The sequence below is a fragment of the Lygodium microphyllum genome, chromosome 24 (genome assembly GCF_053477565.2).
Source record: "Lygodium microphyllum isolate KBCC chromosome 24, Lygodium_microphyllum_v1.1.10, whole genome shotgun sequence".
Lineage (NCBI taxonomy): Eukaryota > Viridiplantae > Streptophyta > Polypodiopsida > Schizaeales > Lygodiaceae > Lygodium > Lygodium microphyllum.
In genome coordinates, this window is record NC_141158.1 from 28,013,787 (window position 1) to 28,157,965 (window position 144,179).

Below are 144,179 nucleotides of genomic sequence, written 5' to 3' on the forward strand. Positions count from 1 at the left end.
GGTTGCAGGGTATCATAGAGTGCCTTGTGGACTTTAGGGAGCCAAAGGAATCCCTGGCTGAAGGCAGTGATAGGGACTTATTGTTCAAGATTGACATGTCATCTATTCCCTCTTGATATGCGGCGATAACACATGGAGAGACTGGAGCTAGTCTATCAAAGTCAGAAAAGTGAAAGATCAAGCAACAAACTTTAAAATTCACAGTAATTGCAGGCACGTTGTATCGGCAAGGGGTAGATGATATCTATCGCCGATGCGTAATGCCTAATGAAGTCCCTTTCATCTTAGAAAAGTGCCATGACTCTACTTGCGGATGTCATTTTGCTAGGCGACTAACTGCGCAAAAAGCCTTGAGGGCAGGATATTGGTGGGGTTGGCCATCTTTCAGGACGCATTTGAGTACGTTAAAAGATGCGACACCTGCCAACGACATGATAGCCGAGAGAATAAGAAGTGACCACTCACTCCTATTATGGCGATCCTTCCGTTCGAGAAGTGGGGGATCGACATTGTGGGCCCTATTACTCCGTCGTCCACTGCATAGAAAAGATATATTATTGTAGTGATTGATTATTTTACTAGGTGGTCGGAAGCACGTGCAATACGGAAAGACAATGCAAAGGAAACTACCAGTTTCCTATTAGAGCAAATAGTATGTCGATTTGGTCTTCCAAAAGAAATAGTATCGAACCAGGGGACACATTTTTTGAACAAAGTGATAAAAAGCCTGACTGAGGCTTGGCACATCAAGCACAATAAAACAACCCCCTATAACCCACAAGCCAATGGGCAAGTCGAGAGTACCAATAAGCAGCTTGTGGGCATTCTGTCTAAGGTAGTATTAGAAAAGAAATGAGATCAGGATAAAAAGTTGAACGGTGGCAGTGTGGGCATAAAATACGACGTTCAAACGAGCTATTGGTCACACCCCATTCAAGTTAGTATATGGAGAGAAGTGTGTCCTACCTCTAGAGATCGAGTTGCTGACAATAAGATTCGCAATCAATTATTATTTGGGTGAGACGGATGCCCTCTTAGAGAGCTTTACGACTTTGGCACACCTCAATGAGATTAAATTGCAGAGCTTGCTACATTAGGAGGTGACCAAGTGTCCGATGAAGCAACTCCATGACCTAAAAGCAAAGAAATACACTTTTAAGAAAGGACAACTAGTGTTGTACTATGATGTGCGTAGAGAATTATTTCCAGGAAAGTTGGAGCCCAAATGGGACGATCCTTATAGGATTATCAAGATCGAGAAGAATAAATCCACAGCATTATTGGTAGATCTTGAGGGTGTGGAGTTTAAGAATAAGGTTAATCTTACAAAGATTAAACCTTATTATTTCTGACTGCGCTAATGAAATAAGTGCCTTGTAGGTCTATGCGAGATTGATCAGACATTTGAGGAAACAACAATAGAGGTTGATGGATTGAGTGATCTCTTATTTGGAGCACCCATACTTAGAGCAGCGATATCATCAGGAAAAGCTCATCTAGTGGAGTAAAGGCTATAAAGTGACTGAGCAAGATGACGGGACATTCGTTTGGGAGATTAAGGTCTTCTATCATCATTGTTTGTAGATTTTGATGAGCATTCCTGTAGTCTTTAATGAAGAAGGTGGGATGGAGTCATCAGCTCATCCTCTCAATATGTTGAATTTTGAGTATCATAATTACGAATAGGGGAGTTCTGGATGACTGGTTGTGTAAATCCATTGTGGACGTACACATTGTACTTTGATGGAGTGTCCACGGGCCCTAATAAAAAAGGGAGTGTTGGAGTAGTTATCTGAGATCCCTAATGTAGAGTTACAATGAGATTAGCTACTTATCTCGAGGTAGGATTCACTAACAACATGGCTGAGTATAAAGCCTTGATTATAGGACTAAATATTTCCAAGAAAGGTGGTATTAAGCAATTGTTAGTAAAAGGGGATTCCCATCTAATCTTAAATCAACTCAATGAGACATACATAGTCCGGAATCCTATCCTTCCTATGTATCATTGAATTGCTATAACGCTACTTGATGAATTTGAGAGCGTATCTCTTCAGTTGATTCCACATTCTTGGAATCAGTTTGCAGATTCACTAGCCAATTTTGCTTCTAAAGAGGACCTCTTCTTCAACTGTGGTCCTAGTCCAGATGTTTCTCTTGATAATGAGACAGGACCTTGTTGTTTGTGGGGAATATTATTAGACCACGTATTATATGGCAGGAGATGGTTAATATGGGTAATGTGAAGAGTAGCTGAGACCCATCTACCACTATTATCCTAGACCCATAGGTTGGTCAGATGACATGTTATGTGCATGCCTCTTGCTGTATATGCAGGAGGTATGGGTCACAAGTTGATGCATTTAGTTTAGGGCTGAGAGCCCTATTTTTCCCCCTGGAATAGAGCATATTTTTGTATATCTGTCATCTTCCAAGGAGGGATCTATATGAGCTGGTTTGTTTGATTTCTTTAGGCCAAGAGGACCAGTTGTCTTAAGGTTTTAATGTTTGATTTTTTAAGGCCAAGAGGTCCAATTAGTTCGCAGTACAAATGTGTTATTTATTTAGGCCAAGAGGGCCCTATGTCTGGTTGGTGCACGTATGTTTGATGGTTTGTTTTTTTAGTGATTGCATCATACAGGTTGATGAAGTTGCTGGAGGGAGCCTTTGTTGCGAAGGAGCTTCTTGTGGCCATTCCAGATGGTTTCCTCCCATTCCTGAGTTTTTCCTTTAAGCAAATAACACTACATGTGTAAGGAAGTACTTTCTTTCTATTTTTTTGGGACCGAAAATTGAGGCATGAAGTCCTAGGTTTAGGTTATGTATGTCTACGGGAGGTTTGAGTAGTTGTTGCCTCGTGTAAAGGTATTGTCAGGCACTAAAAGACTTGTTTTTGAAGGGAGTTCTAATGACCTTGTTCTGCTGACCTACTAGGTTGCCATTCTAGGAGTTTTTGTTAGTTGTGAGGCAGTTAGAGAAGCCTGCACTTAAATATCAAGAGAAGAACAAGTTCTTAATCTAGCTAAAAATACATATACGTAGGTGTGTAAAAAGGGGTCTAACCCCCTATAAATATATATATATAGAAAATGAAAGAATGAAAAATCCTTGAGCAGTTGTTTATCACCTTGCAAAGGCCTGGTAGGTTCCTAGGGATGAGACAAGACTCGAGGCTGATGCCTTGTCTTCCTAGGGGTAGCAACTAGCTGAAAAGAAAAGCAAATAAAAGAAGGTTGGAGCAAAAATAAAAGTGAGCATTAGAAAAGGATTAAGTATCGCCTTGTGAGGGCTTGGTAGGTTCTTAGGTACCAAGACAGGACTTGAGGCCGATGCCTTGTTCTCCTTGGGTCACTACGCTCAGCTCCCTCCTTTTTACACGCCCAAGTATGGAAAATAAGAGGCTAAAGGAACAATGTGCTAAAAGATAATATTTGTTTATCAGGCTATAGGAGTCCTCACATAGTAGGAGCTCCTAATTGAGTTGTCCTTAGGTAGGTAGTTCAGACCACCACTTAGGATGACCTCTTTGATTAATCTTTTTAGCTTGGTTGTGTTAGGGTAGTAGGTTAGTGACTATCTTTAGGCTCTTATCAAATTATGCTAGGCCTACTCCTTGTGGATTTCATGCCTTGGTTTTTTCAGCGGGTCGGGTGAGAGCTGTGATGTGTTTTGATGCATATCTATTTTGTATCAGCTTGATGTTGTTAGATATGATCAATGCCCCACCCTCATTAGGTGCCACCAATGATCCATGGTGCTCAAAGTTGTAAGGCCCCCATTTTGAGGAGAAGCCAAATGTGAGCCCGGACATTGGTTGAGTCCTAACTTTGTATATCAGATGAGGTCTATGTGACTGGATGGCAAAAAGGTGACCATTGTGGGTCTAATCTTTGGGTTAGATGGAGTGGTTAAGCTGGTAGCAACTCGAGGCGCATTGCATTGAGTTGTGGGGTAAGGGAGTTAAAAGAGGCCCCTATTTTGGGGTCCGGGGGCCGCGGAAGTGGCGAGGGTTTGGGGGCAGCGCCCCCGACCCGATGGTAAAGGAAATATTTCGTGGAATATTCCCTGTCCGACTAGTGGAGGCTCATATGGTAGGTCGGTCAAGCCGACCTCATGGCCTTTGCGGGCTATAAAAGCTAAACCCCTTCACAGCCATCTATCATTCATCTTTCACCCTGTCAGAGTTGTTGTTCCAGCTAGCCTTAAGCTCTTCACCTATCTTGTGTCTAGATCGCCATCTAAGCTTCACACAGTGGAAGCGCACGGGTGGACAGAGCCATCTTTGTATCAGTTGTTTGGAGCTAAAGAATTTACTGATTCTCCTCTTATCTGTTGTGTACTCTCTATCTCTTTCTCAAATTCTGTTCACTGCGCAGTGTAATTTTGTTTACATGGTATTAGAGCCCAAGGGGCTCTAGAGATTGGAGAGTGTGCAAGAGGCAAAGGCTTCAACAGCAAAGAGAAACTATGTCAACTTTCAGAAGCGGTTTTGGTGCATCAGGAAGCGATGCAGGAGGTGGTGTTGCTGTACCGGCTATTCAAACACTGAGGATTCATCCACCAACCTTTAGCAAAGGCAAGTTAGATGGTACAAACTACACCTTGTGGAAGTTCAAAATTACTACTATCCTTGATTCTTATGAGCTTCTGGAGACTATGCTGGGGACTGAGCAGAACCACAGCCTACCCCCGACCCATCAAATTCTAGTGTGATGATTCCTATGGATGCAGATCTTCTATGAGCTTGGAAACGAAGGAATGCAGATGCATTGTGTGCCTTAGTTACAAGCTGTTCTGACAGTGTTCTGACTTTGATTCAACATACAACCAAAGTGTCAGAGGCTTGGAATGTACTAAGGAGTTAGTATGAAACACAAAACCAAACAAGGATTCAAAACTTGGAGAATGAACTAGCAGTAGAGAAGTTTGCTGAAGGAGAGACAGTTGAAGCATTCATCACTCGGATTAAGAATTTGCGCGACCAGATTGCTGGCGCTGGGATACAAAAGACTAGTGAAGAGCTAGCTCGGAGGTGTCTTTGGATTTTTCCACAAAAGTTTGATGGACTAGTAACTACCCTTAATACTCAAGTAAGACCTCAAGCTTTGACTTTTGAGGAGTTTTGTGCATTATTGATGGAGGAGGAGTTGAGGCTGAAAGCCCAAGAAGGAAGCAACAATGGAGATGTTGCATTCTCTACCAATGCAAAAGGCAAAGGTGGTTCCTCCACCAAAAATGATGGTGACAAAAAGAAGAAGGGCGGCAAGAAGAAGTTTCAAGGAGAGTGCTTCTACTGCAAGAAGAAAGGACATGCAATTGCAGATTGTCGTGTCAAGAAGGCAGATGAAAAGAATGGTACCCTTAAAAGTAAAGGGAAAGAGACAGCCAATACGACTGAAGTAGAGTTGGAATTAATCATGGTGACCATTGAGAAAGTGTGCTCCGCGACTCAAGAAGAATCTACCACTGACTCATGGGTGTTGGATAGTGGGGCCTCCCATCACATGACCAACAAGAAAGGTCTATACAGTTCTATGCAGCCTCTACAAGAATCCATCACTGTGACGGTTGGAAATGATGCTAAATGCCTTGCTACGGGCACAGGTACTATTTCTTTTGTTGCTGCAAATGGTGAAGTCAAAAAGCTTTCAAATATGTTGTATGTTTCCGAAATCAGGAGAAATCTGTTATCAGTTGCTTCCATAATTGATCTTGGTCATGAAGTGAGGTTCAAGAAGACAGGTGTAAAAATTCTTGATAGTGCTGGCACAATTGTTGGCAAAGGAGAAAGAAGGAACAACATGTATGAGCTAAGTGCTCTTACAGCCACCACTGGAGTGGGTACAAGTAAGCTTTGGCATGAAAGGTTTGGACACATCAGATTTGTAGTGTTGAAGGAGATGCAAAAGCAAGGTATGGTTGCTCACCTACCTACAATAACTGAATTGAAGGAACCATATGAAGCTTGTATGATGGGCAAGCAACAAAGAAAGAAATTTCCACAAGAAAGCAAGAATAGAGCACAGGCTCCTCTAGAGTTGGTGCATGCTGGCTTATGTGGTAAGATGCCTACACAGGCCTTGGGGGGATCTTCGTATTTTATGTTGATTGTCGACGACTACAGTAGGAAGATGTGGGTGTACTTCCTTCGTGATAAGGCTCAAGCTTTTGGTAAGTTTAAAGAATGGCTAAAACTTGTTGAGAATGAAACAGGGAAAAGTGTGAAGAAATTTAGAACCAATGGTGGTGGTGAGTTCAATTCAAAGGAGTTTGAAAACTTTTGCAAGAACAAAGGAATCAAGCATCAATTGACGACGCCTCACACACCTCAGCAGAATGGTGTTGTGGAATGCAGGAATCGCACCATTGTGGAGATGGCAATATGCATGCTAAAGGGCAAGGGATTGCCTAACCATTTTTGGGCTGAAGCTATTAATACTACAGTCTACATTCTAAATCGGAGCTACATAAAGGCTCTCAAGGGAAAAACACCTCATGAGGCTTACATTGGTAAGAAACCATCTGTCTCACATTTCAGAATTTTTGGATGTGAATGTTATGCACATGTTCCAGATGAGAAGAGAAACAAGTTATGCACATGTTCCAGATGTGAATGTTATGCACATGTTCCAGATGTGAATGTTATGCACATGTTCCAGATGTGAATATTATGCACATGTTCCAGATGAGAAGAGAAACAAGTTAAAACCAAAAAGTAGAAAATGTATCTTCTTGGGTTATAGTGATGAGTAGAAGGCTTAGACATTATATGACCAAGAGGCAAAGAAGATCATTGCGAGCCGTGATGTGGTGTTCAAGGAGGAGCCGCATACAGTGGAGGAGGAGAAGGCAAGTTCTTCCACTTTATCATCAAGCGAAGAAGTAGTCCACTATGAACCTGTCCCGAGAGCTGTCCTTATCCTTAAGGAGGAGGAAGCATCATCTTCAAATGATGAGGAAAAAGTTCACCAACTTGACATCACCCCATCGGAAAAGCCATTGCCGCGCTGGGTGAAGCAACTCTATGACCACAATAATCCTATGCCTGCATCTATTGAGGAGAAGGTAGACATACCAAGGAGGTCTTAAAGAATAGAGGAGCAAAGGAGGGCTTCTGCTCACATAGTCAATATGGCCTTGATGGTTGAGATTATGAGAGAAGTAAAGGAGCCAACTGACTTAGAAGAAGCACTTGAAGATCCATCATGGAAGGCTGCTATGCAAGCGGAGTATGATAGCATAATAAAGAATGACACTTGGGAGCTAGTGGATTGACCAGCAAAGCGGAAGATTATTGGCACCAAGTGGATCTGGAAGGTAAAGTACAAGGCTGATGGTACCTTAGAAAAGTACAAAGCTAGACTGGTTTCCCAAGGATTTTCACAAGTTGAAGGGTTTGATTTTCAAGAGTCATTTGCCCCAACTGCCACCAGAATAACCACTATTCACGCGGTACTTACAGTGGTTGCCCACAAGAAGTGGCCAGTGTACCAAATGGATGTTAAGTCAGCATTATTAAATGGTGACCTCAAGGAGGAGTTGTACATGGCTCACCCACCAGGGTTTGAGGCCCTCCATTCTGAGAACAAAGTGTGTAAGTTGAAGAAGGCATTGTATGGGCTGAAACAAGGCCCCAGAGCATGGTACGAGTAGATAGATAAGTTCTTTTTAAACCTAAACTTCAAAAGATGTGCCTCATATGCCAACTTGTATGTTTACAGGGATGGTGAAAAGTTTGTAGTGATTGTCCTATATGTGGACAACCTTCTTATTACAAGTGACTATGAAGATACGATCAACCAAACTCGAAAGGCTTTGAGTTTTGAGTTTGAAATGACAGACTTGGGCTTGCTGCACTATTGTTTGGGGATTGAGGTCTGGCAAGAGCCACAAAAGATCTTCATCTCTCAGAAGAAATATGCTTGGGAGATCTTGAAGGCATTTGGCATGACCGAGTGCAAGGAGATGGCTACACCTATGGAGGTGAATGCAAAGTTATCCGTCGAGGATACATTAGCACTAGCTGACATTGGGAGGTATAGGAGGTTGGTTGGCAGTCTGATCTACTTGTGTAACACCAGACCAGATATCAGTTTTTCTGTTGGTGTTTTGAGTAGGTTCTCAAACAAACCTCATGAGAGTCATTGGAAGGCTAGGATGCGGGTGCTCAGATACTTGAAGGAAACTCTTGACTATGGTATCACATACAATTTCGGAACTTCTCTTGTGGGGAATTGTGACTCAGATTGGGCAGGAGACAGTGATTCCAGGAAGTCAATTTCTGGTTATTGTTTCTCTTTGGGTTCAGGAATTTTCTCTTGGATTAGTAAGAAGTAGCCAACAATGGCATTGTCTTCTACCGAAGCAGAGTACAAGGCAGCTTGTTTTGCTGCATGTGAAGCAGTATGGTTGAGAAGGATTCTATGGCATATGGGAGTGCAGGATGAAGAACCAACTGTGCTCAGATGTGACAATCAGAGTTGCATCGCCATTGCCAAAAATCTAGTGTTTCATGCACGCACCAAACATATAGAGATCTAGTATCACTATGTGTGTGATTTGATGGAGGATGGGATAATGAAACTGGTCTACTATCCAATAGAGGAGAATGGAGTAGATATCTTCACCAAAGCACTTATGAAGGATTTGCTTCAAGTTTATCTTCAGAGACTCCGCATTGGGCCGAGGAGATAGTTCACCTATGGGTGGACATTGAGGGGGCGTGTTAGATATGATCAATGCCCCACCCTCATTAGGTGCCACCAATGATCCATGATGCTCAAAGTTGTAAGGCCCCCATTATGAGGAGAAGCCAAATGTGAGCTCGGACATTGGTTGAGTCCTGACTTTGTATATTAGATGAGGTCTATGTGACCGGATGGTAAAAAGGTGACCATTGTGGGTCTAATCTTTGGGTTAGATGGAGTGGTTAAGCTAGTAGCAACTCGAGACGGCCCCCCTGGCGGGGGTCCGGGGGTAGCACCCCTGGCCTGATGGTAAAGGGAATATTCCTTGGAATATTCCCTGGCTGACTAGTGGAGGCTCATATGGTAGGTCGGTCAAGCCGACCTAATAGCCTTCGTAGGCTATAAAAGCTAAACCCCTTCATAGCCATCTATCATTCATCTTTCACCCAGTCAGAGTTGTTGTTCCAACTAGCCTTAAGCTTTTCACCTATCTTCTGTCTAGATCGCCATCTAAGCTTCACACAGTGGAAGCGCACGGGTGGACAGAGCCATCTTTGTATCAGTTATTTGGAGCTAAAGAATTTACTAATTCTCCTCTTATCTGTTGTGTACTCTCTATCTCTTTCTCAGATTCTGTTCGCTATGCCGTGTAATTTTTTTTACAAATTTTTCCTTTGGTTGTGTATGTGCAGATCTGTTTGTGGGATTCAATAGGATGAGTCACCCTATCTCGTGGTCACCAATGACATATGATTTTTGACACCGAGAAGTGCTTAAAAATAGCCAAAATTTTCAAATTTCAGGGGAAAAATAGACTTCGTCGAAGGCGGTAGCTGCAATCAGTACGATTTTAAGCGACAATGCCCCAAAAGTGCTTTAAAGACCCACCAAGTGGCGGCTAGGGAATTATCATAATTTCTTGACATGTTAGACGAGACTCTGGGAAATGCCCAGCAATGTGGGCCTTTGAGATGGATGCCCAGGAATTTTTAGATCATAATTCGAACACCAGACGAGGAAATGGGGATGCCTAGGAGGCCAAGGACCAAGAGGGCCAAGTGTAAAAGAGCTTTAGCCCAAAGGATGTGACCTTTGGGGGCTCCCTAAATAAAAAAGATTTTTTGGGGGGGAGGGGCCCAATTTTTTCGACCGCATCAAGAAACGGCTGCCATGGATGGAGGAGGTGACGATTTTGTGGGAGGGGGTTTGTAGGGCTTCAAAGCACCCCCCCCCCCCCTAAACAGATTGCATACATGATTTCCCTCTTCTCTACGCTCCCTATTGCATGTCTTCACCCATGAGATGGCTGCCTAAAGATGAAGATTAAAAACCAGTCTTTCTCTCTCCTCCCTCTCTCTCTTTCAAGAGGCAGTTCATGCCCATGAAGAAGAATAAAGATCGGGTGATGAACGACATGGTACCGAATCACTCTCGGATTGATGGAGGACTAGAGTTGGCTGTTCAGAGGTGGGTTGAGCCTCAAATGAGGGCTGATCTGTAGTCCCGCATCAAATTTTAAAACCCACATAGAAGGAAAAAACTGGTAACTCTATTTTACAAAGGAAAATTGCTTGTTTTTAATATTTGATTAAGCCAATGTTGTTCTTATGCAGTGAAAATTGGTAGACATGCTATTTACTATTTGTACTATGCTTGCATGGTGAAAAAATAAAAATAAATAAAGTTAAAATGCTGAAAATAATTTTCAAAAACCCGTAAAACATGGTTTTTTTGAGAAAAATGGGATTTTTGATGTTTTCGGGTGGGATAAACCAATATACATGTAATAAAATGCCAATAAAATATATATTTTTTCTATTCTAAAAATCAAGAGCCAAAAATTTGAATATATATTAATTTTTTATTTTTTTAAAAAAGAAAAATAGAGAAAATGGGAAAAAATAAGAGAAAAATAGGAATATCCCTTGGAAAAATACGAAAAAATATAATAAGTGATCGTAGATGCCTGATAGTGGCAAAGTGTGAGTTTTGGCCTTAGTTTACCCTATATTTTTGTCACAATTCATGATTTGTTGCTTTTTTATACATTAAACCATGACAAAAAAATCTCTATACACCTATGCAAGGAAGCAAAACTTAAACAGTGAGGGGCAAGAGGATTTTGTGCAACAGTTTGAGGACTAAAATAATAAAAATTTTGACTTTTTTTTCTATGCATAGCATTTAGGAAATGGCCTGTTTGGAAATAAGGGATCTAGTAGCACAAGGTTCGCCTTAGTGCTAGATTCTTGCAATGAAGCATATACATATTAGTTGGAATTCATGAAAAAACTGTTTGCGCACTAGCACATAGGCTAATTTCGAAACATAACTATTTGTGCACGATGAGACATCCACTATTGCATTGATCATACATGTGGTATCAACTCTTGGAAATGCATAGCAATTGTTTGAATTATAGTTGACCAACGCTTGGGAGGGTGAGATTCCCATTGCTGTAGGTTAGCCATTCATTTCTTAGGGGAAATTATTGGTGAGGAAACATGGTATCTCCTGGATCTTGCTAAAAAAAGAGGATTATTGTGTGAATGTGTTTATATGTAAAAGCAGCGCATCGAGGGGCCAGGCCACGACAATCAGCGATGGGGTGCCTCCTATGTCTGTGATATGTGGCACTTATTGCCAATATGTGTGGGATACCCCCTTTGAAGGGTTTTGGGAAAGGTGCCCTTGGACTCTTATCTAGCTACAAACGCAATATTAGAAGTATCTAGTGTGCATTTAGTTATTACATATGCTCCTAGCCTGCGAGGCCATGTGGTGGTGGAGGTCCAGCTAGTGCCATAGCTAGTGCCAGCCCATTTTAGGTCCCATCATAATGCTTCTATGCAAAAGTTATAGCGTGCTCTTATACCTTATTTAACTCATTTTCTTCCGCAAATATTTAAGTTTTAGTGAAATGGGCAAGTCTAACCTATCTTATTTCTCTAGTAAATATCGATGCACACAAACACATCCATACACATGCATGCATAAAATCCTCCTATACATAATGTTGTTATAGATTTCCTTGAATACCACTAAAAAAGTCTAATGGATTAAGTTCGAAAGCTGTCAATACCTATATTATTGCATTTCTTATGTTCAATTTTAAGTACGATTTTCAGGAGGAGAATTGTATATGATAAATAGACTTCATTTTGAAACCCCCAACTATTTGAGAGTTAAAATGTCCATTATGCTCAAGACAAGTAGAATTTCAAAGCTTGATAAGCCATTCCATTGGTTTCTATCTTTACATTAGCTTGTATTATGATTACAATTAATGTGACTACTCTTTCACCATGAGAGTACTAGCACATTGCCTTAATTACATCACTTTGTTGTATTCAGTTGTCGTGATTAGAAAATTGTTTCTTTATATGACCACTCTCGTAAAATATTATTTTTTACTTGAAATGTTTAAGCATCAAAGTAGATCTATGTTCTTTGATGACTTGTTTAGCTTTGGATTTCTTTATGCATTATAAATATTTAACGACATGGTTATTACATGAGGATAATGAGGTTAGTTGCAAGTGATACTAAACAAAATAACAATCATTTAGGAGCTATCTTGAAGTTATTACATGGCTCTAACAAAATGAAGACCTTTCAAGTTACAAAAATGAGCTATTTGTTTGGAACAAAACAAAATTACACATGCTTGTGATTTTAGTATCATGCAATGTAAGGCCTCTATTATGTTGACAAATATAAACCACATTCTTTAAAAGCTAATAAGTTTTTCAAAAAAGATAAAGTCAAACATATTTTGATTTGTTTGGAACAAAACAAAATTACATACCTTTGTGAGTTTAGTATCATGCAATGTAAGACCTCTATTATGTTGAGAGATCTAAACCAAGTGCCTTAAAAGCTAATGAATTCTTCAAAAAAGATAAAATCAAATGTATCTTAAAATAACACATATATGTACATGCTTACCATTGAATAGAAAAGACAACATATTATTTTATATTGGAGAATGTTTGCATTTTGTTTGAATCTAAAACTTTACTTTGGGGAAACTTTGACCATTGCATGACAATATTGGAGTTAAGGTTGTAAACATCTCCACACAAATTGATCTGGATGTGCAACTTTTTCACATTAAGCATATGCGTTCCATGTATCTTAAAACCCATGCTTACATAGGCCTTAGAATTCCCCAAATTAACTATAGATTCCATGGCTAGCTTCAAAATAAAGTTTTTAAAATATAGTAAGACATGTCATGGAAGACCAAATACATAGAAATATCATGCATATTCATATTTCAGAGCCATATTATAAGCAATGTTTACTTTTCTTTGTTTAAATTACAGCACATGCATCATGCACACATTTGGAATTAAGTAGTTATTGAATGAACAAGTTCATACCGATGTAACACATTCTCTTAGCAAGCACTATGACAAAAGCAATGAAACTTTTGAGCTAGCATCAAGTAACCTTATAGTAATGTAACATTTACTTTAACAAGTTTTAGCTTTATGAGGACACTTTATGTGTGGTGTTGGCTTAATAAGAATCAAAGAGGCATAAAGAAACACAACTAAGGATGGTAAGTAGCTGTCATATTGATCTACAAGTATCAATTATGGGCCCTATCAAAGACTTATAATTGTAGGAGTGAAAATCAAAATGATTTGGTAGTTTTAGAAAGATAGATTTTATCATATGTGTGTAGACCTCATCTATACTTGCTACCATTTCATTATTTTTCTAGGCCACCTCAAGACTTGTGACAATTGATTTGAATTTTACTCTATACATGATACAATTTGAACCAATTTTTTTCCTTGATCACCTCACAAATTCTACATTTTATTATTTTCAACTTTATGTCATTGTATGTTTATATCCTTATGTATTTCCTTCATTTAGTCTATACCTCATCCTAATATCCTACAAATTAAGTTCTTCCAACTTTTAAAATCACCAAAGACTATATTTCGGTACACTTTATTTTGAATCCTCATTACATGAATTGTGATCAATTAAACATATTTTAGAATGTGTTTCTTCTAGAGGCATATGGATGTAATCGAGGTACAAAAGTTTATAATACAATTATATTTGGGTCAAAAACATGAAGAAGAGGGGCCTCTAGTATATGATTAACAATCAAAAATTTAAGATTGATAGAAGAGATATTAGCTAGCATGCTTGGTAAATCAAATAGTGCACAAAAGGGCATAGAAAAGTCTTAAGAGGTTCGTTGTATATTTGTGTTAACAAGTACCTCTTTTGGAAGAAATAATATGTGGAAAAAAAAGCTCATTGTAAGAGTATTGATTGGAATGAATAACACATGATAAGGATGGTTGTGCTTTGACAATTCACTCACACTTAAAAATTTTATGGCCACAAAAGTAAGGGTGTTTGATGGAGAGAGAGAGAGAGAGAGAGAGAGAGAGAGAGAGAGAGAGAGAGAGAGAGAGAGAGAGAGAGAGAGAGAGAGAGAGAGAGAGAGAGAGAGAGAGAGAGAGAGGGAGAGAGGGAGAGAGGGAGAGAGAGAGAGAGAGAGAGAGAGAGAGAGAGAGAGAGAGAGAGAGAGAGAGAGAGAGAGAGAGAGAGAGAGAGAGAGAGATGTAACACCACTAAGAGTGTTCAATTACCCACTCCATCATGTTTCACACATATCCCATATGCTTCGAATGAATGTGCAATTGTGATGATTGTGACTTGTCTAGGTGGAGTTGTTGAGGAAAGCATCTACCTTCATCCTTCATATGCCATATGGAAATTCCTTTATAAAGGGAACCATATGTACCACATCTTTACCAATTAGATGCCCTTTCTTCACATGGTCCTTGTATTATCTTTACCATTTGGATAATAAATTTGCAAGTGAGCATGCATAAAAAAGTTGATTCCTCACATGTTTCTTGAAAGAGGTTATTCATCATGATGAAGAGAGGATTGGTGATTCTAATGTTCTCTGTTAGACTTGCCATGTGCAAATGTATAATTCTAACTACAAACTAGAAAAAACTCTCTTTATGTATGCTAAATGTAATTCAAGGTCTAATCCATAAGGAAGCCCTTTAAAGAAACTCGGGCACACCAATCTTCACCACTTGGAGAATATAGCTTATCTATGATTTCAAGAAAAAACATGGTGCTGCTCTACTTATGAGCACCTAGATGTAACATGTCCACCTACTTGATGACTACGGTAAGTGCCTAACTATCCTATTTAGCAACATTAAATTGTATATGCAATTATATGGTTAGTGTTAAAGATTATAGTCTTTGCTATGAGAACTATCCTTTTTAAATATAGAAGTTATAGGAAGAAAATTAGTCTAATCAAGCTTATGGTATTTCTAGTCCTCCTCATCATCATTAGAGAATGGTGTCTCAAGATTGAACTAAACAAGATTTATAAGGGCTATTTTACATGTTGAGTTCTTAATTACCAAAGTGGGGTTTTATAAAAACCAAGTTTTTTGAGATAGTAACTATGGATGGGTTGGGATTTCTTCACATGAATATCATCATTTATTCAACTTGGAAAGCATTGCATTGCATTTCTATGTACTTTTATAGCCCAATCATGCTCATGGATTAAGTATCTTTGCTTATTCTCGTGATCTAGTACATCAGCCTTAGATTACATCCCTTTGCATGTGCTCATGGTTAGCTCTTAGAAAGGTTAACAAGCTTTTCTTTGTAGATAATTGAAGAAAATTGAGCCTTGTGGTGTTTAGAGCACATACGTGGGATGAAATCACCTCATACAAGTAGCATCAAACCTTGCTTAATGTTTCATGCTTGTAGTTGTGTGACTAAGATCAATCACTTACTTGCAAATATTGACAACAAAGATTTATCATTTTCATACAATTATATAGTTACATGTGTGTGTGTGTGTGTGTGTGTGTGTGTGTGTGTGTGTGTGTGTGTGTGTGTGTGTGTGTGTGTGTGTGTGTGTGTGTGTGTGTGTGTGTGTGTGTGTGTGTGTGTGTGTGTGTGTGTGTGTGTGTGTGTGTGTGTGTGTGTGTGTGTGTGTGTGTGTGTGTGTGTGTGTGTGTGTGTGTGTGTGTGTGTGTGTGTGTGTGTGTGTGTGTGTGTGTGTGTGTGTGTGTGTGTGTGTGTGTGTGTGTGTGTGTGAATGAAGCTTGTAATGATGCAATAGGCCTTAATCCCTTCTTAATGATCAACAAGTAATGAGAAAATTCTATGTTGGAGTGCCTTAAATTATAATATATTCCATAGCTCTCTATGGTTGTAGGAAAGTTATAAAAAGGATTCAAGAGAAAAAGAGTGCACTTATAATTTAATTGTAGAATTGTATCACCATCAATTTGAGTAGCATACAATGGAAATTTTCAAATGCCTTTAGTCATGTTCTATGAATTGCTACTCAAGGCCACATGTAGCAAAATTTCTTATAATATTAGCTCATAAGAGCTATGACTGACAAGATGTGCACATAAAAAGAAGCTACACCTCTACATATGTTTGTGCGTGCATATGTGTACATGTAAAATTTTTCTATTTACATTTTTTCATGTAAGAACTATTTGATTTATGTGCACGCATGTTCCAAGATTATATGAAATTGGGATGACAGACATGTATTATTTTGAGAGCTTACCCTCTATTTTGGAATGAGACTATCACTCACATAACCAATTTGTACTCTGGATGTTCCAAGGTTGTGTGACATCGAGATGGACATGTATTATTTTGAGAGCTTACCCTCTATTTTGGAATGAGGCTATCACTCACATAGCCAACTTTACTCTAGATGTTCTAAGATTGTGCGACGTTGGGATGGACATGTATTATTTTGAGAGCTTACCCTCTATTTTGGAATGAGGCTGTCACTCACATAACAAACTTGTACTTTAGCTCCAAGATATCTATACCTTACTCTCTAAATATTGTGGAAGTAAGAAGACAAAGAAAACTCGAATCTTGTACAACAAGTTCACCTATACTCAACCTTCCTAGTCTAGTCTTCCATAGAAGGAGAGCTTGATGGCCTTAGGATTCAAATGTTCTCCTCTTATTCTTTATCTCCTCAAGTAATCTAGTCCTCTCAATGTGACCAAGAAGAAGAATAGGAGGACTCGTGTAGGGGAATCTTCACTGTCTTGTTCCCTCACTCTCAAACCAACTATGGAAATGCAAAAAAACCACGTGGTATGTGAAGAGAAACTAAGAACAATGGAAGGAAGAGAAGATTAACTCTTATAATCCTCTACTTGATGTGATTCTTAGACTCTCTCGCTCTTTAAATCTCTTAGAAGCAAAGATTATGGTAGAAGAAAGAAGGTAGAAGAGAAATATTGATCTCAAAATTGTACATTTAGGAATGAGAAAATCTTTTCATTTTACATACAATGTACACAGCATTTCCCGTGTGGGTAGCCTCAACACTTGGATTTTCCCTCAAGTCCAATCATGTTGTTTTATATGCACATTGCCTTTTAGATGGATTTTGTGTGACTTATGTGCATGTGTGAATTGATATCAAGGCAAGAAGAGAGTTGAGAAGTGAGAGAAAGAAGAGCATAGGAGAGAGAAAAAACAATGACAAGGAGAGAGAAATACTAGAAAGTTAGGAAAGAAGAGAGAGAAGCCATGGAAGTTGTGAAAAAGGAGGTGAGGTCGGACACAATAATTGTATTATTATCAAAAATGTCAAAATTTACATATCTCACCCCTTTTATACTTATGCCAATGTGACAAGGTATTATTAATAATCCCATACTAAAAAGTATTTGAGCCAGACTCTGATGCTCGGACCGTGTACTTGGCTCATCCACAACCCTCTACTTCTCTACCTCCTCTATCCTAACAAGTTGATAGTACCCCTACAGGTTCAACCCTTCACATCCTATAAATAAATAAAACAACCAATTGTCTTTGTATATTATAAACCAACTATTAAATAAATCAATAAATATACAAATCCTAGCACACACTATGACGTACTCTCCAAATCTTGGAAGCTTGATAGTATTTTTCAAGGGGAAGGAAGGTAATCACCAAAAATAACCAAGATTAGATTAAGAGACCGACTCCAATAGGACACAAAAGTCAAGGCTTTGAAAAAACCTTTGAAGGCCACAACCAAGTAACTATTAATTGTGAAATAAAGGTCAATGATGGGTAAGGCTTGAAATTTTAGGCTATGCAGATCCCATTCTTCAATTTTAGTAAGAAAGATAAAGTTGCACAATTTAAATGATTTTTACATTTTCAAACATAGAAAGTGAGATTTATTGAAAAGATTTGTGATGTAACATGAGAATGTCAAAAGAACAATGTATTCTTTAGATAGGCACAAAGACTAACTACAATTTTCTACTATCCATGACTAAAACTAGGCTTCTAGTTCCTATTATCCATGATTAAAGATGGCTTTTAGGACAAAAAAGAACAACTTGAAAAAGGAGAATCCTTTGGGGGAAATATTTTGAGCACATGATAGGACCCCTCTCATATGAGTGGTTATGAGCAACCAAAAAATGCATAGGACTTGTGGGCCAAAGGAGAGAAACAAAGATTGATACAAATGTGGAGAACACCCCTTGCCGTTAATCCACCTCACATATTTTCTTGTTAGAAATTAAAATCACTCTATGTGAACTTGTAAGTAATATCCATGGTAGCTCTTTCCTTATGATTAAATAATCCTGTGTATATGTGCACATACCTTGGAATATAGGTGTTTCTAAAATATTCATATGTAACATATTACTATTTAGATTAGATTCACTATTAGCAAGGGTGATCAATATCTAAGAACCATAAAATAAATATTCTCCTTTGGCCATTCCCTAGCCCCAACATATAAGGTAATTCTCATATCAATTTGTGTAACATGTCTACCTAACAAACCCTTGATGGCACAATTTTGCTAGTCTATCAAGAGATATAGGCCTAGACAACCCCATTTGAAACTCCCTCGGAATATCTGGACTTTGTTGTCTAGGGTAACCCTTGCAAACGAAGTTTTGTCCCATTCCCATGAGGATTGACTTGTAAGAAGGTCCCTGAATAAAATTTAAGGCTATCTAAAAATTTTCTAGCATTAGTTTTGGAGAGTTGCTTATGTAAGTCAACCCAAACCAAAGCAAACAAGTATCACACTTCGTTCAAGGAGAGTAAGAAATGAAGGGAGTTAATGTATCATACCATGTTTTCATAAGGCAATGTCCCACCCCAACCCCCTAAAAGAACACAAGGTCAAGATCTATTATAATTGTTTATGATACTTGCATTATGCCCTTCCGAAAATTCTAATAATCTATCACTTCTAAGGAAAACATCTCAACTAACCTAGACCACCTTACAATAGGATAAATATGTGGAGGACTCTCCCTCCCACTTCCAATTCGTGATGTGCTTAATTTTCTAATTACCTATCAAATTTAGTTTAACACATGAAAGAAACTTCCTAAACATTAAGAATAGGATTTCTTCACATAGTTTTGAGACAACATAAAGATAACATCAAACATTTATTAGAAGATAGTAGAAAAAATATGCTTATCTATACCTTCTTTGAGGTACAACACCAATTGAGCATTCTATCCCTTATACTAGACTATATCCAAAGCACATGAATGCATGTGCTCAACTCTCATGGATACAATCTATATAATCCCCCCTTTATCTAGAATAGGGTTCTCTGCCATCCGTAGATGTTAGGAAAGGATGGTCTTTATCTCCATCCTAGGTCCCAACATGGGATGTGGAGAGCCTCCATGACATGCAACCTACCATAGGAGCAAACTATCATGCATGCATAAGTGCATTTCCTTCAGCAAACATAGAAGGAGTCACTAAAGACAATAGAATCTTTTAGCACTATACTAGTATCTTTACATAAATCCATGTACTATTTTTAGACTAATTTTTAGTAAGTCCATTAACACTAATTGTCTATGTCCATATACCCTTGTGCACTTATGTAGACTATCTCTTGACTATCCCTTAACTCAATTAATACCTTAGCATAATGGTCCATTACCTGCTATTAGCACTATGATCAAGTTATCCTACAAACTATCTATTTTGGCCAAATAATGAAGTTCAATTGTACATATAAGAAGGTATGGAGGAACATTCTCCTCACCCTATAATACAACATGCACATATAAGAGAGGACCCTAGAACATTCTCCTCACCTTGTATAAAACATGCATAACAATATCCTCAAATGCAAAAGTGTTATGGTAATAACTACGTTTTAATGAGTCATCCAAATTGTACAACTATTATTGACCCAACACTACATATGTCCCACTCTTGTTCATAACTTGAAAATTGATTTTCATAGTACACCCTTGCACTTCTAATGAAACATCATAGACTTTTGTATCCCACACATCCTTATGACTCCCATTCATTAGATGGATGACATAAGTATGAGTGCTAGAGGTACTTGGGATACACGTGATTTCTTAACTGATGTAAAGTTAATTAAGTTGTGAATCAATCCATCATCCATGAGAATACAAACTCATCATTCATTGATCATACCATGCATATGAGTCGAGTTGTGGGGGCTAGCCATGGTGTAGTAATCAAGAAACACTCATGCTCATCAATTTGATGGCTAACTTGTATAGTCAAATATTTAGAACAACCTTCAAAAAGAAGCATATGCACCATATGTACTATTTTTTCTTCATTCTTATTTTTATCAGGCTCATTTCCTTTGAGTTTTGGATAATAATTTTTTTCAAGAGGGCCTTAGAAATTGAAGCAAAACTTCTCCTTATGCACTCTCACAAGCTCTTTGCTTGAGAGTGGCTTCTCTAGCCCCTTTGGGCTTCTTAGCATTTTCCTCTTTGGATACAACATTGAACTTTCACTTTCTTACTAATATTGATGCATTTTTTAAATGTGTAGATGCATATTCGGATGTTTTCCTATCTAACATATCATAAAAAACATGTGCACTCTTGATGACTTCTTCTAGTGTTTTAGGATATTGAGGTTTTACCTTGATCTTGTACTCATTATCTTTGAATCCTTTTCATTCTCATGAAGAAATTCATTTTGGAACATTTCCTCAAAGTTGGGCCCAATCATAAGATGAGCAGTGGCATCAAGACTCATCCACCACTTATACGCCTTGCCCTCAAGTGTGAGGCTTGCCTCAAGGGCTCTAATAGAATTTGGTGTATGCCATAACAGTGATGCAAGTCACTCCACTTTTATTAAAAAGTGTTGACTTTGTCATTGTTACAATCTCATTTCTCTCCTTGAAACATAGGTGGTTTCATGTTCTTTAGCATATGATTAACCTCCTACGTATCGAGAGAGCCAGAGCCCTTGGCAACTTGAGGTAGAGATCTGTGTAACATTTTCATTGAGAGCAACAAAATTCATCTCTAGTACCATAAGGTGAGCCACTAAACCAAAAAATTCTCCCTTTTCCATTAGTTCAAATGCATCTAAATCATTCATCGTTTCATCCTCATGCTTGTTTACAAGCTCATGATGCTATGAATGTGAAGGTGAGGACATGGTGTGATGCTTGAAACTACGAGAGAAAAATTACCACCTACCCTTAATGTCTTCATAGTGAAACAATTCACAATACTTTAAGAATGATATGGTAGAACTTTAGAGGCATTGTATGCAAAGAGGTAATTGAAAGGTCGTTTAAAATATATTTATCTCCTCCTAAACACACTTTTGAAAACTTTCTTTGTTGTTTTGAGCAACTCCAAGGCTTAACTTGATGGCTAGTTTCTCTGCTGTGCAGCTAAGAGTATTTGGGTATAGAGACCTCCTAAGAAGTTTTGTCTTCAAGAAAGTGCTTCCATCTCATGTGCAACCAATGGCACCAACAAAGTATTTGTAGCCTCATTGCCAAGGTCTGTGCCTTGGTTGCCACTGCTGCACGGTTGGTGGTATGACCACTTTTGGTTACAAAGCTCGTGTGACTTGCTGTTGAATGGTATCATGCACTTCTTGATCTTTTGATGCAACCTCACTTTCATAATAGTGTATTTTTCTATAGCCTCAAAAAAAAAAAGTTAGGAAAAGCATAGTTAACCTTCTAGCCACTCAAGTTTATAGCCTCTTTTAGCACTACACTAGTATCTTTAGGCAAATATATGGACTATTTTTAGGCCAACTTTTAGTAGGTCCATTCATAATAATTGCCTATCCTTTGACCCTTTCATCCATATACCCTTGTGCCCTAATGAATACTATCTCCCGATCCCTTAACCCTATCAATGCCTTAGCATAATGATCCATTACCTCCTATTAGTGCTATGGTCGGGCTATCCTATAGACAATGTCTTCTCACAACCCTTTTCGTGACATGAACCTTTCCTTCCATGGTAGCCTTCTCATTACTTGATTTTTGATTAGTGTATCCAGTAGTATCATTTCTAGTTTCTTGCCTTTAAGTGCATCTTTTTTTGTAGTAAGAACATTGAGGTAATCCACCATGCATCAAACCCTTGTTCTATAAAATCCCAAAATGAGCATATCCTTTCCCCTTAAGAATTCTTGAAGTTCAATAAAAAACAAGGAAAGACTCCTATATTTAATTAGAAATAATATATTTTCCAAGCAATAAAATGTTTCTTTATATAATTTGACAAAAACCCAAACAAGTTTCTTTGAATGTTTCACAAGGAATGATAAAACTCACAACATATTCCTCATAAACAATTCGATAAGGTATAAATATGGTACACCTACATGTTTTTATTTTTGAGACTACTTTAGTCTCATATATTTTTTCCTAGTCTTAATGAGCTTCCAATATCATTATTCCCTTATATTAATGACCTTTCATTATCATTACTCTTTAGTGATGGTTTCAGTAAGTCTAATCTTAATTCAACCCTTCAAGAAAAGTATAGCATTAAAGATTTGTTCCTATTACTTACATCCTTTTTGGTCCTTTAAACCCTTTGGCCAACTTACCTCTATCTCTAAAATGTTTGCAAGATTATCAATTCATGATGAGTTCTTGCAAAGAAATCACTTTTACTACTTCTTTCTTGGTTTCTCTATCTATCATTTGAAAGCATCACTACATTCTCTAATTCAAATACAAACTCTCTTTTATGAATGAGATACAACGTCTCAAATTAGGGGGTCTACTATATGTATATAGTTTATATATCATTCTCTAGTTCAAATACAAACTCTCTTTTATGATTGAGAAGCAAGGTCTCAAATTAGGGGGTTTACTCTATGTATATAGTATATATCACATGCGTTCAAGGCTTATTTATGAATGCCCTTACCTATAAATTTTTCCTAAATAAAACACAACCCTTTTTGTAAGTAACCCTTTACATGGCATCATTTTGTATATAAAAATTTATAAACATGGTATTTGAAAAATCCCTTATGTTAAACCCATGTGATCTCTCAGCTTGGTAGCCTAGTAGAGGAGAGTGAGTAGCCAAGAGATGGGAGGGCTAAAGGTCCCCTATCTCTCTCTCCTTCTCTCTTTCTCTACATGTCTCTCTATATGATCCCTTTATTGTTCTTTCTATATGCTAGACAAAAGTATTTCCAAAAGAGAAATCAACCACCCTACCTTGATTAGGACTTGCTTATAGCCTTCTAAAATGCGTGCTCTATCCTTCTCAATTTGCAATGAGTCTTAGGCCTTGCCTTGATGGTATTAGATGGCCATCCTTCCTTGGAAAGATCAATCTTGACAACTTTTTTGTGTCCAAGACATCCTAGCATTATATAGTCTTGTTGGTTTGTTTCTTGAAATGATGATGACTAGAATCTTATGTTTTCAAGATGCATGGGTGTTTGGATCAAAGCAATTGGTGATGATGATGATGATCATGATGTGGTGATTAAATCAATGGCTCATACTCACCTTCACTCTTATCATTCCCCATCATGGCATCCTTGGCATGTATTTAATAGAAAAGTAATAATTTATTTAAATTATTACTCCCTAAATATTTAGTTATGTCATCCTTTCTTACTCTAGACTCCCATTTACATGTGAGAACCCCGAGTTTATATCTAGTTTTAGGACATTACAATATGTTGTATGCAAAATAACCCATAAATTTCAATAACACAATCACATATCAAAGTCTAATATATGCAACTCATATATGTCTCTTGTTAATGCTCAAAGCTCTGTCCTCTTCAAATAATCTATAGTAGCAAAGCGCTTATTGATCATTCCACGAGCACATGCAAATGCACTTAATCCAAGTCTATGATTGTAAAGTTTATTGCCATAAGCACAAGCAAAAGCATGAAATCCAAGAGTATGATTGGGCTATGTTTATCTAGCCTTAGAAGAAAAATAGATGTGCATAGTGCAATCCTTTCCAAGTTTAATGAGAATTGACATATGAAGAAAGCCCAACCCAAAAATATACATTCTCTCAAAAAATCTATTTTTGTAAAACCCCACTATGCTAACTATTATGAGCTCACTATCTAAACTTGTGCCTTCTAATGAGCTACATATAAGCCTTTAATACTTCAATGTTGAGACACCATTTATATTCAAACTAGAGTGATGAGGATTATGAATACCAAAGTTGTTATTAGATGATCCACTCTCTATAGGCTTCTTTCTTTAGAAGCATTATTTATCATGATGAGTGTTACAATCCCCATATTTGACCTAAGCACCAATTCCATCATTGCATATGTGAAAATTACATTAAAAAGGGTAGGTGTGAGCTTGCCATAATCATTAGAACTTATTCTATGTATTGTGCCCATAAGCAAGGTAGTTAACACCACCATTTTGTGTCTTGAAATTATAGTTTGCATAAGCTATATTATCCACAAGCTAGTGAAAAGTGGTGCCCAATTTTCCCATCAGTGGCTTCCTTATGGAATGGGGTTTGAATTACACTAACATTCACAAATGAATTATTTAGAGTTGCAAGTGCACAAGTGTACTAATGGAAATCCCAATAGAGAAACAGAATCACAAGTCCTCCCTTCATCATGATGAATAACCTCCTTTCAAGTAACTAGTAAGGGCCCAACTTTTATGAGAATGCTTACTTACAATTTTTTTCTAAAGGGAAGAGATACTACAAGGAGTATGTGAAAAAAAAATACCAAATTGGGTTAGGGACAATGTGCCATATGATGCATTTTGTAGGGAATATTTAAATGGCATGTTGGGAATGAAGCTATATGCCTTTCTCAAAATCTCCACCCACACAAGTCATTGTCATCAAATTTCATATCCATCTACAATATATCATCTCTATGGAACATGGTGGAGTAGGTAAGTAAATTTGATTATTGGTCATACACACGTGCACACACACACACACACACACACACACACACACACACACTCTCTCTCTCTCTCTCTCTCTCTCTCTCTCTCTCTCTCTCTCTCTCTCTCTCTCTCTCTCTCCCACTTTACTAACATTCTTTATGTAATGTACACAAATTTCATACAATAAGATACTTCTATAAGTTTGCCACTATCTAAAACCGTGTCTCAATAATGAGGATAAAAGTCGTTATTAATGAGATATTATGGCTCAAGAAAATTAAAATATTTTTTACTTTTTCCAAGCCCGCCATAAAGGCTAGTTGTGTCAAAGAAAGTGTCACTATGCTGATCACTTCAATGTCATTCTAAAACATAACCTCCACTTGATATCATTGATGATGTAAGTTGCAATGCTAAAAGACCCACCCCCCCCCCCCCCCCCCCCAAAAAAAAAAAACAACTAGTATATTAAGGAAATGATGGTATCATGTAGACAAACTATGAGGCAGAGAGGATGCCTTGATTCCAGCTATAAGAGAAAAAGAAGCTGTGATCGCCAACTCTTCTACAGTGATACTCTAGTCATCCAACTTTCACCATCTTGTCCTCCTACCCCAACTTGGGGGATTCACTATATATAAACTCTCTATATCCCATGCATTTAAGGCCTATTCAAAAGTACCCTTATCTATGAATTTCCTTGAAATGAAATACACTCCTTTTCTATTTAATTTATAAATGACCCCTTTATGTCCCATCCTTCTATATGGAAAAAATGTTTTAATGTGATATTCAAAATGTCACTTCTTTTAAACCCATGTGATAGGCCTAATATTATAACTGATCCCCCCTCCTTCCCCCTATCCCCCTCAAGTATGCCAACTTTAACCTTATCATTACTAAACCTTCTCCTAAACCAAGATCTCTACATCCACTCTAGATCAAGAGCCAATCACAATATGATGGACCCAAAGAAAAAAACTATATCCATATTAGGGAGCAAGTCCCAGCCACAATGGTAGTGGAGCACGTGCTTGCAATGGCAAGCATACCTTTTCCTTCTCCTAAAACTAGGAGATTGAAACCACTATAATTTGATCAAGTTTCCTAACCAATCAGACCCTTAGTTTTTAAGAAGAATATAGTGTACTATTATAGTTGTTAAGTAATGGAACTACTATTTAGTTTGTTGCTTTGATTCAATATGATGTAACTAAGAAAGCACTCCTTTGAAATAATTGTCTACAATTAATATTTTAAGTTAGTATTGGTAACTTCATTGTGTTTTCCAAAGAAAGCTACTAATGGATTGATTCTGTATAGAGTGTACAAGAAGGGGCTAGTTTGCCTCTAAGAAAAATACTAAAATTTTCCAAGAAACTAGTCCCATCATGGGTGCTTGGACTCAACCAATAGACAAGAGGAATTGTAAGAAGTTGAGAAGAATAAGGATTTAATATGTAAATAATATTCATGCCATGTCACACTGACATTGGTATAAAAGGAGGGGACATGTAAATTTTATCATCATTTTGACACATTAATACATTACTGTCCTTCTTCTCTTCACCTTGCTCTCACCTTCAATGGCTTCTTTCTCTTTCCTATATTTCTCTCTCCTCAACACTCTCTTTCTCTCACTTCTGCACCTCTTCTTCTCTCCCTTCTGTAGCCTTCTCTCTCCTCTTTCCGTCTCTCTAGTTCACTTCTTGACAAATGGTATCAGAGTATCAGTCTTTGATCCATTTTTTCTCTATTTTGGTCCAATTTTTCTCCATAAAAACCAATTTTAGACAAGTACTACGTGTACGTGACATACACAATGAGTAGCAGAGGTTTGCAGATCGTCTACAGTTAGCAAGAGATTATATCTAGAGATCTTCAAGGGTAGATATGATGGTGAAAGGCTAAAATAGTAGGTCGTCATCAAATTTTCATGCAATTTTGAGGTAACTAGGTCAAATGGGAGTTAATTGGGCTTAGTTGAGAGTTAAACTGTGGTCACTTTTCAAGTGGAGCTTCTCTTTCTCTCTCTTCCAAGCTTTTGGCTGAAGCTTCAATGGTGCCTGCCAAGAGATCCTTCAAGCTTCTTCTCTATTCACCATTTCTCCAAGCCAAACCATGGGGTGAAGATTCCTTACCTCTTCCTCATCAAATTGAGTACTATTATCATGCAGTTGATGTAGTAGATGGACCAACATACAACCCAAAAATTGCACTGAAAATTGCACTAATGTCCTTGACCATTTCTTCTCCTTCTTCTACTACATATCTTCTACAGATTGGTTGCATAACATTAATACACTCAGTAGGGAATACCTTTAGCAAGTTTTAGCAAGATTGGAGTCTTGATCTTCATCCACTTTGTTGGAAACCCTCAAAGACAGCAAGGCAACCATAGCCACATACTTGGAAGCTCAAATTTCTTTAATCTTTGGATCTTCCCAACCTCCAAGGCTTCTCTACCATCATCTTGAAGCTGAATGGATTCCAAGATTGAAGAGATTGCAAGGATTTTAGCTTATTGAGGATATTGGAGCTCATATTGAAGGTTTATTTTGGGGCTTCTCTTCAAGAGGCTTGAATATTTGATATTCAATTCTTCAAGCAAGCTCACGGCATTAATTCTTCATAGATTTGATCATATTGGAGCTTATATGGACTGATTTTATGGATTTTTCAAGCTTTACGATGGATTCATGGTGGATTATAGGGGATTAATTTCCCATTATTTGGATTAGAGCTGACATTAATCATCTTCTTCAAGCTTAATCAAGGTATCTTACTTGCTTAATCTCTAAAATCTCTCAATAATCCACTTGTTTATTCTTTTTCACTTGTTGGTGAGAGATTATTGGTCAATTAATTCTCTAAATTGATCAATAGATCAGAGATTAGTGCTCTTTCTATTAATCAGAGCCTATTTCATTGAATTTCAACATTCATTCAATCTTATTCCATCATGGATATCATTTACAAATTTTTGATGCATAACCTTGATTTGATTGGCTTATTTCTTTTGCCCAAGATTGAAATATTGTAAAGGGTAAGCACTAGCAATCAGTGAGTCACTGATTTGCATTGGTAAGACCCTCTTCCTATCCAATTTTTCAAGATTCCATCCAATTGCATTTCATGAAAAGGGACTAAATGAATATTTTAGAAATGCATTTCATGCTAATTAATTAGAATAGAATGCTACTACCATGTTGATATACCCACCGAGGAAAAATGTGGATGGCGAGGGGGATAGTGGGACAAAAGAGAGTGACCCTCCCTCACTATCGAAGATCGCAGAGGGGTGCAACCAACCAACCAACCCAAGGGAAACTTTGCCCACCTCTCGGTGATTTGGAGCCCGTGTAGGGAACCTGTCCCTCACAGAGGTACAATGAGTGGAGAATTGAAGATTGAAGTGCCTTCAAAGACTCAAGTACCTTCAAGAGCAAAACACGGTAAAACAAGGACTTTAGAGGACACTACATGGTAATTACAGGTCCTTATAGGTACCAAATTCATTAATGAAGTACATGTGCAGGTACTACAGGGTCTCAGGTCCTATTCAGCCTCCTATAGGGTTTGGTAGGCATTTGGAACCACCATTTTACTCTTACATGTGGAAACATGGCAATTACAGGTTAAAACAGGGTGCATGCCTGGACAACTCATACTCAAAGATTGAAGTACAACATTTTCTGTCATAAACTTGTTATGACATGCTATAGCTCATCATAAAGAGGGCATTGTTGGCTTTGATTTAAATTAAAAAAATTTGGGAATCGGAGCTTCCTAGCTTAAGTTATAGCCATTTTTCTAACAATGGACTGCAGGGCTACACTATTATGGCAAGGTAAAAATGCAAAAAGAAGGCCTAGTATGATTATGCATAGAAAATCAAAGATTATATGCTAGAGAATATACCCTAAGATAGCCCTAAAGAGCCTCAAGTGCATGGAAAAATGAGTGCACTTAACAATACCATGTGTGAATATGAAAATAGGCATGCCCAATGTCATATGGAGCTATTATCAAGAATGGAGCAGATGGTCTTATCTACTACTCAAACAAAGTCTTCCATTGAGAAGTTAGTGGATTTAACTACCCAAACAAAGGCTTCCATTGACAAGTTAGTAGAGTGTAATGCTCAAATAATGGCCCAATTCTCCCAATGGTTGGATGCAAATGCAAATGGGATCCAAATAACCAAAGGAGAAAGTTTATTCAAACAATGAACCATTAGTCCCACTTCAGCCACTTAACCAAAATGGTCAAGGTCATGGAATCATTAGACCAAGGGGTATCCCAAATCGCCAATTTGAAGTAGGTGAAAATTCACAAAGACATAATGATTATTTGGGCAGTTTGAATGGTGCCAACTCCCAAGCTTTTGGATTGAATACCTAGCTTCCTAGAGGTCCTCTACCAACGGGAAGGTTTCATAGTGGTTCATAGCCACCTATTGGGAGAGTTTCATCTCATTTTTGGGGGCCAAATGCCTAATACTCATGACCAATCTATTTTAGGATAGCAACCCTTCCATGAAAGAGAGCTAAAAGATAATATCATCTTGGTCAAGTTCAATGGTCAATCATCTTCACCATCTGATCTAGAGGAATGGATTTTCAAATTAGAATCTTACTTTGATATATTCCCTAGAAGTGATGATATGAAGATCCATTTTTCTTCCTTGCATTTGGAGGGATTTGCACATACTTGGTGTAGGTACATTAGTAAGAAGAACATAGTTGTAAAGAATTGGGAAGCTTTCAAGACACTTATGGTTGAAGTTTTTGTCTCTCCTCTTGAAAGAGAGAAATTGGCATGGAGATGGTATGGTTTAGAGCAAAAAGGCCTAAGTGTAAGGGAGTATACCAACCAATTCCTCAATATTTCCATGTATGTAGAGGGTATCAATGATGAAGCTAACTCCACAAGTACATGTATGGCTTAGAGCTATCATTATCAGTTGATGTCATGGCACAAAACCCTACCACTCTTTTCAAAGCTATTGAGTTTGCAGAGCACTATGGAAGGAAATTTAGAAGGGAGTCTTCATTTCAGCCTGGTTATGGACAACCAAGAACTGTTTTCAAATAGGGACAAGTTGGCAATGTTTATGGCAACAATCATGCACCAAGTGGGGGCTTAAGAGTGCCGACTTATTCACCATTCAATGCTTCTATACCTCAAAGCAATTTCAGGACAACAAATAGTCCTAGAGTTGATTTCAAACAAGGGGACAACAAGCCTAAATCTATTTCAACCAATATGAATCCCAAGTCTATTCCTATGGCCCTCTAAAAAGAAATAAAGGACAAAATATTATGCTTCAAAATGTGTGGAAAAGTATACACTTGATCATGCCACAAAGTGTGTATATAAAAATGCAAAACCCAAGGTTCATAGCATGCTAGTCTTTGATGATTTTGAATATGATATTGATGAGGTTATTGCAATTGCACCTAATGCTGAAAATGATGATCTTGAGGAAGAGGTTAGACAAGAGTACTTTTATGATACAAACAACTCTTTTCCTTTTGATCCAGATGTGGGAGTGTTCCTTTTGACCTAGGTGGGACTTATAATGAGCCAATTTTGCTGCCACTAGATATTCCATTTCCATGGATGCTTGGAAAAGTTCTAAGAGCCTTAATACACTCTGTATGAAGGGTAACATTCATGGGAAGGCTGTGTTCATTTTGATAGATAGTGGAAGTATACACAGTTTTGTGAATAAACCCATTATGGACAAGCTGAATTGTCTTCCCACTAACTTACAAAGCAGCCCATAAGAGTTCAAGTGGCCAATGGTAAAGAAAAAACTAGCACCCAAATATGCCCATAGGTTTCTTTACAGCTAGTTGAAAATTTTGAAGCAAAAGTAAAATTGATTACCTTGGAAATGGGGCCCATAGATATTATACTCGATTGTGATTGGTTGATGACATTAGGCAAAATCACTATGGATTTCTCACAACTGTATATGGAGTTTATCTTTGATGGAAAGCTCATCCATTTATAGGGAATTCCTACTAGATCAAATTTTCAGCTTATCACCATTCAACAACTTAAAAAGGAGTACAAGAGGCACTCACATATATTTGTTTTGCACTTGAATAAATATATTGAATATCAATCCATAAATTTAGCAAGTCACCCAGCCTTGAAAGCTCTTCTTGAGGAGTAGAGGGACTTGTTTGAGGTGCCTACTTCATTGCCTCCCAAGAGAGCACTAGATTACCCCATTGATTTGGAGCCCAACTCAAAGCCAATCAATAAGCCACCCTATAGATTTTCCAAGTGTGAGTGAGAAGATGTAGCCAAGCAAATCAAAGAGCTTCTTGAGATGGGATTCATTGAACCTAGTTCTTCACCCTATGCATCTTCAATCCTATTAGTAAGAAAGATAGATCTTTCAAGATGTGTATTTACTATAGGGATCTTAACAAGATCATAGTGAAGAATAGATATCCAATACCCAGGATTGATGATTTGCATGATGAGTTAAAAGGGGCTAGATTCTTTACGAAGATTGACTTGATGTTAGGGTATCATCAGATCCACATGCGAGAGGGTGATGAGATCAAGACTACTTTTAGGATTGATTGAGGGCTCTATCATTTCCTAGTGATGACATTTGGGCTTATGAATACTCTAGCTACCTTCCAAAGTCTAATGAACAAGATTTTGCAGCCTTTCCTCTTTCAGTTTGTCTCGGTCTTCTTTGATGACATTCTAATTTATAGTTAGACCCTTCAGGACCATCTATCACATATGAGGAAGGTTTTTGATGTATTGAGACATCACAGACTCTTTGCTAAGGAGAAAAAATACTCTTTCATGTAGACTGAAGTGGAATACTTGGGACATATTGTTAGTGAAAAAGGGATCCAAGTTGACCCCAAGAAGGTGTAGTATATTAAAGATTGGTCAACACCTACTAGCACTACTTCACTTAGAGGATTTCTTGGTCTATCTTCATTCTATCGCTGATTCATCAAGCATTATGTGGCTATTGCAGTTGCTTTGACTGACGGGTTGAAGAAGGAAGCTTTTTTTTTGGGATTTCATTACCATGGATTTCATTGCTGGCTTGCCTACTACCAAAAAGGGATAGAATAGTATATATGTGGTGGTGGATAGACTTGCCAAGGTAGCCCATTTCATTCCAACCAAGACCCAATTTACTGCTTCTCAAGTGGATAGTCAGTTCATGGAGTAGATTTTTAGCCCACATGGATTACCACAGGTAATTGTTCACGACAGAGATTCAAAGTTCATGAGTTACTGTTGACAAGTGGTATTTACATCAATGGGTATTAAATTGGCTCCTTTTATGGCCTATCATCCACAGACTAAGGGACAAACAAAAAGGGTAAATAAGTGGTTGGAGACTTATCTTCACCTTTTTGTTATGATGTCCAAACTTCATGGGATTCTTGGTTACACCTGGCTGAGTTTTCCTACAATAACTCCACTCATGCTAGCATTGGAGTTTCGCCCTTTGAGACTATGTATGGCTATAAGGTGTCCTTACCAACACAATCATCTTTAATGAAATAATCAACCCTCATGGAAAAGAAGAATTGGAAAGAATGCAGACCCTTCTTCAATAGTGTAAGATGAGTCTTAGGAAAGCTCAAGACCAAATGAAGATATATGTTGATGAGAAGAGGAGACCTTTAGAGTTCCAAGAAGGAGAATTGGTTTTGCCGAAGGTGCACAAGTCTAGGTATTCTACTTTGAAAGATGGATCCAGTAACAAGCTTGCTCACAAATTCTATGGCCCCATCGGACCTTGAAGTGCATTGATGACTTGGCATATAGATTGGAGCTACCCTCTTCCACTAATATTCATAATGTATTCCATGTTGGTCAGCTCAAGCCTTTCTATGGTGATCCTATTGATACAGTTAATGAGATACCGCCTATTGATGAAGAAGGTCTTATTCAGTACATCCCGCAGGCTGTCATAGGTCAACATGAGAAGAAGCTCGGATCTCGTTCCATCATTGAATATTTGGTCAAATGGAGAGGTCTACCATTTGAGGAAGCTTCTTGGAGGCCTGATTCCATATTAGATGAGTTTTCTTTCCTAAGGGACATATTGGTGGTTGAAGCTTACTGATTATAGAGCCAGTTATAGTGCAAGACAACAGCTTGTTTTAAAACAGTTTTTATTATGCATAATTTTTAGAATTATGCTACCTACATAGGGTCAAAGTACTCTTCAAGAGCTAAATTTTGACATGGCAGACAGTGTCTATTTATACAACATGTTGTCTACTTCATTTTGAACTCATCAACTGAAGAATTCAAGGCTCTAAGTACCTCTGAAGCATTCTTGATCATGTATATAACTGAGGAATACTTTTATTCTTCCATTTCAATCCATATATCTATCATCTTTCATTCATTTTTACCATTTGTAAAGCTAAAAACAGAGTAGTACTGTCTTGTATCCATCCTTTTCTAGTCTTTGTAACTTTGTTTTTTAGGGTAAAAACCTTTGGGATGGGATAGATTGTAAGAATCTGGGAAGAATAAGGATTTAGTATGTAGATAATATTGATGAAATGTCACATTGACATTGGTATAAAAGGAGGGGACATGTAAATTTTCTCATATTTTTGACACATTAATACATTATTGTCCTTTTTCTCTTCACCTTGCTCTCCAACTTCAATGGCTTCTTTCTCTTTCATGTCTTTCTCTCTCCTATTCTAGTATTTCTCTCTTCTCATCACTCTCTTTCTCTCACTTTTGCACCTCTTCTCTCTCTTTTGTAATCTTATCTCTCCTCTTTCTCTCTCTCTAGCTCACTTTTTGACAAGGAATGTTTGAAATGTGTGATCAATCACCCAAGACTATGAAATGGCTACTAGCAAGGCTTTGGGGAGACTATTCATCATGGGCCCAATATGGGATTAGTGAATTACAATCCTAGATATGTTCCGAAAGGTTACTATACTAGTTAGGGGATGTTTTGGTGAAGGCCTAATGTCCATAGTTCTAGTCTAGGGAAACCTTTGCTCAATATTGAATAGTCTATCTAGGGCAATTTTAGCTCAGTACTAGAAAATTTGCTCCCAAATCCAATTTTATGTCTGTTTAAGGATAGGATATTTGATGGCCATCGTATTTACCTTGTTTGGAATAAAAAGTTTAATTTGAAAGGATTCTTTTCACTTATTTTTGTGTATCTAATCTTAGGATGTGTAATGAACCTATGCTAAAGGGTTAATTAAGAAATTTTATTTTAAATATCTAAACTAGATATGCTATGACCCTTATTAGAAAAATAAATGTGCTAGGACCTTATTTAGAAAAATAAATGTGATCCCAATTTTTTAAAAAAAGATGTTTTGGTGTGTGCATGTGAAGTAAGAGGATAACTTTCCTAATCATTAGATTTGTCCTATGGATATGGGAACTCGATTATTCAAGTGGCTTCTCAATGACTAGGTTTAGCACTAAACATTGAATTCCTTAGGCTCTAGGTCTTATATTATGGCATTCACTTCTCACTCTCATTGAATGAAATGTAGTGCTTTCTTTCTTGGAGTTATGATTGATCACACAATAGTGGTATTTTTAATTGGATCCTAGAATGGTTTCAATGACTATGGTTGAGTCATTAAGAATCTCAACTCAATCGTCATAGGTCAAGTTAGTTCCCTTGGGAGGTAGACCCCAAAAACAATTTAACTATCTAAGCCCATCCGTACCATGGGATTTGCATGGTGACACTTAGTATAAGCACCTACACGAATATCCAACATTACTCCTTAGGTCCCCCAAGTAGGTACATCTCATTTTATGAGTTGGTTTTCAAGCACCCACCATCTTAAAATGATGTTGCTATTCAATCTGTGCCCTTGTAAATGTATCTTTTAACTAGTTGTTTATTGCCTCTCCAAAATCTCAACCAATCTATATGTATCTTCTCTTACACGCAAAGCTTTGTGATGGGCCCCTGTTGGGTACCATGTGCTTAACATTGGGAATTCAGTAACCTCTTATTGATGCAAGAGGTTCAACCACTACATCGATGAGACTACCTCTTACATAGTCTCTTGCACACAAATTAACATTCAATTGTAGTGATTCTGCAAGAAATACCTCCATGCACAAAAAATCCTCTCACACACCCCCTCATCCAAGGTGCACTCCTTAGCATCTCAAACTCTCTATGGACTTCATCATGCAAAAGAAAAATATGGATAAGGTATGAGAGAGTACACAAGAAGAGATGGAGGCTTCACTCTTCATCTCTCACCACTCTCACTCTCCCTCTCTTTCCATCAATCTCAACCTCTCACTCTCACTCACTCTCTCTCACAAGACAAAAGAAAGAATGCAAGAGCCAAAGCACAAGAATAGCTTATTCCATTCATTCACATCCTTTTTATAAAAATTTTAAGGGTTAGGGTTTCCCCAAACCCATCATATATCCCAGCCTACATTTTGGCCAAGTGATTGGTCGTTCCTCCTTGTGTGTGCCTAGAGCTATTGATTTGCATGTCTTTAACTCAAGTGCTAGTTATTTTTCAATACAATTTGCGCGAGGGGGAACGTAGTTCTCTTTACATAAAACATAGTAGTTGGCAAAACATAGTACATAGAGCTATTGATTTACATGTCTTTTACTTAAGTGTTGTTTATCTGTCAATAGAATTTGCACAAGAGGGATCCCAAATTTTGATACAAGATAAAACATAGTAGTTTGAAAAAAAATGTGGCCCTTCTATGCTCTTTTCTTTCTTCATATTGTTAATATTTAACCCCCCTCCTAGTTGAGTGGCAGTCCCATGGCACTCATGTCATAGGAACATAGTGTCAATGGCAAGGATGGTTGGGTCAATTGATTAAGAGATCTTGAAGGGAAAGGGTTCTTTGATGATGTAAGGAAAGCTAGGATTGGTGGTATTTTGCAAGTTGCGATGAAGAGGAGGATGATTTTCACCAAAGAGGTGGAGGAGGTTGTCGGAAGTAGATGGAAAGGATGGTTGGGTCAATTGATGAAGAGATCTTGAAGAGAAAGGGTTGTTTGAGAATGTAAAGGAAAAGTGGGGTTGGTGGTGTTCTAGGGATTGTGATGAAGAGGAGGATGATTGTCCCTAAAGGTGGCAGAGGTTGTAGGAAGTAGATGGTGTGGACCACTGATTTTAATGGTTTTAGATGCACTTAGTGTACCTATCATGTGGTTGTGCTCTCGCTAATGTGTATGTCTACCTATCTTGTACAATGTGGAATGCACATGTTGTGAAATTGGAAGCTAGAATGAGTTCCAATTCTACTTGGAATGTTGTCCCATACTTAAGGACCTAGTTGGTACAAGATTGGGTGCAATGCTATAGCTAAGGTGACATGTCTATTGAGCATGCTCAAGTTTCCTTTCTCTTGATGTGCCTTGAGGTTGTGGTGTTGGGACACCTTCAACATTCGTTATTGGTCTCTGTACTCATCCACTTTAGACTTCATTGAGCGTCGTCTTCTTCCACTATCCGTCTTCTTCTTCGCCTTCTGTAGCAGCTTTCTCCCCCCCCCCCCCCCCCAAAGGCCTCAATACTCCACAGGTCCTTTTTTTTAATTTTGAGCCCCCTTTTTCTCTCCAGAAAAGCGGCCCCCTCAGAAAAGCAGTAGATACATACCATCACCAATCGTGCCCACAAACATATCCCCTTCTAAACTTGATTTTTTAATATCAGCGTGTACTTCTCTGTCTTTTTCTACAGCTCTCGTCACACCACACACTTTCAAGGAGAGAACAAATGTGACAGCATCTGGAGAAACTCCTTCTAGTTGCATCTTCTTCACACAGTTCACGACTTCCTCTCCAAACCCATGTTCAACATAGCCTGGAAACAATGCATTCCACGAAACTACTTCACGGACTGGGAGATTATCAAACACTTGTTGTACGTCCATGAGCAAGCCACATTTCGCATATAGATCAACCACTGTGCTACTAATGAAGAGGTCCATTTCCAAACCCTTTCGAACTATTTCACCATAGAATGCCCATCCCATGTCCACATAATGTGTAACTGTTTGGTTGAACACAGTCATCTTGCATTTTCTGAAAGACCTAGAAAGCATGTGATAAATCCCCCATGTCAACATAGCCAAGGATAAGGGAACTCCAAGAATACTCATGGCGTTGTGGCAGGCAGTCAAACGGGAATATCAAGCAAGCTCCCAAATTTGGCATACATATCCACCAGTGTACTTCAATCTGCATCTCTTTGAAACAATTTAGTACTTCCTCACAAAGCCCATAATCGGCATATCCTAAAATTAGTGTAGCCCATGAGACTGCATCTCGAGTTACCAATCTATCAAAAACTCCCTGTTCTTCTACAAGCATGTCACATTTAGCGTACATGTCAACCAGAGCATTACGGATAAGTTCCTCTTGCACCAAACCCCTCTTCACTATATTACCCACGCAGAACAAAAGTGCAAACATAACGACTAAGTATGTACAAAGTATCAAATCCCACACACACAACTTTTTGGTGGATTCCACACCTCGGATGCGCAGCAGTACGACAACGTATAACTCATGTCCTAGGAAGATAATTGCTATGCATTCCAAGAGATTATACCATGTCATGTGTTATGCATAGTGCATATGATCCTAGTGCAGAAATAATATTTATCAAATTAGCATTTTGCGATGTGGAGAAAGATCCCTTTCATGAGCTTCACTAAACATATGCTTCGATGTATGGACACTAGCACCGATTTCTTGTGTTACTAGCCTCTTAAACTAAAATATCGCAACTTTCAATGAAATGCACAGTCAAATATTTCAAAGATTCAAACCTCTCAGCCCTCTTAATCTCTTAACATCACCCTTTCCCTCTAACATTTAGATTGTGCTGCATTGCATAGGTATAGGGTTTTGTTTTTTGTAATTTCGATATAAAAGCAATAAAAACACACTAAAACATACAAACAAGGGTGAGCTTAGGCTTAACCTCATGCCTCAACCTTGCCAAACATGCACAAACATTAATCATATTTTTCTTTAATTTTTAAAGCGCAAACACCTATTTCTTCCCATTTTTAAGCTATTTTTCTCTATTTATCTATACATAAAAATAGGTTATTTTTTAATCTATGATTAAGGATTGATTATAACAGTTGAGAAATGGTTTTAATCATGATTTTATCCCATGCACATCTCTTTTTCCCACCCGAAGCCAACAAAATCTTCATTTTTACTCTAAAAATACACTTTTCAAGTTTTAATTTATTTATTACGATCATGTATGACTATGGGTTCTTCATTTTTCCATGTGCAAGTCTAAAACATAATGCAAACAAGATTCATGTAAATTTTCTTTCTATGTGCACACCATTTAAGCCATCAAACAACAACACTACACTAAATCCTAATATCAATCTTGCATTTGTAATAGGACAAAGTCCAACGTCTACCTTCCCTTCTCCTTAGAGGGAGATCCCATATAACATATAGGTATAATACCTCATAGCACAATAATACAGAAGCAGCTCTTGGCTGATTTCCGCGGCTCCACTGCAGCTCTCCTACATCTCAGGGATTGGCCCCAAGATGTGCTGCCTAGCATATAAAACATAATGCACAAACTCCACTCTTTTCTTCTTTTGTACGATCCAGGAATATATAGATCCTCACCAAACAGTCCCAAGGAAATCATACAACTAACCTACAACAAAGGTTCCTTTTCACTCCATGTATAAGTCATGTCCTAGGAAGACAATTGCTATACAATCCAGGAGATTATACCATGTCATGCATCATGCATAGTGCATATGATCCTAGTGCAAAAACAATATTTATCAAATCAACATTTTGTGATGTGGAAAAAGAGCCCTTTCATGATCTTCCCTAAACGTATGCTTCGATGTATGGAGACTAGTACCAATTTCTCATGCTACTAGCCTCTTAAGCTAAAATATCCCAACTCTAAATGAAATGCACATTCAAATATTTCAAAGATTCAAACCTCTCAGCCCTCTTAATATCTTAACATCGCCCTTTCCCTCTAACGTTTAGGTTGTACTGTGTTACAAAGGTGTAGGTTTTTGTTTTATGTCATTTTTAATATAAAAAATAATAAAAACATACTAGAATATACAAACATGGGTGAGTTGAGGCTTAACCTCATGCCTCAACCCTGCCAAACATGCACAAACATTAATCTAAATTTTTTTAATTTTTAAAGTGTAAAAACTTATTTTTTTCATTTTTAACTATTTTTCTCTATTTATTTATACATAAAAATAGGTTATCTTTTTATCTATGATTAGAGAGTGATTATGAAAACTAAGAAATGGCTTTTATCAAAATTTTATCCCATGCGCATCTCTTTTCCCCACCCGAAACCAACAAAATCTTCATTTTTACTCTAAAAAGACGCTTTTCGAGTTTTAAATTATTTATTACAACCATGTACAACCCTCAAACATGATGCAAATACGATTTGTGTAAATTTTCTTTCCATGTGCACACCATTTAAGTCATCAAACAACAAAAATAAAGTAAATTTTATTTATAAAAATGATGCATATCGCTTACTTGCGTGCTGCATGTGTTTTTATTTGCAGCTAATCTTCAACGCAAAACATCTCCCCTCAACCTTCTCTTGATCTTGGAGCAATCGAGTTCATGCTCGTCATCACATCCTCTTCTTGATTCTTGCCATGTGAAGCACCATTTGGGGAGGAGAGAGAAATACTAGATTTCTTGCAAACCATTCATGCAGCCATTGCTCGCACGAGAGGTGGCGATAAGAAGGTGAAAACATCAGCAATCCATGGCTATTAACAATTGCTATGAGTATTTGCAACCTCTGACTTGGCTTAAGGCTCCCTCTCTCTCAATTCATTTGCGATGTGCCATGGAGGGCTTCTCTTTTTTTTTTCATCCCGAAAAAAAAGTGCCCCCCCCCCCATTCGTCAAGTTTTCGGGGGCCCCAAAGGGGAGTCCCCCAAGGGTCACACCCTTTTGCCCCTTAAGCCTTTTTAGACTTGGTCCCCTTTTAGTCTTGGCCCTCTTTTCCATCCTATCTTCTGCATCCGGCATCCAATTCAAGTCCACAAATTTCTGGCAGTCCGTCTCTCGAGGTCCCACACTGCATGGAATCTTCTAAAGTCCATCTAATATGTGAAGAAATTATGAAAATTCCCCAACCGTCATTCGATGGGTCTTTAAAGCACATTTTGCACCCGTCTCTGACTTGCCGCTTAAAATCAGCTGACTGCAGCCGCCACCCTCGACGAGGTTCAATTTTCTCCTGAACTTCGAGTTTTTTGAAAATGTTCTAGCACTTTATGGAGTCAAAAATCACCGCTCATTGGCAACCACAGGATAGGGTGACTCAGCCCATCAAATCCCATGAACTGATCTGTACATACACAACCACAAAGAACATCAAGCTGATACAAAATAGATGCACAACAAAACACATCACAGCTCTCACCCTACCCCCTATCAAAACCAAGGCATGAAATCCAGGAGGAGTAGGCCCAGCATAACCTGACAAAAATCCTAAAGCTAGTCACTAAGTGACTGCTCCAACACAACCAAGCTAAAAAGAACTATCAAAGAGGTCATCCTTAGTGGTGGTCTGAACTACCTTCCTAACTGAGGACAACGCAACCAAGAATTCCTCCTAGGCGAGGACTCCTATAGCTTAAGCAAGAAAGATTATCTTTCACCACATTTTTTCTTTTAGGCCTTGATTTTCCATACTCGGGCATGTAAAAAGGAGGGATCTGAGCATTGTAGTGACCCAAGGAGAATAGGGCATCGGCCTTAGAATCTATCTCAGTACCCAAGAACTTACCAAGCCCTCACAATGCAACACTTAATCCTTTTCTGATGCTCACTTTTATTTTCGCTCCAACCTTCTCTGATCCTAATTTTTCAGCTAGATGCCACCCCCATGAAGACAAGGCATCGGCCTTGAGTTTGACTTGTCCCTAGGAACCTACCAAACCTTTGCAAGGCGATGAACAACTACTCAATGATTTTTCTTTCTTTCCTTTTCTATTTTTATAGGGGTTAAAACCCCTTTTTACACACCTCTGTATATGCATTTTTAGATAGCTTCAGAACTTGTTCTTCTCTTGATATTTAAGGGTAGGCTTCTCTAACTGCCTCACACTATTAGGAACTCCTAGAATGGCTGCCTAGCAGGTCAGCAAGACGTGGTCACTAGGATTGCCTTCTAAAACACGTATTTTCGTGCCTAACCATGCCATTGCAGGAGGCAACAACTGCTCAAACCTCCCACATACATACTAATCTATACGTGGGACTTCATGCCTTGATTGTGGGTCCCCAAAAAACAAAAAGAAAGTACCCCCTTACATACACATATATCATTATTTGCTGAAGGAAAAAGACTTGGGAAGGGGGAGGAAACCACTTGGAATGGCCACAAGAAGCTCCAATGCAACAAAGGCTCACTCTAGGCACTTCATCAAACTTGTATGATGCAATCACTCAAACAAAAAACCATTAAATAGGCCTGCACTAGACAGACATAGAGCCCTCTTGGCCTAAAGAGATCAAGCATTTCATAGCAACCTGACTGGCCCTCTTGGCCCAACGTAGTCTATTACATAGTTTTCTCATAGTATCCAAAGCAATCAGCCTTCCTAGCCTAAAATAGATAGGTCATTCTAATCCATGCAATACATGGTCTCCTTGGCATATACATCACAGCCTATCAAACTAACCAAGATACCAAGGATAGCATACAATAGGACGACTAGCCACATGCTACTCATGCCACATAGCTCAAGGCTTAATCTTGGGCTCTTTGTAAATCCACTAGCCCAAGCCTTTCTACTGATATAACCTTGATATGGCCTATCCTTCCTTGGGTACCATTGGCTAGGTGAATGACATCGTTGGGCTTGCATGTCCCACATTTATTTTCATCCAAATGAATTGGTCATTCAAGCGGCTTAGAGGCTCCTTTGGCAAAAAGAATCATAGCTTGGTGCTCATTCAAACCTTCGCTATTTGGGTTTTGACATAAATCAATGTTGCAACCCAAACTAGGCAGGGTTTCAATCCGAGACCCATCACATGACTGTATCCTAGAGCGGTGCATATTGTCATATGTATCATTATGACCTTTTATCACACCTACATGGGAATTGATCAGAATATATCTGCATGGTGTTATTGACCTTGTATCTAATGCACCATCCACATTTTGAGAGATCTTGGGTTTCCAAACGCATCTCACACCCCTTCTTACATTCTTAGGCTGCCTCAACTACCCACATTGTGCGAATGGACTCACTGTGGATTTATCCCTATTACCAAATGGCTTCACAGCCTTATGGATTCTATTTAGTACAAGTGGTCCTTTAGCATGCTACATCTTCTCAACGTGAGATGTCTTTAATTGCCTTTGTCCACTCTACAATTGCCTATTTATAGGAACCATGCTCTTACTGATAGGAACAACATCTACTCAAAAGCATGACTCATTTAAAGATGGCAAAGGTCTCTTTAGAGCCTTTCCACTGGCAAAACTAGAACCACCCATAGGATACTTATCCATACTTACAGGCCCAATGGTTCTATCAATGTTACTGTCACAACTGCCTCTCATGGGAACATTGTAAGCCTTGATGGGACTTATTGGGCTTGGAATGTTTTTATCCCGTGGGGATATATTATCCCTACTATTGCCATTTTCCGCTTGGAGCTTTTGGCTACCAAGGTTCCCCTCATAGGCTGCCTTTGTATCAACAAGTGAGATGTCTCCTTGTAGAAATGGTTGGAAGCTAGGATGCACTTGTAATGAGCGTAGAAAACTCCAAAAGTTTTTCCAATATCTCTGAATATGTCTCTCAAATGGCATGTATCTTTGCTTCCCTTAATGACTTAGGATTCTGCATTCCCACTTGGATTTGCATGTTAATCTCTAAGCCACTCAAAAAGAGCTCACATAGCACATCACCTAGCAATGCAATAGCTCTTCTTGGCTAAAGCCTCAGAATATCATCAAAGGCTCTAGTGTATTTGTTAATAGAAGGACATGACTCGTGCCTAATCTGCATCAGTTGCCCTAAAACTTGGGTCGTAGGTACCTTCTTCTCATATTCATCCAAAAATCAATCACTCAACTCCTCAAAGGATTTAATAGCCCTTGGGAGGCTCCAGTACCATTTTCTAGCCTCTCCCTTTAGAGTACTTGAGAATACGAGAATCCGATCAATATGATCATACCCACTTGCAAGGCAAGTTAGGCCGTATTCTCATAAATGCACCATCAGATTCTCATTAATCAGCCCATGAAACACTGGGAGATCCCTATAAGGAGGAGGGCACTTAGTCCTTTCCTTTGGGATTAGCACTGGGGCATTAAAATCCTCTTATTCCTCTTGACCTAGTACCAGTGTGTTAAGGTCTTTAATTTCTTCCACTTCCCTTTCCACCAACTCATAAAGTGGTTTAGGGAAGCCAACACTATGCAATATGGAATCTATCCCATCATCTACCTAGTGGTGTTTTAGTGAGCCTATTCTCATCTACCCCCACTTTGCTCGATAGATCCTAATAAAGTCTTATGTGCTAATAATGGTGTTCCACACACATAGAAATCATCAAATGCTTTATGGATCTTAGCAATCACACTATGATACCCAATTGTGTTGGGCACTCGCATCGGATGTTTCTTGAGATTATAGTCAGCCTGTCCTCCTATCTGCATATTGACCATCGTTGTCACAGTCTTTTCTTCTATGGCATTATCATCATGAATGATCATAGATGATTGTGCCATCTTAGCATTACTTTCACTTTCTCATTTCTCTAATCCCCATGGGCTGTTAATCTTAGAGGTAGCTCCATAGATATTTTCCCATAGTGACCCAAACTCAAGCATGGTGTCACTTTTGGGGCAAAGGCTAAAATACTCAATCACATGATGTGTCCAAGATCCCACTAGACCATTTAGGATAGATAAAGTATATTTTGGGTTCTAGGATCTCTTGGATTAATTGTCATAATGATGACTAAAGTTCTAACCAGTCTAACTTGACATCCACCACTTCAAGGCAGCTCTCAATTAAAGCATAAGGCTAACAGGTCCCGTATATGACCAACATTCAAAACTGCCACTTCTAGGTAGCTCTCGATAGATGCACCACACCTATTGAGACCTAAAATGGGCTTGACACTGGCTCTCTAGCACTGGATGGGCCTCTAAGTCACATAAGACACCCTGCACGGCCTCACGGTTAGGAGTATCTAGGGCTCACACTACACTAAACCCTAATATCGATCTTGCATTTGTAATAGGACACAATCCAATGTTTACCTTCCCTTTTCCTCAGAGGGAGATCCCATAACATATAGGTATAATACCTTGTAGCACAAACATAGGGAAGCACCTCTCGGCTGATTGCCACAACTCCACTGTAGCTCTCCTACACCTCGAGGATTGGCCCCAAGATGCACTACCTAACATATAAAACATAATGCACAAACTCCACTCTTTTCTTGTTTTGTACGATCCAGGAATATATAGTGTTAAGATTGTGGGAGAGAAGGAAGGAGGCTCACTTGTAGCTTTCTTGCTTGCACAATGGGGGAATACACACAAAGGTGGAGGCTGAAAACAGTTTTCCTCTTCTTAGTTGTGTAAGACAAAAGAACTCAAGTACATAGAAATAGAATAACCCTATATATGGGTCTCAAACCAAACTCAACTAACTAAGGTGTCATACTAACTGAGCCACGAAGTAGAGTAGATAACGATATTTGTCATCTAGCTATTATTCATGGGCAGTGTACCAACCGCATCTGCAACTGACAAGTCGGTGACATAAATGCACAACGGTCACCTTGGCATATCACGAGTGGAGCTCGATATCTCAACACTCCCCCTCGAGCTCAATCCCAATTCCTGCACACCAAGCAGGTCTCTAAACTTGCGCAGCTTCTCTGCATCCAATGCCTTCGTAAATATGTTAGCTACCTGATCCTCTGTGCTAACATAAACTAGATCAATAAGACCTAGTAAAACCCTCTCCTACACATAGTGATAATGCACCTCAATGTGCTTTGTTCTAGCATGATAGACTGGGTTATTTGCTAAGTGTATACTACTCATGTTGTTGTCACAATAAATGACAACTGGCCCATCTGTAGGCTGATGCATATCATAAAGTAGCTTATGCAACCAAGCTACCTCACATGCAGCCATTGTTGCATCCCTGTACTCAGCCTCTGTTCTCGACAAGGCAACTGTAGGCTGTTTCTTACTGCTCCAAGTGACTGCAGCACTTCCAAAAGAGAACACATATCCACTGGTAGATCGTCTATCAGAAATACTACCAGCCCAATCAGCATCAGTGTATCCATGCAACTATATCTGAATCCCAGTCTCATAAAATAGTCCATACTGCAATGTGGACTTCACATACCTGAGTATGCATCTAGCCGCATCCAAATGTGGTTTCCTTGGAGCCTGCATAAACTGACCTACCAATCCAACAGCATAGCTCAAATCTGGCCTAGTAATAGTCATATAAATCAAACTTCCTACTATGCGTCTGTACATAGTAGGGTCTTCGAGAAGCTCACCTGCATCTACCCTCAACTTCACATTCTGCTCCAAAGGAACTGAAATAGGCTTACAGCCTGTCATCCCATATTTGGACAGCATGTCCAATGCATACTGCATTTGCAAGAGCCATATCCCACTTGGTGATCTAAACACCTCAATGCCTAAGAAATAACGCAGCTCTCCCAAATCCTTCATCTCAAACTTCTACTTCAATAGCATTTTCACATAAAGGATATCTTCATCACTATCACCTGTGATAATCAAATCATCTGTTTTTCTCACATAAAGTGAAAAATCTACCTTGGAAATCTGAAAGCCAATTGTGACAAGATACTGTCCTATCTTGTCAGACCATGCTCTAGGTGCTTGCTTCAAGCCATACAAGACTTTCTTCAACCTGCAAACAAACTCAGGATGAACAGCATGCACATAACCTGGTGGCTGCTCCATATAGATCTCTTCTTGCAAATCACCATGCAAGAAAGCATTATTTACATCCATCTGATGTAAAGACCATCCCTTTGATGCAGCCATAGAAATGACTGCTCTTACAGTTTCCATCCTTGCAATCAGACTGAATGTTTCTTCATAATCAATGCCATATGTTTGTGCATACCCCTTGACTACTAATCTTGCCTTGTATCTATTCACAGAACCATCTACATTGTGCTTCACCTTATAAACCCACTTACAACCAATTTCATTCTTATCTTTAGGCAAAGGTAGCAATTCCCATGTAGCATTTGCTTCCAAAGCATCCATTTCTTCATCCATGGCTTTCTCCCATTTTTCTTTTCCCATGGCTTGCTCAAAAGACGTGGGTTCTGGTTCCTGTATCACTTTGACTATATAGGCATAGTGAATGGCTGTAAATCCATCATATTTCAACCTATCCACAGGATACCTAGCTCTGGTAGACCTGCGCAAAGTAGGCTCACTTCCAGATGCTCTAAAAACATCCCTGGTCTTCCTTACTCCAGGTGTAACAACAGAAGGAATACCCAACTCATCATCAATGCTCTATTCTGAGCCACTGGATTCACCATCCACATAAGAGTGACCTCCATTCACATCAAACATGGGCTGATCTAACTTCTATTTTCCTTTTCATGATACCTGCATACCACTATCTGCATTGCTTTGAGAAGATTCTCCTGATCTCAATCTTCATGTCCATGGCAAAGAATGTGAACCACTGCTAGAGGACACTCCAGGTCCACTAATATTTTGTGACTGCTGCTGTGAATTCTGTGCAGCATTACCATTTTGTGCATCTACATCATCGATCACATTTACTGGTTTATACCAGCTACTCATCTCATCAAAAACAACATCTCTGCTCACTGTAAATTTACAAGTAGAAGGGTTATAGCATCTATACCCTTTCTGCTTTTGCAGAGAGTAACCAATAAAGATGCACTTCTCAACTTTTGGATCCAACTTGGATCTCAACTCATCTGGCACATGAACATAGGCAATGCAACCAAAAATCTTCAAATGAGAAATATCTGGTTTCCTACCAGTATACCTCTCCTCTGGAGTCATCCCATGTATTAGTGCAGTGGGAGTCATGTTCATTATGTAGACTGCTGTAGTAACTGCTTCAGCCCAGTAAAAATCTGGCAAGTCTTTTTCGTTGAGCATGGCACAAGATACCTCTCCAATATTCCTGTTTTTCCTTTCTGTAATTCCATTTTGTTGTGGGATATGACTACACGAATATTGTTGCTTTATGCCATGCTCCTGCAGGAACCTTGCAAACTCATTTGAGAGGTACTCTCCCCCTCCATCTGACCTTAGGCATTTTATTTGCAAGCTTGTTTCTTTTTCAACCACAGCTTTAAGAGTTTTGAAATGCCCAAAAACTTCACTTTTCTTTTTCATAAAATACACCCAAACCTTTCTGCTATAGTCATCAATAAAAGTGACCAAATAATGACAGCCTCCAAGAGATGCAGCTTTTGTAGTCCACACATCAAAGTGGATTAATTCCAATGGCTTCTTACTCTCTTGAACATGTCTAGGAAATGGTTTCCTTGCTTGTTTTCCAAACTGACAGGCTTCACATACCTTATGCATTTCTGCAATCTTGAATTTAGGCAATCCTGCAACAATATTTTGGGCCTGCATTGATTTAAGTCGCTGTACATTAACATGACCAATGCGTTTATGCCAGATATCAATATCTACAACTACACCGGTCCCATGTGCGAACATTGCTGCACTCAATTCAGGCATGTCTGCATCCAACATAAACATTCTGCCCTTCTTCTTTCCTTTTGCTATCAAGCGACCTTTATTTTTCATATCCTCAACAAAGCATCCATGAGGATTAAATCTGACCTACAAGCCCTGCTCAACCATTTGACCAACAGAAACCAGGTTCTTGGTGATATTCGGGACATGAAATACATCTGACAGGTATTTCTTTTTCCCATCCTACATAGACAAATGAATTTTTCCAATGTGCACAAAAGGATGTGCAGTATCATCACCAGTCTCCACAAATCCTGGTTTTTCCATTTTCCTTGCATCTTGCATCCATTCTGCATGACCTGTCATGTGGTTTGACGCACCTGAGTCAATATACCACACTTCATTGCTTTCTTCTACACTTGTCATAGAATTGTTCATGTGCTGCACCATAAACAAATGCTCATTTCTGTCATCACCCTGTCTACTAGAAGATGCATAATTCCCTTGTTGTAATTTCCATTCATGATGTCATTTTGCTTTTTATAGCAGTCTTTAGCCATATGACCCATTTTACCACAATAGTAGCATTCAACATTGCTATTTGCATTTTGGCCTCTTTGCCATCCACCACGACCTCTTTGGCTCCCCCTGCCTCTAGAGTTACCACGTCCTCCTCCATAGGACTAGTTTTCTTGAGTTTACTGTATATTCTGATTTCTACCACGGCCTCTAGATCAGCCTCCTCTACCTCTGCCTCTGCCTCTTCCAGCATTTGAGTAGAAGACAGTTTCTTTTGAAGTTCCTCCTGAAGAAGATGCACCACCATTTCTCTGCTCCTCAGAAATTAGAAGAGCAATTAACTCCTCAAAATCAGGAAATCTTTCACGGACGGAAATGGATGTTCGAAACTGTGCATAATCCTTTCCTAGACCATTCAAGGTCACAGAAACTAAATCATCATCTTCCACTGGCGACCCAATGGAAGCAAGTGCATCTACAATCTTCTTCACCTTCATGTGGTAGTCATTGATGCTCATACTTTCTCTTTGCACATTGTGCAACTCTTGCTTGAGCTGCATTTTCTTGGCTTGCGTATTCGTGCTATACATTTTTGACAAAGTATCCCATGCCTCCTTTGGTGTACTTGCATCCTGAATATGCACAATCATAGAGTCTGAAATACTGATAGACAGCCAGTACATAAGTTTTCTGGCTCTCTCATGCCATCCTTTAAATGCTTGCATTTGCTATTGATTGGGAACATCAGGAAAAACTGGTTCTTCTTCATTTCCTGCAACAAATTCCCAATATCCTTTTCCCATAAGGAAATTCGTCATTCTAAACTTCCATGCTTGGAAGTTGTTCTTGTCAAGCTTTTTAGTGAAAATCTGTGAAACAGAATCAGACGCCATTACAGAACACTACAAAAAATTCTGTTACTGCAAAGAACACAGCTTTAGCCTCACAAGGGCAAATCTGCAAAACTGACGAAAGTGGTATTTGACCACACAGTCACTTCCTAGTGACGATTTTGCATCAACAGGCAACAAGGATGATTTTGTAACTCCTAATGTCTCTGCGCACAGGCATACGATGCAATTTCTACAATAACTTTTCACCGACCTGTAGAACAGTGGTCGCACAGCATAAAACATAGCTTTTTCCTGAGTGCATGCAGAAAACTTCCGCCTCCAAAACAGGCCCCAAAATGGCCTCAAATAAAAAAAACAAAGCAACCGAGGGCTAAAGCCCTTTTCCCGCAGCATATACTGCCCTCTTGCTACACCGCGAAGGTTCTCTCAATCTGAGACAATGAACTCTTGCACTTTCCGATTGTGCTACCTGCAGAGACTTGCTCCCAAAATAGAAAAATGAAAGCAACACTGGTCCTCTTACCAGAACACCGCGAACTTGGTTTGCTTTCTTGAGCTCCTTACCATGAACAAGGCTCTGATACCATGTCAAGATTGTGGGAGAGAAGGAAGGAGTCTCACTTGTAGCTTTCTTGCTTGCACAATGGGGGAACACACACAAAGGTGGAGGCTAAAAACAGTTTTCTTCTTCTTAGTTGTGTAAGCCAAAAGAACTCAAGTACATAGAAATAGAAGAACCCTATATATGGGTCTCAAACCAAACTCAACTAACTAAGGTGTCATACTAACTGAGCCACGAACTAGAGTAGATAAGGATAGCTATCATCTAGCTATTATTCATGGGCGGTGTACCAACCACATCTGCAACTGACAAGTCGATGACATAAATGCACAACGGTCACCCTGGCATATCATAAGTGGAGCTCGATATCTCAACATATAGATCCTCACCAAATAGTCCCAAGGAAACCGTACAACTAACTTACAGCAAAGGTTCCTTTTCACTCCATGTATAAGTCATGTCCTAGGAAGACAATTACTATGCAGTCCAAGAGATTATACCATGTCATGTGTCATGCATAGTGCATATGATCCTAGTGCAAAAAAAATATTTATCAAATTAGCATTTTGTGATGTGGAAAAAGAGCCCTTTCATGATCTTCACTAAACGTATGCTTCAATGTGTATGGAGACTACCACCGATTTCTCATTCTACTAACCTCTTAAACTAAAATATCCCAACTCTAAATGAAATGCATAGTAAAATATTTCAAATATTCAAACCTCTTAGCCCTCTTAATCTCTTAACATCACCCTTTCCCTAGACTAATGTTTAGGTTATGCTGCGTTGCATAGGTGTAGGGTTTTGTTTTTTGCAATTTCGATATAAAAAGCAATAAAAACACACTAGAACAAACAAAAGGGTGAGCTGAGTCAACCTCATGCCTCAATCTTGCCAAACATGAACAAACATTAATCATATTTTTCCTTAATTTTTAAAGTACAAAAATCTATTTTTCCCATTATAAAGCTATTTTTCTCTATTTATTTATACATAAAAATAGTTTATTTTCTTGTCTATGATTAGGGATTGATTTTGACATTTGAGAAATGGTTTTTATCATAACTTTATCCCATGCCCATCTCTTTTTCCCACCCGAAACCAACAAAATCTTTATTTTTACTCTAAAAAGACACTTTTCGGGTTTTAAATTATTTATTATGACCATGCACAACTATGGGTTTTGCATTTATCCACGTGTAGCTCTCAAAAATAATGCAAACAAGATTCATGTAAATTTTCTTTCCATGTGCACAACATTTAAGCCATCAAACAACAAAAACAAGCAAATTTCCTTTATAAAAATGGCGCATATTGCTTACTTGTGTGCTGCGTGTTTTTTTATTATTTTTTCGAGTTTCCAATGGAACAAACAACAACAAATCCTCAATGCAAAACATCTCCCCTCAGCCTCCTCTCGATTGTGGAGCAATCCAGTTCATACCGGACAACCGTCATCGCATCCTCTTCTTGATTCTTGCTGTGTGAAGCACCATTTGGAGAGAGAGATGGAGGAGAGAGGAAGACTAGATTTGTTGCAACAAATTCAAGCAACCATTGATCGTGTGAGAGGTGGTGATAGGAAGGTAAAAATATCAGCAATCCATGGCTATTAACAGTTGCTATGAGTATTTGCAACCTCTGACTTGACTTAAGGCTCCCTCTCTCTCAATTGGTTTGCGCTACGCCATGGAGGGCTTCTCTTTTTTTTTTCATCCCAAAAAAAATGGCCGCCCCCTCCACCCCCCCTCCGCCCCCCATTCATCAAGTTTTTGGGGGCCCCAAGGGTCACATCCTTTTTCCCCTAAAGTCTTTTTAGACTTGGCCCCCTTTTGGTCTTGGCCCTCTTTTTCGGCCAATCTCCCACGTCCAGCATCCAACTCGAAGTCTGCAAATTTTTGGCTATTCGTTTCGAGGTCCCGCACTGCCAGGCATCTTCTGAAGTCTCATCTGGCATGCCGAGGAATTATGAAAATTCCCCAACCGTCACTTGGTGGGTCTTTAAAGCACAATTAACACCTGTCTCTGACTTGCTGCTTAAAATCAAACTGACTATAGCCTGCTGCCTTGGACGGGGTTCAATTTTCTCCTGAACTTTAAGTTTTTTGGCAATTTTCTAGCACTTTATGGAGTCAAAAATCACCGCTCAAACATTGTATAAGGTCTAGAAACCAAGACACCCAAATTTTGGGTAACCTTTTGCCATGCTTGCTTCACCTCCAAAACCAAAGTATCATGAATATCGCAATATTCTCATTTAAGTATCACAAATCCATCAACATCAACATCCAAATTCTGAAGTATCTTCTACTCAACAACATTCAAAGGGTGAAATCTATGCAACAATAATTTATGATCAACCTACAACCTCCCATACACATCCATAAACTGTTGCATCTCATCTAAGCACTTAGTCTTAAGCTCCTCGGTCCACTTTTCAAACAGTTGCACTAAAATTTTATTATGCTCAATAACCTACTACAACTTTGCAATCTGAGCATGATGATGTAAGAGCAAGGCATCGTAGTGAACCCTTTTTTACTACTATTGAGACAAAACCTCAGACTTCATCTTCTCGGTCTACAACTAATCTTGCAATCTTGTAACTTCTACTGTAATCCTTTAGTTAGCCTGCTCACATTGCTTCAAGTACATCATTACTCTCTGTCTCATAGCCATAACACATGCCATGCTGCTAATCGTAAAAGTATCAGCCCCTAATAACTGACCCGAAGTAGATGGAACATTAGATATGTGAGTAGACCCGAGATATTTACCCAATGCATTCTTAATGGAAATAGGAGTATCATTAGAAACATTTGATGACTTATTTTCAAAACTAAGGCCTACCCCAAAGCCAAATTCTTCCAATTTTCTGCTTCTTTTTCATTGAATATACATTATCCAAAGTCTTCAAAGCACCCATTTTAACATGCTTATTCATATGCATGACATGGTCAAAACTGGGTGTGTTATTTTTGCAAGCTTTTGATTTCGTGCTTTTGCAATTGAAATTGATTTTTAGAGCTTTTTGAAACAACCTTGGATGCTTTCTACAAATGACATGTCAAAAATATATTGTGCATCATGCATTACTAACCCATTCACAATAAAGGGAGCAATGGTGTTGAATAATCACAACAAATAATAACATTCCAAAGTTTTGCATTACCCAAAAGGAGTACAATATCTAGAAAGGTTCCAAGATCTTCATGTAACAAAAAGGACATGTCACACCCTAATGAAGTGCATGATGATGAGTCCTCCAGAACAATGAATGAGCCATGCTTATGTTGGGCTTCCTACATAACAGGGCATATCTTACTTGTTTGCCCTAACACAAAGGCAAGGTCTGTGGGGGTTAGTGTAGGTTGATGTATGACCATGTGCTCCTTGGGTTGAAGGCCAAGTATGTGCATGTACACATAATACATATGTTTGCAAGCAAGAAATGCCTTTTGGTTAGATTCTCTTTTTTGAAAATCAGGACAAGTGCACCTAGGCTCTTCTTTGATGTGCACATCATAACAACTCTCTGTCAAGACTCGAAATACTGAATGTTGTCTCTCAAGTTGCACTACCTCCTCCAAGAATGTCACAACCATGCAACCAGCTGTCTCTATTCTCTTTTGTGCATCTTTGGAAATTCCATGTCTCCACTTGCGTCTTCTCCCGCTTGAACCACATTCTATAGAAATAGGAGGTTTGTTCTTCTCGTTCCTTGGTGGTGCTGTAAAGCTAAAGCAGGCAAACTTGAAACCAGTCTGTCTTAGGCTGCTACACTCTTCCTTCGATATATTTGTTCCTATATCAACTGGCCACAAAGATGGAACAATTGGTGATGCTATCACTTGTTTCTGCACAGCGTTTGTATGCTTGACATCATGATTACAGAACCATATCCATTGTGCAATGGCCTTGTTCTTATAGGCTCTCTCAGACCAAAAGCATGGTGCGACTAACCCCACTTGCCAACTCTGTAATTTGCTGCTGCAATTCTTTCTACCCTCCATACCAAAACACTTTCTCACACAGTTAGGTGGTGTCCTTCGTAAAGCCCACTCCTCCTGTGCCACTTCTACCTCTTCTACGTGAGTTGATGTTTCCGCATTTGGTGCACTTACTCCACCTGCAAAGGGCTTGATTGGTATCTCCTCATCCTCTTGGATACATATCTCTTCCATCTTTCCATCGTCAAACTGTATACTCCACGGCCTGCCCCTGATTTTCCTTTGCCTTGACTCCATCACGTATCCCGGTCTATGAGAACTTACAGTTGCTCCACCTCCCTTCTTTTTTCTTTGCACAGTCTCCCTATCACCTTGCATTATAGGCTCCTCGTACAAAGGACTTCCAGCTACAACACCTTGCAATGCCCGTGCAACAGAGGAGGGATTTGGGGATTCCCTTTTGCTGGCACTAGCCAACAAAGACTCCATAGAAGGCCCAGATCCAATAAACCTCCCCGTGGTATAGCCCAACCTCTTTGCACATTGAATATATGCATTCAAGACATCACTAACACATGCATCATAAAGTGATATCTTTCGTTTTCCACCCTCACCTGCTAACCAACTAGCATGGACACTTTCTGATAAGTTTATGCTTGGAATTTGAGCATGTTCCCAAGGACTTTTGTTAGCCTGCGGAGTCAAATCCAAAAATAGAATCAGTAGCTCTTCACATTGCTACATTGTGCAACAAATCTTAAGGAGCTGGAAAAAATGTCACACTTACATGAGATTCAATTCCTCCCCAGTGGGCAATTCTTTGCTCCCACCATTTCAACCACCTATCCAAAGCCTTGATGTGTTCCTTGTTGACATTTCGTGCCCACCAATCTCGGATAGCAGAGGCTTGAAGTGAGGCTAGTTGAGTTGTCGTTGCTAGCCTCCATGCTTCACACAATTCAATGTGGTGCATTTGTTTATCCACAATGACTAATTTCTTGGTATGCTTTTGCAAACTTTGCTCCCAATGAAAAAGACAAGAACGCTCCCTCCCTTCCATTATGTTATGAGGCCCTCTATTGTACACAGCCCTTATTGCCATCCAATTCGCACTTGCCTCATCGGACATAAATCCAGCAAAGTCAGGTGGATCCTGGCCACATTGAACCATGACAGAATTCAAATTTCTCCAAAACAGGATTTGAGACTCTTCATCCTCCTCTTTAAATTCACATATTGCAATTACTTGCAATGCTCTCATGCTAGTTCATGATTGATACATTAGTATAGTGTTCATCAACAACAATTTAATTTCAATAAAAGCTTTCATTATGTTGCCACATACCCGTGATCATAAACTGAACAAGACATAGTTGCCCACCCATCAATCCTATGGGTATGATCAAACACCCATGCACGTCGTAAATCTCCAGTCCCAATTCGCCTCATACGATTCACTAAGTCCACCCCTGATGCTGGTCCCTTGGTGGACATTTTAAACAAGTAGCACTTCTCCTTGGCATCACCTTGTCCTGGAAATCTACTTCCATGGAAAAATGGGAAGACACAACGTTTTTGCAAAAGAAGTATGTTGTCATACCCATCACCAACCACCTGACCTTGTTTGGCTCTTTCTTGTGAAACAATGCCTTTGAATCTATGTGTTTATTAGAGGGTTATTTCAAATGCAGGACATACATTGTAAGCAGAAAATAATAATGCACAAGCCTACCCTTTATTCTGCACAAGTGGCATCATTTCTTCTAGAAAATGATTAAGATCCACCTCTGTTGCCTCCGACTCGTCTTCTTTTGTTAAAGATTCAAACAACATCTGCCGAGCGACTAGCATCTGTATTTTTCGTGGGCCTCCCTTTTCGATCTTTAGGACCGTGCTCACAAGCCTCCGCACCTTGTCAAGGGTTGCCCTCTTAGTGCCATGTTGAACACTGTGAGCATGCTCCCCAACATGGATCACCAAATGTGTCATTGTAGGATCCAGCGGCAACACATAATAGATCATGCATTTGCAAATGGCTACACAAGTAGCAACATTAAGACAATAGTGACATGTTATCTTGGAGTTTCCCTCACTTGCAGGATAACCCATGCTCACGGTTCTATCCAAGTGACCATGGAAAAAAACATCATTGTATTTTCCCTCTGTTATGTAGTAAGGACAAGTGATCCTAAGACATTGAAGACTTCCAAGACAATAGCTCAAGCGCACAGTGCACTCAATTGCCATATTTGTCTGTGAGGTCCGCGACCACAGGTGACCATCATATTTTTGTTCCATACCCATCATTCGTTTCTTGCTATCTGTGGCTGGAAGCTCAAAAGCAATTGTGCCATTATACTCGATTGGGAGCTCATCCACCCTTCGTGGAGGTCCACAGAGCGCTAGTAATTTTTTCAATCTACCCATTCTAGCTTTCTCCTCAATGAAGGCTGCAATCGAGTTATCATAGGAAGATAAGTCCTCGCTTTGGCTGCCCACACATAGGTCCTCCCCGACATTTGTGTCATCAACATCCTTCTTGTTATCTGAGTGTACGTCAAGACACACTGGAGTTGATTTGCTACAACCTGGAGTACAATCAATGTAGTTGTCAATCTCATCTTCTATTGACTCAATACTGTTAGAGATGCACACATAGTTACATGAGTGCCTGATAGAGTAGGTGGCTAATAATGTACTATCAATCAGATAGTGCGCATGCCCTTCATGATCCCATCTTGGAGACACAGTGACATTGTTTGCTCCACCATCATTCTCTATGATGGCTTGCAACCCCTGGAATTTTTGTGTTGGAGGCAATAGATTCTGTAGGTAGTACTCACTCAAAAGAATCTCCCCATTTCTTAATGAAACCCTGTGCTTTAAGCAGTCACTGGCTAGTCTCCATGTCAAAATAGCAAAACTCGACATGTTGTGCCCTCTGGTGGGTTAGTATTTGATGAAGAGAAGAAAACTCTGAATATAGCTCATAGTGTGTATTTGATGAAGAGAAGGCAACAGTTCATCGTCACTACAAGCGGAGAGAAATCAATATAAAAATTTACGACTCAACCACCCACCATCCTTCACCTTTATGCACTCATAATTTATTTATGTTGTATTAATTATTTAATTATTTAACGGTCAACTAGTTACCTAATTACGCAATCAACGGCTAACTTCTTTATTAGGGTTATTAAGTCTCTCCTCAACTCTCTCCTCTCTTTCTCAACTCTCTCCTCTCTTTGCTCTCACTCTCTCTCCTCTCCCTCTCTCTCTCTCCCTTCTCTCCCTTCTCTCTTTCTCCCTTCTCTTTCTCCCTTCTCTTTCTCTCTCTCTCCCTTCTCCCTTCTCTTTCTCCCTCTCTCCCTTCTCCCTTCTCTTTCTCCCTTCTCTTTCTCTCTCTCTCCCTTCTCTCTTTCTCCCTTCTCCCTTCTCTTTCTCTTTCTCCGTTCTTTCTCCCTTCTCCCTTCTCTTTCTCCCTTCTCTTTCTCTCTCTCTCCCTTCTCCCTTCTCCCTCTCTCTCTCTCTCTCTCCCTTCTCCCTCTCTCCCTTCTCCCTTCTCTTTCTCCCTTCTCTTTCTCTCTCTCTCCCTTCTCTCTTTCTCCCTTCTCCCTTCTCCCTTCTCTTTCTCTTTCTCCGTTCTTTCTCCCTTCTCCCTTCTCCCTTCTCCCTTCTCCCTTCTCTTTCTCCCTTCTCCCTTCTCCCTTCTCTTTCTCCCTCTCTCCCTTCTCCCTTCTCTTTCTCCCTTCTCTTTCTCTCTCTCTCCCTTCTCTCTTTCTCCCTTCTCCCTTCTCTTTCTCTTCTCTTTCTCCCTTCTCTTTCTCCCTTCTCCCTTCTCTCCCTCTCTCCGTCTCTCTCTCACGACGGTGCCCCACAACTCCTGCAGCTCCTGTAGCTCCTGTAGCTCTCGCTTCGTTCCTGTAGCTCCTGTAGCTCCTGTAGCTCTCGCTTCGTTCCTGTAACTCCTGTAGCTCCTGTAGCTCTCGCTCCTGTAGCTCACGACGGTGCCTCACGACGGTGCCCCACAACGACGGTGCTCCTGTAGCTCTCGTATCCTGCGCGACTGTCCGTAACTCCTGCAGCTCTCGCAGCATCCGCGACTGTTCGCAACTCCTGCAGAACTAGCGACGATCAACGGCTTCGTCCGTGGCCTCCCAATCAACGACTTCTTCCGTGGCCTCGTCCGTGGCCTCCCAATCCGTGATATCAACGGCTTCGTCCGTCCCAAGTAACATCTTGAGCCCCCCAATCGTCCGCGTCCACGCAGACGATGGGTGGGCTTAAGCTTGGTCATTTGCTTAAGCTTTGTCACGCTTCGTCTTTTGGTCACGCTTTGTCTTTTGGTCACGCTTCGTCTTTTGCCTTTTGGTCATGCTTAAGCTTTGTCACGCTTTAGCTTGTTAATTTGGTCATGCTTCGTGTGGGCTAAGCCGTCGTGTGGGCCTCCAAGGTAACACCTTGAAGTCCCCCCAATCATCCGCGTCCACGCGGACGATGGGTGGGCTTATGCCCCATGGCAACTGTCCCGTATGCCATCCCCTCATTTGGTTATGCCGTCCCGTCGTGTGGGCCTCCAAGGTAACACCTTGAAGCCCCCCAATCGTCCGCGTCCACGCAGACGATGGGTGGTCTTATGCCCCGTGGCAACCGTCCTGTATGCCATCCCGTCATTTGGTATGCGCCGTCGTGTGGGCCTCCAAGGTAACACCTTGAAGCCCCCCAATCGTCCGCGTCCACGCGGACAATGGGTGGGCTTATGCCCCATGGCAACTGTCCCGTATGCCGTCCCGTATGCCGTCCGACAGGCCTCCAAGGTAAGAGATTGAACCCCCCATGGATACAAGCGTGTGGCTTCATCCCATATGCTTCGTGAGAATAAGGTAAGAGATTGAACCCCCCAATCGTCTGCGTCCGCACGGACGATCCGTGGGCTTATGCACAAGCGTGTGGCTTCGTCCGTGGCTTTGTCCCGTGACCTTAAAGAGATTGATTGTGTTGCTAATCTTAAAGAGATTGATTGTGTTGTTAATCTTAAAGAGGTTGATTGTGTATCTATTTGTAAGTGTGTAGAGAAAGTTATGGCACCTAAAAGAGTGCTTATAAAGAGAAAGAAATGTGTGTCACCTCATAGTAGCCGTGAAGTCTGTATGAAGCTACGTTCAGGATGTGTTCCTGGGCGGATCTTAGAGCAAGAAGCATCATCACGTTTGAGATCAGTGGACACTCCTTCAACAAAGAAAGGACGTGGTCCAAAAAGATGTGTCTACATTGATGACGAAGCACAAGTGGATGGGGACTCCAATACAATTGACGGGGTTGCGGAGCACACAGGTAGTCACTTATGTGTCCATTTCATTTACATATGATGCTTTGTTCAGTGTTATGTATTAAATATGATTGGTTTAATGCTACTTTTTTTAATTTTTACTTATTAATATGTGCTCCTACAGAGACTAATGTGCAGCATGATAGTCTAGATGACAAAGAAGAGGTGAGTGGTGATAGTGATCAAAGGGAGAATGATGATGAAAAAGAAAAGAAGCACTCAAGGAACTTAGGCAAGCAAGTCTCTCTAGGACTGATGAAGGATGTGCTGAGTCAATTTTATATAAAAAAGAGGACGTTACCTCCTCTTGTGCCTCTTTGCAGATTAGTGGCTCATGAGGCAGTCAGATTTGCTACGGATGATGCCCAGTGGTTGATTCCTTCCTTTGATTCCACTGGTTATCTTGAGACTATGGGACACTTCCTTGTGTCAGTTGAAGGTCCGAGAGGGGAGACCATGTCTGTGACAGCCAGCAATCTAGATGAATGGGGTCCAATATGGCGTCAAAGAAATGAGGATTTTGAGAGGGCTCTTGGAAGAGAGTGGCAAGACCTTAAGGGTAAAAAGTTCTTGGTTTGGGATGGAAACCACAGGCTTAAAACGTGGTGGAAACGCATCAAGGAAAGTAAGTTGTCCACTATACATGCAAGTATTGAATGTTTGTATCCCATTCTTATGTTTGTTGGTTTTCAATTACAGAGTACTCCGACTGTGCTCACTACCATGTTAGTGTATGGTGCCAATTCATTGAGGTGCCCAAGGCAAAGGAAGCAGAGCTACTACTCGCACTAGACACCACCAACGCGTAAGTCTTCTTCCTTTAACTATGCTCCTCTTTGTAATATGTTACACTTACATTCTCATATTATGCTTTTGTTTGTTTTCAATAGTATTGCCAGAGCTCATGTTACTCCAAATATTGCGCATGAGGTGTATATGTTTCAAAAGTTTGGTATTGCAAACAAAGACTCCATTCTAGATAGATTGAGTCCGGCCATGAGGAAGTGGGCTGAGGTTGAGATGAGTATAGAGGCAAGGTATTATCATGGTGTTGCTCCATGGTATAACTCTCCTTGCGGTTTAATATCTCAGCTTGTATGGAAGGTGATTTTCTTTCTATGGCTCACTTGTATGAGATGTGCTTTTCTATCTCTAATTTAGTTTTTTTTTGGAATGATAGGATGAATTTCATGTCTTCATCTCAAAAGAAACTGCTAAGCTTGAGGCTCTTGGTCTAGATGAGGTAGAGAGGAAGAAACATTTGGAGAAGGCTACAAGGGTGGAAGAGGAGCACCTTAAGGATAGGGGTTACAAATACCTATCCATTGCTAATCCCCAAAATGGTGATGAGTTCTTTAAGTTATTATTTGGGCTAAAGTGGGATGATGCAAGCATGCTCAAGATCACAAGAGACAAGCTGTATTGTCTCACAAGCTCAAAAATCCCTGCGGAAAGGTAATTTGTATATATAACGCAAGGTGTGTGTATGTGATGCTTTTTTCTTCAATGCTTTCTATTTGTGTATATTGTTGTGCATCACAGGAAAAAAATATTGTTGCATCTTATGAGTCTCACAAAGGCCAAAGACCCCCAATACCCGCATTTTGGTGATTATAAGCTCTTTCGGGTTTACATGAAGAAAGAGACATATTGGGCTCACTTGCATTCGGAGGCACTACTTCAGATTGATAGGATACAAGTAGAAGGTCCACAGCTACCAGATTCATTTGAGGAGTTCTTTAAGCTTAACATGAAGAATCATGTCATGCAGGTTGACTCAATGCAGTGCATTCATATTGCTTTCTTAAGTTCTTTCTTAAAATGTATATGTGCTAATGTTAAGCGCTTGTGAAACTTGTGTAGGCTTTTGTACACCTCTTGGATGGAGTGAAATCTTCAGATGTTGCAGAGAAGATGCCAGAGCTTACGTTTTCAGCCAAACGTGTGATTTATAGGTTAGCATGCATTTTCATATTAGATTGTGTGTCTGATTTTCATATTAGATTGCATGCATTTGCTTGCGTAATTGGCAAGAATGTTGCAGGTGGATACTACAATGTGTAGAAGAGAAGAGGCTGGATGCAACTCCACAATTCACAAGAGAGTGGATTGATGTTCGTGACGAGAACACTATGTATTCTCCATCATTACGTGATAGAAAATTGACGGCATGGGAGGCAAGTGTTTGCCCTTGGTGGCTGGATTACCCTGTGGGGGTTATCCCTAAGCAAGAGAAAGATCTGCATGACAGTAAGTACTTCAATCTATGTAAACATCTTGTCGCTTTTGTAGCAATAGTTTTTGTGCTCATGCATGGGAGTCTAAGGGTGAATGATACTATGTAGGATTCAAGGAGGGAGTTGATACTCATGAACCGCTTACCGCACCCACCACTGTAGAGAAGCAAGCAACCAAGGCTACGAAAGGTGCCACCCAGGGTACTCAAGGTAATCCAGGGAGAAAAAATGTGCCAGAGTCCTCTATGGTGCCCACCACCTCCTTTGTTGCAGATTCATCTCTTGGTCGAGAGAATTGGGAGAGGCGACCTATGACCCGTTTAGTAGGTGTGAAGTCTTATATTAACTTGAAATTCGTGTATGATTATTAAAAATAAATTACTTTGAGATAATTGTTGCAGGGTTCCAGTATCAAACATATGTCAATGCTCTATTAGTGGATGTGACCCAAATTGATAGATTTGCCCTTGATAGGTAGACATGACAACTACATATTGCAAGAACATCAATTTACATGTTGCATATAGCATTGCATCATTGGTTACTTTGCATTAATGACTATGTTGTTTTGTGTATAGCATCAACAAGTTTTTTGCAACACAAAAGATGCATCTTTATAGCAAAGATGGAGTTCCATGTCAAGAGGTGGCTCGATTGATATTTGCGGATTTTCCTACGAGCTTGCTTGTGGATGCTCTAGGTCCCATCCCATTGGGTAAGTTATGCTTTCTATCACACAAGGGTTTACATCAAACTCACTTCTCATATATCATAATACCAATGTTGTTTGTAGAGGAAATGACTATTCCCAAGTGGAACACGTTCTCAAAGGGTCTAGTTATGGGTTGTATGGACCTTGCTCGCGAGTATTTGGCCGACCAGGGATTCTTAGTCACTATGTGCTTAGCAGAGCATATAGGTGAGTTTATTATGGATGCGGCAAGGGTGGGGTTTGTGCTTCACCGCACTTGGACACTCATGTGTGACTCCAAGGCTTATCGACATCCCGTTACTAGAGAGGCGGTAAGATAACAAAGTTGGATACGTTGAACGTACGGTTGTATGTTCTAAATAAAGTTTATGTTACATGCTTTAAATAAAAACATGGATCACTTATTCTATTTCCACTTGTGAATAGGTACTTGATCTTACTGTGTGTCTTTGGCATCGTGCTGGTCATGTTGTGCCTTGCTACGACAGAGAGGCTAGGGAGAAGATTTCAGAGAGATTGTTTCCAGCGTATCGTAGCTACATGATGGATGATTGTGTCTTTCCCATGGACGTTGATGGTGTCATTGTCAGAGGCGGAGCAGAGAGGTCTCATCTTTTCTTTCGGTAAGTAGTCTTGCATGTTTTTGCTCTCAGGTTACCTTGTATGGTATTTTCATTGTTTCTACTTGCATGGCCGCAAAGATTCTATATCTTGATTGGTGATATGTGATTGGTGATATGGTTAGGTGGTTACTAGCTACATTTACAAAACGCTACGACTATGTTTTGGATGTGTTTGCGGGGTGTGGTGGTTTGGCGCGGGCCAGTGCAGAGGAGATGAGACATTGCATGTGTCTAGAAATAGATGATGTGCTCTATGGGGAGTGTTTGTCCACCATAGTGTGTGGACCGGTACCATGCTGAGAGAGTGTGTGTTTTTTTTTTTCGAGAGACTCTAGACATTTCATTTTGTTACTACTTTTATATATATGTTTATTATACACTTCGTCATGTGACTATGCCCGATTTTGTCTAAGAGATTACATGCATTGGGATCTTTGATTTGTTTTTAGGAAGAGTGTACCTTGCAACTATTTGACACGAATATATTTTACTAGTTTTCCGTTGGTTTTGTTTTCTTGATGTGTGTGTGTTCATGTAAATGTAATGTGTTGTACTCCTTAAGTAAGACTATTTATATGCAGAATGGATATGTTGCACGAAAAAGCTCGAAAAAAAGAGATTGATTAGAAAAGAACGAAAATGAAAGCCCGCAAAAATAAAATCCCCTTCAAAACTCATATGATTTCCATGGTTTAATTCAAATTCCAAGGCCACTTGCCTAGCATAAGCCTCTTGATACCTTGCTTGAAGCAAATCCCTATAGAGTGCATACTTACCCTCATCACCCCCAAAAAGAGTATTAGCATTCTCACTATCTTTACCATGACTATTATCCTCAGTCATAGTATCAGCATCACCTGTATCAATGGATATAGAATCAAGAGTCCATTTCAACAAAGCATCCATAGTCAAATCTGGAAATTGCATCCAAGCATATTCATATAAAGCCACCAAAAAGCATCCCATTCGAGACTTATGGAACACTTTCTTTGTCTTGAGCACTTTAATTTCAGTCATAAGCTAATCATGCATCACACCAGCCTAATTAGGTGTACCCATGTTTTTCAGCATAGTAGATGAGACTATATGTCTCACAAGTAATGGAATCCGTTTTAATGAATATCATAAATATTTCCATAAACCATATGAGTTGCATCTTTTGGGATGTATCAATCCTCTTCAAGACATAGACATTACGTGGATGTGTAACATCTCCAAATGCTTGAAACATTCTCTCATTTGAGCATCATCACAATGTGGCATTGACATTCATGGGTAATGTAAAAACACGGCTCACCACTATCGTAGTAAGATCAATTTGACTAGCAATATTTCCCTATGATTGCCTCAAAATGTTGAGCTGGAATCAAAGCATGCACATTTGTTGCCCATGTTGCCCAAGGCAAGCATGCAAAATCATAAAGCCTAATCTTCTCCAACCACTCTTTGGTGGGAGCACGATCAGTATCCAAGCCCAATGTAGAATCTACAAATAGTGTTTGTGCAGCATTAGGGCTGGCTACATGAGGTGGAGCTTTCAACGCTACCTCAGCATCATGCTATTGCTCAAATTGTTCCTCCTCATTCAGGTCAAAATTTGCATCATCATCATCATCCTTGCGAGCACACTTATGTATAGATAGCCGTCTGGCTGAGCTACATCGAGTATGAGTCATGGTGTGGATGGCAGGTCTATTCACTAAAGCCGATGGTGAGAAGGAGGAAGACACAAACGAAGCAGTTTTCTTCTCCATTTAAACACACAATTCCAAGTCTTCTAAGTGTTGATAACTTTTTGTGCCATTTGTCCCATCACCATGACAAATAGAAGACCACTCTTTATCATCACTGCATGTCACTATTGAATTTGTACACCAAGGTAAAACGGAATTGATCTCTGAATAATAAGACTGTTGCACCAATCTTGTCAACCTAAACCCATTAATTCAAGCTTCAACACATTGCCTTGCAAATCTTTTAATAAAAATGTACCCTAACCAAGATCTTTAAAAATTACAAATGGACATGCATAATGAAGCTTTAATTTGCCAAGAAATTTAGCGAGTTGGGAATTATAAAAAATAACCCAATCACATTAGTGAAAATTTTTCTTTTTAATATGTCTGTTTACCCAAGACTGCCTCCATACACCCTATCCTTGTCTAACTTCATGAGTTTCTCTAATCTATACTACAGTGACTCCTCAAGATCCAACTTATGTATAACTGCAATTCTCAAACTTGGTACCACAAATTCCATAGGTACCACAACCTCTAATCCAGACACTATTTTGAAGGGTGTGAGTCTTTTTGTCACCTTATATGCAGTTCTAAAAGCCCACAATGTTGAATCAATCTTAGCATCTCAATCTTCCATGTTACCCTCAACAAGCTTCTTCAAAATTTGAGGTATAATCTTATTACAACTTTTTTCTTGCCCATTAGCCTGAGGATGATATGGGGTAGATTTTTTATGTAAAAGCATATGCCTAATAGTCAATTCTTGGATAACATGATTTAAGAAATGATTTTCATGACCACTAATTAACTCTATAGGATAGCCAAACCTAGTCATAATGTTAGAGTAATAAAACATTAACCACACTAGCTACTTTACTATCCTTCAATGCTTGAGCTTCAACCCATTTAGTACAATAGTTGGTACAAACCAAAATATATATGTTACTGATCCTTTTTGTTGTTGGCTTAATTGCCCCAAAAAAATCAATTCCCTAGTTTTGAAAAGGCTCAAGTGGAAATACAAGATGATCTTACGTCCTATCCTTGTCAATTGGTTGACCCTCCTTCAAACATTGCAAACATTCTTTGGCATACTGATGTGCATCACATAAGATAGTAGGCCATCACAAACCTTCCTACTATATGTTTTTACATGTAATCTCACAAGAAAAATGACCACATGATAGTCCAGAGTGAGCTTCATCAAGGATGTTGCCTGCTTTTATTCAAAAACACATCTTCTCAAGACATTATCCACTCCCCTTCTATACAAAATAGCAACAACATCCATCAAGCTAGCCTACCTATTAACTAAGGTTTATTGATAAAAAACAAAAAAGCCTGACGATCCACATGAAAGATTACTTGATTTCCAATCAAGTAATGTCTAAACTTCTGCATAGAAAAAATAATCACAAGTGCTTCTCTTTCTGTAACTGGATAATTCCTTTCAGTGGCACTCAACCTTCTCCTAGCATAATAAATTGGTCTAAGACATCCAAATACCTTATTCTCAATAAGCAATGCTCCCATTGCAAGATTGGAGGCATCAACAAATACATGAAAAGGTAAATCCCATATAGGAGGTTGCAATCCACCATAAGCATCTTCTTAAGAACATTGAAAGCCTTGTCATGTTCTACCCTCCACACAAATTGCATATCTTTCTGTCAATGTAGTAAGAAGGAAACAAATATGATACTAATATCTCAAATACCTACTATGCCATTTCACTTGGCCCACAAATCGCATGACCTTATGCACATTAGTTGGAGCGTTTGCCTTTCGAATCACAACTATTTTTCTTAGGTCTATAGCCATGCCTTCCTTAGAAAAAATATGTCCCAAAAGTACACCCTACTTTGTAGCAAAAACATATTTGAAAGGATTCAAAGACATGACAAATTTTCTACACCATTCAAAACATAGTCCAAGATGCTTCAAATGGTTCCTTTTCATTCCAAATACAATGTAATCATCCATAAAGACCCTCATAAATGTTGTTAAATAGGGCTCAAAAGTCTTGTGAGCAGCTACTTGAAACTCTGGAGGACCATTTTTCAAGCCAAAGTTCATCATTGTACTAACATAAGCTTCCCATCCTATAATAAAAGTAAAATTTTCCATATCATCTGGATGCATCATGATCTATTATAGCTTGAAAACCCATCCAAATAACTATGCATTTCATGTTGTGCTACATCATCAAGCAAGGATACAATAAAATGAATTAGAAAAGGGTCAATAACTGTAGCTGCATTCAACTTTCTATAATCCAGGAAAACTCTAATCTTCCCATTCTTCATACGCACTACAACAATGGGAGACAACCAAGTCATCTTATTGACCGGCTTAATAAATCCAACCCTCAACAGCTTGTCAATTTCCTCCTTAACCTACTTAGCATAATTGGGGTTCATTCTTGTTGAGAAATCAAATGAATGTATGCCCATAGAGTTTGGAGAGAGACTTGTCCATAAGTGGCTTTGTATGAGAGATCGACAATGATGTATGCTCTAGGAAGAGATGTCCTAAGTCCCATAAGCACAATGAGGAAGAGTGGTACTATCCAAAAATCTATATAAGCATATACTTGACACTCATTTTTTTAAAAAAATCGTACTATCAGTTTGAGTCACTCAAGACTGTCTTTATGAGTCCAAGCTAATCTATCCTGGAACCTAATTCACTTGAGTTACAATCCCTCAATCTAATAATGTATTGTGTGTTTGACTTGCATCTGTCATAGCTAGCTAGCTCTAGATCCGTGTTTCTCAACATGGTATTAGAGCCATGGCTAAGCAAATAGCTAATGGGTATAGCTTCTTAACATTTCCTTCTTTCTTGCATATTCTGGTCTGGGGAGGACCTATGAGCTATAATAGAAAGAGATAGAGAAGAAGTGATAGAGCTTGAAGTTCTAAAGCTTGGCGATGATTCAAGCCTTGCTTCTCTAAAAGTAATTAAAGAAGCACCTGAATGTGGTAGGAGGGAGATCGATGAGGCAAGAGGATGGAGTGTGGTTGGATCGGCAAAAACATGTGAGCTCATCTGGCAGAGGGGCAGCAGCTGGATTCGTCAACAGGGAGAGCAGCAAGGAGGACGCCTATGAGCAGAGGGGCCAACTATTGTTGAGGGATGGATCTAGGACTCTAACAGGATCAAGAGTGCCATCCTCTGACAGCAAGCTGGATGTTTTCCATCTTGGGTTGCCATTCCCTTAGGGATCCGATGCAAGCCACTATTACCACAGGTGTTCTTTGGCTCAGTAGGAGCCATGGCAGACATTGTGGCAGATTCAGCGTAGGGAGCATGAGCAACATAAGCAATTGGAGCAAATCCAAGATCAAGATGAAGCAGTAATGGCTAATGTGAAGAAACGTGATCTTTCACAAGGGTTGCTATTGCATAGGTCCACTCGAGAAAATCGGCAATGTTCTCTGTAGTGCTGTCAAAACCAACTTTAGCTTATCCAGAAGCTTATTCATCAACCTTACCTGTAAGGTTAAAAGATATTCTTAGTCAATAGAGTCCAATCACACCTAGCCTCTTCACAAACCACTTCACTAAAACCCTTTCACACTACCTCTCCAAACTAGTTACATTAAGCCCTTAACTTAAACCTCATTGACACTAGTCTACTCATATCACACTCATTCATCCACATCATCTTCCTTATATCTCCATTAAAATCCTTGACATTAAGGTGATCTACCATTTCTTTATAATTGCCATTAAGTTTTTTTTAACACTAGCATTGTGTGCTTTCTCAGTTTCTCTGAAGCATTTTGTAATCGGGATTAGACACTGCCATTAAGCGAAAAGCCGATTGGTAAGACCTTCTCGCACTTGAAAATGATTTGTCTGCACCATGTGCAAATATTCAATGCCCATAAAATCCTATGTATTCCAAGATCTATGTAATGACAACCTATAGCAATGTACCTATTTGTATCCATCTCAAACTCACTAAGAAAAAGAACCTCACAAAGAAGACTAGAACACAAGTCAAAGATGAAGAGCATGACGAAAACAAGACCAAGAAGATTATGAAGAACAAGAAGATTGAAGACATCATCAAAGGGTGCCAAAGAAGCACAAAGAAGATGAAGAAGATACTTTCCGCTGTTGACAACAAAAAATCTCCTATAATGGATCTTTATCTTCTATAGTGGATCTTGTTTCCCATAGTGGATGTAAAAACCCTTACCAAGATGTAAAGTTTCAAGCCTTAACTTGACTAGGCTACCAAAGAGCTAGTCTCTTGGTCCATGTTCACATGCAGGGGGAAAAAAGCCAACAAGGGTAGAGACTCATCATTTGAAGGGGGGTGTTGAGAAATCAAATGAATGCATGCCCATAGAGGCTGGAGAGAGACTTGCCCATAAGTGGCTTTGTATGAGAGATAGACAATGATGTATGCTCTAGGAAGAGATGTCCTAAATCCTATAAGCACCGTGAGGAAGAGTGGTACTATCCAAAAAGCTATATAAGCATCTAATTGACACTCATTTTTAAAAAACAATAGTACTATCAGTTTGAGCCACTCAAGACTATCTTTATGAGTCCAAGCTAATCTATATTGGAACCTAATTCACTTGAGTTACAATCCCTCATTCTGATAATGCATTGTGTTTGACTTGCGTCCACCATAGCTAGCTAGCTCTAGATCCGTTGTCGTCGCGTTAAGAGTTGAAGGTCTACCACCGGGGCTTTTAGTGCAGAAGAAGAGTTTAGGATTCAAGATTCGGGAAGGGAAAATGGATTGGGGTTTAATAAGATCCGGGATTTAGAAATGGTTTAGGTACGGAAGAAGAGTTCAAGCCTTTTCACTATGTACTTAGCATACATGAACAGAAGGAATAAGACTAACTTGATTACATCAAATGCCTCTGGATACATACATCATATCATAAAGGATATTTTTAGATTCTCAATTCATTTATGAATGTCAAATGCACGCTGTAATGGCATTTATTTCAAGTACATAGATGGATTTCAACCCTTTCGTTCAAGTATATTGTTGATAGATTCAAATGCATCCAAGATTTGGGTCAAAGATACATGAAATGAATTGAAAAAGTATAATTTTAGCTTCAGCCCTATTTTAAAACAGAAAATTCCAGCCCATAATCAAGTTCAAAATGAGTGCATAAACTCAAGAGGAAGCACTTCTAATCATTCATGAACAATGTCCTGAAGAAAAGAGGTCATTTCCTTCCATTTCAACCATAAAAATCCCATTTTTGCTCATATAAATGGACCATAACAGTGGGCTGCCCTGTTTATGAATGGTTATTTCAGCCCATAATAGCCCATAAGTCTTCAATATCCTCACCCTTTGCTTGCCCCAAAGTCATTCAAGTACTTGGGTACAAGTCGGGCTTCATTGGACCGAGATAATCAAAGAAATTTTTTTTATATGTCGAACCTAAAGTGGTAGGTAAATAGGTAATTAACAATACTCTATCAAGGGAAGCAAGAGGTTCCATACCTACGGTTGGTTGGACTCAGTAAGCCAAGAGCTTTTCTCAAAAGGAAAATTTTGCATTCATAAATAGGTAAACATAAGACCACTAGATACCAGGAGACGTGTGACTTGCATCATTTTAGGGGGTCAAAATGGGACTTTTCCCCATGGGAAAAAGGGTCAAGGTGCCACACTCCCCTTCCTCTCCCATTCTCTTTGAACCAAGTGCAATGCAAGTCTCTTTCAGTTTGATTAATTCAATAAGAAGTGGAAACTCGAATTGTTGACACTATCCAACCATTAGTAGTTTATTTGACCCATAATAAGAACCCAAAACTTAGGTCTATCCTCGTGGGACAGTTGAAATTTCCATTGCAGGGTAGACTCAAGTGATCCTAGATAGCAAAATTTGAGGTATTTCATCAAATCCCAGATGGCATTTTCTAGGATATCTCTTGATAGGCTACTAAGAACGTGCCGGTGAGGAAGTGGTCTAGGAGCCACATGACAATCAGGGTCTTTCTTCTTCTTTCTAGAAAATAGAAGCTCTCACTTTTGGGCTCACAAGATGATTTGGATTCATTATATTCTACTTTGGAAACCTCCACAACGGCGATAAAGGATTAAATTTCAAATATTTCTTTGATTGAAGGGTTGTACTTCTCAACAAAATTGTTCTCCCAAGCAGTAGATGATGCAATCTCTCAAATGCCTACTTAGGAGGAGTATCCTAATCCTTAGGTGGTAATAATGGCTCTTCATCCTCTGAAACATTTGGTGAACTTGTAGGAGTTGAAGGAGTTGGAGGAGATTCTTTAGAACCAACAAGAGAATTATACACCATTGTGGTACCCCCAAAGGGACCCACGTCCTGATAATCGTGTCTATTGATTGCAAATTGTTCTTCATCTAGCCTTCTTGATCCTCCTGATACTCTTGCATCATTCAACAAAACTTCTTATTGTTGTTGTCTTGCTAATGCCTCCCTTATCTCTTGAGATCAGTTTCTCGTCAAATTTGGATTTGATAGATATGGACATATATGCTTCCCATAAAAGGTGCCTTGTAAACCTACAATTCCATTAGCATTCCGAAAACCCACAACTTGATCTTTTAGAAAATTGGTCCCAGGCCTGATGCCTAAGTCATAAGGAGACTTTGCATGAAATTGGTAGGATCCCCAAAGTGTTCTAGGTGTTCAGACCCACAATAAAAATACAAGAACACGCAAATATGCTTAAATACTAAACTTTATCACTGACATAATTCTTGCGCATATTCCAACAGCAATACCCAATAATATTTATGAACACATAACTCATAAACAATGACTTTGATAATCAGGAAACAAGACGTAGAAATAAAGATTAACCAGTAGTGACCAACAAAACATGGTGCTATCATTCTCTACATTCGCTTTCAGTCATCTAATCTCAAGAAATACAATTGCTTGAATATCTAGACAAGCACCTATAATACAAGTAGCATACCACATGACATTTATGGTCACTTTTACATAGGCTAATCTCAAGTAGCTATATGCCTATATCAAAGTAAAAAGACTAAGAAACTATTGGAATTTGAGCCCTAAGGATTATGCCCTAGCAGTCAATACTTTAGTAGAAAGGTGCTATGCATCAATGAGTTTTTCTTTGATACCATGCTTTGTGCATATGCAATATGTCATGCCATAATGTACTCAAACAATTTTAATTAACAATCAACCACGTGTTGTGCAAAGATAGTCTTTTCATGCTTTTCCCTAACGCAGTTCGACATTAAGAATATGAAATACTGATAAACCATGCTTCTGCACATTTAGATATTCAACAAAACCTAAATGTTGCACTTCAATGCAGTTGAGGGCTTAAGTGATGATGAGAAAGAGGAGTTCTTGAAGGCCAATGCCAATTTGCAACCATGCTGTCTCATAAATGTTCTTTAAATCAGTGAATAGTGCATGCAATCCCAAAGCATGCAACCTGAAGTTTTGGAAGAGCAAGAAAAGGACAATAGTCTAAGAACTGAGAACTCAAGCAGCACAAAAGGTGTCATTAATACTGACCAAATGGCTAATACTGATATTAGTGAAATCTTGAGCCAAGAGTGTGAGTTTAAAGCATAGATGCACAAAGTGACAAGAGTAAAAGAAGATGAATCATCCCTATTCTATCTTGGTCATTGGAAAAGACCAAACCAATCAAGATTAGCACCAAATTAGAGCCCTCATTCTGTCAACAACTCATCAATCTACGCCAAATTCAAAGATGTATTCACTTGGGAATATTTAGACATAAAATGGATGGATCCTTGTTTCAATCAGCATCACAACCCTCTAAAATTGGATGTTATCCCATTCCAAATGCAGTGCTATAGAATGAACCCTCACATGGCTAAACAAGTCAAAGAGGAGAGTTGGATCGACTATTGATAAGTAGGTTTCATCGCTTCGATAGATCAAGCAGATTGGATCTCCCCAATTGTCATTGTTCCAAAGAAGAAAAAGAAGTTGTAGATATATGTGTGGATTACAAAATGCTTAATGCAACCACAATCCAAGATCCCTTCCATATCCCTTACATGGATACCATCTTGGATGAAGTAGCTAGCCACAAGATATACTCCTTTCTTGATGGTTTTAGTTGCTATAATCAACTGCATCTAGCTCCTAAAGACCAAGATAAAATAGCTTGCATCACTACGTGGGGAGTATATGTTTGTACAATGATGTGGTTTGGTCAAGCAAGCCCCAAAAATCTCCTAGCCTCCTTTCAGAGAGATATGTAGGAGATTTTTGGGGCTTGCTTGACTAATTTTATGAGGGTATTTTTGGATGATTTTAATGTCTTTGGAAAGGTCACACTGCACTTGATGCACCTCTAGCTTTGCCCTCGGGGAATTCACTATATATATATCCTCTATATAACGTGCATTCATGGCCTATTTATAAATATCCTAATATGTGAATTTTTCTTGAATAAAACACAACCCTTTTCTATTCAATCTGTAAGTAACCCCTTTATATGACACCCTTCTGTATGTAAAAAAATATATAAAAATGGTGTTTAAAAAACCCCTTATTTTGAACTCGCGTTATATATACATATATTTATGAGTGACTCCCCCGAGGCTTTGCCTCACAAGATGTCGAGAGTTAAGTTTAAGTTTAAATCTGCTCAAATGTGTATTTGCTATTCAATGTGTTATTTTACTAGGCCACATCATTTTGCAAAATGGCATTGTTGTTGATGCCATCAAGATGGCAACATCATGCAAGCTACAGTATTGGTTTCACCATCTATGTTACTCTAATTTTAAGGCCAAATATGGTGGTATGGCCGCAACTTGTGACTCTTGGCTCACTTGGTTGTTCCCTTTAACAAATTGGTGCATGTAGCTAAATCTTCTTACCAATGGAATGAAAAGGCCAACTTGGCATTAAGATTCCTTCGACTTTTACTCTCTAAAGCTCCTATTGTGATCCTACCAAATTGGGACAAGACTTTCCATGTATTTGTGCATGCATTTGATATTGCAATTGGAAGTGTGCTGATGCAATAGGATACCAATGGCTAGTTTTGACTAATGTTCTATGCTAGTAGAAGATTCAAGAAGAACTATTCAGTATCCAAAAGAGAGTGTATTGGCATGATCTAGGGCGGAACTCAAATTTATAATATCTATTTCCCTGCTTCTTCTTTCTTGACGAAATCTTATAGCCATATTGTTGCTTTCCCTATCTGTAACCCAATGAAATTTCATTTCCTCTACACAAACACAAAGTGAGTTTCACATGTTTTATAAGGGCAGAGCTTGTTCTACTGAAGCCCTAACATTTTCTTCGCAAAAATTTACAAGTATATTGTTCTCTTCTATGGATGCTCTATGGTAAAGTTTTATCTCGTTTGGACAAAACCTGTGCAAGTTATGTAGCCACCAAAAACCCGTGTACCACCACCCCATCTCTAGAAGGACCAACAAAAATAACTAGCCCTTTAGAGCCAATGTTTTGAAATTGTCATGGCACAATTGTATTATTGCACTCTCTCTAAAGTGTTGCAAATATTGGTCCTCCCTATGGAGCAGCTTGTTGCCTTGGAGGAAGCCCATCAAGGAGTTGCCAGATAGTCACTTCATTGTGGAAGTTACAACCTATAGAATTTAGCAAGCTAGTTTGTGATGGCCAACCATGCATGATGATGTCTACAACAGATGGGTCTAGCACTATGATTTATATCAATAGTTGGGTCAACCTAGAGCCAAAGATCACTTACCACTCTAGCCAATCCTACCTCTGGAACCCTTCAAGAAGTGGAGACTGGTCCCATCTCTCTTGCTGTGGCATACACAAGAAACAAGTATATACTCATGACAATGGATTACTACACCAAATGGATTGAAGCATAGTCCCTATTGGAAAACTCTACTAAGTCAATTTCCAAATGTTTATTTAAGGATATCTTCACAAAATATAGCACTCCAATCAAGTTGGTCAATAAGGCAAAGGTATACACTTTGTGAATAAAGTCATCAAGAAGCTCACATCATTCTTTTTTATTTTCATAAGAAATCTTCTCCTTGCTACCCACAAGCTAATGGCTTAGCTAAGTCCACCAACAAGGTCTTATTGTAATGAAAGAAACCTAACTGTCCTAACTAAGGGGATACAAAGAGAGAAGGGCTGCATAAGAAGAGGAAGAGGAGAGATAAAGGCAAGAAGAAGAGAGAGAAAGAGGGAAAGAGGAAGAAGAAGAGGAAGCCATGAAAGCTTGAGAAGGTGAAAAGAGAGTTTCTTGATAATTTCTGTCATGCTTCAAAATACCCTCTTACACCTTATATACCGTCAGTGTGACTGGTATGTTCCCATGCCATATTCCCATGATCCCCGTTCATTACAAACCATCCCGTCTCATGAAGTTTTTGTCCTAAAAAACAAGGGATGTAGTCATGGACTGTAAGAGTGTGCTGTAGGAAATCAGCCATAACTTTGTGTGGGCAACTCCGAATGGGACAATTGAGGTGTCGTTACAGAGACCATGAGATGTACGTTCAGCCCATGTGGTTGTGGCTGGGTGCAATCAGGTCAGAACCAAAATTGGTACAAAATAAAGTGCTGTCCAAGAATTTCTAGTGTGCAGTCCCAGATGGTATGGTTGGAGAAAAACAGCCATAGCTTCCACTAGGAAACTCCGATTAGGGCAAGTAAGGTGTCGGAACGGAGCCCTCGAGGTATACTTTCTGGCCATCTATGGAGGGTGGGGCTGAGAGTGGACCAGGACCAAATCTGGTACAAAACAGGTGGCTGTCCAGATACAGACTGCAGCCCAAAACAGGGGTCATGGTGAGGTACCAACCAACACAGCCTCCTTGAGGTGTGGAAATTCATCCAATATAGAGGCTGGGTGCCAAGAGGCTTCCTCTATTGGTAGGCCTTGCCATTTGATCAAGTATTCATGTATGGAACGGGTGCAGAGTTGCTTTTCACGTTGCCCAATGACCACTTCCGGAATGTACTGAATAAGGCCCTCCTCATCTATGGGTGGGAGCTCCTCTACATGATCTTTGGGAGTGCCAATGAAAGGTTTCAATTGGCTCACGTGGAAGACGTCATGGATCCAAGTGGTGGAAGGGAGTTGGAGGCAGTAAGCCAAATCCCCGACCTTCTTGATGATCTTGTAGGGCCCATAGTAACGGTGTGCCAATTTTTTGCAAGAGACTTCCTTTAGTGTGGCATAACGGGATTTGGGGACCTTGAGAAGTACCATTTCACCCTCTTGAAAGTCAAGGGGTCTTCTTTTTGCATCAGCATGGAGCTTCATGTGCTCTTGAGCCCTTTTGAGGTTCACCTTGCATTGTTGGAGTAGAGCTTGCATGCGGTCCAGCTCTTCTTTCCCCAAGGGGTTGAGCTTTTCATTGAAGATCACGGTAGGAAGGGGCACCCGATAACCATACAATGCTTCGAAGGGAGAGACTCCAATGCTTGAATGGGTGGAGTTGTTGTAAGAAAATTCAGCCAAATGCAACCATACATCCCAAGAATTCTGCACATCATGACAAAAATGTCGCAAATAAGTTTCAAGCCACTTATTGACTCTTCCAGTTTGCCCATCCGTTTGGAGATGATAGGCTGTAGACGGAGCCAATTTGGTCCCCATGGAGCTGAAAATGGTCTGCCAAAACTGACTCATAAATTTGGTGTCCCGGTCATGTACTATGACTTGGGGCAAGCCATGCAATTTAAAAACATGCTCCATAAACTGAGTGGCAACTTGGGATGCTGTAAACTATGATTTTGTAGGGATGAAGTGGGTTGCTTTAGTGAGTCATTCAACTACCACGTAAATGCTATCCCAACCCTTCTTGGTTGTAGGTAAACCAGTGATGAAATCCATGGTAATGTGGGTCCATTTTCCTTCGAGGATAGGTAAAGGCTGCAATAAACCACCCGGTTTAAGAGAGCTATCTTTATTTTGTTGGCAAGGCACACATCTAGACACAAAGTCTTTTACATCCCACCATAGGCCTTTCCAATGAAAGCTTTTTGAAACTCGATCATATGTTTTGAAGACCCCTAAGTGGCCAGCAATTGGGGAAGAATTCATCTCTTCAAGGATCCTTTGGGTGAAGGGAGAGGCATGGGGAATCACAATACGGCCATGGATCCAAATGAGGCCATTATGGAGCTGACATTGGGAGTTCTCATCCAAGACACCTTACTGTAATTTCTGGAAAAGAGGGTTGAATTCAGCATCAAGCAAGTATGCCTCTTGGAGCTCTTCAATCCAATCATAGTGAAGTTCAGTGATGGATGAGACTTTGCATACCCACATGCGAGAGAGTGCATCGGCCACTACATTGTCCTTTCCATGGGTGTGGTAATCTCAAAGTCATAGTTTTGTAGTGTCGCCACCCATCTACGTTGTTTGGGAGTGAGGTTGGGTTGAGTCAAGAAATATTTGAGCACACGGTGGTCACTTTTTACCTTAAATCTGCTGCCATACAAGTAGTGATGCCACTTTTTGATAGCATGAATGACTGCCAACATCTCCTGATCATAAACATGCAACTCTCTCTCTTTATCATCCAATTTTCGGCTCTCAAATGCTATTACCCCATGTTCCTGCAGCAAAACTGCACCAATACCCCGTCCACTAGCATCACACTGAATGGTAAAATCCTTTGAAAAATCAGGGCATACGAGGATGGGGGCTAAGGTGAGCAAGTCTTTCAGCTTGTTGAAAACTGCGGGCAGCCAGTTCATCCCATAGGAAAGCCTCTTTTTTCAACTGATCTGTTAATGGGGCTGCAATGGTGGCATAATGGCGAATAAATCTCCTATAAAAGGAGGAAAGACCAAGAAAGCCGTGCAAGGAGGTAGTGGTAGTGGGGGTGGGCCACTCCCGGACACATTGCACTTTTTTAAGATCAGCTTGGATGCCTTTTTCACTAACGATGTGCCCTAAGTACTCAACCTCCGTTTGCATAAAGACACACTTGCTTTCTTTGGCAAAGAGACGGTGCTCTCTTAGTACATCAAAAATCTGTCTAACATGTTTCAAGTGCTCATGCATTGACTTGTTGTAAATGAGTATATCATCAAAGAATACCAACACAAACTTGAAAAGCCAGGGCTGCAATATCTTGTTCATTAAGCTCTGAAATGTGGCGGGGGCATTTGTGAGCCCAAATGGCATAACAAGGAAATGATACAAGCCACGGTCAGTCCGGAAGGCCGTTTTGAATTCATCACCCGTCCGCATTCTGATTTGGTGGTAACCGGATCGCAAATCAATTTTAGTGAAGTAGCGTGCACCCTTGAGTTCATCAAGCAAGTCATCAATTCAAGGGATGGGGTATCTATTTTTTACGGTGATCTTATTGAGATCACGATAGTCAATGCACAACTGGAAAGATCCGTCCTTTTTCTTAACCAATAGGACTGGGGAGGCATAAGGGGAAGAGCTAGGCTCTATGAATCCCATCTCAGTGAGCTCCTTGACTTGCTTTGCTACTTCCTCTCTCATGTTGACATATCGAGCTCCACTCGTGATATGCCAGGGTGACCGTTGTGCATTTATGTCACCGACGTGTTAGTTGCAGACGCGGTTGGTACACCGCCCCTGAATAATAGCTACACGATAGCTATCCTTATCTACTCTAGTTTGTGGCTCAGTTAGTATGCCACCTTAGTTAGTTGAGTATGGTTTGAGACCCATATATACAGGGTTCTTCTATTTCTTTGTAAGAGAGTTCATTTGGCTTACACAACTAAGAAGAGGAAAAACTGTTTTCAGCCTCCACCCTTGTGTGTCTTCCCCCATTGTGCAAGCAAGAAAGCTTCAAGCGAGACTCCTTCCTTCTCTCCCACAATCTTGACATGGTATCAGAGCCTTGTTCGTGGTAAGGAGCTCAAGAAAGCAAGCCAAGCTTGCGGTGGTCTGGTAAGAGGAGCAGTGTTGCTTTCATTTCCTGTTTTGGGAGCAGATCTCTGCAGGTAGCACAGCCGGAAATTGCAGGAGTGCATTGTCTCAGGTTGAGATGCCCTTCGCGGTGAAGCAAGAGGGCAGTATATGCTGCGGGGGAGGGCTTTAGCCCTTGGCGACCTTGTTTTTTTGATTTGAGGCCATTTCGGGGCCTGTTTTGCAGACGGAAGTTTTCTGCACGCACTCAAGAAAAGGCTCAGTTTTATGCTGTGCGACCACTGTTCTACAGGTCGGTGAAAAGTTACTGTAGAAATTGCATCGTATGCTTGTGCGCAGAGACATTGGGAGTTTCAGAATCATCCTTGGTTCCTGTTTATGCAAAATCGTCACTAGGAAGTGACTGTGTGGTCAAATACCACTTTCGCCAGTTTTGCAGATTTGCCCTTGTGAGGGTGAAGCTGTGTTTTTTGCAGTGACAGAATTTCTTGCAATATTCTGTAATGGCGTCTGATTCTCTTTCACAGATTGTCACTGAAAAGCTTGACAAGAACAACTTCCAGGCATGGAAGTTTAGAATGACGAATTTCCTTATGGGAAAAGGATATTGGGAATTTGTTGCAGGAAATGAAGAAGAACCAGTTCTTCCTGATGTTCCCAATCAACAACAAATGCAGGCATTTAAAACATGGCATGAGAGAGCCAGGAAAGTTATGTATTGGCTGTCTATCAGTATTTCAGACTCTATGATTGTGCATATTCAGGATGCAAGTACGCCAAAGGAGGCATGGGATACTTTGTCAAAAATGTATAGCACAAATACGCAAGCCAGGAAAATGCAGCTCAAGCAAGAGTTGCATAATGTGCAAAGAGAAAGTATGAGCATCAACGACTACCACATGAAGGTGAAGAAGATTGCAGATGCACTTGCTTCCATTGGGTCGCCAGTGGAAGATGATGATTTAGTTTCCGTGACCTTGAATGGTCTAGGAAAGGATTATGCACAGTTTCGGACATCCATTTCAGTTCGTGAAAGATTTCCTGATTTTGAGGAGTTGATTGCTCTTCTAATTTCTGAGGAACAGAGAAATGGTGGTGCATCTTCTTCAGGAGGAACTTCAAAAGAAGCTGTCTTCTACTCAAATGCTGGAAGAGGTAGAGGCAGAGGTAGAGGAGGCCGATTTGGAGGCCGTGGCAGAAATCAGAATATGCAGCAAACTCAAGAAAACCAGTCCTATGGAGGAGGATGTGGTAACTCTAGAGGCAGGGGGAGCCAAAGAGGTCGTGGTGGATGGCAAAGAGGCCAAAATGCAAACAGTAATGTTGAATGCTACTACTGTGGTAAAATGGGTCATATGGCTAAAGACTGCTATAAAAAGCAGAATGACATCATGAATGGAAAACTGCAACAAGGGAATTATGCATCTTCTAGTAGACAGGGTGATGACAGAAATGAGCATTTGTTCATGGTGCAGCACATGAACAATTCTATGACAAGTGCAGAAGAAAGCAATGGTGTATGGTATGTTGACTCAGGTGCATCAAACCACATGACAGGTCATGCAGAATGGATGGAGGATGCAAGGAAAATGGAAAAACCAGGATTTGTGGAGACTGGTGATGATACTGCACATCCTATTGTGCAGATTGGAAAAATTCCCTTGTCTATGCAGGGTGGGAAAAAGAAATACCTGTCTGATGTATTTCATGTCCCGAATATCACCAAGAATCTGGTTTCAGTTGGTCAGATGGTTGAACAGGGCTTGCAGGTCAGATTTAATCCTCATGGATGCTTTGTTGAGGATATGAAAAATAAAGGTCGCTTGATAGCAAAAGGAAAGAAGAAGGGCAGAATGTTTACATTGGATGCAGACATGTCTGAATTGAGTGCAGCAATGTTTGCACATGGGACCGGTGTAGTTGCAGATATTGATATCTGGCATAAACGCATTGGTCATGTTAATGTACAGCGACTTAAATCAATGCAGGCCCAAAATATTGTTGCAGGATTGCCCAAATTCAAGGTTGCAGAAATGCATAAGGTATGTGAAGCCTGTCAGTTTGGAAAACAGGCAAGGAAACCATTTCCTAGACATGTTCAAGAGAGTGAGAAGCCATTGGAATTAATTCACTCTGATGTGTGGACAACTAAAGCTGCATCTCTTGGAGGCTGTCATTATTTTGTCAGTTTTATTGATGACTATAGCAGAAAAGTTTGGGTGTATTTTATGAAAAAGAAAAGTGAAGTTTTTGGGCACTTCAAAACTCTTAAAGCTATGGTTGAAAAAGAAACAGGCTTGCAGATAAAATGCCTAAGGTCAGATGGAGGGGGAGAGTACCTCTCAAATGAGTTTGCAAAGTTCTTGCAGGAGCATGGCATAAAGCAGCAATATTCATGCAGTTATACCCCACAACAAAATGGAATTGCAGAAAGGAAAAACAGGCATATTGGAGAGGTATCTCGTGCCATGCTCAATGAAAAAGACTTGCCAGATTTTTATTGGGCTGAAGCAGTTGCTACAGCAGTCTACATAATGAACAGGACTCCCACTGCAGCAATACATGGAATGACTCCAGAGGAGAGGTATACTGGTAGGAAACCAGATATTTCTCATTTGAAAATTTTTGGTTGCATTGCCTATGTACATGTGCCAGATGAGCTGAGATCCAAGTTGGATCCAAAAGCTGAGAAGTGCATCTTTATTGGTTACTCTCTGCAGCAAAAAGGGTATAGATGCTATAACCCTTCTACTCGTAAGTTTACAGTGAGCAGAGATGTTGTTTTTGATGAGATGAGTAGCTGGTATAAACCAGTAAATGTGATTGATGATGTAGATGCACAAAATGGTAATGCTGCACAAAATTCACAGCAGCAGTCACAAAATATTAGTGGACCTGGAGCGTCCTCTAGCAGTGGTTCACATTCTTCGCCATGGACAGGCAGATTGAGATCAGGAGAATCTTCTCAAAGCAATGCAGATAGTGGTATGCAGGTATCACGAAAAGGAAAAGAGAAGGTTGATCAGCCCATGTTTGATGTGAATGCAGGTCACTCTTATGTGGATGGTGAATCCAGTGGCTCAGAACAGAGCATTGATGATGAGTTGGGTATTCCTTCTATTGTTACACCTGGAGTAAGGAAGACCAGGGATGTTTTGAGAGCACCTGGGAGTGAACCTACTTTGCGCAGGTCTACAAGAGCTAGGTATCCTGTGGATAGGCTGAAATATGATGGATTTACAGCCATTCACTATGCATATATGGTCAAAGTGATACAGGAACCAGAACCCACTTCTTTTGAGCAAGCCATGGGAAAAGAAAAATGGGAGAAAGCCATGGATGAAGAAATGGATGCCTTGGAAGCAAATGCTACATGGGAATTGGTACCTTTGCCTAAAGGTAAGAATGCAATTGGCTGTAAGTGGGTTTATAAGGTGAAGCACAATGCAGATGGTTCTGTGAACAGATACAAGGCAAGATTAGTAGTCAAGGGGTATGCACAAACATATGGCATTGACTATGAAGAAACATTCATTCCGGTTGCAAGGATGGAAACCGTAAGAGCAGTCATTGCTATGGCTGCATCAAAGGGATGGTCTTTACATCAGATGGATGTAAAGAATGCCTTCTTGCATGGTGATTTGCAAGAAGAGGTCTACATGGAGCAGCCACCAGGTTATGTGCATGCTGTTCATCCTGAGTTTGTTTGCAGGTTGAAGAAAGCCTTGTATGGCTTGAAGCAAGCACCTAGAGCATGGTCTGACAAGATAGGACAGTATCTTGTCACTATTGGCTTTCAGATTTCCAAGGCAGATTTCTCACTTTATGTGAGAAAAACAGAGAAAGGTATTATGCTGCTTGTCATTTATGTTGATGATTTGATTATGACAGGTGACAGTGATGAAGATATCCTTCATGTGAAAATGCTATTGAAGCAGAAGTTTGAGATGAAGGATTTGGGAGAGCTGCGTTATTTCTTGGGCATTGAGGTGATTAGATCACCAAGTGGGATACAGCTCTTGCAGAGGCAGTATGGATTGGACATGCTGTCCAAATATGGGATGACAGGCTGTAAGCCTATTTCAGTTCCTTTGGAGCAAAATGTGAAGCTGAGCACAGATGCAGGTGAGCTTCTAGAAGACCCTACTATGTACAGACGCATAGTAGGAAGTTTGATTTATATGACTATTACCAGGCCAGATTTGAGCTATGCTGTTGGATTGGTAAGTCAGTTTATGCAGGCTCCAAGGAAACCACATTTGGATGCGGCTAGACGCATACTTAGGTATGTGAAGTCCACATTGCAGTATGGACTATTTTATGAGATTGGGGTTCAGATACAGTTGCATGGATACACTGATGCTGATTGGGCTGGTAGTATTTCTGATAGACGATCTACCAGTGGATATGTATTCTCTTTTGGGAGTGCTGCAGTCACTTGGAGCAGCAAGAAACAGCCTACAGTTGCCTTGTCGAGCACAGAGGCTGAGTACAGGGGTGCAGCAATGGCTGCATGTGAGGTAGCTTGGTTGCATAAGCTACTTTATGATATGCATCAGTCTACAGATGGGCCAGTTGTCATTTATTGTGACAACATGAGTAGTATACACTTGGCAAATAACCCAGTCTATCATGCTAGAACAAAGCACATTGAGGTGCATTATCACTATGTGCGAGAGAGGGTTTTACTAGGTCTTATTGATCTAGTTTATGTCAGCACAGAGGATCAGGTAGCTGACATATTCACGAAGGCATTGGGCGCAGAGAAGCTGCGCAAGTTCAGAGACCTGCTTGGTGTGCAGGAATTGGGATTGAGCTCGAGGGGGAGTGTTGACATATCGAGCTCCACTCGTGATACGCCAGGGTGACCGTTGTGCATTTATGTCACCGATGTGTTAGTTGCAGACGCGGTTGGTACACCGCCCCTGAATAATAGCTACACGATAGCTATCCTTATCTACTCTAGTTTGTGGCTCAGTTAGTATGCCACCTTAGTTAGTTGAGTATGGTTTGAGACCCATATATACAGGGTTCTTCTATTTCTTTGTAAGAGAGTTCATTTGGCTTACACAACTAAGAAGAGGAAAAACTGTTTTCAGCCTCCACCCTTGTGTGTCTTCCCCCATTGTGCAAGCAAGAAAGCTTCAAGCGAGACTCCTTCCTTCTCTCCCACAATCTTGACATCTCACACATTTAGAGAGTCTGTATGGGGGTTTATTGATGGGCTTGGCATGGGGCTCCAAGTCGATCAGGTGATCCACCAATCTTTTAGGGGGAAGGGTAGTGGGAGGCTGAAATAAGTCTTCATACTCAGCCAAAAGTGCTTTTAGTGCTGCATTTTGCTTCCCCAAGGTGTGTTGGTTATCATTATCCTTATGCAAGTGCAAGACAAAGATTTGGGAGTGCTTCTTGAATTCCTTTTTGAGTTGTCTTGCTGTTATAAGCTGAAAATCTGCATTTTCTTTGATTCTCTCCAAGTGTACAAGCTGCCCATGCATTACAAACTCCATGTACAGCTCTGAGAGAAGTCCATAGAGATTTTTTCCAACTATTGAAGCCAATCACATCCCAATACAATATCCACGGGGCCCATATCAAGGGTAATCAAGTCCACCTTTGCTGTGTAATTTTCAACCAGCATGAGAGACACTTGTGTGCATACATGGGAGCTCACTTCCTCATTTCCATTGGCCACTTGAACCCGAAGGGGTTGCTGTAATTCAGTGGGAACACATGCCAAACGGCTAAGAGTTGATTTATTTACAAAGCTGTGTGTGCTGCCACTATCTATGAGGATGTATATACTCTTGCCATCAATGTTACCATGCACCCGTAAGGTGTTCGGACTCCTAGAGCCGGTCCATGTATCCATGGAGATTGAGCAGGCTGATATAGCGGTGGATGAGTGGTGCCAAGGGTCATTCCCAAGCATGTTATCAATGGGGCAGCCACCGGGGTCAAAAGGGAACCCGTCCGATGAGTCATAAAACTGATCGGGATCAATATCCTCCTCATATTCAGCATTTTCAGCAAGTGTCATTATTTGAGAGCTGTCATGCATGTCCTCTTCCAGCTTGTCACTATCTTCTAGCACATACATGCTATTAAACTTGACAGTGGCATTCTTAAAGGGGCATTTGGATGCATGATCAGTTGTCTACTTATCCCCGCATTTGAAACACAAGCCTTTGGCTTTTCTATCCTTGACAACTTCAGGAGGAATGAATTTCTGACCTTTGGAACTGAAGTCATTCCTGGCCTTATTTTCAACATACTTTGGGTCACTTTTGAAGGGTGGTGCTGTCCCAAAACTGCCATATTTTCTTTCAGCATTAAAAGTGGGGTAAGTAGGAAATTTTGGGGCTGCCATTCCCTGCATTATTGCTGCAATAATTAGTAGCATATGGGGGTTGCCTACTAGGGTATCTTTGCTGTCTGGCAATGGACTGCGTGCTCTCATTGCGGCGGTACTTTCGACCATAACGTTCGGCCAACTCTATGGCTGCAAACAGGGTGGCTGGCTTTTGAGCCATTACATCAGCTGAGAGATGCACCTCTAGCCCATAAATGTATTTATGCAATTTGGCCTCATCACTAACTGCCTCAACATACATGGATAGGTTCATAAACTGGTTGGTATACTCCCTCATAGTGAGATTTCGCTGATCAAACTGATACCATTGCCTAGCCAAGCGTTCTTTCTCCACCGGGGAGACAAAAACTTGGATTATATGCATTTTGAACTCTTCCCAATCACGGAACTACTGGTTTTCTTGCTGAACAAACCTCCACCATGTGTGGGCAAAACTTTCTAAGTGAAGGGAGGCAAAAATGATCTTTGCTTCATTAGTACGGGGTAGATGAGAAAATAAGCTTTCAATTTAGAGGTCCATTCCTCTAGTTCAGCTAGGGATGAGGATTGCCCATTGAATTTTATAAACACGATCTTGTCACGCAGCTCATTTGGACCTGGTTGCCTATGAATGCCATGTGCTACATGCTACCCATACATGTCTTGCTGTCCAAAATTCCCATGGGGGCCATGCTGCCCGTGCATTGCATGAGGACCAAATTGCCCATTAGGACCTTGCTGTCCAAAATGTCCATGCTTCCCATTACCATATACATGCTGCCCATTGCCATATGCATGCTGCCCATTGCCATATGGATGTTGCCCATTGCCATATGCATGCTGCCCATGCACTTCGTGCAATCCATGCTGCCCAAGGTTTGCATTGGGGCCATTCCCTTGAGTGTGTAAGTAGCTTCCGTTATGGGGGAGTTGGGGTGCCAATGATGGGCTGGAAGGATTCGGGACGGGGGAGAGAAGGAGGGGCTCATCATTCTGAGCGGAGGGCTCACCCGTCTCATAAGTGCTATGGGGAACACCATGGGTATGTTGAGATATCGAGCTCCACTCGTGATATGCCAGGGTGACTGTTGTGCATTTATGTCACCGACTTGTTGCAGATGCGGTTGGTACACTGCCCATGAATAATAGCTAGATGACAGCTATCCTTATCTACTCTATTTCGTGGCTCAGTTAGTATGCCACCTTAGTTATTTGAGTTTGGTTTGAGACCCATATATAGGGTTCTTCTATTTCTTTGTAAGAGAGTTCTTTTTGGCTTACACAACTAAGAAGAGGAAAACTATTTTCAGCCTCCATCTCTGTGTATATTCCCCCATTGTGCAAGCAAGAAAGCTTCAAGTGAGACTCCTTCCTTCTCTCCCACAATCTTGACATGGTATCAGAGCCTTGTTCGTGGTAAGGAGCCCAAGAAAGCAAGCCAAGCTCGCAGTGTTCTGGTAAGAGGAGTAGTGTTGCTTTCATTTTCTATTTTGGGAGCAGATCTCTGCAGGTAGCACAGCTGGAAATTCCAAGAGTGCATTGTCTCAGGTTGAGACGCCCTTCGCGGTGAAGCAAGTGGACAGTATATGCTGTGGGCAAGGGCTTTAGCCCTTGGCGACCATGTTTTTTTGATTTGAGGCCATTTCGGGGCCTGTTTTGGAGGCGGAAGTTTTCTGCACACACTCAGGAAAAAGCTCTGTTTTATGCTGTGCGACCACTGTTCTACAGGTCAGTGAAAAGTTACCACAGATATTGCATCGTATGCTCGTGTGTAGAGACATTGGTAGTTACAGAATCATCCTTTGTTCCTGTATATGCAAAATCGTCACTAGGAAGTGACTGTGTGGTCAAATACCACTTTCACCAGTTTTGCAGATTTGCCCTTGTGAGGCTGAAGCTGTGTTCTTTGCAGTCCTTAATTTTTTTGCAGTGTTCTGTAATGGCATCTGATTCTCTTTCACAGATTGTCACTGAAAAGATTGACAAGAACAACTTCCAAGCATGGAAGTTTAGAATGACAAATTTCCTTATGGGAAAAGGATATTGGGAATTTGTTGCAGGAAATGAAGAAGAACCAATTCTTCCTGATGTTCCCAATCAAAATGCAGGCATTCAAAGCATGGCATGAGAGAGCCAGGAAAGTTATGTATTGGCTGTCTATCAGCATTTCAGACTCTATGATTGTGCATATTCAAGATGCAAGTACGCCAAAGGAGGCATGGGATACTTTGTCAAAAATGTATAGCACAAATACGCAAGCCAGGAAAATGCAGCTCAAGCAAGAGTTGCATAATGTGCAAAGAGAAAGTATGAGCATCAATGACTACCACATGAAGGTGAAGAAGATTGCAGATGCACTTGCTTCCATTGGGTCACCAGTGGAAGATGATGATTTAGTTTCTGTGACCTTGAATGGTCTAGGAAAGGATTATGCACAATTTCGGACATCCATTTTAGTTCGTGAAAGATTTCCTGATTTTGAGGAGTTGATTGCTCTTCTAATTTCTGAGGAGCAGAGAAATGGTGGTGCATCTTCTTCAGGAGGAACTTCAAAAGAAGCTGTCTTCTACTCAAATGCTGGAAGAGGTAGAGGCAGAGGTAGAGGAGGCCGTTTTGGAGGCCGTGGTAGAAATCAGAATATGCAGCAAACTCAAGAAAACCAGTCCTATGGAGGAGGACATGGTAACTCTAGAGGCAGGGGGAGCCAAAGAGGTCGTGGTGGATGGCAAAGAGGCCAAAATGCAAACAGTAATGTTGAATGCTACTACTGTGGTAAAATGGGTCATATGGCTAAAGACTGCTATAAAAAGCAAAATGATATCAACTGCAACAAGGGAATTATGCATCTTCTAGTAGACAGGGTGATGACAGAAATGAGCATTTGTTTATGGTGCAGCACATGAACAATTCTGTGACAAGTGCAAAAGAAAGCAACGATGTATGGTATGTTGACTCAGGTGCATCAAACCACATGACAGGTCATGCAGAATGGATGGAGGATGCAAGGAAAATGGAAAAACCAGGATTTGTGGAGACTGGTGATGATACTGCACATCATATTGTGCAGATTGGAAAAATTCCTTTGTCTATGCAGGATGGGAAAAAGAAATACCTGTCCGATGTATTTCATGTCCCCAATATCACCAAGAATCTGGTTTTTGTTGGTCAAATGGTTGAGCAGGGCTTGCAGGTCAGATTTAATCCTCATGGATGCTTTGTTGAGGATATGAAAAATAAAGGTCGCTTGATAGCAAAAGGAAAAAAGAAGGGCAGAATGTTTACGTTGGATGCAGACATGTCTGAATTGAGTGCAGCAATGTTTGCACATGGGACAGGTGTAGTTGCAGATATTGATATCTGGCATAAACGCATTGGTCATGTTAATGTACAGCGACTTAAATCAATGCAAGCCCAAAATATTGTTGCAGGTTTGCCTAAATTCAAGGTTGCAGAAATGCATAAGGTATGTGAAGCCTGCCAATTTGGAAAACAGGCAAGGAAACCATTTCCTAGACATGTTCAAGAGAGTGAGAAGCCATTGGAATTAATCCACTCTGATGTGTGGACTATAAAGTTGCATCTCTTGGAGGCTGCCATTATTTTGTCACTTTTATTGATGACTATAGCAGAAAAGTTTGGGTGTATTTTATGAAAAAGAAAAGTGAAGTTTTTGGGCATTTCAAAACTCTTAAAGCTATGGCTGAAAACAACACAGGTCTGCAAATAAAATGCCTAAGGTCAGATGGAGGGGGAGAGTACCTCTCAAATGAGTTTGCAAGGTTCCTGCAGGAGCATGACATAAAGCAGCAATATTCATGCAGTCATACCCCACAACAAAATGGAATTGTAGAAAGGAAAAACAGGCATATTGGAGAGGTATCTCGTGCCATGCTCAATGAAAAAGACCTGCCAGATTTTTATTGGGCTAAAGCAGTTGCTACAACAGTCTACATAATGAACATGACTCCCATTGCAGCAATACATGGGATGACTCCAGAGGAGAGGTATACTGGTAGGAAACTAGATATTTCTCATTTGAAAATTTTTGGTTGCATTGCCTATGTACATGTGCCAGATGAGTTGAGATCCAAGTTGGATCCAAAAGCTGAGAAGTGCATCTTTATTGGTTACTCTCTGCAGCAAAAAGGGTATAGATGATATAACCCTTCTACTAGTAAGTTTACAGTGAGCAGAGATGTTGTTTTTGATGAGATGAGTAGCTAGTATAAACCAGTAAATGTGATTGATGATGTAGATGCACAAAATGGTAATGCTGCACAGAATTCACAGCAGCAATCACAAAATATTAGTGGACCTAGAGCGTCCTCTAGCAGTGGTTCACATTCTTCGCCATGGACAGGCAGATTGAGATTAGGAGAATCTTCTCAAAGCAATGCAGATAGTGGTATGCAGGTATCACGAAAAGGAAAAGAGAAGGTTGATCTCAGCCCATGTTTGATGTGAATGCAGGTCACTCTTATGTGGATGGTGAATCCAGTGGCTCAGAACAGAGCATTGATGATGAGTTGGGTATTCCTTCTATTGTTACACCTGGAGTAAGAAAGACCAGGGATGTTTTGAGAGCACCTGGGAGTGAACCGATTTTGCACAGGTCTACGAGAGCTAGGTATCCTGTGGATAGGCTGAAATATGATGGATTTACAGCCATTCACTATGCATATATAGTCAAAGTGATACATGAACCATAACCCACTTCTTTTGAGCAAGCCATGGGAAAAGAAAAATGGGAGAAAGCCATGGATGAAGAAATGGATGCCTTGGAAGCAAATGCTACATGGGAATTGGTACCTTTGCCTAAAGGTAAGAATGCAATTGACTGTAAGTGGGTCTATAAGGTGAAGCACAATGCAGATGGTTCTGTGAACAGATACAAGGCAAGATTAGTAGTCAAGGGGTATGCACAAACATATGGCATTGACTATGAAGAAACATTCAGTCTGGTTGCAAGGATGGCAACCGTAAGAGCAGTCATTGCTATGGCTGCATCAAAGGGATGGTCTTTACATGAGATGGATGTAAAGAATGCCTTCTTGCATGGTGATTTGCAAGAAGAGGTCTATATGGAGGAGCCACCAGGTTATGTGCATGCTGTTCATCATGAGTTTGTTTGCAGGTTGAAGAAAGCCTTGTATGGCTTGAAGCAAGCACCTAGAGCATGGTCTGACAAGATAGGACAGTATCTTGTCACTATTGGCTTTCAGATTTCCGATGTAGATTTCTCACTTTATGTGAGAAAAACAGAGAAAGGTATTATGCTGCTTGTCATTTATGTTGATGATTTGATTATGATAGGTGACAGTGATGAAGATATCCTTCATGTGAAAATGCTATTGAAGCAGAAGTTTGAGATGAAGGATTTGGGAGAGCTGTGCTATTTCTTGGGCATTGAGGTGATTAGATCACCAAGTGGGATACAGCTCTTGTAGAGGCAGTATGGATTGGACATGCTATCCAAATATGGGATGACAGGCTGTAAGCCTATTTCAGTTCCTTTGGAGCAGAATGTGAAGTTGAGCACAGATGCAGGTGAGCTTCTGGAAGACCCTACTATGTACAGACGCATAGTAGGAAGCTTGATTTATATGACTATTACCAGGCCAGATTTGAGCTATGCTGTTGGATTGGTAAGTCAGTTTATGCAAGCTCCAAGGAAACCGCATTTGGATGCGGCTAGACGCATACTCAGGTATGTGAAGTCCACATTGCAGTATGGACTATTTTATGAGACTCGGGTTCAGATACAGCTGCATGGATACACTGATGCTGATTGGGCTGGTAGTATTTCTGATAGACGATCTACCAGTGGGTATGTGTTCTCTTTTGGGAGTGCTGCAGTCACTTGGAGCAGCAAGAAATAGCCTACGGTTGCCTTGTCGAGCACAGAGGCTGAGTACAGGGGTGCATCAATGGCTGCATGTGAGGTAGCTTGGTTGCATAAGCTACTTTATGATATGCATCAGTCTACAGATGGGCCAGTTGTCATTTATTGTGACAACATGAGCAGTATACACTTGGCAAATAACCCAGTCTATCATGCTAGAACAAAGCACATTGAGGTGCATTATTACTATGTTGTGGAGAGGGTTTTACTAGGTCTTATTGATCTAGTTTATGTCAGCACAGAGGATCAGGTAGCTGACATATTCACAAAGGCATTGGGCGCAGAGAAGCTGCGCAAGTTCAGAGACCTGCTTGGTGTGCAGGAATTGGGATTGAGCTCGAGGGGGAGTGTTGAGATATCGAGCTCCACTCGTGATATGCCAGGGTGACCGTTGTGCATTTATGTCACCGACTTGTTAGTTCCAGATGCGGTTGGTACACTGCCCATGAATAATAGCTAGATGATAGCTATCCTTATCTACTCTAGTTCGTGGCTTAGTTAGTATGCCACCTTAGTTATTTGAGTTTGGTTTGAGACACATATATAGGGTTCTTCTATTTCTTTGTAAGAGAGTTCTTTTTGGCTTACACAACTAAGAAGAGAAAAACTATTTTCAGCCTCCATCTCTGTGTATATTCCCCCATTGTGCAAGCAAGAAAGCTTCAAGTGAGACTCCTTCCTTCTCTCCCACAATCTTGACAGGGTACCACCAAGACCTTGTGGGCTGTGCCCGGTCTCCAAGGGGGGAGGGCGGTTAGCCTCACGGGGAGGGACATACTCCTTGGGTCGATCTGAGGAGGGGGCAATGGCAGGAATGAGGGCGCCCATGCGCTCTATGAGTAAGTCCATCTTAGCCATCATCTTGGAATGATGCTGATCTTGGCGGGTTTCCATCTCCCTGTGTCGTTGCTCCATCTCTCGATGTCGATCTGCATGGTGGGTCTCATGTTGGCATAGGGTTTGGTTGAGCAGAGACAAGCGATCTATCTCGGGGGCACCTTCTTCAAACAAGTCTTCACAATCCTCCTGGGCTGAACTAGGATCATTCATTGAGGCACGGGAGTCCCTTATTTCATGCTGAAATTCCTCCTGGGCCTTTGCTTTACCCTTGTGGCCTGCCATCCCAAGTGCAGCCTACCAGACCCCCTGTTACAGAAATGATGATAACTTGAGCTAGAGAACTCCGATTGCCAAAATTTTTTATTCAAATGAAAGCCCTCAATCCCCTCTACTAGGCTATGTAAAAATATCTCTGACAGTAAATGATCAGGGCTTTGCTATAATCACTTTTTGTGGGCTGACTGTGTAGGATTGTTGCCTGTCCCACAGTACCTCTGGGTACAAAACAGAGTGTAACTCCCAAACCGTAGGGTGGAATGGAGAGATCTTTAGCTCAGATTGAAGGGGAAAATGCCCTCTCCGAATCAAGCTATAGAGCTCACGCTCAATCACATGAGAAGGCTTTCCTGTAATCAGTTCTTGCGGGCTGACTGTGTAGGACTGTTGCCTGTCCCACAGTGCCTCTGGGTACAAAACTGAGCGTATCTCCCAAACCGTAGGGCGGAATGAGGAGGTTTTTAGCTTAGATCGAAGGGAAAAATGCCCTCTTCAATTCAAGCTATAGATCTTGCACTTAGTCACACAAAGAGGCTTTGCTGTAATCAATTCTTGTGAGCTGACTATATAGGACTGGCTGTATGCAATACCCTGCAAAGGCTCCCTCAAGAAGCATTCTTTATCCCAATGGTGGGGGTCTTATCCGAGACATCCAGGGCCTCAATGGTGGCTCTCAATGCCCCATAAAGCCATACATTCATTGCATCCATATCTTATTGCTTAGACCAGTTCCATATTGCATTCCCTGCCCTTCTTGAATTGCATCCACCATACATTACCAAGCGGTTTATGACATTACCAATACATGTAGGGGTTTGTAGGCTCAAGTGATTAGGGTTCGGGCTATTCCATCAAATGTACCTACACTTACAATAATTCTTTGGGCTCCGGATCACCGGGAGGTGGGCAAAGTTTCCCCCGAGTAGGGTTGTGCACCCCTTCAGGGTCTTTGATGGCAAGGGGGGGTCACCCCTCTTTTGTCTTGCCACCTAGCCTGGCATCGGGCTTTTCCTCACCTGGAATATACATGGCAAACATTTATTAATTAAACAACTAGCATGAGATGCATTTCTGGAATCAAAATTTTGGGCTTTTCATGAAGTGCATGGAATTGGAATGGGAATAGGGATAGGGAGCTTTCCGGCAGTGACTCACTACCTACTCACCCATATTCAATGGATTTTTATCACTTCTTGGCTCAGCCAATTCACAAGAAGCCAAACGGGTTATGGGTAAGCAAAATATAATCACAATGAAGCTTCAGCATGAGTAAAATCTATTTCAGCACTATAAGATCAAAGAGAAATGACTGGGACAATTAATTAGCATACATTCAAGGTCTGGGTCTCCTATTATCTACTTGGACTCATACATTCTCTTAAACAAATGGATGGGATTCAACAAGAGGCTTAAACGGAGAGAATGAGAGCCAAGAATCAGTTACCTTGAGTCTTTTGGAGAAGAAGGCAGCCACTGATGCCACCTCAGTCCTCCATGAGAGCTCCATTTGATCCCGAATGCTCCATGGCTCCAAAATGTGTATGCTTCTTCAAGAAAGCTTGGGGCAGGATGGTTCAGGACCTCTCCGTGAGAGTTCTTACTGAAATGGAGGTCCTACTCCATAGACATGGCTTCCCACAAGAAGATGCCTTAAATTCTTGCTTGTAATCTTCTTCCCGTTCTTCTTGATGGCTAAAATCTTGAGCAATGTTCAAGAGGGGACTCCCAGGGACCAAGGAGAGACCAAAATCTTCAGGAATTCTGAGCTTGATGCCAAGGTTTCATGGCTGCCATGGACTGCACCAGACCAGGGTCTCTTGAGTGCCAAAGGGGAGTCCAAGGGCTGAAGAAAATGCCACTGATGCTGCCCAAGAAGGTGGCCAATGACCAGGATTGAAGTCAGGAAGGAGAGGAGGGCTAGGGGGGCTGCCTTGCAGGCCAGGAAGCAGCCCGTTTTTTGCGTCGCAAATTTCGGGCTGCTCCTGGGGGCCACAGGCTGGGCTGAACCACGCTACTGCTGCTCATTGTGCTCCTCTCATCACTGAGGGGAACAGCTCAGGACCAACCCAACTTGCTGAGGAAGAGGAGGGGGAGAAGAATGCCTGAGATTCTTGAGATGGAGCTTCCATGGTAGCTTGGGAAAAGAGGAGAGAGAAGGTCTTCTTGAAAAGTAACTGAGTCTTTGGCCTTCTCTAACTGTGCTGCCCTCCTTTTTGCCAAGAACCCTAAAAAAAACTTGCATGAAAATTAGTGACGACCTGTCAAATTTGTTTTCTCGCCTCCAGATTTGTCCATGGTTCTTGGGAAAGCTCCAAGAAAGGCTGCCACAGACTTCAAGAGGGCTGATAGCCTGCCTGAGTACTCTTGTGTATCTATGAAAGAGATGTAACTGGAGCTTTCTAACTGTGGGAAACTGTGAGAGTCCTAAATCTATGGGGAAAGAGAAGGATCAAGGACAAAGCTCTGATACCACTTGTAATGAAAGAAACCTAACTGTCCTAACTAAGGGGAAAGAGAGAGAGAAGGACTGCAGAAGAAGAGGGAGAGGAGAGAGAAAGGCAAGAAGAAGAGAGAGAAAGAGGGAAAGAGGAAGAAGAAGAGGAAGCCATGAAAGCTTGAGAAGGTGAAAAGAGAGTTTCTTGATAATTTCTGTCATGCTTCAAAATACCCTCTTATACCTTATATACCATAAGTGTGACTAGTATGTTCCCATGCCATATTCCAATGATCCCCGTTCATTACACTTATGTAAAATTCTAACCATCATGGTAGATGAGAATAAAAAAGATTAGGATACTAAGCTTCTCTCACATTACTATGGGCTTTTGGGACTTCCTTCAAAGTCACCACACTAGCATGACTCCTTACATACTAGGATTCGGCCTAGAAGTCATTATTCCCCTAGAATTTGTAATCTCAAGTTCCCGAGTTGTGGTGAAAGACTGGCTCCTTCCAGAAGAATCACTTCCATTCTTGATGGAAGCCATTGCTCAACTAGAAGAAGATTGCACAAAGAGAGTACAGAGGATGCTCTACTTGCGCGCCCATGGAGAACAAGACCCACTGTCCCTTCCCTCTGCCACCATGGAAGCAATCTTTGGCCCCATCCTCAAGAAGGAGTACTAGTGGCTGACTAACCTAGTTGATGACCATAAGAGAAAGCTCGACACCCTTAGATTCTTGCTCAAGGCCCTCTACTTGTAGGCCAAGGCATTCAACATGTGTAGAAGGGTAGTGGCCCTTTTGTTTTTGCCTCCTCATACCCCTATTAATTGGGTGCATGTACTTTTGGATTGCCTCTTCATCAAGGCGAAATGACTCTCCCACAAGCACTCCACCATCAAAACCATCAAGGTGATGTGTGGCCAACACTTCACCCTTCTCTTTCCCCCATCCTCCCTTTGTTGACCCGGTCTACCATCTTTCCTTAGTGCTAGTAGACACCTTCCAATCTCATCTTGAGATAGGATCCACAACAAAGCTAAGAGCTAGATTTTGGGACCCGTTTTTGAAGCGGAAAAGTGGCCTAAGAGGCGTTAAAGACCAATTTTTCACGCAAAATGAAATGGTTGCGGATCGATGAGCTAGAGTTTTCTTAGATGGAGTTTGATGCCAATAACACAACACAAGTCTCAATTCATAGATCGGAGTCCATTTGACCCCCATTTAATCCCTGCAAGGTTTCCCGTTATAAAGCAGCTATGTGATTCCGGATTCGAAACGATAGATTTTGATGCCATGAAGTCGAGAGTCCAATCCCTTCATGAATCGGAGCTTGTTTGGGTCTCCGTTAGGCAAAGATCCACTTGCCAACAACATGAAAACTCCAAACTTGAACTAGTGTTTTTTTTAAAGGCTTAATAGCCTAATTAGCGGCTAAAACCAAAAAACATGAATCGTTGGGGGGAGCACTGGTTTTTTTTGTGTGCCTTCTCCTTGATTAACAAAACAATTTTTGCAACCCTTGGCATCATGGGAATGGAAGAAGGCAGTAAGAAAAAGAATATTCATGTTTCCCATTGTGAGAATCCATTAAGAAAATGATGCATTCTATCAAGATATTAGTTTTTAGTCTTTCTCTCTCCTCTCTCCTCTTGTGTGTTTCCATGGTTGATTCTATGAGAGAAGGGGGTGGGCTAAGATGAAAGATTTTGATCGTGAGATGATGCTGGAGCATAAAAGAGTGTAGATCAAGGTTGGAAGGATGGTCAACGGCTGTTGGAAATCGTCAACATGCCTCCAATCATGAGAGACGTACGTCATAAGGCACGATTTTATGAGTAAGTGATACATTTTATTGTTTTATGATAAATTTTAGTTGGAATGGTTGGAAATGGTTGCATTTGGTTTTCAATTCTTTGATCCATCAGAAATGTTGGAGAAATCAAGAAAAATCAATCATCTAATAATTTCTTTATAAACATGCAAAACCTACAACATTGTGGTTTTAAGAGAAATCATGTGGTTTTTGGGGTTTTGTTGTGTGTATAGTATTCATATGGAATGGAATATGGTAGAAAAAATAATTCTCAATAAGATCAATCAGTCTAAATCAGTAAATCAAAACTTATTGATATTTTTTTATAAATAGATATTGAAAAATAAAAAATTAAAAAAATAGTTTTTTTGCATCCAAAAAATAGAGAAAAATAATATTTGTGTTTGTGAATGTATGATAAAGCTGAGGCATGAGATTTAGCCTCAGTTGAGCGTTGCCTCTATGTTTAAGTGGATTTTTATTGCTTTCATGAAGAAAAAATACATAAAAATATATTCCAAACCTACCACTGATGAATGCACAATCTTAAGCGGTAGTAGGAAGAAGGGGTTTGTTAAGTGCTGATAATACGTTGAATTCTGATGTTTTTCTAATGCATGGTATATAGGACACGTGTGGTTTAAAATTAAGAGAATCTAGTAGCATGACAATGCTTGGTGTGTGTTGGCCCTAGATAATGCAATAATCTCGTTTAGAAGAACGGAATGAAAAGAACTATTTTTGCACCTTCACAATGCTAGTTGTTAATGAATAAACTTATTTGAGCACTATAAAGCATACACAATTTCATTGTACACAAAACATTGTATCATCCTAGATGCATAGCAATTGTTTTCATGAACAATGACCTACATTGAGGAGGTAAGGCACCCAAAGTTGTAGGGTTAATGGTTTGATCTCTTTTGGAAATATTCAGCTAGGACTACCTATTATCTTCTAGATCGATTCATGAAAAGAGTGAAGAATGTTTCGTAGGTGCTTTATATATTCACATCGTATCTTAGGGAAATTCCCCAAGGTGTAGGAGAGCCATAGTGGGGCCATAGCAATCAACCAAGGGGCACTTCCTTTGTTTGTGCTTACATGGTGTATTATACCAATATGAATATGTGCACAAATGAGCATATAAGGGAGGCTTTCCTCTCCATACCTCCTTTAGTTGCAGCTTGGAATTTAATACCACTGCAAGGTGACCAGTTAATGAGATGAACGGCAGTAGAGATTGCCTCATCATCCCAAAAATATTATGGTAAGACTACTTGGCTAAGCATACTACGGACCCTCTCTTGGATGGTCCTATTCGTATGCTCAGGCATACCATTTTGGGGAGGGGTATAAGGGGCAATCACCTTATGCTTAATACCCTAATTGTCACAAGACTGCTCAAAGGCACGTGAGACAAACCCAATGCTGAAAGACTGCCAAGACATCAGATTTCTGCTTTATAGGATATGCCCAAACCTTATGTGAATAATCATCAATAAATGTGACAAAGTACTTTGCACCGCCCCTAATGAGTGACAAGGCATGGGTCCACATATATCTGAATGCACAAGAGCCAAAGGCTCACCCATGCATGGAATACCAAACTCTTTATGCGAATTTCTAGTCTATCTACTATATAAACAATGATCACACGACTCAAAATGTGAGTAGTCAAAAAAAGTGAAAGATACTACAAAGCACTAAGCATTTTCATTCCCTTAAGTGACATATGTCCAAGACGAGCATTCTAGAGAGATACATGTGGGATAGAATCCACTAACAAAACATGATTAATAGTACCTGGTGCACAGATTGGACGCCGTATGCGTGCGTAGTGAGTGTGAGAAGGTCCCCAAGAACAAAAGAATCACCCACTTACACATTAAATTAACAAAATGCCCGAAAATGATAGGCGTCCCCATCGACTTTTCGTACAAAGAATCCACCTTGTGTATGAGCCCCGGTAATAAAATTTAACACAATCCATCGCAAAACCTCATGGAATCGACCGTGGAATATGCCTCCTAGCATCATACCCCCGGGGTGGGATAGCAATTGTCCTCAATTGCTATTAGCTCAATGTGGAGCTAACAGTGTTGGAAAAGCATTTAGGTCTCTAGCGTGCATCCATTGGGCCTCTTCAACAGGATGATTTTTAAACTTGACCAAATATCTAGAATATTTACGGCCAGTTCTAGTGGTCATAAAGTCAGTATCTATAATAGTCTCAGGCTCAAGGATTTCAATTGCTTCGTCTAGTAAAGGAGGGTTTTTATAGACAGGGTGTACAGGTAGTTGTCCTCTAAAAGGTCGTAATAAACTGATATGAAAGGTGTTGTGGATTTTTCAATGTTGTGGTAATTCTAGTTTAAATGCATTGTCATTGATTTTGTGTATGATCTTGAATGGTCCATAAAATCTAGGTGCTAATTTGACAACAGGGTGTTTATCTACACTTTGTAATCTTCGTTTTTCAATTCATAACCAAACATAATCATCAACTTTAAAACTCATAGATTTTCTTTTCTTGTTTTCTTGTTTTGTGTATGATTGATGGGCTTTTGCAATTATATCTTTAACTTCATCAAAAATAGTAGCATGCATGTTAGCAATATCATCAGCAGTTTGAATTTTGTTTGATAATGATATAACATGTGTAGGCAATCGATATCCATAAATAATTTCAAATGGTGCTTTCTTTGTAGTTGTATGTGGTGTGTTATTATATGCAAAATGAAGTAAATGTAGATATGTATCCCATGTGTGTGGTTTTGAAATTGTGTAGGCACGCAAAAGATCTAAAATGGTACTATTAGTAGCTTTTGTTTGACCATTTGTTTCAGGATGAAATGCAGATGAAAAATCAATCTTTGTTCCTAAGTTAGCAAACAAAGTAATCCAAAAATTATTGCAGAATCTAGAATCACGATCAGAAAGAGTGAAGAAGAAAAATAATACCTATTGCATGTGCATTGATTATTGTACCCTAAATAAAATTAGTGTTAAGAATAGATACTCGATTCCTAGGGTAGATGATATTATCGACAAGCTACAAGGATCTGCCATATTTAGTAAGATAGATCCTTAAATCTGGATATCATCAAGTAAGATTGGACATCTGATATATTCAAAACTGCATTTAGAACACAATTTGGACACTATGAATTTCTGGTTATGCCTTTCGATTTAACTAATGCACTAGCCACATTCAGTCGTATGATGAATCGCATATTTTTGAAACATCAGCATTGTGTCATTGTTTTCTTTGATGATATATTAGTTTTCAGTAAAAATGAGAATGAGCATTATGAACATTTGTCTTTAGTTTTTAAGTTATTAAAAGACAATCAATTATATGCTAATCCAGAAAAGAGTGAATTCTTCCAAACAGAAATTGAATATTTAGGACATATTATTTCATTAGAAGGTATTAAAGTCAACCCTAAAAAAATAGAAGCAATCTTAAATTGGCCGATACCCAAAAATGTGCATGAATTACGTTCTTTACTAGGTCTTGCTAGCTTTTACAGAAAATTTGTGAGGAATTTCTCATTACTTACATTACCTTTAACAAAACTCTTAAAGAAGGGTATCATGTATAATTGGTCTGACAATCAACAAAAGTCCTTTGATTTGCTAAAACATGCTTTAACTCATGCTCCTATATTACAATTACCTGACTTCAATAGACCATTTTTCTTAGTAGTTACTGACGCTAGTGGATTTGGAATAGGAGCCGTCCTTATGCAAGATTCTCATCCCATAGCTTACTCTAGCTACAAACTCAAACCAACTAAACTTAAATATTCTACCCATGACAAGGAATTGCTAGCCGTAGTACAAGCCTTTTCTTTCTGTTCAATTTGGTTATGCCTATATGGTGCTTTACATGGTGGTTGTGTTCTAGGAATTAAATCTATCTTATGATCTTCAGGACGTGAAGGTGGTAATCCAGGTGGTAAATCAGCAGCAAAACAATCTTGGAATTGGAAAAGAATTGTGCATGCCTAGGATGCATCTGGTTTTCTTTAGCTTGAATTTCATTCACCCATATTAAATAGGATTTGCTACTTTTACGTAATGCACATTTAGCCTGAGTATGAGTAAGCAATGGAAATTTATTGGAAGTGTGCATTCCATGCAGTGTGATTTGTTTTCCTTGAAAACAAATTTTAATTAAATGCGTAGAATAATCTATATCAGGATTGTATTGATGACGCCAAGGCATTCCTAAGATAATGTCACTAGACTGCAAAGGTACAACTAAGAAATTTCTTCGTTCAGTATAATAACCAATTTTAATTTCTAAATTATGCAGTTCTTGTGTTCCATTATATCTCGTACCTAGGAATGCAACCTTAATGCGATAATGTGTAGAAACAGTATGTAAAATCAATACTTTGACTAAGTTTGCAGAAATAAAGTCATGTGTGCTCCCATCATCATGTAAAATAGTCTTTTCTTTACCATGCACAAAACATTTCATTGTTAATAAGGAATGGGGAGTTGGCATACCTGGCAAAGTATTAGAAGTAGTACCAATGTCATCATCTTCTTCCATAAAATCCGACATCTCTTCACGTTCTTCATCTTCTATTGCTCCCCGATAATTGATATTAATAGATGGCTTTTTGGATTGACAATTGGTTGCTAGATGTCCATGTTGATGACATTTGTAACAAAATATGGGTTTTGCTTTGGATACATTATTGGTAATGGCAGGAGGTTTAGGAATGTTGGGATTTGACTATGGAGATGGCTTAGGGTTTGGATTTGTGTTTGATGGCAAAGCAAGTGGTCGTGTCTAAGATTTAGGGAATGAAGATGGAAGAAAACGACTTTGATTGAATCTTCAAAAAATTGAATTGAATTGTTTGGAACCAAAGTTACCATTAGTTGGAAATTGTTGTGCTCGCTTATCTCGTCCACGAATTTTATCTTTAGTGTCATGGGCCAAGGAAATTGCATCTTCAAGGGTTGTTGGCTTGAACATATTGACCTCCGCATAAAAATGTCCAAGTAGGCCAAACATAAACTTGCGTTTATGAGTTGCTTCAGGTATATCTTCGAGCATTCGTAGTTGCAATAGAGCATTCCAGAAACGCTCAGTATATTATGAAATAGGTCCGCGATCCCTTTGTTGTAGAAGATCCCATTGTTTGATTGTTTTTTCATGGAATTGAGGTGGAAGAAAATTCTACAAAAATTTTGTTTGGAAAGTTTCCCAAGTAGTGGGACAATCAACGCTTTTGCGGACAACAGTCCACCATAAAGATGCTTGGTCAACTAAATGGTTAGTGACACATTTAATTTTGTCTTTTTCAACATATGTTTCTTCATGGAAATAATCGTCAAATTGACTGATAAAAGCAAGTACAGTCTTTCCATCGCGTGATCCATTGAAAGTACAAAATTTGAAGTTTCTTTTACTTATCTTTGTTTCTTTCCGAATGGATTGGGCTTGAAGTGTTGCATCGATGGTACATCATATAAGATCTTCAGGTTGCGATCCATCTTGGTCAGTGGTAGATCATTGCAGATTGGCCAATTGAGCTTGCAAAGTTTGTCATGCTCTTCGTTCTTCTTGAAGCTGCATCATAATCAAATCCAATTTTTGCTCCATTGTTGGTTTGGGTAGATCACCTTCAGCCATAAAATCTTCCATGGTTTGATCAGTCATCCTGCAAAATTCCAAAAGGCCTCACACACTCGAAACCTTGTTAGCGGGATGAGCGTAGCTGAAAGGCGGGTTTACAAGGCTTATATATATATATATATATATATATATATATATATATAGTTTGGCCTTTGTAGTATTTCTCCTTTACTATTGTGAAATTCGATGTCACAATCGTCTTCCAAGAAAATAATTTTGTGTATAGAGTGCGTGTTGCCGATTGTTTGTTGTAATCTGCTTCTGTCAGTTCACAGGTGTGAACAGGGGCTTCCAGAGGGTAGTAAACTGATTCGTGTGCTGCTGAATATGAACTGCCTCTATAGTAATTGTTGAAGATGATCTTTAGGACCTTAGTGACTTGGAGTACTTGGAGTTTTAGTCTTTTAGACTAATCGTGAATTTTTAGGACTTGGGTATGGTGAGAAATTCTTGACTGCCAGGAACATGCTGGTATCGATTGTTTGCCACGAGAGTGACTGTAGAGCTCGATCGTTCCAGGAGCTCCGCCTTCGCGTGAGATGGTAAGCGATTGGAAGCTCTCGATCTCAGCTTCGCTTTGATACCACTGGTGCACAGATCCTGTCAAGATTGTGGGAGAGAAGGAAGGAGTCTTACTTGTAGCTTTCTTGCTTGCACAATGGGGGAATACACACAAGCGTGGAGGCTGAAAACAGTTTTCCTCTTCCTAGTTGTGTAAGCCAAAAGAACTCTCGTACATAGAAATAGAAGAACCCTATATATGGGTCTCAAACCAAACTCAATTAACTAAGGTGGCATACTAACTAAGCCACGAACTAGAGTAGATAAGGATAGCTATCATCTAGCTATTATTTATGGGCGGTGTACCAACCGCATCTGCAACTGACAAGTCGATGACATAAATATACAACGGTCACCCTGGCATATCACGAGTGGAGCTCGATATCTCAACACTCCCCCTCGAGCTCAATCCCAATTCCTGTACACCAATCAGGTCTCTGAACTTGCGCAGCTTCTCTGCGCCCAATGCCTTCATGAATATGTCAGCTACCTGATCCTCTATGCTAACATAAACTAGATCAATAAGATCTAGTAAAACCTCTCCCACACATAGTGATAATGCACCTCAATGTGCTTTGTTCTAGCATGATAGACTGGGTTATTTGCCAAGTGTATACTGCTCATGTTGTCACAATAAATGACAACTGGCCCATCTATAAGCTGATGCATATCATAAAGTAGCTTATGCAACCAAGCTACCTCACATGCAGCCATTGCTACACCCCTGTACTCAGCCTCTGTGCTCGACAAGGCAACTGTAGGTTGTTTCTTGCTGCTCCAAGTGACTGTAGCACTCCCAAAAGAGAACACATATCCACTGGTAGATCGTCTATCAGAAATACTACCAGCCCAATCAGCATCAGTGTATCCATGCAACTGTATTTGAACCCCAGTCTCATAAAGTAGTCCATACTGCAATGTGGACTTCACATACCTAACTATGCGTCTAGCCGCATCCAAATGTGATTTCCTTGGAGCCTGCATAAACTGACTTACCAATCCAACAACATAGCTCAAATGTGGCCTGGTAATAGTCATGTAAATCAAACTTCCTACTATGCGTCTGTACATAGTAGGGTCTTTTGGAAGCTCACCTGCATCTGCGCTCAGCTTCACATTTTGCTCCAAAGAAACTGAAATAGGCTTATAGCCTGTCATCCCATATTTGGATAGCATATCCAATCCATACTGCCTCTGCAAGAGCCATATTCCATTTGGTGATCTAATCACCTCAATGCCCAAGAAATAACGCAGGTCTCCCAAATCCTTCATCTCAAACTTCTGCTTCAATAGCATTTTCACATGAAGGATATCTTCATCACTGTTACCTGTGATAATCAAATCATCAACATGAATGACAAGCAGCATAATACCTTTCTCTATTTTTCTCACATAAAGGGAGAAATCTGCCTTGGAAATCTGAAAGCCAATAGTGACAAGATACTGTCCTATCTTGTCAGACCATGCTCTAGGTGCTTGCTTCAAGCCATACAATGCTTTCTTCAACCTGCAAACAAACTCAGGATGAACAGCATGCACATAACCTGGTGGCTGCTCCATATAGACCTCTTCTTGCAAATCACCATGCAAGAAGGCATTCTTTATATCCATCTGATGTAAAGACCATTCCTTTGATGCAGCCATAACAATGATTGCTCTTACGGTTGCCATCCTTGCAACCGGATTGAATGTTTCTTCATAATCAATGCCATATGTTTGTGCATACCCCTTGACTACTAATCTTGTCTTGTATCTATTCACAGAACCATCTGCATTGTGCTTCACCTTATAAACCCACTTACAGCCAATTGCATTCTTACCTTTAGGCAAAGGTACCAATTCCCATGTAGCTTTTTCTTCCAAGGCATCCATTTCTTCATCCATGGCTTTCTCCCATTTTTCTTTTCCCATGGCTTGCTCAAAAGAAGTGGGTTCTGGTTCCTGTATCACTTTGACCATATATGCATAGAGAATGGCTGTAAATCCATCATATTTCAGCCTATCCACAGGATACCTAACTCCGGTAGACCTGCTCAAAGTAGGTTCACTCCCAGGTGCTCTCAAAACATCCCTGGTCTTCCTTACTCTAGGTATAACAATAGAAGGAATACCCAACTCATCATCAATGCTCTGTTCTAAGCCACTGGATTCACCATCCACATAAGAGTGACCTGCATTCACATCAAACATGGGCTAATCTACCTTCTTTTTTCCTTTTCGTGATACCTGCATACCACTATCTACATTGCTTTGAGAAGATTCTCCTGATCTCAATCTGCCTGTCCATGGCAAAGAATGTGAACCACTGTTAGAGGACGCTCCAGGTCCACTGATATCTTGTGACTGCTGCTGTGAATTCTGTGCAGCATTACCATTTTGTGCATCTACATTATCAATCACATTTACTGGTTTATACCAGATACTCATCTCATAAAAAACAAAATCTCTGCTCACTATAAACTTACGAGTAGAAGGGTTATAGCATCTCTACCCTTTTTGCTGCAGAGAATAACCAATAAAGATGCACTTTTCAGCTTTCGGATCCAACTTGGATCTCAACTCATTTGGCACATGAACATAGGCAATGCAACCAAAAATTTTCAAATGAGAAATATCTGGTTTCCTACCAGTATACCTCTCCTCTGAAGTCATACCATGTATTGATGCAGTGGGAGTCATGTTCATTATGTAGACTGCTGTAGCAACTGCCTCAGCCCTGGTAGGTCTTTTTCATTGAGCATGGCACGAGATACCTCTCCAATATGCCTATTTTTTCTTTCTCCAATTCCATTTTGCTGTGGGGTATGACTGCATGAATATTGCTACTTTATACCATGCTCCTGCAAGAACCTTGCAAACTCATTTGAGAGGTACTCTCCCCCTCCATCTGACCTTAGGCATTTTATTTGCAAGATTTTTTCTTTTTCAACCACAGCTTTAAGAGTTTTGAAATGCCCAAAAACTTCACTTTTCTTTTTCATAAAATACACCCAAACCTTTCTGCTATAGTCATCAATAAAAGTGACCAAATAATGACAGCCTCCAAGAGATGTAGCTTTTGTAGTCCACACATTAGAGTGGATTAATTCCAATGGCTTCTTACTCTCTTGAACATGTCTAGGAAATGGTTTCCTTGCTTGTTTTCCAAACTGACAGGCTTCACATACCTTATGCATTTCTGCAACCTTGAATTTAGGCAATCCTGCAACAATATTTTGGGCCTGCATTGATTTAAGTCGATGTACATTAACATGACCAATGCATTTATTCCAGATATCAATATCTGCAACTACACCGTCCCATGTGCAAACATTGCTGCACTCAATTCAGGCATGTCTGCATCCAACGTAAACATTCTGCCCTTCTTCTTTCCTTTTGCTATCAAGTGACCTTTATTTTTCATATCCTCAACAAAGCATCCATGAGGATTAAATCTGACCTGCAAGCCCTGCTCAACCATTTGACCAACAGAAACCAAATTCTTGGTGATATTCGGGACATGAAATACATCGGACATGTATTTCTTTTTCCCATCCTGCATAGACAAAGGAATTTTTCCAATCTGCACAAGAGGATGTGCAGTATCATCACCAGTCTCCACAAATCCTGGTTTTTCCATTTTTCTTGCATCCTCCATCCATTCTGCATGACCTGTCATGTGGTTTGATGCACCTGAGTCAACATACCATACATCGTTGCTTTCTTCTGCACTTGTCATAGAATTGTTCATGTGCTGCACCTTAAACAAATGCTCATTTCTGTCATCACCCTGTCCACTAGAAGATGCATAATTCCCTTGTTGCAGTTTTTCATTCATAATGTCATTCTGCTTTTTATAGTAGTCTTTAGCCATATGACCCATTTTACCACAGTAGTAGCATTCAACATTATTGTTTGCATTTTGGCCTCTTTGCCATCCACCACGACCTCTTTGGCTCCCCCTGCCTCTAGAGTTACCATATCCTCTTCCATAGGACTGGTTTTCTTGAGTTTGCTGCATATTCTGATTTCTACCACGGCCTCCAGATCGGCCTCCTCTACCTCTGCCTCTACCTCTTCTAGAATTTGAGTAGAAGATAGCTTCTTTTGAAGTTTCTCCTGAAGAAGATGCACCACCATTTATCTGCTCCTCAGAAATTAGGAGAGCAATCAACTCCTCAAAATCAGGAAATCTTTCACAGACGGAAATGGATGTTCGGAACTGTGCATAATCCTTTCCTAGTCCATTCAAGGTCACAGAAACTAAATCATCATCTTCCACTGGCGACCCAATGGAAGCAAGTGCATCTGCAATCTTCTTCACCTTCATGTGGTAGTCATTGATGCTCATATTTTCTCTTTGCACATTGTGCAACTCTCGCTTGAGCTGCATTTTCCTGGCTTGTGTATATGTGCTATACATTTTTGACAGAGTATCCCATGCCTCCTTTGGCGTACTTGCATCCTGAATATGCACAATCATAGAGTCTGAAATGCTGATAGACAGCGAGTACATAACTTTCCTGGCTCTCTCATGCCATGCTTTAAATGCCTGCATTTGCTGTTGATTGGGAACATCAGGAATAACTGGTTCTTCTTCATTTCCTGCAACGAATTTCCAATATCCTTTTCCCATAAGGAAATTTGTCATTCTGAACTTCCATGCTTGGAAGTTATTCTTGTCAAGCTTTTCAGTGATAATCTGTGAAAGAGAATCAGACGCCATTACAGAACACTGCAAAAAATTCTATCACTGCAAAAAACACAACTTCAGCCTCACAAGGGCAAATCTACAAAACTGACGAAAGTGGTACTTGACCACACAGTCACTTCCTAGTGACGATTTTGCATCAACAGGCAATAAGAATGATTCTGTAACTCCCAATGTCTCTGCGCACAAGCATACGATGCAACTTCTACAGTAACTTTTCACCGACTTGTAGAACAGTGGTCGCACATCATAAAACTAGGCCTTTTCTCGAGTGCCTGCAGAAAACTTCCGCCTCCAAAACAGGCCCCGAAATGGCCTCAAATCAAAAAAACAGGGTCACCAAGGGCTAAAGCCTCCTCCTGCAACATATACTGCCCTCTCGCTTCACCGCGAAGGGCGTCTCAACCTGAGACAATGCACTCTTGCACTTTCCGGCTGTGCTACCTGCAGAGACTTGCTCCCAAAACAGAAGAATGAAAGCAACACTGGTCCTCTTACCAGAACACCGCAAACTTGGCTTGCTTTCTTGAGCTCCTTACCACAAACAAGGCTCTGATACCATGTCAAGATTGTGGGAGAGAAGGAAGGAGTCTCACTTGTAGCTTTCTTGCTTGCACAATGGGAGAATACACACAAGGGTGGAGGCTGAAAACAGTTTTGCTCTTCTTAGTTGTGTAAGCCAAAAGAACGCTCGTACATAGAAATAGAAGAACCCTATATATGGGTCTCAAACCAAACTCAACTAACTAAGGTGGCATACTAACTGAGCCACGAACTAGAGTAGATAAGGATAGCTGTCATCTAGCTATTATTCATGGGCGGTGTACCAACTGCATCTGCAACTGACAAGTCGATGACATAAATACACAACGGTCACCCTCGCATATCAAGAGTGGAGCTCGATATCTCAATAGATCCGACGTTGTATGCGCGCGTAGTGAGCGTCAGAAGGTGCCCAAGAACAAAAGAAATCTACTTTTGCAAAAAAAAGAATGAAGAAAGCTTGCACGACATGAAGCAAGAGACTAATTGGGTGCAATCTCCCCCCATGCCTTGTGTGAGCGCTCCACAAAGCATGTATTTTATATATTATTCATCTTCAAGCTCAAAAAATAGCCCAATTTACAATTAGCATGCTTTAGATTTTGTGTTTGCTTTTGTGCCACTAAAGAATTAAAGCTATTGGGCGTCCAAGGAGTCAGGTGGTACCCAAATACAATGTCCAATACAAATATTTAAATCGTCCGCCCATGCGCATACAAAAGTAATAAATAAATATCAAGCACTTTAATAAATAAGCACGTCAAAATATGGACGCCATGTCTAAAATACGTGCCCATAAAAAATTGATGATAATTTGAATACATGCTATCCTCTAATGCTTCCCAATGCCACCGTTGCTTGCTCTACACATCAACTGAAGCATTCACAATTGTTAAAAAAATAATACAATTAAACCGACAAAAGTGAATACCTAGCAATCTTCAGCTACAAAAATAATTTGGTTAGAACTCAATCCTAACCTTAATTTATTACGAGTGCGCACTCTAAACTCATAAACGTTTATTAATTTAAATATGTATTTTGCAGAATCACCCACTATGGAATCACCCACTTACACATTAAATTAAAAAAACGCCCGAAAAGGATAGGCGTCCCCATCGACTTTTCGCACAAAGAATCCACCTTGTGTATGAGCCCCGGTAATAAAATTTTACGGAATCCACCGCAAAATCTCATGGAATCCATCGTGGAATATGCCTCATGGCATCAATACCAGATACAATCAAGGGGTAGAGGCTACCAGACTTGGCACCTCTTTGCAAGAACAAGCATGCCATGAGTTATCTTCCATGTAGAATCACCAAAGCATATATAATAACCTGCATCATCAAGTTGCCCAATAGACATAAGGCTTTTAGTCAGTGTGGGTACATGGCATACATTATACAGAACAAAAGTACTACCAAAGGGAAACTGTAGAGTGACATCACCAATGCTAACAATAGCAAGAGACTAATCATCACTTAAGCGCACAGTACTAGATACACTACGATAAGTATAAAACCATTCACGGTAGGGGGTCACATGAAAAGAAACACCCGAATCAAAGAGCCAACACTATATATGTTGAGAATAGCAAATGATGCTTGATATGTGTGCCCAAAATAGGCTTGCCTATAAGTGGATTTGTATGAAAGAGATGACAAATGATGTATGCTCCAGGAAGAGAGTGGTACTATCCAGAAGCTATAAAGACATGTACTTGACACTCATTTCAAAGTAATAGAACTATCAATTTGAGTCATTGTCACTCTTACACAAGAATGTGTTTATGAGTCCAAGATTCCATCTTGGAACCTAATTCACTTGTGTAACAGTTAGTCTATCTAAGTCTATGTCATCATGAGTTGTGTATTCATCTTCCATCCTCCATAGCTCCTACCATACTCTAGATCCATGCTTTTCACATGGTATCAGAGCTCAGCTAAGCATGGCATAGCTCCATACACTGGTGCTCTAGTCTTTCTTCACATGTGGTCATCTATGTCTCCATTTTCAACTTCACCTTCATCTTGACCTTGTGTCTGCCATAGCTAGCCTACACCCACCTCTATTTGACCACTTAGATATTTTGAAAACCAAAGCATATCTTTTCAAGCTCTCTTCTAGAGATCTCTTCCTCGACTCCTTGAGTAACTTCCTATCACATCAAAAGCTTGACATTGGCCTCTCTCAACCCTGACATAGTGAAAATCATCACTCACTGTCCTAATTGCGCTTGTAGACTATCATACCTCTACTGAACTTGGAGGAGGTAGTGTGAGAAAATTAAGGAATCTTAGCTCTCACTCTCTTCAAGAGAGTTGTTCTCTAGCTTGAGACACTCCTTCTTGTTACATCAGACATCGACATTGTGCCCTCCTGTAGGACTCGACATTGTAGAAATATGTGAATTTGGCACAGATTTTGCAAGCAAGGGATTCGACTTGATCTAGCATCCAACACAAGGTGTGATTATCCAAATCTTTGTGGGGCATTTAAAGATCCCCAAGTGGGAAATCTTAGGCTGAAAGGGCTCCCCAAAATTCTCTCTTTGTCTGTCACAATCTATGAAACCCTAACTATCATCTCTGTGGGCAGTCATAGCCAAAGCTTCAAAGCTTGACATTTTCACTATTTCTTCTCACTAAAGCTATCAATAGTGATTTTATCACTCAGCTACAATCTTTGAAGTTCACTATAGATTTGAAAGTGCTCGAGGAAGCTTAGAAGTCATCCACAAAGTTTGTGAGAAATAGACAAACAAGAAGTAGATCAAGCACCAACATCCAACACTAAGATTAAAGAATAGTATCCATTGATACTCAACTAGTGTCAATTTGACTTTGATCTTCTTGTGTCTCTTGACACATTGAACTACAACTCTTGACACATTGAACCAAAGTCCAAAGAGTGGAAAAAGATGAATAATAAAGCTTTAGGAATTATTGCCTAGAGATTGTCTGACGATGTATTGCACCATACGGCATTAGTGATGCTAAAAAGGCTTGGGATGAGCTTGACAGGATCTTTGGAAGTCAAGCCAAAAACTCTAAGGTCAAGTTCTTAATGTAGTTCTATAAGCTTGACATAAAAGACAACACTTCAATGACTATGCATATTAACAAATTCAAAATTCTAAAAACTCAACTTGCCACTCTAAAAAAAACAATAGATGAAGATGAATCCATTGATGTTCTCCTTGCTAGTGTAAACCAGGATCATTATGAAAATCTTATCTCTACTCTTAGAAATGTACTTAATTGGTCATAGAAAGATATTGAGCACTCTCTTCTTGATGAAGAGAATAAACAGAAGAACAAGAATGCAAAAGATGGTGTCCCATCATCTAGGGAAAACCTTTTATACACCAAAAGAGCTATTGGACCTAAAGGAAGAGGTCGACGATTCAACTCTGACAACAAAGATCGGATGACATGTCATTATTGTGGTAAGAATGGACATAAAGCCAATGAATGTTTCCACCATAAAGGATCACAACTGGTGTAAAATGGTAACAATACTATATTAGAGAATTTGGGAATCTCCGAAGTTTCACTCTCAAATTAGAAATAAAGATTTGACCATGTGCCTAAATCTTAATCCCTTTTTTGAAGATGGAACTTGGTACTATCACCTATATAGTATCTAGAAAAAGTTTCACCTTCAAGGAACGGGATAATAATTTGACCATGTGACCAAATATTAACCATCCTATAAATTCCCAAACTATATAAAAATTTGCAAAATCCCTAATATAGTGTTTAATCATCATCAAAATCAATTTATGAATGAAAAAAATGAAGAAGATGCTTTTGCTATCAACAACAACTCCTCTGACATATTGTTTTGAAGAAATTATATTTCCCATAGTGGATCTCATGTTTTCCCATAGTCGATTTTTGTTTCCCTTATTAGTGGAATTGCTTTGTAAAACAAAACCCTTGCCAAAGATGTAAAGTTTCAAGCTTTAACTTGACTAGGTTTCCTATGAGCTAGTCTCCCGAGTCATGTCATCATGTAGAGGGGGCCAAAAGCCAGCAAAGAATAGGAACTCATCATTTGAGGGGGGGTGTTGAGAATATCAAATGATGCTTGATATGTGTGCCCAAAAGAGGCTTGCCCATAAGTGGCTTTATATGAATGAGATGACAAATGATGTATGCTCTGGGAAGAGATGCTCAAAATCCCATAAGCATAGTGAGGGAGAGTGGTACTATCCAAAAGCTATAAAGGCATGTACTTGACACGCATTTCAAAGTAATGGAACTATCAACTCGAGTCATTGTCAGTGTCATTGTCCATCTTACACAAGAATGTGTTTATGAGTCCAAGCTTCCATCTTTGGAACCTAATTCACTTGTGTAATAGTTAGTCTATCTACGTCTATGTCATCATGTGTTGTGTATTCATCTTCCATCCTCCATAGCTCCTGCCATGCTCTAGATCCATGTAACATTCTGCCACCAGATACGAACTCCCCCCCAATTTTAATAAAAGGGGTTTAAATTTTTTTATCCCACTCCCCAGCCACCGTTGAATAGATGGCGAGGGGAGGGAGGTTGATGACAATGCCAAGGCCAGAGGAAGGGAAGCTAGTGATGATGAAGACAAGAAGGGAGGCCGTTAACAATGATATCAACGAGGGAGAGGCCACAGGCAGTCCCCGACAGGTGGTGGGTGGAGAAAAACCACTACTACTCCACCTCTTTCACAAACGCACTCCCCCCCCCCCCCCCCGCTCCCCCATATCATAAGAAAAGAGGAGGAGGAGGGCCTCAACCTGTTGCTGCCATGAGAAAGAGAGACAGAGAGGGTGAAGGAGAGAGAGAGGGGGAGAGATAGAGAAAGGGAGAGAGAGAGAGGAAGAGGGGGAGAGAGAGATAGAGAAAGAGGGAGAGAAATAAGAGAGGTGAGAAGAGAGAGAAGAAGAAAAAGAAGAAGGAGAGAGAGAGAGAGAGAAAGCATAAGAAGAGGAAAGAGAGAGAGAGAGAGAAAGCAGAAGAAGAGGAAGAGAGAGAGAGAGAGAGAGGTAGAGAGACTCTTTCTTTTCCCTTCCTAAGAGGGTGGCCACACGCATCCTTTTTTTTTCGTTGGGCCGTGAACTAATATCCCATTGCTCACAAGATTATCCTTCACTAGCAAGCTCAATTCTCTCCCCAATTGGCCCCACTAATCAAGCACAAGTGCAGAAGTTTTATGCGAGTCACGTCTAAAAGAGGAAAAGACCAAGGATGGCCCCCAAGCGAAAAGTGTCACATGCAAATGGCAACCCCACAACGAGCAAGGAAGCCTCGAGCGAGGGCATCACTACCAATCCAATTGCAATACCGATCATAAGTAATGTATTTTCAAATTATTAGATACTTTCTTTGATTCCATGAGATGCATTATACCCGAACTATACCATGTGAGAATAGCTCGTCTAAAAAAATATAAAGTTCGTCCCGATTATTCGAAGAATTGAGCTCTCAAATGCATGAATCAGGAGAAGTTGATTGCATTTAGATGCCATACGATAAGCTCATAAACAACACATAAGGCTTCAAGCTTTGTCATCTTCCTTTCCTTGCAATAATATGTGTGTTTCCACCACAGCATTTGTATGTTGTAGCTTGCACACTTGATGGTTGGCATGATAAGCGATTTAGCCTAAGGAAATTCATTTTCAAAGCTCTAGGCTTTGCCCAAGCTCTTGCTAACAACACAAACTAATAGCTCATGTTTGGTAGATTGGAACCTTGATGTTATGCATAGTTAGCACAAATAACAATCATAAGGGCTAAAACTAAGATGCCTTGGGCTGCGTCTAGCAACTACTACCTTCATCAACCCAACTTGGGGATTGGGCTAAGTATGAACTACAATCCCAAGCTTCAAAGACAACTGGAGAGCTCTAGGGATTAGGAAACCCTAAGTCAAAGGAAAGATCGATGCATTTGTACTTGTTGGGGAGAACTCTAGGTAATCGATCAATATAAGTGATTAATAGAACTTATGCCTTGTACAATGTTTGAAACCTTACTCGAAAGAAGGGTGTGTTAAGTGATTTTTACGTAGAATCACTCTTTGATCCCAAGGGGGAGAGAAAACACGTGATGGAAAGGTTATCATGACTATTCCTGCAAAGTTTGGAAAACGATATTATTGTTTTTTGTTGATTGATCAAATGATGTCCTAAATGCTTGTGCATTAAACTGATTGTTGGGATATGATTTGGATGATTCTTCCAAGTGCTTGTGTTTGATGGTAAATGCATCGCAGGGGTCAGTGATGACAAGTTTCCATGGGGAATAAAGGAAGGTTTTCTTGGAAGATGATATTAGGCTCATTGCCTTGATTGCACTTGATTCTTAGTCAGTTTACTTAATGAAGGGTATTTTGCATGGGTGGATCTTCTCCAAGGTTACTCCATGTTTCAACCTGAGAGGGCACTGCTAGATGTACGGGCCGAAGGTCGAGTGGTGAAAAGGCCAACCATGAAAGTTGTGACTCACTCCTAGGTTGCTTGGGGTCAAGGGAGCTCTGGACACTCCTTGCCAAGTTCAGAACAGAGTTGAAGACTGCCGTGAGCCCATTGTCATGAGCCCAACGTCTATAGCATTGGAAGATCCTATTCTAGATATTGGATGGAAATTATGGGGCAAAGTGATTTGGACTGAGCACTTCTGTTGAACAGAAGGGATACATAATTTCTCCTGTATGGGCAGGAGACAAAGAGATTAACCTGAAGAAAATTTAAGGAACTTGTTTGTCAAAAGAATTTCTTGCTCTATTTTTGTGTTTGTGCGGCAAATTACACGAATGAACCATGTTTCCTGAAAGGCCTAATTAAGGAAGCTGATTTTGATTGTCACATATAAATGTGATAGGACCTAATTAGATAACTAAAGAATGCCTATTAAGAGAAGTGGGTGGGAGGAACTCCCGACGGGTCCATCCTATGGCAGGGTGGTCCCAGAGAACTGGTAGACTTCTCACAAGGTTTTACCAACGTTTGTTCTTAAGGTATTGTTAGGTTAGAACCCCGATTCAAGTTGTTTTAGGGGACCAAAACGGGACTATACCCTATGGGTAGAGAGGTTGAGTAGTGCATCTCTCTCATTTCCCATTCTCTTTGAACCAAGTGCGGTATGGGTCAGCTTGGGCTTGGGTATCTCTGTGTAAAGTAGGAGGTTCAAGTCCTATCGCTAGAATGCTATCAGGAGACCTTGACCACAAAGAACCCAAATTTTAGGTCAATTCTAGTGGTTTCTCGGCCATGAACATTCCATTGCAAGGTGGACTCAGGAAACCCTAGGTGACAAACCCCGTAACATTGAATGGGAGTATCATTTCTCGATGGAGCACTAAAACGTGCTTAGACAGCCGATAGGTAGGCACGTTACAATTGGTATCAGAGCAAAACTTTGTAATTTTGCGTAGACATATCTTAAACAGAATAACCTAAGTGGTATGGCTTGATTGTCAAGCACCTTTTGCACCCATGAATGCTGACATGCAAGAAAAGAAATTCCCTCTCAAGAAAATTAAGGCACCTGAGTTTGATGGAGAAGGGATAGACGTCGCAGCAGAGGCAAAGATATGGATTGAGTTGTTGAGAGTGGAAAAAGACCGAATTTTTGACTGATTTTTGTTGTTTTTGAGGTCTAAATGATTGATTTTTGATGGATTTAGAGTGATGTATGGTTGTAAAGGAAGTATTTGAGAGTGTTTTGGATGATATTGACTATGTTTTGGAAGTTCATGATGATTCTCAGTGGAGATATGAGGTTCTGATAGGTTCTGATTGGTTCTGATTGATTCTGTATACCTTCTGTATGGCTTCTGTTTTGTTCTGATTGTCTTCTGTATGAAGCATGGATTGATGATTGATGAATATTGAGATCTTTTGAAAGCTTATTGAATAGTTTTTGAGAGTTTGGAATGGTTTGATTATGAGTTATGAGATTTTGATGACCCTCTGTAGACCTTCTATAGAGCCTCTGTCTCTGCTATGTCTCGGCTCTATCTCTGTACTGTAACTGCACTGTAGTTGTTCTGGTGCTGTACTATGGCTGTTCTGTAGACCTTCTGTAGGTGTTCTGTAAAATGTATGTGTGACTTTGGGAAAGTTTTCTAACCTTTGAAAAGGATGAATCTAACTTCAAAAGAGCTCAAACAAGTGGAAGAAACAGCTACTGAAGACTGAAGAGAAGACTAAGTGACAATGATAATAGTGAGCTGTGAAAAGACACTGTAGTGGCTCTAGTGACTCTTCATATCAGACATACCTCTTGGGAGGTACATCCACGACCTAAGAAGTATTATTGAGGGTTATTATGAGAGCATTGTAGTGAGGATATGATGTATTATTGATGAAGAGAGAGAGAGAGAGAGTCAGAGATAGTCAAGTCTATCAAAACAGTGTAACTGTATATGAGAGATTAAGAGAGAGAACTATGAAGACATTGAAGAAGAATAATATGTGATTGATTTCCATTCAAAGATGGTGTATTCCTTTTTTTTCTTTGTTATATGGTGGATTTTATGAAGATGTTGAAGATTATGGTTGATTCTATCAAATCCGTGGGAGAAATCTACTATGATGATGTGTGAAGAATTGTTGTTTTCTTTGTTTTGATGATCAAAAGAATGAAATAAAAGCTTGTTGATGTTACAAGATAGATTTTCTTGCAAGATAAGTCCATTTTCCTTGGTGTTCCTCTTGGGGATCCATGTTTTTGGTGCGCAGCCGGGGAAACTTGCCATCAACAAGCATCAGAAGAGGCTGAAAATGAAGGAAATGGCATTGCCAAGAAGATAAGAATTCAATGGATGTTTATAAAGTTCCTTCTTCCACTGAAGAGTTGGAATTTCTCATTATAAAAGCCACTTTACACAAGAAGCTCATCCCACAATGGCAGAAACATATCACCATCATGATGCATGCTCTATGTGGTGGACTGTTTCCTCTTCCTATTGAAGCAGCAGAAACTTGCATCTTAGTGGCAAACTGTTTGGAAACAAACTGAAGAGCAGAAACAGAGAGAATGGCCATCCATGGAAGATTTGGCATTCATTGAGAAGTTTCCAGACATCATCAAGTGGGAGATTGTGAAGAAGCTTCAGGAGTCTTGGTCTGTAGAGGTTCACAAAAACAAGAAGGAGAAGAGTTGGAATTTGTTTGTGGATGCTCAATAGCAAGATACGTGGGATTCTTGGTGCACTGATAATCTTCTATTTGTCCAATTAGCAACCCACTGGAAGTTGGTAGACAGAGTGTTTTTCACAACATACACTATTGAAACCCTCAGAAATTGGCATTATTATAATGGCGCAACAACGATCCTAAGAAGAATGAGTTTTGATACTTTCAGAACAGAATATCTTCCCCTCTGTAGTGGTTTGAAAGCGGAATTCAGAGATGTTGAGAAGAAGGAAATAGAGGAGATGTTGGCCAGAGAATCTATAAGAGACTAAAGCCCCTCTGACACTATCCTGTTGAGTCCAGACCAACTGGTTGAAGTCAACCCCCTGATGAATGATGCAATAAAGAGGCAAGCATTGGAACGAGTCTAGAGGTACGTGAGAAGAGAAAAGGAAAAAATCAAAGCTGAGAACGAGCTCGCAGTAGAAGCCTCCTTTGACGCCCTAAAAGCACTCTTTACAGAAGTCCCCATGGCGACTCAAGGTCCCCTTCCTAGTCAGATTCATCCTGGAAATATTGATGACAGGCCAGCAAATGTAGTCCCATTGCCAATTTTTAAGGGAGAGTACAATAAAGACCCTGATCTTCATGTAGCAGAGTTTATGATAGCATGTGTGGCTAACAATGCCAGAACCCCTGAGCATTGGTTAGCAATATTCCCTACCACTTTCAAGGGCATGGTGTTTCAGTGGTATGAGAGACAAGTAGCAGGAACTTTTGGCACATGGGACGACCTAAAGTTGGCCTTCCTCGCTAAATTCAAGCGTGAAGGTTTTGAAGAGTGAATGCGAGAGGAGTTCATGAATTTAAGTCAGTCCTCTGTAGAAAGAGTAGAAGCTTATGTCTCACGAATGGAATCCATCCTGAAGAGATGGACTAACCATCATTTGGATGAAGGAATCCAAAAAGGAGTGTTTCTCCGGGGCCTACAACCGGAAGTTTGCAAGTTCGTGGAATTGAGAAGACCAGTCAATCTGCAAGCTGCAGTGGAAGGTGCAAGATTGTATGACGAAGTTGAAGCAAGGCTATCAATGACTCCAAGAAGAGGAGTCTTACCTCCTCATATTCCTGGAATGGTATACCCATCAAATGCAGTCCTAAGGACAGTTCTCTACCCCTATCCCCAGATATAAATAGTGCCGCAGTATAGGGCACCTAATCCAGTGTGGTCACCACAGACGACAGTGCCTCAAATGATGGTTCAACCACAACAACAGTGGCCTCAAACAATTCCTCCAATGGCGACTCAACAACAGTGGAATCCTACCAACTGGAATCAACAACCCCAAGTCTCAACAGGAGCTCTGAATCAGAGCCAGAATAGAGGACCTTCTGGATCTACCCAACCAGTTTATGCAGTAATTATAGACGCTTCCCAAAACCCTACTATAAGCACTTCAGGAGGTGAAAATCTGAAGGACTACTTATCCAACTCAGTTGCAAGTATCAAGAAAGAGCTTTTGGATGTGATTACAGAGAAGCTACAGACGCGAAGATGAATACCACCAATATATCCACTCCTGCGGGAGCTGGAAGAGATGTGATGCACTCTAATACATGGTGCGGAAAGTGTCATTAAGAGGAACATTTAGCCACTAAATGTACCCAAAAACCAACCATTCTTGGAGCCTTCTGTTCCTACTGTTTGCGAAAGAACCATACAGAGGATATTTGCTCTCTGAAAGAGATGCATGAACGAAGACAGAAGGATGAAAATGTAAGATTCAACTTGCTAGAATCCAAAATGACAACACATGATATTGGACCCAAGACTAGAGAGTTTGGTCCTAATTTTGGTCCAAGGAGGTTTCCCTCTCAAAGTTATAGAGGACGACAATCTGGCGGTGGTCAAAGATCAGAGGTGGAATGTTATAGGTGTGGAGAAAAGGGACATATCTCCCCAAATTGTCCAAATCCTAGAAGATCAGTGGATTACAAGCCCTTATGCAACCGATGCAAGGGAGAAGGCCACACTACAAAGGACTGTCCCAGTCCAGCCCCTGTAAAGGCCAATGCCACTAATAGCCAACAGAAGGTACAAGAACCTGCTTCCAATTTGGTGGAGTTGAAAGTTACCTCTGTTACATGCACCAAGAAGAAGGAACCCGTGGTTCAGAATGGAAATGACTCTGCTACCAAGACTGTGAAGTTCAACCTACCTACAGAGGGACAGAGCGGTATAGAACAGAACAGTACAGTATAGAGCACTACAGTGCCACAGAGGGATACAGAGATAGGACTAGAGGCCCAAGAGATAGATGGTACAAAAGCACTTCCAAAAATAGAAGAAGTGCCGATGTAGCAATTATTAGCCGAAAAAGGAAAGATGAAAATGGGTGTAGCCCCATTCCCCAGCCGGCTGGAGAAGCTTGTGGATCCTATTAAATATTATGACTTGGTCAAAGACCTAGACACTTTTAAACCAAACTTAACATTTTGGCAGTTGTTGCTGATGTTGTCTCCCAGCTGCCGAAAGAGATTCAAAAGCATCTTGTTTGTTGTAAACTAAGAATAACCAATAGTAAATACATGCTTCATTCCATCAAAGAACTGAGTACATCCTCTGAAACAACACTAATGTAGCCCCACATTACATAAATGAAAATCTAATTATTTGAATTTCCTTACATTTGGAGGCAAAGGAGACTCTCGAAGGATATCTCGATTCCTAGGATGATTAACAAAAAAGGTAAGAAATTAAAATGCTTTCCTTCTATCCTTGCTTTTACTCTTGCATAAGTAGAATCATCATCAAGTACCTTTGTTTTCATATGCACTCATGTAATATAGGGATGTCCCAAAATCACTACATATGAGGAACTATCTTGCACAAAAAATTGATGCTCTTAGTTGTGGGATTTTTTGGAGAACTGAGCACCATACAACACGATGAAGGTTCTTGCTTAAGTTGCTAAAGTATTCTATCGTGTTGTTTCGGATAACTCAGCAGCTTTTGATGTCATTAACGTCAAACGTTGTCATGATGCTATGCGGACACAGTGTGAAAAAGCATAGAATGCATCATCATCTGACTTTCTTAGTGATCAAGAGAGTCAATGTGATCCGAGTCATTAGTACTAGTGTGAGTGATATGGATTATCCAAAAATACAATATTTTTGGATAATTTTAACCTATTTTTCATATTATTTATTGTAAAAATCCAAAAATTTTAAAAAAGCTTCAAGATTAGGATGGCATGCCAAAAGCAAGTTGCTTTTTCTGGGATTTTTCATAAAATAGACAAATTGTCGAAATCGTGCACGTCGCTATCGCTGCTCCAGGAGATCTAATGCTTGGAGATTGCTTCTAAATAGTGCAAGGATTCTAGGTTATTTCAATACATATTGATTCAATTCATTGTGCTTTGTCTTTGTCGTGTTCTTCATGTTGTTTTAAGCCTATGGAAGCTATGTGCAAGGCTGAACACATATCTATGAAACTGGCTACTAAGGAACTGAGAGCATTGGGATTGTTAGCTGAAAATGAAGGCATCTCAGGCTTTTTTATGGGCTGAATATTACTGACACTATGGCTAAAATTTTAGCAACCATGCATACGAACAATGAGATTGAAAATAGAGTGTTGTCAGTATATTCTTTGGACATGTATGATGTTATAGCATTGTTTTCTCAATAGGGAGGATTATACTGGGTTGAAGCAATTGTGGAGACAAAATATAAGATGGTTGACATAAAGGTGAAACCAGTTTCTTTGCTACTTCCACTAATTAGTGAGGGTTTATATGAGAAAGTGTCAAGGCAACCAAGATTATGGAATCCTAAAGATATAGGTCATTAGTTTACATTTGAAACATTATAGGAATGGAAAGTTGGTGCAAAAGGGTTTCTTTTGCCTACTGAATGAGATCATTTTATGCATAAGTTGGCTAGGCATGGAAAATCACTTGCATTTGAGCCAACTGAAATGGGTTGTGTGGATCCAAATGTTGTCTATCTTATGGTAATATTTACTATACCACATGTACCACAAAAGTTGAGGCCTATTCCAGAGTGTAAAGCTTACTTGCCAAAGCTAATGGGTTTAGTAAACGAAAAGATACGCGAAGATCTTGGATCCCTCTTCAACCCCATTCTCAAATCATTTTTTTAGTGTGCCAAAAAAGAATGGAGTTTTGAGATTTTTTGAAGACATGTAGTTGGTCAATAAAGTGACCATAAGAAATGTGGGTGCAAGTTCTGTGATTGATGAGTTTGTAGAGGCTTTTGCATGCAAAGAAATCTATTCTTTGGGTGATCTTTAGGGTATGATCAATTTCAGCTTGTAGTTAAGAGCAGGGATATCACAACCATGAAGACTCCCTTGGGGTTAGTATAGATGTGTACTCTCCCGCGGGAGGGCTCAACAAACTCAGTGGGGCAGACATGATAAATGCTATGAATAGGGTACTCATGGATGTTATACCACAATTGACAATGCCCTTCTTGGATGATGTTCCGATCAAAGGGTGCACAAAAAGAATACAAAGAATAAAGAGATGCATGCTTATGGATACAGACATTTTTTTGCAAACCATATTTTTTATTGTGAAAAATTTTTAACACATCTAGAAGAGGTGCATTTAACTCGTTTCTTAGAGTCTTTGGAGTTGAAGAGTTTTTTATTGTTGGGCATATGTGTGGGCCCTATGGGCAAATCCCATCACCAATGAAAATAGTGTTGAGATGGCAAGCTCAACACGTGCAGATATTGATGATGGACTGCCTAGCTAGATGGGTCTGCATGTCTACACTTAGCATGTTGGTAGTCATTATGATACTCACATGGCCACTCACTTATCACTTATAATATTTAGTTTGTTACACCTACCTACAGTTGGCAAAGACATAGCACCAACCAATTAGTGTAGTCGGTTATGCACTGTTTGACTTAGAAGGCCACTTTCCTTTATGTTGTATCTTATATATACTTTGTGTACATTGTATAGTGTGTGGAAGAAGAAGAAAAAATCAGCAAGAAAACGTTTTGGCCTCCATCTCTATTCTTGTGTTATTGAGTGAGCTTTCTCTTGTGTATACAATGTGTGTTTGGCGCAGCAGCTTAAGCGAATCCCCCCATCACGCAATTCTTGACATCGTATCAGAGCCATGCCACTGAGAGAGGCTGATTTTGAAGGCTGAAGTGAATGAGAAGAAGCAATGTTTGAGCAAGCAAAGCAATGGGTAAGAAGCTCTCCCATTCTTCCACTCTCTCTCTTGGATAGTGCCTGTGGAGGCACTGGAAGCAGGGTAGAGCAAAAATCTCATATTGCTATGAGATTTGGTGTGCGAGTAGAGCACTATATATTCTGCATATATGCCCTTTCGGGCTTTCCCTGTAGTCGTTTTGGGCGTCTGAGGCCGTTTCAGGCCCCATTTTAGAGCCATAAGGTTGCGGACAATAGTTTCAGGGTACACTGTGATTTCAGCTGTATTGACCAAAAGTGGGTGCACAGGTTATAGATTTTGAATCTGTAATTTTTGAGGTATTTGCAAGAATTAAACATAAGGTTTATCTGCAAATAGGTTACAGATTACATGTATTATTGAACAGTCAGTGAAAAAAGTTGCTTAGTGTATTGTTGTGCACGTGTTGTGAAAGATTGTAGAAGACTGGCTTGCTGTGTTGTATCCTTGTTTGTGATAATGGCAGAGAACAGTAGAAATCCCATTATTGAGAAGCTTGACAAGAACAAATACCCTTCATGGAAGTTCCGTGTGATGAACTTCCTCATTGGAAATGGCCTTTATGAGTTTATTTCAGGTGAAGAAAAGGAGCCAGAGCTGGGTATCCCTCCGACTGCAGATGAATTAAAAACATAGAAAGAATGGAATGTGAAAGACAAAAAGGTGATGTATTGGCTATCTGCTATCATTGATAATACGATATTGGAACATATCAAAAATCCAGAAACTTCACATATAGCTTGGACAATTTTTGAGAACATGTTTTCAATAAATACAATGGCACGAAATATTTAACTCAAGCAAGAGTTGAATGCCTTGAAGAAAGGAAAAATGTATGTGAATGAATATGTGTTGAAGGTGAGGAGCATTGCAGATGCTTTAGCAGCGATTGATGCAATGCTTGATGATGATGATTTAGTCTCATCCACTTTGAGTGGCCTTAACAATGAATGAGAAGGCATGGAAATCATTTGTTACTTCAGTATATGTATGAAAGCCATTTCCAGATTTTGATGAGCTGATCTCTCTCATGATTACCAAAGAGATCAATATGCAGGGTGATTTGTCTGAAAGAAATGGTGAACATGTCCAAGCATTTTACTCAAGTCTAGGAAGGAGACATGGTAAATCCTCTTTGAGAGGTCTTGGTATGGGACGTGCTGGCGATAACCAGAAAAATAGGTTCATTTAGCAATTTGGTGAAATGCAGGTTTCAAGAGGCTGAGGAAACTTTAAAGGTAGGGGGAGCTCTAGAGGAAGAGGTGGATGGTAGAATAGAGGTTCTAGATATTCTGTTATTGTTTGCCATTATTGTGGGAAAACATATCATATTGCAGCCAATTGTTATGCTAAGAAGGATGATATTCGTAGTGATAAATTGCAGCAAGAAAACTATGCATCGTCTTCATGATAGAATGAAGATAAAAATGAGCATATGTTTGTTACGTAGCATATGATGAATGCAGTTACAGGAAAGGGGACATATGATTATGTATGGTATGTCGATTCAGGTGTATCTAATCATATGACCAGTCATATTGAATGGTTTGGAGAGATGTAGGACTTACAAAATCTAGGTTATGTGCAGAAGGGTGATAATTCATGCCACCCAATTTCACACATTGGAAAGGTTCCCTTGTCCTTGTATGATGGCCAGACAAAGAGTCTGATAGATGTATTACATATGCCATCAATCACAAAGAATCTAGTGTTTGTTGGCCAAATGGTAGAGTAGGGGTTGCAGGTCTGATTCAAAATGTTTTTTTATAGAAGACTTTAATGATAAGTGCAGGTTGGTCGCAAAAGGAAGTAGAATTAGCTGCATATTCACTTTAGTTGCTAGAATTCCAGCAATGGATGCTGCTATGTATGCTAAAGGAAAATGAGTAGTTGCAAACATTGAAATATGGCATAAACATATTAGACATGCAAATGTGCAAAGGCTGAAATTAATACAGTCCAGAGGATTAGTTACAAGGTTGCCTTCATTTAGAGTTGCAGAATTGCATAAAGTCTGTGAAGTATGTCAGTTTGGTAAGCAGGCAAGACAACCCTTCTGGCATGATAGAGAAGTGAGTAGAAAAATAATTGATGTAGTGCATATAGATGTTTGGGGGCCTACACAGAATGTATCTCTTGGTGGCAGCAAATACTTTGTCACATTTATTGCTGACTATTCAAGGAAGTTATGGGTATACTTCATGAAGGAAAAGAGTGATGTTTTTTAGCACTTCAGATCTTTTAAGGCAGTTATTGAAACAGAAAGAGGCTTAAAAGTGAAGTTCTTGAGATCAAATGGAGGGGGAGAGTACCTCTCTAATGAGTTTAGTGGCTTCTTGAGGACTCATGGGATAAAGAGGAAATTTACTTGTAGGTATATCCCACAGCAAAATGGGATTGCAGAAAGAAAAAATAGGCATATTGTAGAAGTCACATGGGCATTAATGGCTGAGAAGAATATGCCCAAACATTTTTTGTCTCAGGCTATCCATACTACTGTCTATATTATGAACACAACCCCCACAACTGTAGTTCATGGGATGACTCCTGAAGAATGCTTTATTGGCAAGAAGCTTGATGTATCGCACTTGAAGGTATTTGGATGTATTGCATATGTTCATGTGCCAAATGAGCTAAGGAAGAAGCTTGATCCAAAGGCAAAAAAATGTATTTTTATTGGATACTCTTTAGAGAAGAAAGGGTATCGCTCTTATAACCCTGTTATAGGTGAGTTCAAAGTGAGCAGGGATGTTATCTTTGATGAGATGGGCAGCTGATATGCACATGATGGTGATGTATTAGATGATGATAATGATCAGGACAGCTATATGCAGAAAGAAAAATAAGAATCACGGAGTCTTAGTGGACCAGAAACATCATTTGGCACTATACCTACAGTGAGCCCTTGGTCTCGAAGACTAAGCAGTAGCCCCACATCTTCAGGTGGATCTATAAGTGTTGCATAGAAGGAAAAAGGAAAGAAGAAAGTGTTGGATGATAATGATGCATCAACCAGTCATTTGGGATTTGATAGAGATTCTAGTGGTTCAGAGAGTTTGGATGATGAGTTTGGTATTCCTTCAGTCAGGACACCAGGTGTACAGAGAGCTCATAGTAATGTAAAGGCTCCATTGAGTGATCCGGTGGTACATAGATCTAGTAGGGTCACATACCCTATTAAAAGATTTATTTTTGAAGGTTATGCAAATCACCATTATGCTTATATGGTGAAACTACTTGAGGATGTTGAGCCCACTTGTTTTGAGGACGCTGTTGGTCATGCTGATTGGGATGTAGCAATGGATGAGGAGATGGCTACATTAGAAGCCAATAAGACTTGGGATTTGGTACCCTTACCTAAGGGTAAGAAAGTTATTGGATGTAAGTGGGTTTACAAAGTCAAGCATAATACAGATGGCTCAATTAGGAGGTATAAAGCTAGGCTAGTTGCAAAAGGCTATGCTCAAACATATGGCATCGGTTATGAAGAGACATTTAGTCCAGTTGCTAGGATGGCAATTGTTAGATGTGTGATTGCCTTGGTAGCAGCCAAATGTTGGATTTTGCAGCAAATGGATGTTAAGAATGCCTTCTTGCATGGTGAATTGCAATAAGAAATGTATATGGAGCAGCCAACAGGTTATGAGAAATTAGAGCATCCCACATATGTGTGCAGGTCAAAGAAGGCGCTCAATCACTGAAGAAAGCACCTAGAGTATGGTCTAACAAGATTGGAGAGTATCTTATCAATATTGGATTTTGTATTTTTAATGCTGGTAACTCACTTTATGTGAGAAAGGAAGATGCAGGTTTGGTCATGGTAGTCATCTATGTGGATGACTTGATTATTACAAGTGACAGTGACAATGGGATTGCTGAAGTTAAGGACTTCTTGAAGAAGAAGTTTGAGATGAAAGATTTGGGTAAGCTAAGATACTTTCTTGGTATTGAGGTGATCAGATGTGATGATAGTATATGGCTATCCCAAAGGCAGTATGGCTTGGATATGTTATCCAAGTATGGTATGACAACATGTAAGCCTCTTTCAGTACCATCGGAGCAAAATGTGAAGTTGAGTGCCAACTTTGGGGATGAGACAGAAGACCCTACCATGTTCAGGAGGATAGTAGGGAGTTTGATTTACATGACTATCACAAGGCTAGACTTGAGCTATGTTGTTGGCCTTGTCATTCAATTTATGTAGATGCCTAGAAAGCCTCATTTGGATGCAGTTAGACATATATTGAGATATGTGAAGTCCACTTTACATTATGGAATTTTTTATGAGGCAGGTAAGGATGTACAAGTCTTTGGATACACAAATGAAAATTGGGCTGGTATCATGTCAGTATCATGTCAGATAGAAGATCTACTAGTGGATTCATGTTTTCCCTTGTAGTGAGCAGTTACATGGAGTAGCAAAAAGCAACCTACATTTGCTTTATCAAGTACAGAGACTGAGTATAGAGGTGCTGTTATGGCAGCATGTGAGGTGGTATGGCTGCAAAAGTTATCAGGTGATTTGGATGTGCAGGGAGATGGTCTAGTTGTCATTCATTGTGACAACATGAGCGGCATTAAGCTAGCTAGTAATCCAGTGTTCCATGCTAGGACAAAGCACATTGAGGTGCACTACCACTTTGTGAGAGAGAAGGTACTTGTAGGAGAGATTGGCTTAGTATATGTCAACACACATGATCAGATAGCTGACATTTTCACAAAGGCATTGGGTTCAGAGAAGCTTCGAAAGTTTTGAAGCTTACTTGAAATTGCAAAGATAGAGTTGAGCTTGAGGGGGAGTGTTGAGATGACAAGCTCAACACATGCACACATTGATGATGAACCGTTGGCTAGATGGGTCCACACGCTTACACTTAGCACGTTGGTGGTCATTATGACACTCACATAACAACTAACTTATCAATTATCATATTTAATTTGTTACACCTACCTACAATTGGCAAAGATACAGCACCAATCAATTAGTGTAGTCTGTTATGCATTGTTTGACTTAGAAGGCCACTTTTCTTTATGTTATATCTTATATATACTATGTGTACATTGTATAGTGTGTGGAAGAAGAAGAAAAAATCAGCAAGAAAATGTTTTGGCCTCCAACTCTGTTATTGTGTTATTGAGTGAGCTTCCTCTTATGTATACAGTGTGTGTTTGGTGCAACAGCTTAAGCAAATCCCCCCATCATGCGATTCTTGATGGGATTGATAGAATGCAAGGTGTGTGCACAAATATATCTGAGCTGCATAGATTCTTGGGTGCATGTGTGTTCTATTTGATATGGATCCCTCACTTTGCACATGTAGCCGATGCTCTATATCAGTTCATGAGGAAAGGTCAAAGAAAGCATAAAAAAGCAATGAATAACTTGAAGCAGCTCTTGAAATCTACTTCTACATTGAGAAAAGCTTATTATTCACATGGGAATCATATCATTATTACTGTTGATACGAGCCCAATCGGGATTGAATGGGTAATTGGGAAAGATGAGGAGGAGGGGCAAAGATATGCAATTTAGTGTGGTGCTAAAGTATTGAAAAAACGATAGAGAAGGTATGATGGGACCAAAAATGGGCCGGCACTAGCTATGGCACTAGCCGAACCTCATGCACACAACAGACACCTCCACCACCACACGGCCTCACGAGCCAAGAGCATCTGTAATAAATAAATACACATTGGATACATCTAATATTGCGTTTGTAGCTTGATAAGATTCCAACAGCACCTTTCCCAAACCCCTTAAAGGGGGTATCCCATACATATTGGCAATAAGTGCCATGTATCACAGACATAGGAGGCACCCCATCGGCTGATTGCTATGGCCCCACTGCAGCTCTCCTACATCTTGGGAATTGGCCCCTCAATGTGTTGCTTTCATATATAAACACATTTGCACAAGATTCTCCTCTTTTTCAACGAGATCCAAGAGATACCATGTTTCCTCACCAACAATTTTCCCCAAGAAACGAATGACTAACCTACGGCAAGGGGAATCTCACCCTCTCAAGCATGGGTCAACTATAATTCAAACAATTGCTATGTATTTTCGGGAATTGATACCATATGTATGATCAATGCAATAGTGGATGTCTCATCGTGCACAAACAATCATGTTTCGAAATCAGCCTATGTGTTAGTATGCAAACAATCTTTTCATGAATTCCAACTAATACATATATGCTTCGAAATCAGCCTATGTGCTAGTACGTAAACAATCTTTTCATGAATTCCAACTAATACATATATGCTTCGTTGCAAGAATCTAGCACCAATGCGAGCCTTGTACTACTAGATCCCTTATTTCCAAATAGGCCGTTTTCTAAATGCTATGCATAGAAAAAAGCAATCAGAATTTGTATTATTTCAGCCCTCAAATTGTTGCACAAAATCCTCCTCCCCCTCACCGTTTAAGTTTTGATTCGTTGGATAGGTGTATAGAGGTTGTTTTGTCATGGTTTAATGTATAAAAAGCAATAAATCACACACTGTGACAAAAAGATAGGGCAAAATGAGGCCAAACCTTATGCTTTGCCACCACCATACATCCACAACCACTTATTATATTTTTTTGTATTTTTATAAGGCGTATTCCTATTTTTTTCTTTTTCTTTTTTCAATTTTCTCTATTTTTCCAAAATAAAGATATATTTTCAGAGCTATGGCTCTTGATTCTTAGAACAGCAAAAATATAGATTTTATTGGCATTTTATCCCATGCGTATTGGTTTATCCCACCCGAAAACACAAAAAACCCCATTTTTCTCATAAAAACCATGTTTTACGGGTTTTTATAAATTTTCAGCATTTTGACTTTATGTTTTATGATTTTTTCACTATGAGAGCATAGAACAAACAGTAAACAGCATGTCTACCACAAGCTCCTCCACAGCAAAGGCTCCCTCCAGCGACTTCATCAACCTGTATGATGCAATCACTAAATAACAAACCATTAAACATACCTACACCAAACAAACATAGGGCCCTCTTGGCCTAAAGAAATAGCACATTTGTAGTGCAAACTAACTGGCCCTCTTAGCCTAAAGAAATCAAACATTAAAACCCTAAAACAACTGGCCCTCTTGGCCTAAAGAAATCAAACAAACCAGCTCATATAGAGCCCTCCTTGGAAGAAGGCAGATATACAAAAATGCACTCCATTCCAAGGGGAAAAATAGGGCCCTCAGCCCTAAACTAAATGCATCAAGTTGTGACCCATACCTCCTGCATATATAGCAAGAGGTGTACGCATAACATGTCATCTGACCAACCTATGGGTCTAGGATAATAGTGGTAGATGGGTCTTGGCTACTCTTCGCATTACCCATAACAACCATTATCTGCCATATAACGCGTGGTCTGATAACATTCCCCACAAACGACCAAGTCCTATCTCATTATCAAGAGCAACATCCAGACTAGGACCACACTTGTAGAAGAGGTCCTCTTCATAAGCAAAATTGGCTAGTGAATCCACAAACTGACTCCAAGAACGTGGAATCAGCTAAAGAGATACACTTTCAAATTCATCAAGTACGGTTATAGCAGTTTGATGATACATACGAAGGATAGGATTTCAGACTATATATGTCTCATTAAGTTGATTTAAGATCACTTGGGAATCCCCTTTTACTATCAACTTTCGAATACCACTTTTCTTGGCAATATTCTGTTCCATAATCAAGGCTTTATACTCCACCATGTTGTTAGTGAATCCTACCCCGAGATAAGCAGCTAATTTCATTGTAACTCTATGTTGGGGATCTCGAACAACTACTTCAATACTCCCTTTTTTATTAGGGCCCTGGGATGCCCCATCAAAATATAATGTGTATGTCCACAATGGGTTTACACGGCCAGCCATCCAAATCTCCCCTATTCGTAATTATGATAGTCAAAATTCAATATATTGAGATGATGAACTGACGGCTCCATCCCACCTTCTTCATTAAAGACTATAGGGACGCTCATCAAAATCTGCAAATAGTGATGATAGAAGACCTTAATCTCCCAAAAGAATGTTCCGTCATCTTGCTCAGTCACTTTATAGCCTTTACTCCACCAAATGAGCTTTCCCTGATGATATCACTGCTCTAAGTATGGGTGCTCCAAATAAGGGATTAGTCGACCCATCAACCTCTATCGTTGTTTCCTTGCAGATATTTGATCAATCGCACATAGACCTACAAGGCACTTATGTCATTAGCACAGTCAAAAATAACAAGGTTTAATCTTATTAAGATTAACCTTATTCTTAAACTCCACACCCTCAAGATCTGCCAATAATGCTGTGGATTTATAATTCCTGATCTTGACAATCCTATAAGGACCATCCCATTTGGGCTCTAGCATTCCTGGAAATAATTCTCTATGCGCATCATAGTAAAACACTAGCTGCCCTTTCTTAAAAGTGTATTTCTTTGCTTTTAGGTCATGGAGCTTCTTCATCCGACACTTGGTCACCTCCTGATGTAGCAAGCTCTGCAATTTAATCTCATCGAGGTGTGCCAAAGTCGTAAAGCGCTCTAAGAGGGCATCTCGATCACCCAAAGAATGATTGATCGCGAATCTTATTGTCGGCAACTTGATCTCTAGGGGTAGGATGCACTCCTCTCCATATATTAACTTGAATGGGGTGTGACCATTAGCTTTTGAACATCGTATTGTATGCCCACACTGCCACGTACAACTTTTTGTCCCAATCTCATTTCTTTTCCAATACTACCTTAGACAAAATGCCCACAAGCTGCTTGTTGGTACTCTCGACCTACCCATTGGCTTGTGGGTTATCAGGGGTTGTTTTATTATGCTTGATGTGCAAAGCCTCAATCAAGCTTTTTATCACTGTTCAGAAAATGTGTCCCCCGGTCCGATACTATTTCTTTTGTGGACCAAATCAACATACTATTTGCTCTAATAAGAAACTGGCAGTTTCCTTTGCATCGTCTTTTCGCGTTACATATGCTTCCAACCACTTAGTAAAATAATAAGTCACTATGATAATATATCTTTTCTGTGCAGTGGACGACATAGTAATAGGGCCCACAAAGTCAATCCCCCACTTCTCGAATGGAAGGATCGCCATAATAAGAGTGAGTGGTCACTTCCTATTCTCTCGGCTAACATGTCGTTGATAGATTTCCCGCTCTCAAGGCTTTTTGCACAATTATCCACCCAACAAAATGACCTCCGCAACAAGCAGAATCATGGCACTCTTCTACGATGAAAGGGACCTCGTCAAGCATTACGCATCGACGATAGATATCGTCTACCCCTTGCTGATACAACGTGCCTATAATCACTATGAATTTTAAAGTCTGCTACTTGATCTTTCACTTTTCTGACTTTGATAGACCAGCTCTAGTCTCTCCTGTCGACAAATAATGCATTATCGTCGCATACCAGGAGGGAATAGATGCCACATCAATCTTGAACAATGAGTCCCAGTCACTGCCTTCAGCCAGAGCTTCCTTTGGCTCCCCAAAGTCCACAAGGCACTTTACAATACCCTGCAACCTGGGTGGCTTGCTCTCAACCTCATAGTCAAACTGCTGTAAAGTGATTAATCACTCTACCAAACAATTGGGCGGTTGTAGCTTATTCATCAGCAGTCATAGCCCTTCCGCCTTCCTATAAAGGACAACCTTCTCATAAAGGATATAGTGCCTGAATTTTTTTGTTGCAAAGACCATCACAAGGTACAAATTTTCCATATAAGTATAATTAATTTCGGATACGCTTAGCTTCCGACTGGCAAAAGCAATCGGGTGATACCACTTCTCTTCCCACATCTGCACTAAACAACAACTAATGCTATGCATAGTAGCTACTGAAAAGATTAAAAAAATTTCACCCCTCTTTGGTGCTTTCAGAACAGGAGTGTGTTATTTTTGCAAGCTTTCAATTTCGTGCTTTTGTAATTGAAATTGATTTTTCTAGCATTTTCAAGCTTGCAACAAGATGTATACTATCTAGAATTGAGGAAGCTACGATACAAAATTCTAGAAAATTTCCAAGATTTCTACACCCAAAACCTTTGCATCACCCAAAAAGAGTGCAATATCTAGAAAGAGTATGGGCAACCTTCCTCTAGTGAGCAATGGAGAACTTCTGTATCTCCCAAAAAGAGTACAATATCTAGAAACTTTCCAAGATTCGTACATCCTAATCTTCTTGCAATAAAAAAGGACATGCTACACCCTATTGATGTGAGCATGATGATGACTGGGCCAAAACAATGAATGAGTTATGCTTATTTTTGGGCTTTCCACATGACAGGGAATATCTTACATGATTGCCCTAACACTATTGGTGATATATCACTTGTTTTTGCACAACGTTTGTATGTGTGACATCATGATTGTAAAGCCGTATCCATTGTGCAATGGTCTTGCCCTTATAGGCTCTCTCAGACCAAAAGCATGGTGCAACTAGCCCCATTTTCCAACTTTGTAACTTGTTGCTACAACTCTTTTTACCCTCCATACAAAAATATTTTCTCTCACAGTTAGGTGGCATCCTTCGTAAATCCCACTCCTCTTATGCCACTTCTACCTCTTCAACTACATAAGCCGATGTTCCTACATTTGGCACATTTGCTTCACTTTCCAAGGGCTTGATTGGTATCTCTTCATTCTCCTTAGAAACTTGAATATATATCTCTTCCAACTCACCATCATCAAATTGTATATTTCATGGCCTACCTCTATTTTTCTATTGCCTTGACTCAATCACACATCACAACTTATGGGAACTTGCAATACTCCACTTCCCTTCTTTTTTCTATCACAATCCCCCTATCACCTTGCATTGTGGGCTCCCCATACAAAGGACTGCCAACTACAACATCTTGCAATGCACACGTAACAGAGATAGGATTTGGGGATTTCTTTTTGCTAATATTTGCCATCAAAGAGTCCATTGAAGGCCCAAATCCAATATACCTACTCATGATATAGTCCAACCTCTTTGCACATTGGGTATATGCATTCAAAGCATCACTAACACATGCATCATAGAGTGATATCTTTCGTTCTCCACCTTCACGTGCTAACCAAATAGATGAATTCTTTCTATCTCAACACGCTTCGAGGGAGTTTTGTTATCCTATAGAGTCAAATCCAAAAATAAAGTTAGTAGCTCTCTCCATTAGTGCATTGTGTAGCAATTCTTTTAATGAGCTAAGAAAAGCATTAGACGTACATGAGATTCAATTCCTCCCCTATGGGCAATTCTTTACTACTACCATTTTAACCACCTATCCAAAGACTTAATGTTATCCTTGTTTAGATTTTGTGCCCATCAATCTCAAATAGTAGAGGTGTGAAGCGATGCTTGTTGACTTGTCGTTGCTAGCCTCCATGTTCACACATTTCAATGTGATGCATTTGTTTATCTATGGTGACTTTGTAAACTTTGCTCCTAATGAAAAAGACAAGAGCGCTCTCTCCCTTCCATTATGTTATGTGATCCTCCACTGTAACCTTTATTGCCAACCAATTTGCACTTGCCTCATCGGACATGAATCCATCAAGGTTAGGAGGATCATGACCATGTCAAACCATGACGAAATTCAAATTTTTCCAAAACAAGATTTGAGACTCTTCATCCTCCCATTTAAATTCGCATATTGAAATCACCTACAATGCTCCCATGCTAGTTAATGATCGATACATTAGCATAGTATTTGCTAGCAACAATTCAATTTTAATGTAAGCTATAATAATGTTACCACATATCGAGGATCATAAATAGAACAAGACATTGTTGCCCATCCATAATGGGTGTGATCGAAGTGTACCCATGCACTTCCTAGATCTCCAATTCCTGTTTGCCTCATACGATTCACTAAGTCCACCCGTGACAATGGTCCCTTAGTGGACATTTTAAACAAGAAGCACTTCTCCTTGGCATCACCTTGCCCAAGGAATCTACTTCCATGGAAAAATGGAAAGACACAATGCCTTTGCAAAAGAAGTATGTTGTCATACCCATCACCAATGACCTGAACTTGATTAGCTCTCTCTTGTGAAACAATACCTTTGAACCTGTGTGTTTGCTAGATAGTTATTTCAAATGTAAGGCATACAACATTAATACAAAGTAATGATACACAAGCTAACCCTTTATTTTGTACTAGTGGCATCATTTCTTCTAAAAAATGATTAAGATTTACCTCAATTGCCTCTTATTTACCTTCTTTTGTCAAAGATTCAAACAACATCTTCCAAGCAACTAGTGTCTGTATTTTTCATGGGCCTCCCTTTTTGATTTTTTAGGACTATGCTGACAAGGCTTGGTACCTTTTCATTGGTTGCCTTCTTTGTGCCTTGTTGAACATCTGAGCATGCTCCCTAACAAGGATCACCAATCGTGTCATTGTAGGGTCCAGTGGCAACACATAATAGATTGACCATCTACAAATGGCTAGACAACTAACAACCTTTTGACAATAGTGGCATGTTATCTTGGAGTTTCCCTCACTCGCAAGATAGCCCATGCTCACCTATTTGTCTAAATGATCATGGGAAAAAACATAATTGTATCTTCTCATAGTTATGTAGTAAGGACAAGTTACCCTGGGACATTGAAGACTTCCAAGATAATAGCTCAAACACATAGTACTCTCTATTACCATATTTGTTTATGAGGGCCATGACCAAAGGTGACCATTATATTTCTATTCCATACCCATCATTCATTTCTTACTGTGTGTAGCTAGAAGCTCAAAAGTAATCATACCATTATACTCAGTTGGGAGCTCATCCACCTTTTGCAGAGATCCACAAAGTGCTAGTAAAATTTTCAATCTACATGGCCTAACTTTCTCCTCAATGACGGCAAGAATGGACTTATCATAGGAAGACACATCCTTGCTTTGGCTACCCACATGCAACTCCTCCTCAATATCTATGTCATGTATCCCTATTTGCACACCTCTATCATTGTATTCAGCTTTTGACATTATCACTTGGTCAACATCCTTGCTATCATTTGAGGTTATATCAAGATACACTAGAGTTGACTTGCTACAAGTACCACCTTTTATTGACTCAATGCTATCAAATACATATACAGAATTGTTTGAGTGCATGATGGAGTAGGTGGTTGATAGTGTGCTACTAATCATGTAATGCGCATGCCCTTCATGATCCCATCTTGGAGACACATCTCCCCCCCTCTCTCTCTCTCTCTATCAAACCTTGATTGATTCAAGCCAAGAGACACTCTCTTTGCCTCCCCCCCCCCTCTCTCTCTCTCTCTCTCTCTCTCTCTCTCTCTCTCTCTCTCTCTCTCTCTCTCTCAACTTTTGTGTATGTCTTTCTCTCTCACTCAAGATCATTGGGTCATTGAGCTACAAGTCATCATCCTCAATATTGCAAAGTAGTCAGGTCGATCGTGCACACACAGATCACAGGGGAGGTGTATAGGTGAACTTACTAAGGTTCTTATCATTTGCAAATGCTTCCTACCTACACTAAGAAAAAAGGGGGGCAACATCCCCCCCATCATTTGCATGCACGTGGAGGATGGGGAGCTACCAACCTCCCTTTTTTTCACATTATGATCATATAACCATTTTAGGGGAGAAAATTGGCGGCCAAGATACGAGGAGTGAGAGTGTGTGTATGCACGTGTGAGTAGACATGTTTTGTTGTGGAGGATAGACTCCATTATAAAATAGTGAGGATAGACTCTTTTGTGTAATAGAGAAATGTATAAGAGTAGGCATGATTGGGTGTAGTCACTTGTTAAAGGCTTTAAATCTATTCTTGCCTTCTATAGCATTAACTCCACCCTGGCCTAGGTTACTCCAAATAGCAATATCCAGTTGTAAGCATCAACCCACATACACATGTCCTAGGTTTAAAGGAAGTTCAAGCTAGCATTGGCTTTCTATTAAAAAAATAATTGTTGCATTAGCTTTCTATAAAAAATAATTGTTCAAGGTAGTTAGTAGTTTTACTTTTTTATAAAAAATGGTTATTTTTGGTGCGCAGATCGGTCGATGTATGCTCACGTAGTGAATCTCGGAAGGTCCCCAAGAATAATGAACTCTACCTTTTTGCACAAATTACAATGTAAAAAGCATGAACGACAAGAGCAAGAGACCAATTGGGTTCAATCTCCCCCCATGCCTTGTGTGAGCGCTTCACAAAGCATGTATTTTATGTATATTTCTTCTTCATGCTCAATAATAGCCCAATTTACAAAAATATATCAAGCTTTTAGCTTTTGAATTTTCTTTTACAAAAATAGGAGTAAAGCTAATGGACGGTGCCCATAGAGTCTGGCACGCCCAACACAATGTCCAAATAGAAATAACATATCCGTGCGCATAGGCGCATACAAAATAATGATAAATAATCGATGCCTCAATAGACATGACAAAATATAGGTGTGGCGCCTATCAAAATATAATCCATAGGTCGAATACTCGCTAAACTCCAATGCTTTCCTCCGCCAGTGCTGCTATCTCTACACATCAACTGAAGCATTCACAATCATTAGTAAAATAATACAATTAAACCGACAAAAGTGAATACCTAGCAGTCTTCAGCTACATAAATAAATCAACTAGTTAGAAATAAATCCTAACCTTAATTTATTACGAGTGCGCACTCTAAACTCATAAACGTTTATTAATTTAATATGCATTTTGCGGAATCACCTGCTATGGAATCACCCATGTACACACTAAATTAATGAAACGCCCGAAAAGGACAGGCGTCCCCATCAACTTCTCGCACAAAGAATCCACTTTGTGTATGAGCTCCGGTCATCAAAGTTTACGGAATCCACCGTAAAACCTCACGGAATCCACCGTGGCACGGAATCCACCGTAAGATATGCCTCCTGGCATCATACCCCCGGGGTGGGATAGCAATTGACCTCAATCGATATTAGCTCAATGTGGAGCTAACAGAGTGGAGAAAGCATTTAAGTCTCTAGCGTGCATCCATTGTGCTTCCTCTACAGGATGGTTCTTAAATTTAACTAGATATCTAAAATACCTTCGGCTAGTTCTAGTGGTCATAAAGTCAGTGTCTATGATAGCTTCTGGTTCAAGTATTTCAGTCTCTTCCTCTAATAAAGGTGGGTTTTCATAAACAGGGTGGACAGGTAATTGGCCTCTAAATGGTCTCAATAAACTAATGTGAAATGTATTGTGAATTTTCCAATGAGATGGTAATTCTAACTTGAATGCATTGTCATTAATTTTATGAATGATTCTAAATGGTCCATAGAATCTAGGAGCTAGTTTGACAACTTGATGTCTATCTACACTTTGCAGTCTACCTTTTTCTATTCTCAGCCAAACATAATCATCAACTTTGAAATTCATGGCTTGTCTTTTCTTATTGGCTTGTTTGGTATATGATTACTGGGCTTTAGCAATCATATCTTTAACCTCATCAAATATACTATTATGCATACTAGCAATATCATCAACACTCTGAATTTTATTAGACAAAGATGCAACAGGTGTAGATAATCTATATCCATAAATGACTTCAAACGGTGCTTTCTTTGTAGATGTGTGCGGTGTATTGTTATATGCAAATTGTAATAAATGCAAATGAGTATCCCATGTCTGAGGTTTAGAGATAGTATATGCACATAAAAGATCTAGAATAGTGTTGTTTGTGGCTTATGTTTGTCCATTAGTTTCTGGATGAAATGCAGATGAGAAATCAATCTTTGTGCCTAGATTAGCAAACAGTGTAATCCAAAATTTGTTACAAAATCTAGAATCACGATCTGAAATGATAACTTTTGGCAATCCATGGTTAGTAAAAACAGTTTTCAAAAACAATTGTGTTGCTTGTGATGCTGTTAAAGTTTTCTTACATGGAATGAAATATGCTTGTTTACTAAATCTATCTACAACTGTCCAAATCATATCATGGTTAGATTTAGTATTTGGTAAACTAGTAATGAAATCCATAGAAATTTGTTCCCAAGGTTTAGATGGAATAGACAAAGGCATAAGTAATCCATACTGTTTACCATGATGTCTCTTAATTCTTTGACAAATCAAACATTCAGAAACGAAGTTAGATACATCTACATCCATATGCGGCCAATAAAAATCTTCAGTTAACATACGTAATGTAGATATGATACCTCTATGACCTTGGTATGGGGGACAATGAATTTCATTCAAAACAAAAGATCGGAATGGAATAGTAAAACACAGTCTCTTTTCATAAAACATAAATCCATCATTATATGACAATGAATCAATAGGAATAAAATTATTTTAAACTAATTTATTCCAATCAGAATGAAAAGTAATATCCTGATGATATGTATCTTTCATAGCAATCAAAGAATCAAAAGATATGACAGAAATATTATGAATGGTAGGTCTTCTACTCAATGCATCAGCCACCACATTTTCTTTTCCAGGTTGGTATTAATGATAGGATGAAAACTTTGAATAAAGGAAGCCCATTTGATATGTCGGTCAGAGATTTGAGGTTGGCTAAGTAAATATCTAATACTTTGTTGATCGGTCTTTATCATAAATTCTGAACCCATTAAGTAGTGTTTCCACTGTCTTAATGCTTGTACAAATGCTAATAGTTCTTTGTCATATGTGGAATATTTCAGCTCAGAGGGTTTCAGCTTACAACTAGAATATGCGATAGGATGATTGTCTTGCATAAGTACGGCTCCTATTCCTGATCCACTAGCATCGGTCACTACTAGAAAGAATGGTCTATTAAAGTCAAGAAACTGTAAAACAAGGGCATTGGTTAATGCATGTTTCAGTAAGTCAAAGGATTTCTGTTGATTTTCGGTCCATTGATAAACAATTCCTTTCTTGAGAAGTTTGGTTAATGGTAAAGCAAGTAATGAAAATTTACGTACAAACTTCCTATAGAAACTAGCAAGACCAAGGAATGAGCGTAACTCATGCACATTTTTAGGAACAGGCCAATTCAATATTGCATCAATTTTCTTAGGATCAACTTTAATTCCATCAGATGATACAATATGACCTAAATACTCAATTTCTGTCTTAAAGAATTCACTCTTTTCAGGATTTGCATACAGTTGATTTTCTTTCAATAACTGAAAAAACAATGACAAATGCTCATAATGTTCTTTCTCATTTCGACTAAACACCAAAATATCATCAAAGAAAACAATTACACAATACTTATATTTCAAAAAGATACGGTTCATCATTCTACTAAAGGTAGCAGGTGCATTAGTCAATCCGAATGGCATGACCAAAAATTCATAATGACCAAACTATGTTTTGAATGCAGTCTTGAATATGTCAGACTTATCTAGCCTCACCTGATGATAACCAGACTTAAGGTCAATTTTACTAAATATAGAGGATCCTTGCAGTTTGTCCATAAGGTCATCAACTCTAGGAATAGGATACCTATTCTTTACATTGATCTTATTTAAAGCTCGATAGTCAATGCACATACGATAAGTATTATTCTTTTTCTTGACTAACAATACAGGTGCACCGAATGGAGAACTGCTAGGTCTAAGCAATCCTCTATTTAGTAATTCCTCAACTTGACTCTGGATTTCTTTTTGCTCTATCTGGTTATGCCTATATGGTGCTTTGCAAGGTGGTTGTGTGCCAGGGATCAAATCTATCTTATGGTCTTCTGGACGTGAAGGAGGTAAACCTGGTGGTAGGTCTTCTGCAAAACAGTCCTTAAAATATGCAAGAAATTCCTTATGCCTAGGGTGCATATGATTTTCCTTTACTTGCAATTCATTCACCCAAATGAGATAGGATATACTACTCTTGCGTAATGCACGTTTAGCTTGAGTATGCGAAAGCAGTGGAAAAACATTAGATGCATGCATACCATATAATGTAATAGATTTTCCTTGAAAATTAATATTCATTGTGTGTGTGGAATAATCTATATCTGGATTATGCTGGTGTCGCCAAGGCATACCTAGAATAATGTCACTCGACTGTAATGGAACAACTAAGAAATTTCTTCTTTCAGTGTATGAACCAATTTGAATCTCTAAGTCTTGCACTTCTTGTGTACCATTATACCTAGTGCCTAAAAATGCAGCTTTGATGCGATAATGTGTAGGTACAGTCTGTAATTTCAATTCCTTTACCAATTTTGTTGAAATAAAATCATTAGTACTGCCGTCATCATGCAAAATAGTATTTTCCTTTCCATTCACCAAACATTTCATAGTCAATAAAGAATGTGGAGTAGGCATACCTGGTAAAGTATCGGAAGTAGTAGTAGTGTCGTCCTCATCTTCAGTGAAATCAGGCATATCCTCATGTTCGTCTTCGTCCATGGCTCCAAGATAGTTGATATGAGCTGGTGGCTTCTTTGAATGACAATTTGTTGCTAGATGTCCAGGCTGGTGGCATTTATAGCATACTATTGGCTTGGCTTTGGTTACATTATTTGCAATGGCGGGAAGTCTAGGTACATTTGGATTTGGCTGTGGAATAGGCTTAGGATTTGGATTGACATTGGATGGTAATGCAGGTGGTTTAGCCCAATTCTTGCGGAAAGATGATGAAGAGAAACAACCTGGATTAAATATTCTAAAATTGGAATTGAATTGTTTAGATCCATAATTACCATTGGCTTGGAATTGCTGTGGTCATCTGTCTCTACCGCGTAGCTTATCTTCAGTGTCGTGAGCTAGTGAAATGGCGTCTTCAAGGGTAGCAAGCTTGAATATGTTAACTTCAGCGTAGTAATGCCCAAGAAGTCCAGACATATACTTTCGCTTATGTGTCGTCTCTGGTACGTCTTCAAGCATGCATAGCTGGAGGAGTGCATTCCAAAAACGCTCTGTAAACTGAGGAATAGGCTCACGATCCCATTGTTGAAGTAGATCCCATTGCTTAATAGCTTTCTCATGAAATTGCGGTGGAAGGAAATTTTGCATGAACTTCTTCTTGAAATCTTCCCAAGTAGCAGGACATTCTATGCTCTTGCATACTACAGTCCACCAAAGTGATGCTCTGTCTACCAAATGATTAGTAACACACTTGATTTTATCTTTTTCTGGATAGGTTTCCTCATGGAAATAGTCATCAAACTGACTAATGAATGCTAGAACAGTCTTTCCTTCTCATATGCCATTGAAAGTACGAAATTTGAAACTTCGTTTACTTATCTTTGATTCCTTGCGAATGGTTTGAGCTTCAAGAGTGGCATCGATGGTACGCCGAATCAGATCTTCAGCTTGAGGTTCTTCTTTGTCGGTAGACGCTCTTTGTAATTTTGCCAGTTGCGCTTGCAATGCTTGCCTAGCCTTTCGTTCTTCTTCCAATTGCATCATGATTAAGTCCAGCTTTTGCTCCATCGTAGGCTCAGGTAGGTCGTCTTCAGCCATAGGATCATTCATATGTGGTTCCGTCATCCTGTAAAACTCAAAAGACCTTTCTCACTCAAAATCAGGTTAGCAGGATGAGCGTAGCTCAAATTCGGGGTTACAAGGCTATGTGTTTTTGGGTATTTCTTTCTCAATCTTCAAAAAATCTGTGATTTTTCCTTCTTTATATGCTGAAAATACTTCAGCAAACCTGCGTATGGGTAGAATACCTTCCAACGAACAACTTTGCAGTTTGGAGTTTCTGCGCAGAAACAGCCCTTCTAGGAGTTTTGAGCACAAGTCAGTTCTGACTCCAGTTGACTAGTCTAACTTGCAGAGTTGCAGACTTAGGTGACTTGCAGACTTGCAGAACTTAGCCGACTTAGTGAACTTGCAGAACTTGATCACAGATTACTTGCAGAACTTGATTTCTGAGACGCGAGACCTGGAGTTGTTGACTTGCAGGAGATGAATTGTGCTACTTGATTGATTAAGCTTAATGGTTTAAGCTTAAAGAAGCTTAATCAATGGATTTCGTGGGGGGGGCCGTTTTTTTCCAGGCGGCGAAAAAATCGGACAGCCCCTGATGTACCGCGATGAAAAATTGAAGCTTTGAGCTTCTTTAAAGCTTAAACTAAGCTTCTGAAGCTTTAGTGTTTGAAGATTTGAGATATTGAATTTTGGGATTTGTCACTTATCTCTCTGTTTGACGACTTGATGATGGAGATGAGGGAGTGGTCCTCCGCCTGTATTGCCTGGTCCTTCGCGATCTGATGACAGAAACAGGGGTTCTTGATCGCCAAAAGTCTGCCTGTATCGACGGTTTGCGACAAGGTTGACCGTAGAGCCCGATCGTTCCAGGAGCTCTGCCTTCACACGAGATGGGTAGTGATTGGAAGCTCTTGATCTCAGCTCCACTCTGATACCACTGGTGCGCAGATCGGTCGCTGTATGCTCACGTAGTGAATCCCGGAAGGTCCCCAAGAACAATGAACTCTACCTTTTTGCACAAATTACAATGTAAAAAGCATGAATGACAAGAGCAAGAGACCAATTGGGTTCAATCTCCCCCCATGCCTTGTGTGAGCGCTTCACAAAGCATGTATTTTATGTATATTTCTTCTTCATGCTCAATAATAGCCCAATTTACAAAAATATATCAAGCTTTTAGCTTTTGAATTTTCTTTTACAAAAATAGGAGTAAAGCTAATGGACGGTGCCCATAGAGTCTGGCACGCCCAACACAATGTCCAAATAGAAATAACATATCCGTGCGCATAGGCGCATACAAAATAATGATAAATAATCGATGCCTCAATAGACATGACAAAATATAGGCGTGGCGCCTATCAAAATATAATCCATAGGTCGAATACTCGCTAAACTCCAATGCTTTCCTCCGCCAGCGCTGCTATCTCTACACATCAACTGAAGCATTCACAATCGTTAGTAAAATAATACAATTAAACCGACAAAAGTGAATACCTAGCAGTCTTCAGCTACATAAATAAATCAACTGGTTAGAAATAAATCCTAACCTTAATTTATTACGAGTGCGCACTCTAAACTCATAAACGTTTATTAATTTAATATGCATTTTGCGGAATCACCCGCTATGGAATCACCCATGTACACACTAAATTAATGAAACGCCCGAAAAGGACAGGCGTCCCCATCAACTTCTCGCACAAAGAATCCACTTTTTGTATGAGCCCCGGTCATCAAAGTTTATGGAATCCACCGTAAAACCTCACGGAATCCACCGTGAAATATGCCTCCTGGCATCAATTTTGGATTATAATATCTCTTGTTGGAAGACCCTTCATTTTATTGATATGCAACACAAACTTGAGTAGCCCAGGACAAATGTGTATTTCCTAATCCTTCGGTCCCTACTTGGTTATTTAATGGTCAAGGGTAAGAAAAAGTAAATCATTGCTTTTAGCTACTATCAAATCAAATGACCGAATGAATTTGGAGGTTGCAAATTGGATGAATTTCAAGACGTGACATCAATTGAATGAATTTTGACCTAGATGAATTGCCAACCACAATATCAGTTAGTCAAATTTGAATCTAAAGATCTTTAACTAGAATAAGTCAATATGCATCACAATTAGTGAATCTAGAGATCTTTAACTAGATGAATTTTCCATTAGACAAATTTCGATGAATTCTAATTGGAAAATTGGCCTTTACGATGGACAATCAAGATAATTTTTAACACCATGGACAATCAAATGAATTTGAAAAAGAAAGACACACGGTTGATTGTAGGTAATGAAACCTTAATGGGCTGAATATAATTGTGCATTAGCCTTCTTGAGGCCTTGTGGCCTCAAATGTTCTCATGAGTGTGGATAGGCCTTAAAGCCTTATTATTTGGTGGGTCAACTTTTGAAAGGCAAAGGATTTCGATTATCTTATTCTTGCGAGAGAGCATGTAGAAGCAGGTGCAGGTTTATATTAAATTGACCTTAGGAGCTGCCAAATCGTCTACCTGAATGCAAACCAGAAGTGTGCTCAGCTCCTTGCACTCATCAGGCATTCCTATGTTTAACTCTGGCCATTCCTGGTCATTCATGCGTTTAACTCTGGTCATAACATTGCAAGTTTGATCCGATCAGAGGCTAATGGATGCACATTGGTCAATATGGCTGATGGTCAATAGGGCTATGAATGCACCATATGGCCATCAATACGATTGATGGTCAATACAGCTGATGATGGTCATTGATAGCCCCCATCCATCAATATGGTTGATGGTCAATACGGCTGATGATGGTCAATGCAGCTATCAATGCACCATACGGTAGGATTTCCCCTTGTCAATGCGGCTGTGGATTGAGAGGCGTCTCTCTCAGCACACCATACGCGGCGTGTAGTAAGTCTAATATAGGGATGCGCCATGGCTTGCGATATAGGGATGGATGCACCATTTCTTTTGCTCTTCTGATGATGCGCAATGGCTTGCGATATAGGCAGGACGCACCATGGCTTGCGATATGTATATGCACATTGGTGCAGGCAGCTCCTGATATGATGGAGTCTGCCGGACACACCATAATCTCTCTTTAATATATTTATAGCCTTCTTGAGCTGTCCAAGCTTACATACCCTGCTTTCATGCTTTACCAAACCTTGAATTAACTTGAAGGAAAGTTTGCTTTGTCTACTTTCCTTGTCCGACATGAGTTTCATGTTGCTTTTTCTCTACAATTAGCATCTAAATGC

The 144,179-nt window shown here is 39.8% G+C and overlaps 1 protein-coding gene across 5 annotated transcripts; it reads left to right on the top strand.

The window, feature by feature from the left end:
• Positions 1-14,491: 14,491 nt before the first annotated feature.
• Positions 14,492-62,970, top strand: LOC148014939 (uncharacterized). Of its 5 annotated transcripts, none has more exons than XM_087665838.1 (16): positions 14,492-14,871; positions 21,433-24,927; positions 58,666-58,933; positions 59,053-59,553; positions 59,628-59,733; positions 59,819-60,032; positions 60,109-60,383; positions 60,471-60,699; positions 60,792-60,883; positions 60,973-61,178; positions 61,274-61,492; positions 61,567-61,639; positions 61,744-61,880; positions 61,959-62,188; positions 62,304-62,500; positions 62,623-62,970. In XM_087665838.1, exons 3-16 carry the CDS (start codon positions 58,681-58,683, stop codon positions 62,798-62,800), a joined length of 2,910 nt encoding a protein of 969 aa, XP_087521964.1. In that variant the 5' UTR covers positions 14,492-14,871; positions 21,433-24,927; positions 58,666-58,680; the 3' UTR covers positions 62,801-62,970. The 5 variants fall into 5 exon arrangements, with proteins under 5 accessions (XP_087521964.1, XP_087521965.1, XP_087521963.1 ...); XM_087665839.1 differs by having other exon boundaries at positions 24,799-24,927; XM_087665837.1 differs by having other exon boundaries at positions 14,492-24,927.
• Positions 62,971-144,179: the final 81,209 nt, after the last annotated feature.

Excerpts from the sequence above, each read along its gene's own strand:
- LOC148014939 (XM_087665836.1), top strand. The coding sequence starts at position 14,848 with ATGTCCACCTACTTGATGACTACG. Across the intron at positions 60,884-60,972 it reads GCCAAACGTGTGATTTATAG|GTGGATACTACAATGTGTAG; the intron begins GTTAGCATGCAT and ends AGAATGTTGCAG. Across the intron at positions 62,501-62,622 it reads AGGTCTCATCTTTTCTTTCG|GTGGTTACTAGCTACATTTA; the intron begins GTAAGTAGTCTT and ends TGATATGGTTAG.